At 34.4% G+C, this 122207-nt stretch overlaps 2 protein-coding genes across 2 annotated transcripts; one reads left to right on the top strand and one right to left on the bottom strand.

The window, feature by feature from the left end:
• Positions 1-1686: 1686 nt before the first annotated feature.
• On the bottom strand, positions 1687-57836 carry LOC136031528 (zinc finger protein on ecdysone puffs-like). Its single transcript, XM_065711198.1, has 8 exons — positions 57818-57836; positions 18855-19431; positions 16567-16665; positions 14402-14478; positions 9272-9323; positions 5496-5600; positions 3160-3261; positions 1687-1995 (listed from the first exon to the last, which is right to left on the bottom strand). The coding sequence occupies exons 2-8, from the start codon at positions 19422-19424 to the stop codon at positions 1702-1704; spliced, it is 1299 nt and encodes a 432-aa protein (XP_065567270.1). The 5' UTR covers positions 19425-19431; positions 57818-57836; the 3' UTR covers positions 1687-1701.
• Positions 57837-60238: 2402 nt separating this feature from the next.
• On the top strand, positions 60239-98018 carry LOC136031526 (E3 ubiquitin-protein ligase NRDP1-like). Its single transcript, XM_065711197.1, has 5 exons — positions 60239-60330; positions 82877-83019; positions 88822-89203; positions 94399-94533; positions 97483-98018. The coding sequence occupies exons 3-5, from the start codon at positions 88952-88954 to the stop codon at positions 97801-97803; spliced, it is 708 nt and encodes a 235-aa protein (XP_065567269.1). The 5' UTR covers positions 60239-60330; positions 82877-83019; positions 88822-88951; the 3' UTR covers positions 97804-98018.
• The last annotated feature ends 24189 nt before the right edge of the window (positions 98019-122207 follow it).

The raw sequence follows: 122207 nt of genomic DNA, 5'->3' as shown, positions 1-122207 counted from the left end.
CCATTTTTCTTTTTTCGAATTACTTTAATCTATTGTCAAAATATTTCGAAATATTTATGCAATTTCCAGTTTTTACATTTTAGTTTTTCTTTTATATATATAGAAGATATAAAATGGCGTAACAGACATAACAGACAGACAACTTATTTATATATATATATATATATATATATATATATATATATATATATATATATATATATATATATATATATATATATATATATATATATATATATATATATATATATATATATATATATATATATATATATGTATATATAAATTAAGAATACCAAAACAATGGTCCCAAAGCAACCCACGAAAAAGGCCTATCAGTCTCTCGAATTATATCATAAGGAAGGGACTCCCATATAGAAGGAAGAACATGGCGAATCGAAAATGCAGATCTTGTAGACCTTTTAATCGGTTTTGTGATCACATACGAATTCTTTGTCTCATATTCAGGCTCATCTCTCTCAAACACACCAACCAAACATTCAGGTGCATTTTTATGCAATATATCAAACACAAATAAAGCCTTATAAAAATTAAAAAGACCTGAAACTAGTAAAATATTTTTTTTTTTATAACTATCTCTAACTGAAATACGATTATCACAATTAGCAAGAACCCGAATCGCCGAATTTTGGAGAGCACGTAATGACTTCAAATGTATTTGAAAAGTAGATGACCAAACAACAATAAATCAAATAAGGGTGTACAATAGAAAATATATCTCTCTAAGTATATTAACTGGGAAAAAAAAGTATTTCAACTTCCTCAGAATCCCTACATTCCGAGCAACTTTAGGTGATATACATTGTATGGACTTTCAGAAACTAAGAGTCTCATCTACTATTGATCCAAGATATTTCACAGACGGTACACGCGCCATACGGTAGGATCCGACATTTAACTAACTTCAACCAAGGATAATAATCGGGTGATCTAGAAAAAATTACCCAATGAGATTTCTTATAATTTATCTTCAGGTGATTAACCCTAGTGTTAGTTTCGCATTTGAATACTTTACTTATAACCATGGGGACCAGTAAGTGGGGAGAATTCTTCTCCACCCATTTATAAGTATTAACATACCCAAACAAGAGGGGTGGGGGTATCTTAGTCCAAAGAACCCTCATCCTCCTGAAAGAAGCTGTGATAATTATATTAGTGATATAACTAATGACCTGACTTACCTCAGTTTGATAAGATAAGTTGGAGGTAAGTCTGGCATAATGTACATTGCCTCTCCACGCATTTACAAGTATTAACACACCGAATACAGAGAGGGGGGAACTTATTCCAAAGAGTACTCTTGCTCAAAAAAAGGGAAAACTAGTGGTCTTGAAAATCACATTTATTTGTTCTTAGGATCTTTGGGATTAAACGAAGTATTATGTTTTTCACTATTCTATTTTATTTGAAGAAGGTGACTTACCTACATGCTACAATGTACAAGTTTACAGTTAGAAAGCTCAGCGAGAATTTGAAAATTTATCCACACAGACTACCCCACTATCAGATTCGAAAGGTACCGTCAACTACTTTTGTTTTGTTCTACAGATTCATATAAATATAAAAAAAAGAATTTGCATGAGCCTCCGAACATGAATGCACGCAGGGGGGAGGGGGGCATCCCAAGTCCTCCCAAATTTCTATGTACTTCTTTTTAAGCTATTCTATTAAACTCGTTCTTTAATTACTCCCCCCCCCCAAAAAAAATACCCCCTGAGTACATTCTGGCCTCCGGATACATACCTTCAAATGTTTAGCTGTCAAGAAATGTTCATCTCGATCAATACGACTATGGAAGTCTTCATTGCACATATAGCATTTTGGATGAATAAAGGCTTTTAATGCCAGATGGGTCTTAGATTTTCTGTGACGAAACAGGCTACCACTGAAATCAGCGTCACACATGTTGCAGTGTTGCATAGCACCTGGTACGTAGCGACGGTCGTTATTTTTTTCACGCTTTTCTTCTTGGAGCTGTAAATTAGGATATTAAAATAATTTTTATTTGCACACTAGTATATCAAAATAATTTGTAAATGGGCAAATAAGCCAAAATTTTCGACGAATATTTTGGAGAGAGAGAGAGAGAGAGAGAGAGAGAGAGAGAGAGAGAGAGAGAGAGCAGAGAGAAAAGGGGGAGGAAGAGAGACACAAGGAGGGGAGAGAGAAAGAGGGAGGGAAGGAAGGCAGGGGGAGGGAAGAAAGGAAGAGGGAAGAGAGAAAGAGTGAGGGAAGAGAGAAAGTGAGGGGAGAGAGAAAGAGTGAGGGAAGAGAGAAAGAGTGAGGGAAAAGAGAAAGAGGGATAAGAAAGAAAGACAGAGGGAGAGAAGTAAGACGGAGAGAGAGAGAGAAGAGAGAAAGACGGAGACAGAGAAAGAGAGACGGGGAGACCAGAGAAGAGAAGGAGATGAGGAGGAAGAGAAAAAAAATCCTTTACAGCACCTTACAATTAGACAGAAAAAAAGAATATTACCAAACAAGTCCCACCTTTCAATTAAAACCTTTTTGTGAACAGTCGGTAGTTTACATAACAATTCACTCGTATCTTTGCTTTCCTCTACTTCTTCTGCAGATGGTCTAAATCCACTTTACATGACTTCCTTGGATGATTAGTCAGACTTCCACCATCACAGTCAGTGGGGGCTGATTTAATTCAAAGTTGGGTAGAAACCAGGGTTTGAGTTAAACGGGGTTTGGGTTACATAAGAAACCAAATGCTGCATTACACTAATTAGAAAGTATACTTTAACTTCATGAGAATTTCACTTTTGCAATAGCAAGATAGTCAGTTGAGTTAAACCAGGTTTGGGTAGAAACGAGGGTTAATTTAATCAGGTTTTGAGTTATATGGGAACCAAATACCAAACTACACGAATTAGAAAGTAGACTTTTATTTCAAGGAAATTTTGATTTTTCAAAAGAAAAATATTCGTTTTATCCGTAATTCGTTTCCAAATACGAGTAAGGAATTTATAGAGAGATAAACGAATTCACAATTCATTTTGTTGCTTGATATTTTCCTTTTATCTTATTGTGTTGACCTTGAAATAGTACTCACTACTTAGAACTTTTGTTGTTGCTCTTTATATTATTAGATTCGTTTTTATAAAAGTTAGGCAGAAAAAAGGACTAACAAACCTGTGAAAGTAATCTTAATGATTCAATACGAGCATTGTGTACTTCTTCAGTTCTCTTCAAAACATCATTATGCATCGCTCCTTTCAAGTGACGTTCAAACGACTGAAAAAAGGTATCAATTTATTAATTAAAAGGTATCAAATTAATCTATTATTATTAATCTAATTAATTATAATCTATTATATATGAACCAAACAAAAATACTTATTTCTTTTTCTCCACCCTTTCCCTTCCCTCTCTATCACTTTTTCTTTTACCCTGTCCCTTCCCTCACTCTTTCTCTCCCCTCCCCCTCTCTTTTTTGCCTTCCGGGAGAAGAGAAAGCGTCATATACTTTTTCAGTTTTCCTAACAACATCATTATGAATCGGTCCTTTCAAGTGACGCTCAAATGACTTCAAATACTAATACTACTATTACTAACAACTCACCGCAGCACCAAGCCTCCTGAGGCGAATACAGCTACGCACGCTCCTCCTCCATCCCATCTCAATAATTGCTATTCAACTCCAAAGAGCAACAGATCATACTCAAGCACATGGCCCTTTCTTTCAACCCTGCTCCTCCCCTCTGGGGGGTGGGGAGGAAAAACGTTTTGTACAACTTCATTTTTCATCGCAACATCACTATATCGATCCTTTTAAGTGGCATTCATATTGACTGCAAGTAGCAATCAAAATTAATCCAGAGGTTTATCTGAATATGAGCTAATTAAGTAGACTGTCGCTGTCACACCTAAAGATCACATATTTACACTACTGAGATAATTTCTCAGAACTGTCCCTCAAAGGTAATTGCCTAAAAAGCCTTCCTCAAAGGGAGGAGCCAATTAGATCAGGAAACCCGAAACGCGATTGGATATACTTTGCTCTGCACACCCTCCCGTGAAGAACTGCTTAGCAAATAGTTCATGTTAATTATATCCAAAGCGTAAAAGTGTCAGATATGACATTTAGTAACGGTAAAAATAAGCATATATATATATATATATATATATATATATATATATATATATATATAAAACCCATTAAAAATCAAAATTTAAAATTTAAATAGCAGAGTATAAACACATAGACAACTTCTTAACACTTTGATTTTACTAAATACGTCATTCATCTTAATTTTGAAAAAAAAAAAAAAAAAAAATCCCATTACGGCACCATAGAGGGAAATAAAGATGAAATTTACAAAACCGGAAATACTGAACACGCAAAGAAGAGGTATCATCGTATTATGAGCTACGACTTATTAAATTCTATAACACCACATGCTGTTAATGAACTCAAGTGTGGGTATTTTCTTAATTATAAGGAAACTATGGATATAGAACAGCAATACGCGTACATTTTAATGGCCGCATTGTGCGAATGGATAGCCTCAAACGTAAACTAGAGTTTACACTAATTTATCTAATAGAAAAATATATAAACATTGGAGAATATAGAAAACGGTCACGAAAAACAATAAGAGGGGAATGAAGGAGAGTTAAAACTTCAAAAATGACTAAATCGAGAAAGAACAGAAGAAAAAGTGATTCTCTTTTCTTTGATAGAAAAAAAGAGGGGATTGAGAGAAAGGGTAAGCTTGAGAGGGAGAAATAAAGAAAGGGAGCGAATGAAACAGACGAATGGAAAGAGAAATGGTGGGTGATGAGCTCGTCTATTGCAAGGTACTCACGATTTTGTAGAGCCTATGACATGAATTGCGTGGCCTAAACAACAGGGTGTCATCTAAACAAAAAACCCAACACTTTAAATGCTAAAATTAACTAATATTATTCGGTTATAAATAGTTTTATTTTGTTACAAAAATAACATAGTACTTCACAGCAGAAAATTTCCCCTTGAACTATTACAAGTGATAATGAGAGACTAGTTGCTCTTTTAAAACGCATGTGTTTTGCCTTACTTTGATTCTACACTACTGAAGTACTTAGCAGCAACGTTAGCAGCAACAACTATGTCAAAGTAGAAAAAGAGAAAGGGGGAGGGAGAGAGAGAGACAGGAAGAAGAAGAGAAAGGGGAAAGAGAGAGTGGGAACAGAGTAAAAAAAAGGAACGAGTGAAAGAAAGTCGAGAAGCGGAGGGAGGAAAAAAATTAAGTTTGGGAGATAGGGAAACAGAGGAATGGAGAGAGAGAGAGAGAGAGAGAGAGAGAGAGAGAGAGAGAGAGAGAGAGAGAGGAGAAAAGATCGAGATACAGAGAGAGAACAATTTTCAATTATTTCACTGGTTGTTTATTGTCCTCGTTCTTCTTTGCTTAGCGATTTTTTGTTTTGAAAAGTAAATATTGTAATAAGGTTATTGAAAATAGCTGTAAGAAAATGAAAAAGCTTACCGGTCCATTCCATACTTCTTTGTAGCAAAGATGACAAAAGAAGTATCTCTTGGGAAGACCTTTGTAGGGGGTGTTGTCTTCTTCGTCTTTACCCTGACGTGCACCCTAAAAATAGTTGGAAATAATCAAACACAGTAATTAATCAACAAGAATTTCAGTTTCCCATTTAATTAAATCAAGAAAACAAAAACGAAGGGCGCACCCAGACCTTATTCGGAGAGGGGCTACAAATTTACCTTTAAGGAACCCATTAAAAATTTGTTTATATGCATTTTTGTTACCATTTAACGAGTCGGGCAATCATTTTTTTTTTGGGGGGGGGGGCTCAAACCCTGTACCCTCCTCCCCTGGATACAGACTTGACAAGGACAAGGAAAATACACCTATGGGTTTGATAATAATATACAAACCATCTAGTGGAAATTATTTGATTTTTTTTACTATTATTATAGAGAACCCAAAACAATTGCTAAAGAATAGATGGAATGCTTTCATAATTCAAAGAACTAAAAAAAAATGCAATCAGATTTTTTTAACCGGTGAAGTTGAAACTTACTAAACCATTATATCTTAAGTATTATATTAAGTATCTAAGTATTAAGCATTACATCTTAAGTATATCAATATATCTTAAGTAAACAAAAAAGAAACGTGGCTGAAAAATCAGCAAAAACGGAAACCGAGCTAAAAAAAAAAAAAAAAAAAAAAAATTGAAACAGCTTAAGAAGCTATAGTTGTCTTTAGGGATTAACAGTTACTGTTGATCCCTAACTGATAACAGTTATTGTAATTATTAGGGATCAAGAGTTACTGTTTGAATTTTTATAGACAAAAAGCGGTGTCAAATATATTCGAGACAAACAAGTTTTTATTTTGATATCCTTGGTACTTTAAGAACAGAAAATCCTTGAAACCTTAAAAGGAGGGACGAAACCCTTAAATTAGGGACAAAAATGTTTTTATTAAACAGGGGCAAGAAGGTTTTTTGATGTCCTTTGTACTTTAAGGATAGAAAAACTTTGAAATCCTTCCACAAGGGACAAAAACCCTAAATAAAAAACAAAAAATGATTTATTTGATATCCTTGGTAATTTAAGGAGAGAGAATGCTTGAAACCCTTAAACGAGGGACAAAACCATTAAATTATGGATAAAAATGTTTTTAATTTGATGTCCTTGGTATTTCAAAAATCCTTGAAACCCTTAAACGAGGGACAAACCCCTTAAATTAGGGACAAAAAAATCTTTATTTTGAAGTCCTTTGTACTTTAAGGATATATAATCCTTGAAACTCTTAAACGAGAGACAAAACCCTTAATTTCGGGACAAAATGTCGTTATTTTGATGTCCTTGGTACTTTAAGGATAGAGAATCCTTGAAACGCTTACACGAGGGACAAACCCTTAAATTAAGGACAAAAAGGTTTGTATTTCGATCTCCTTGGCACTTGGAGGACAGAGAATCTTTGAAACCTTTAAACAATTTTCGTCAACAGGTGTAACGTGCCTCCATTTGAACTGAAACGTATCTTCAAAGCCTCTTCCTACTGGTTCAGTGGAAACTTACCATAGTAATTAGTATCTGAAAAACTTTATTATATTTGAAACAAGAGCTAAGAGCTCATATGGTATGAGCTCTAACAAAATTCTAAGAATCAATAGATTGATTTGAAAGGAAAATCAGAGGCTTAATACCGGTCAGGATTTAAAACAAGAGCTCTGAGTCACGATGTCCTTCTAAATATCAAAATTCATTAAGATCCGATCACCCACTCGTAAGTTATAAATACCCCATTTTTCTAATTTTCCGAATCTGGGATAGTCGAATCTGGGAAAACGACTTTATCAAGTCAATTTGTGCAGCTCCCTGACACGCCTACCAATTTTCATCGTCCTAGCACGTCCAGAAGCACCAAACTCGCCAAATCACTGAACCCCTCCCCCAAAGAGAGCAAATCCAGTACGGTTACGTCAATCACGTATCAAGGACATTTGCTTATTCTATCCACCAAGCTTCATCCCGATTCCTCCACTCCAAGCGTTTTCCGAGATTTCCCCGTCCAATTCCCCTCAATGTCAACAGATCTGGTCGGGATTTGAAATAAGAGCTCTGAGACATGAATTCCTTCTAAATATCAAATTTCATTAAGATTCGGTCACCAGTTCTTAAGTTAAAATACCTCAATTTTTCTAATTTTTCTAAATTAACACCCCCCAGCTCCTCTAAAGAGAACGGATCCGTTCCAATTATGTCAATCACGTATCTAGAGCTTGTGCTTATTCTTCCCATCAAGTTTCATCCCAATCTCTTCACTCTAAGCGTTGTCCAAGATTTCTGTTTCCCTCCTCCAACCCCCTATGTCCCCAGATCCAATTCGAGTCGAAAATGGAGCATCTGAGACATATGATCCTTCTATATATATCAAGTTTCACTAAGATCCGATCGCCTATTCGTAAGATAAAAATACACCAATTTTCACGTTTCCCAAGATTTCCAGTTTCCCCTTCAACTCCCCCCAATGTCACAGGATCTGGTCGGAATATAAAATTAGAACTTTAAAGCACAAGATCCTTCTAAATACCAAATTTCAGATCAGGTCACCCGTTCGTAAGTTACAAATGCCTCATTTTTCCGAATTAACCCCCCCCCCCCCCAACTCCACCAAAGAAAGCCGATCCGGTTATGTCAGTCACGTATCTTACACAGGTTTCTATTCTTCCCATCCAGTTTCATTCTGATCTCTCCGCTTTGAGTATTTTCTAAGATTTCCGGTGCCCCCCCCCCCCAATGACGCTGGATCCGGTTGAGATTTAAAATACGAGATCTGAGTAACGAGGTCCTTTTAAATATGAAGTTTCATGAAGATCCGATCACTCCTTCGTAAGTTAAAAATACGTCATTTTTTCTAATTTTTCAGAATTAAAGCCCCCCCCCCCCAATAGAGCGGATCCGTTCCAATTATGTCAATCACGTATCTAAGACTTCTGCTTATTTTTCCCACCAAGTTTCATCCCGATCCCTCCAATCTAAGCGTTTTCCATGATTTTAGACCCCTCCCCAAACTCCCCCCAATGTCACCAGATCCGGTCGGGATTTAAAATAAGAGCTTGAGACACGATATCCTTATAAACGTCGAATTTCATTGAGATCCAATCACCCGTTTGTAAGTTAAAAATACCTCATTTTTTCTTATTTTTCAGAATTAACCCCCCTCCCAAATACCCCAAAGGGAGGGGATCCGTTCCGATTATGTCAATCATGTATCTAGGACTTGTGCTTATTTTTCCCACCAAGTTTCATCCCGATCCCTCCACTCTAAGTGTTTTCCAAGATTTTAGGTTTGCCCCTCCCAACTCCCCCCCGATGTCACCAGGTCAGGTCGGGATTTAAAATAACAGTTCTGAGACACGATATCCTTCCAAACATCTAATTTCATTAAGATCTGGTCAACCGTTCGTAAGTTAAAAATACTTCATTTTTGCTAATTTTTCCGAATTAACCGGCAACCCCCCCCCCCCTTGATTTTCAAATCGGGAAAACGACTATTTCTATTTTAATCTGGTCTGGTCCCTGATACGCCTGCCAAATTTCATCGTCCTAGCTTACCTGGAAGTGCCTAAAGAAGCAAAACCGGGACCGACAGACCGACAAAATTTGCGATTGCTATGTCACTTGGTTAATACCAAGTGCCATAAAAGTCAATCCTTTAATACAGGCATTTAACTGAGAAACACTAAATGTAAGATAGAGAATTTCATAGAAAGAAATGAGTCTTACTTTTGATGGTGTCTTGTCCTTCTTTCCATTTTCTTTATCACCAGCTTTACCCCTGAAAAGAAAGAGAAATATGCAATCAATGAATCAAGACTATAGAAGAAATAAATTAAAAAAAGCTTCCAGAAAAAGTTGGACAGAAATCACAAAAATAACCATCGTCATAGCACATTGCCACTTTCCGTTTAGCCCTAGACCGTTGACCGAAAAGGATAATCTTCGGCAATATCATCCTTCATCCACAGAGCGTGCCCTACCCATCTCAACCTTTCTTTCATTATAGCCCTAGAAAGCGGGATTGGACCTCATTTTTCGTACAGCCTACTGTTTGAAATACAGTAAACCGGAACTCCAAGTTTTCAAAGGCGACTTTAGTTATAACCTAATAGCCGTAGAAAAGCTGCCCCCTTAATACAAGTGTCAAAACTAACTTACTGAATCGCAATATTTTGACTGTATCCTTCATTCAATAAAATTTTTCACCTATGTAATAATTTTTCGAATACATTTTATTTTATGTAACACCTACCCTTACATTATTGATTACTTATTTGACTTTCATTCATGTTTTAGTTTAAACTGTTTAATTTATTATTTTTTTATATATCATTTTTTTTAATCTGGCCTACCAATTGAATAACTGAAAATACAAATTTCTAAGATTATTCAATGAAACTAGCAACAGACGAAAAGTGTAAAAAAAAAACACTGCTTCTTTACAAGAGAATATTCGTCGCCTGATAACTAGGTACGAACGTGTCGTCTGAGAGTCGATGCATGCACTTAAGGCGGAGTTCTTGGTTCCTCGGCAAGCAACCACCAAAACAGTGATCTTACATTTGTAACGGTCGAACGAGCGAAGATTATCCTTGAAAAGCTTCATGAAGTGACTGGAATAACGTAGAATTATAATACCAGGGGTACTTATTTACTAATAATTGAGAAAACTAGCAACATAATTCGCTCAAATTACGGCAAGCTTGTCTACGGCAAAGCTTTAAGTAGTGGTTGCTCTCCCTCATCTGCTTCATATATCACCGCCAACTTAAGAAAAAAAAAAAAAAAAAAAAACTAAGAAAAAGAAAAAACTAAAAAAAAAATAAAAACTAAAACTAAAACTAAAAAAAAACTGCTGCTGGGGCGCACACAGTTGGGAGGGGGGTTAGGACAGGGGTTCTTGGTTCCTCAGCAAGCAACCAGCAAAACAGTGATTTTCCCAGAAAAGCTTCATGAAGTACCTGGGAATAACGCAAGGTTACGAAATCAGGGGTACTCATTTACTAATAATTGAGAAAACTAGCAATAGCATTTGCTCAAGTTACGGCAAGTTTGTCCCTCTGAAATTTAGCTTGAACATACAGATTCTTGCAAAGCTTCAAGTAGTGGTTGCTCACCCTCCTCTGCTTCATATAAGACCACCAACCAAAAAAAAACTAAAAAAAAAAAAAAACTAAAAATAAATAAAAACTAAAACTAAAAAAAACTGTGCTGCTGGGGCGCACACGGTTGGGAGGGGGAGGGGGGGTTAGGAGGGGATTCTTGCAAAGCTTCAAGTAGTGGTTGCTCTCCCTCATCTGCTTATATATCACCGCTATGGGACTGGTTCATGCAAACTGATATAGACTAAAATTCTGGTCTGTATATTGCAAATACCTAGCTTTTACTTCGTTACCTGCTAGAAACACATTCGTTTAAAGATCTCAAAAAATATGGTAGATCCAATTATCATTGTGCAATCTACTGCAATATACGGAAAAAAGACGTCGTTCGAGTTCTTGCCTCTACATCTGATCTCTGAGTGCGAATTAATAAATTTTTTATTTAATTTGATCCTTGGTGATGAACATTTTTTGCATTGCATTGCTCCGCTCTTATTTTCTTGTATGAAAGACACAATTAAATGATTATTATTATTATACGAAAAGCCCTGCTTGTGAGTGCCATTCTGTTGGTGAAGCATCCGAGAAGCCGAAGACCCATCTCAATCACACCAAACCTTGCCTAAGTCACCGAGTCCTTTGCGTAAAATGAACTCATGTCAAAGTCGCACTTTCACACGACCCGTACCAGTATGGTTGTTGGTGCAGTACCAAAAATGGTGGAGTACCACAGCTTATTTAGATCAACTTAATCATCGTTCAATGGCTAGAGTCGGGAGGTGCCTTAGGTGGTGTCCTGCCTGCTAAGCATCTTATAGCTGCTATTAATCTTATAAGTAAAGTAGGATAACTTATAAGTAATCCTACGTTCTCGGTATTAGCGATTCTGCGCCCTTTTTACTGCTGATTTCGACTCTTGGAAGCTGATATAACTTGTGGAACCCTTAAAGACACTCATTGCGTTCCAAGGAGGCAGATATAGGAACACCCTACAAATATCAAGGGTACCACCGCGTGGAAAGAGGCGCAGACCCAGGGGGACAGGGCCCCTGAAGTTCATAATTAAAACACCTTCTACACAGCTTCTCCCAGCAACAGGTGAAGTTACTCGGCATCTCAAACCACTCAACGAAACGATCCTGTCCTTAGAAGAGCAACTGTAAAAGGCACAATAGCCCCTTTAAAGGGTGGACAGGAATGGCTCACCACTATTCCGACAGAATAGCCACGAAACTCCCTCTTTTTCATATAACGATGGTAATGATGGAAGTTAACGCGTCCGAGGCAACCGACTTTTAAAGAGCTAGCGTAGCAAATTGTGGAAATTATTTTATTTCTAATGATGACGATGTTAGGGATTTAACTACCACGTCCAGGGCAAGTGGCGATCATTTATCCAAATTGACGACTCTCCCGTAGGAGAATACATCTATATTTACTTACAAGACATGTTGGATCGTAAACAAATGCACAAAAGCTAGACTAGAAAAAAGGAATTAATTCTAAATGAAATCAATACTTACCGTTGGGATGTTACTGGACTATCAGAGATTTACCTTCCTTTGAATAGTTTACTTAATAAAGATGTTTACAATATTGCCACAAATCTACAAAACCATGTTGATACGATCAACAGCTTTTATTAAAGTATTTAAAGATGTCTACGATATCAACACACCCTGCTAGTTCTGATAATCAGCAGACGGTTTATGAAACGTATTAAGGGGCCTGGGAGTGAAAGTATACAAGAGGGGAACAGCGAACCTAACGTTTAAGGTTGTTTTATCATGGAGAATATGATGGTGCCCATTTTTACTGTCCAACTTTTTCAATCTAGAAATGGCCCTCAAAGTACGATTTTCTTTGGTGTTGCCGTATGTTTATGATAACGTAATGGGAATCATGGAAATATCAATAAAATGCTTATCATATATCTAACACCAGTTTTGAGGGGTTCCAAACTTTTTTCAAAGTTCCTATAAATATTTTTCCATAAAAACATTTTATTATTAACCACTAATGGAAATAATAGTTACCAATACTAAATCAGCTTCAAATGGTAGTTATTTTTCACGAGACAGTTTTATTTTTTCAAAAAGCATTTTAAACTTTTAGGTACTATGGGTCGTGATTCACTCTTTACTAAGTTACAGCTATTCCTGCAAGACAAATTTGTTTTGTTTGTCATAGAGTGTGAAAATCTATAATAAAAATTTGCACTTATGCATAATTTTGAGGAAACATAGAGACTTATCAAAAATGACCCATCTATCGCTACACTGCCGTCTATTTAGCACTGATGCCATCAATGGCAACAGACATATTCTTCTCGAAAAGGAAGACCAGCTAAAGCTACCAAAGTTATGTACGAACTAATCAGAAAATTTATAGTTTTTAGTTTAATTCTGTAAAACTCACCTCTGACCTTGTATCACCTTTGAGATTCTTGATAAGGTTATTGTAGGGGAGACCGGCTCACATTCGCTACTTTTTTCGTTCTTTATTTATTGTAAACACACTTTTCAACTTAAAATAATTTTGAAAATCCTGGAATATAGGCTTATCTATGGGGTATCTAGGAAAAAAATCCCCAACAGTCAATCTTTTTCGATGCAGTAAAAAAAAGAGCCACAGTGAGATTCTCAAAAGATGGCTAACCTGGACCAACCTGGTTCACGTTCGCCACACACGTTCTTTCTTTCTGTAGAGAGGAAATTACAGAACACCTGAACAGGAGGAGGACTTCATTTAGAAACGTTGTTATTACTTTAAATAGAATTTAAAGGCGTTAAGAAGTATTCCAGAATTTGAATTTTCCGTCGTTGACGTAAAAGTGACATCCGTGAAAACACAATGTTCCTTAAGACTACTTGCAAAGTACGAATCAAAAACAGCATTGTCGTACCCGTGTTACAAATATCCAGGATCTGATAGAAAATGGGGGAGAGGGTGGGGTGCTTTAGATCAAGTCTGAATACAGGTCCAACCCCTGGGGGAGGATATAGATTTTAGGAAGGGGGTATATGCCCTGCATATGCTTTGCAAGGCTACTTGAAAAGCACATGTCAAAACAGCGTTGCCATATAATGTTCTGTTGATGACACGCCAGAGGGCCGAACAATGAAGAGAACATTTGTTACTCAAAGAAAAATCTTTGTGTGAAGTTCATAATTTAAACAATTCTCAAAAATATCTTAAAAACTGGTTTACCAAAAGCGGAGGCGAAATTTTTTTCGAGTAAAGTTGTCATTGAAAACATGAACAGTGCTACCATATGGTCAGCATATGTCAAAATAGGGTTGAAATATCTTGTCTTCTTGATGAGACACCAGAGGGCAGAACAATGAAGACAACACTTTAGAGTATAATATATATTCTTTAAGTGAGATTAATATTTAGGACAATTTGAAAACATACCTTAAACAGTGTTGCCAAATTGTTTATGAAGTATGCAAACGGAGGCAGAAATTCTTTTTAAGCCAAGTTGTCTTTGAAAATATGCCAATGATATTGAATAAGGATAGGGCTGATTTTAGTTTAATATATGCTGTGGGAGTATGCCTCCGGCATTAAACTGCCTTAAATAAGTCTTCTTGATTGACTTTTAAATACTGAAAAAAGCTCAGATAAAATCTGAATCAAGAAATGAGGCTGTATTTGAAGTTCCAATAAAATTTGGAAACAGCAAGAACATCAAGAGAGCATCGAGCAATGAAACTGGAACATCGGTCAAGGGTAGTTACCAGGATCTTACCTAGATGGTGTTTGCTTCGCTTGAATATTTTTCTTTCTGTCATATGGTTTCTCATCTCGACGACGATCTCCAAATTCCTGTTTTAGAAGAAAAGAATGAAAGATTGAAAGAAAATTTTTTTTCTATTTGAGTTCATAGAAATAGTATTATATTTGGCATACTAACGCGGACTGAGAGACGATAGCATATGGACTCTGGAAAAATTTGTACATTTCACCTAAAGTAATAGGATACAATAATGAAAACAACAGGTCGCAATGGTGAAAACCAGAATAATAAAAGCAAATAAGTGTAAAAGAGTAAACAAAAAATGGATATGTGGATATTTAAAAAATGGAATCTCCAATTTCCTATTTTAGAGGAAAAGAATTAAAGTTTGAAAGAAAAAAAATTCTCATGAGAATCACATAAATAATTTTATATTTGGCATACTAACGCGGTCTGAGACACTATAGCAAATGAACTTTGGGGGAAATTTGCGAATTTCACCTAAAGTAATAGGACAGATAAAGGAAACGTCGCAACGCTGAATATCAGAATGATGAAAGAAAACAAGTGTAAAAGACAAAATGAAAATAGATACTTTGAAATTAGAAAATGGTAAAGGCGTATAAATATCTTAAGAACAAAGTGGAACAGCGAAAAGGAACAAAAATAATGTTAGTTCTAATTTAGCTTTGAAGTACACTGCTAATTCCGGAAAAGTGTAACGACAGAGAAAATGAGAACGATAGAATCAAGTGAAAAAAAAAACAACAACAGACAAGTGGAAATAAAAATTATCAAGGGTGTAAATATATTACGAAAAATGTGAAATACCGAAAGGGTACATGGAAAATATTGCCAGTCGTAGTTTAGCTTTTGAGTATATAGCTAATTGGGCAAAAGAAGAACAACAATGAAAATCAGAACGACGGAAGATGAACAAGCATAAAGAAAGAAGCAAAACGGCAAACTAGAAATCAAAAATTGGCAAAGGCGTGTAAATATGTTAAGAATGATATAAAATATCGAAAGGGTTCATTGAAAATATCGTCAGTCGTACTTTAGTTTTTGAGTTTATAATTGGACGACGGTGAAAATCAGAATGATAAAAGCTAAACAAGTGTGTAAGTGAAAAAAGGATAAATGAACAAAAAAAACCAAACAGGTGCATAAATATATGACGAGAAAACCGAAAGACCGCATGAATAGTAGCCCTATTTTAGCTTGGGAATATATGGCTGGGCTTGCAGAAAAAGAGCCCCAGTATTTTGAGGATTGTTCTTTGAGGATTGAATCATTCCAAGTAGCATCCCAGCACAACAAATCTCTCTAAAATAATTTCCAGAAGGATATTTATAAGACAGAAAATCAGACGCAAGTACTTCGAAAGTAACCGACACTATAAAGGAGCAATTAACGTAGCAGCAAAACAAACTGAAGTGGGGGAGGGGGGGATGTGTGAAAAAAATTTACAAATTAACAGTAAAGTTAAGCAACTGTTTATTCTCTTTTCATCTTTTTGCAAATTTCCACGTTTTTTTCGGTTTTACAAGTTTGCACAGAAAGACTGACTTAATAAACAAGAAAGTTCTGTGTTAACAAGAAAGACTGACTTAATAAATAATTTAGCCACTAAAAGAAGCAATGGTCAAAACGAGATGCTTCTGACACTTTTCAAGCCCCGCACCCCTTTGAATCATATCCCTCCTACAACACCCGCTTCGATTAGACAATAGAACTTGGTAGAATTACAACTTTATATGCACAGAGTATCAGGCAATTGTTCAGAAAACTTTCAAAAATTACTAAAACAAATACTTTCCATACACTCTCCAAATGGAACTCCTGTTTTAGACCAAAGCCCGTAAATACGCTAAAGAAAATGATAGAATATATAGAAGATTGAAGAAACGGAATAATATATATATATATATATATATATATATATATATATATATATATATATATATATATATATATACATATATATATATATATATATATATATATATATATATATATATATATATTATACATCAACTTTCTTGAAAAATTATGTTCATAAAGCCTTTTTTTAAAAAGACAATGAATTCAAGGAATTGCTGAGGGTAAAGTATTGAAAAGAAAAACAAATAAAAGGAAAAATATAGATAAACCACTGGGAAAATAGTAAAAACTACCTTTCTTGTCATCTTTTGCCCATAACCACGAGCTTCATCCCTCCGATAGCGCGGTTCATCGCGTCTTCCTCGAACTCCCCCTCCAAAAAGTGATGCATTCTGGAATTAATAACTGAATAAGACAAAGTGTTTTTTGAGTACATACTTTGGGTATTAATTGGGAGAGGGAACATACCCCTTGGATATTGAAGAGCACATTTTTGAATATAACTACGATCTCGTGAGTTGGAATTACTGGTACATACTAATTTTAAGCGAGTGAATTTTTACAAACCTGAGTGCGTACCATGGAAATTTATTGGGTAGGGGGAACATTCTTGAAAAAAGTGCAGTCATAAAGCCTGTTGCAAGTTGAGGGAACTTCTCCAAAGTAGCTATAACTGGATTCAAGACATTAAGTGAAGACGAAAATGAAGATAAGCCTCAAAGCGGATACAGTCCCACACTACGAATAGATGGTGTTTACTCTACAATAAACTCAAGCCTCTAGAACTCAGGCTAAGAACGTTAAGGACTTGAATGCCCGGCAGACTGAAAAATAATTCTTAACAAATTTGATGAAAAAAGGATAGATGGAATTTTAGAATGAGATTTTTTTGTTAAGTCAAATTGCAAAAAAAGGAAAAGATTTAACACTTAATAGCAAATAAATACACATGCCATTAATTTTTTTTAAAATTAAGAATATTAGAAAATGTAAAGGATACAGTAGTTCAGATTGTCTTTAGAAAGGCCTACCGATTATTCAAATTCGAATAAAAAATTCGAAGGAACAGATCTAGCATAACACTGACCAAGACGACTGATGCATAGGCAAGGGGGGGGGATGGGGGTAGGCTAATTTATCCCTTATGAAACCTTAATATTTTAAATATTTTTTCTTTAATTCCATATATTTATCACATGATTCACTTGTTTGTAGCGTTTCTTCAAATGTTTGTAGCCCTTTTTTTTTAAATAAAAATGTTTGTAACATTTTTTTCTGATGCCTTTACATTATAAGCTTAAATTTGGGATTATTTTGAAAATTCAATATATATATATATATATATATATATATATATATATATATATATATATATATATATATATATATATATATATATATATATATATACCAGTAATAATTGAAAAGATGCTGAATAAAAGATAAATGAATTTGTCCCTTCCATCTATTTTTTTTAGAAAGAATAGGGTGAAACAAGTCGAAAAGGGAAAAAGAACATAATAGAAAGAGAGAGAAGAGAAGAAGAACCAAAAGTTTCTTCTAGTTCCAAATACGTGAGGGCACAGTCACGGATGAAAAATAGGGAAGGGGCGTTTCACAATAGGACTTGTCCGAACTTTCGCGCATAAAAATTGTGACTTTAAAATGTTGCTTTTGGCGTTTTAGCACCCTCCCACGGTGAGATAAATGTGCATACACAATTTATGACATCCTAGCAATATTATGATACCTAGGAAACCCTACCACAACCAAAAATTTTAATAAGCATGGGTAATCTAAAGTTATATCTGTAAATCAGTGTTGGGCAGTTTATTCGAGATTTTTTTTTTTTTAATATTTACCAATTACTTTGAAGGCATTTACCTGGATAATTATATTATTTAAAGCAAATACAAATAAACATAAGCTTCGAATAGATAGTGGAGGAGGAAAATTCCATTTAATATTTGAATTAAAATGGAATAGTTGTGTTGAGGTTCTTTCAAGTTATTCAGTGTTAATCATGCTTGGATTTGCAAATATATTGGAAATAAATTGCTAGTGGTAAACATATTGGAAAGTTGTACAATATATTTGATAAAAAAGGTAAAGGATACGGCATTAGACTTTACAGTCCCAACCGGCGGTGCTGATCTCCGTTTCTTGGCCCTTCAGCCAGGAAGTTCAATGGGGGGTTGGGGGCCAGCCATCCTGTGCTTTCGCACACCCTTCCTGTTTACCTTCCTCAGATTTCTCCAGGTACCTATTTAGAGCAGGGCCAACTCTGGCTAAGCTTACAGGGTCACGCCACTGACCCCCATCCCAAACTGAAGAATTGGGTACACCGGGATTCGAACCAGCGCCCTCTCAGACAAAGAATCCCGAATCCAGCGCACCAATCCACTCGGCCAGGACGGTTCCTGGCCGATAGTTGGGAAAAATATTGGATAGTACGTCGGGAGAGGTCTCAGGAGGGTCAGTGCTGCAGTTTTTGAAAAATATATTTTGGATAAATGGATCCAAACTCTAATATTTTAGTAACAATTTGCAAAAGCAACAATAAAAAAACTATTATACTTACCATAAGGGGTTGGGCCATCAAAGGTGCTGGGGTTGGAAGTACAGGTTGTTGCTGACTCTGAACAAGGGCATTAATCAGAGTATTAGCCAAAGCCAGCTTGGCTTCAGATTCCATTTGATGGACCATGTTGGGTTGAGGTCGAAGAAATTGCTGTTCAGGCTCCCCAAGCAACCCTCTTCCTCTTAGTGGCTCTTCTCTTCTAGGAGGATATCTCTCAGTTTCCTGTCTATGATAAGGACCTTCATCATAAACGGACTTTCTAGGGCGGTCACCTCTCTCTCTGAAGCCTCCATATTGACCTCCACTTCCATAGGAATCAGATCGACGCTCCAAAGTTTCTTGCCTCCTCATCTCATTTTCTTGAAGAAGAGCTACTCTTCCTGAATTTGCATTAAAAGAACGAATGTCATCATAATTTGTGGACATTAGACTTTGACGGCTTTGATAGTCATTTCCTCTGAGGCCACTGGAAATTCCTGTATCTTGATATCTACTCGGCTGTGTGTAGCGATCATCTGCATTCCATCTTCTCCTTTCGTCACCATAAGCATTATCATTTCGATTATACATATTCAAACTGAAACAAAATAAGACATATTTACATCTGTTCAAATATAAGTATTTATTATCTTTTTTCATATATAAATTAAAAAACAAAACAGAGGAAGCCATAGTCTTGCCTCATTTTAAAATGACGAGAAAAGATGGCGGCTATATGTCCAATAACAACACAAAAGCTTAGCAATATATAAAAAAGATAATATGCCACATTAAAACCATAGATGTTGTGGTCCTGTAAACTTATCAAATAACAATCAATCAATCAATTTATTTATAACCCATCTACAAAAAAGAGGGCGGAACGCCCTTAAGATGGAGTAATAAGAGAAAAAAAAGCTACAAATAAATACAAATCAACACAAACAAACAATGAAACAAGTAATGCTGACCATGGGTGAGACAGTATCGACATAGAAGAACGAAAATCATGAAGCCTTTATTTCTAGTCCAAGGAGGGTAACTGAGAAGGAATTTAGCATAACGAAAATATACTCTACGAACAGATAGTTTCTGAGGTTCACTAAAAAACTGCCAAACCAGACAAAGAGAAAGGAGATGAGGTAAAACTAGGCTATTATATATTTTCGCAAGATTTAATTTATCAATATGTTTAATATTAGATACAATTGAAGCATAAGCAATTCTCAGTTTTTTCTTCAAATTTTCAAGGGGTAATTTCACAGTTTCTTTCATATTTTTTCCAATAGACGTTCAAAGGTAAACTAATTTTTGAGAAAGGGGGACTTGAACATTAGCTAAAGATACAAAAAATAGGGCCATTTGTCTCTTTAAAATTGAAAGCTACAATGGCAGTTGTTGAAAGAAAGCCATTTTTTCTATGTTGAAAGAATTTTTATATTCATTGTAAAGCTGATTAAACGCGTTTTCACATCCACTAAAAGTACGGCTTAGATTCAAAACGTCATCTGCAAAAGTTATTAAAGACAAGTTAAATCCACGGTGAATACAACTAAAATTAACAGAATTTTGGGCATTTAAAACAGAGTTATTAAATAAAGAAGGTGAGGTAAGGCCACATTGACGGACCCCTTTCAAAATATCAAAAAGGGAAGATCCCCCCTTTAACTTCGCCTTAAGGTGATGGTACATATACAAAAGGCACTTTACTATACAACAATTTACCCCTCTTTTATACGCTTCAAATAAAACTTGGGAAAAAATGCAAGAGTCGAAAGCATGAGCAACATCTAAAGCACAAAGGATAATATGGGATCTACTTCTTTCTGCATCAGCAAGAACATTCATTAAAGCAAAAAGGACATGCTCCCAGCAAATACCTTTTTGGTAACCAAACTGGTGGGGTGGGACATAACATTTAGAAACAATTTCATCCAAAATAACTGACTCAAACAATTTAAAAATAGTACAAGAAACTGTTAACAATAAAAACTTTTTTTAAACTGAAAGTAAGGAGCAACACCAAAACTTAAAATGAAAGAAATTATTCTGTATATGAAGGGGGGGGGTGCCCCCTCTTAAATACTTTGCTTTTTTAGCACTAGAATAACCATCTTGTACAAATTAAATGGCCCTTGTGTTTGAGGAGTCGTTCTTAAAGAATTGGGCCACAAATCAAACTTTAGCATAAAGACCAAGGTATTTATGAGGAGGCAATTTCCATTAAACATAGAATAGTTTCTGTTATTTTTAAGCTTTAACATTACTACTTAATTCCAGTTGAAAAAACTTGTTGAAAACTTAATTGTAGTGTCTTCTAAGAGTCGAAAGTGATTAGAGAGCATTAGCCCCCCCCCACGCCCAATTTTACGAAAACAGATCTGATTAAAATTTTTAGATAGCCAAGTTATTTTAAATAGTTTGAGAATCAGATAAAAAGAACCCCAGGGCTGACAAAACCCCCCAAAGCCTGAGAGCAAGTTTTGCAAGCCATGCCCCAGGAGCATATAAAGCTTTTATGGAAGGGGTGGCCTAATGATCTTTGCAGGAAGCTCAATTGATTGGTAATTGAAAGTTCTAGTTCTTTTTTAAGGGTAAAAAATGATCCGAGGGCAACTAGTTCCTCTTACACCCATTTCTCCCAAATGGATCCAATCGAAATTTTTAATCCCTTTGTTCAAAATAGGCCATAGGCAAAATAACTATACCTCTGGAGTTGACACCCACTGGTCCCCGGGGCAAGGGCTAAAAGCTATGCTAAGTGCCTGTTATTAACATCTAAGGTTTTTATGAAACGGGTGGTGGCATTTACTGCTTTACATGACAAGGGATCTAAGTAATGAAAATTGCTTATTGTTACTTTGATACTAATTTTTATAGGCTACTTTAATGAAAAAAAAAAAATATTTTGAAATAGGGAATGGTGAAAAACTTGAAACTGACAATTTAAAGAAAAAGACCATATTAAACTTAAGATCAGCACAACTAAAAACCTATGATAATTCTGACTCAAAACTGTCAGAAATTACTATTGAAGAACAAATGAAACAAAAAACAAACAAAAATTGAATAAACAAATAAATCAACTTAAACAAATTTTTTTTTTACTTTGAACTTTATTGAATATAAACCACACACACACAACTCCAGGGACTGATTAATAATCCCTAGGGCCTAAATGTAGTCCCTGGAGAAGATCGAGAATTCATATTAATGTATCATTGATTATTGACAAAACAATAGGGTTAAACTTCGAAACAGAAAGAATACTGAGAAAAAGCACTGTGTAATACATAAAAAAAGGAGAGAATCCTAAACATCATTCATATGCACTAGTAGAAAGAAGATTTTGTTGAAATGATTTAATTTTGTTGAAATGATGGAACTGAAAAAGAATATTCTATTTCCAGTAGAATACTATTCCATAATTTCACTCCAACATATTTTATAGAAAAGCTGCTCTTTGCGTGTGACAAATATCAGACATTAGAGAAAAATGTGTAGATGACGACATTAGATAAGCATGATAATATGATGATAAATGAAAAACGACAAGTTGTTTTAGTCCTGGGGGTGTTATGCTGTTACATAAATACAGCAGTTTGGAATTGGCAAATTTGTCTTATTGTTATTAATTGAGATTTAAGAAAAAATTCTTTAGCATTAAGCTTATTAAAATAAATTGACTTTAAAGCTCTATTTTGTAAGGTTTGAATTGTCTTTAAATTATATAAATAAAAAAAACTAGTTTTTTTAACTAAAAGTAAGGAGCGATATTAAAACTTAAAACGAACAGAAATTACTCCGTATATGAAATGGGTTGTCCCCTCCGCAATCCCTCGCTCTTTACGCTAAAAGTAGAACTGTGGCAAAGAGTCAAACTTTAGCGTAAAGAGCGAGGGATTGCAGAGGGGACAACTTATTTAATATTCGGAATAATTTCTGTTCGTTTTAAGTTTCAATGTCGCTCCTTACTTTCAGTAAAAAAAAACTAGTTTTTTTTATTTAATTTCTGAACGTTTTTGAATTAATGTATGTTTGATTTTGGCTCTCTGCACATAAAATATTAAAATGAAATTTGCATATTAATTCTTTTTTTGGCTAAATGGCTTTCTTAAGAATTGACTTACGTAACAAACTTTTATATTCTTATATTTTTATTATGTATGTGAGAGGGTTTGTCCCCTCGTTAATACCCCGCTCTTTACGCTAAATCTTAAGTTTTGTCCCCATTCTTTAAGAATGACCCCTGAATCAGAAAGGCCGTAGAATAAATAGTTGAAATTACTAAAAAACTTTAGCATAAAGAGTGAGGTATTTACCTCCTCTTAAATACCTCGCTCTTTATGCTGAAGTATTTTTAGAACCCCTCATGTGCGTAATAATTTCTGTTCGTTTTAAGTTTTAATGCTACTCCTTACTATCAATTGAAAAACTTCTTCATGTTTATTTCTTCATTGTTTTTTTATAGTAATGCTAGAAAATCCCGCGCCCTTTTCATTGAATTTCTCTTCCCCCACGACATATTCCTCCAAGGAAACATCCCCCACATAGCCCACTCCCCTCAACCCCACCCCAAACCAAAAAATCCCCCTGAAAAGGTCTGTACACTTCCCAATAACCATTACTGTATGTAAACACTGGTCAAAGTTGAACTTGAGTAAGGCACCCCCAAAGACATAGTTATTATGGGTTTCAACTATGCTGAACAAAATGGCTATCTCAAAATTTTGATCCGTTGACTTTGGGGAAAAAGAGTGAGGGAGGGAGCCTAGGTGCCCTCCAATTTTTTTGGTCACTTAAAAAGGGCACTAGAACTTTTCATTCCCGTTAGAATGAGCCCTCTTGCAACATTCTAGGACCACTTGGTCGATGTGATGACCCCTGGAAAAAAAAACGCAAAAACAAATAAACACCCGTGATACGTCTTCTCACAAAAAATACGAAATTCCACATTTTTGTAGATAGGAGCTTGAAATTTTTGCTTCTAGGTTCTCTGATACGCTGAATGCGATGGTATGATTTTCGTTAAGATTCTACGAAGTTTAGGGGGTGTTTTTCCCTATTTTCCAAAATAAGGCAAATTTTCTCAGGCTCGCAACTTTTGACGACAAAGACTAAATTTTATAAAACTTATATATTTAAAATCAGCATGAAAATTCGATTTTTTTGATGTATCTTTTAGCATCAAAATTCCGTTTTTTAGAGTTTCGTTTACTAGTGAGCTGGGTTGCTCCATACTACAGTTGTATGGATAAACAAGAGTAAGTTAAAAGGGTTCGCAAAACATTTTGCGGAAGGACATTTTTGCTCAAAAAATGCTGAGGTGTGAATTTTTTACTATAAAAATTACTTCTTCTGCATTTTGAATGCAGAGAAAAACCAATTGAAATTGATTATTGAGTCTCCACAAATGCCTGAGAGGGTTTTTACTTTATCTGGGACAATGAGGGTAAAGTGATTTTTTTTTTCTACTATAAAAAAGGTACACTTTGAACTATCTTTAACAGCTGATGGATATTTGATAGATGGTTTCAAAATTTAAATATTTAGTATTAAGTTTATTAAAATAAATTGACTTTACAGCTCTATTTTGTAAGGTTTGAATTGTCTTTAAATTATAACAAAAAAAATTAGCCTAAACGTAACAGCTATACTGAATATAAGGATAAACAAGAGTAAAAAAAAGGGTTGTAAAACTTTTTCGGAAGGACATTTTTCAGTCCATACAAAATCCCAGCTCTTCTTTCAATTTTAATAGATAATGAATTTATATGTTTTTTCCATGACAATGATTCATCAATGATTACACCTAAATTTTCGAATTTAAAACCCTATCTTTTAAATATCCATCAGCTGTTTAAGATAGTCCATAGTTTACCTTTTAAATAGTAGAAAAAATTACTTTACCCTCATTATCCCAGATAAAGCAAAAACCCTCTCAGGCATTTGCAGGGACTCAATAATCAATTTAAGTTGGTTTTCCTTTGCATCAAAATGCAGAAGAAGTAATTTTCATAGCAAAAAGTTGACATCTCAGCACTTTTTGACTTAAAATGACTTAAAAAAAAATGTGACACAGTGCTAGTTTTTCGAATTTTATAAATAATAGGAAATATCTCTAGTTTGTTTGAGCAGGTTTTATAGATATACATTGTATAAGCTACAAGTCTATAATCCTTGTTAACTTTAAAATTCAACATTGATCTTTATTAAATAAAAAAACAACAACATTTTTTTCTCAATCAAAAGCAAGGAGCAACATTAAAACGAACAGAAATTATTACATATATGAGTGAGTTCATCTAGTCAATACCTTGCTCTTTATGCTAAAGTTCAAATTTTGTTCCAATTCTTTAGGAATGACTCCTGAATCACAAGGCTGTTTAATTAAAATAAATAGTTCTCTTGAAAGAACAAAAAATTTCTTAGCATAAAGAGTTAGGTATTGACTAGGGGGGGGGGGGGGCAAACACCCTCATATACATAATAATTTCTGTTTGCCTTCAGTTTTAATGTTGCTACTTACTTACAGTTGAAAAAACTTGTTCTTTTATTTCATGAGAAATGCAGGGGCATGTTGCCAGCAACTGTATTTATGGGTGGAATATTTGACATTTTTACAGAAAGAGAAGCTAAGAAGCTAAGAAAACCCTGCTTTATGATTTTGATCCTTTGGATGTGCTGAAATATTGACAACCCTAATACTATCATAACTTCAAGATTGAACAACTGTGTTAATAGGCTAAGCCATTTAGCTGAAAAAAAACGAGTATATGCTAACTTCAAGCAATACAAGGTCAATTGTCTGGCCTACACCTATGCAGCTAAAGCTGGTAAGCTACCCAGTTGTATTATCTAGCATACCAGCTAGCCTACAATCTAACAATGTGTTCCTTGAAAGGCCAGGCCAAATAGACAAGGTGCACAATGGCTTGCTTATCTACACGAAGGAGGAAATTTGGGCTTCTAGTGTCATAGCCCTGATTCCCAAGGATCCCAATATTTGTCAAGACTAGTCAAGAAAGAGTTTCTGGGGATTATAAACAATGAAAGAGATTTTGATTTATCAAACATTGTGAATGCAGACAAAAATGTTATTAGTGCAAGGTGTTTAGGCCAGGTTGTGTAGCTAAGCTTTTGTTCACAAGAAGCTGGAAGCAGCACTTAGTACAGTAGTAAGATTGAATATTGCCTGTATGGACTTTCCAAGTCCTTAGAAAGACCAAAACTATACTTCAAATGTAACAAAGCACAAGAAGAGTTAGATATTCTGCAGTTAATTTTTGGTGTATTTGATATAGTTTGCATTATTGAGCATCTTTTAAATTCTGATAACTCAAGTTTGCAAGAGTTTTGTTCACCAGCTAGATCTACCAGTCATCTGGCGGAATTTCGGTAGCAGTGCATAAAAATTACAGATGCAAGTTTCTTGATAGTAGTGATTTTTTTGTTGCAGTTGATTTTAGTAAAATGGTACTTTTGTGTCTATATGCTGACGAATTATCATGACGAGCATTTATCCCAGAAATATGCCATCGCTTGTGCGTTGCTGTCAAAGATTACCTTACCAAATATGGTCTGGTAAAAGGCTGACGATTTGTACTGATTTTAATACTGATCTTTAAAAAGGTATGTCCCCACTTCTTGCAGATGTTTACTAGTTCTTTGCCACGAGATATATGTCTCTTGTTCCTAAAGATTGTACTTATATCCATAGTTCTGGCTCTAGTTCTAATTTAGACGTTGTAGTCACCAACTCACTTCATGTAGCAACTTAACCAGTACACGCTTTGGATGATTTTTTTTTCTGCTCAGTAACCAATCTCACCTTAAATTACCATTACCAATTTCAACAACAATAAGTAAACCTTTATATTGAGCTATACTATTATGTTCTTTATTTACACATTTTGAAGATTAAGTTTATGTATCATATGATATCTTAGAGAGAAAGAGACGCAAGAAAGTCAAAGACTTGTTAGTAGTGGCTGATAAACATTCAATGAAAATCTCATGTGTCTAAAGGAAATTCTAGTGATCTAGATTGCTATCTTGCTGATATAGTGCATTGTTTAAAAATTGCCAAGGCTTGTGCAGCAGGTTCTGTCACAATTAGACATCCCAAAAAAGGTTGGTTGGATTATCCTCAACTTAAAGAGGCAAAGCTCCAACAATGTTTCTGGTATCATATATAGTTTGTGTGGTAGGCCTTTTTCTAGAGTAGTATTTGAACTTATGAAATCTACAAACGTGGCTTCTGTAAGTTTATCAGAAAATGGAAAAACAACAAGTATATGATACATCTTATACTGTCCAAAATAATCCTCAACTTCTATGGAAAAAGTTTCCAAGCTTAATTGCTTGTACTCCCTTGAATCTGAAAAGATTAATATTTGAGATTGCCATACTCATATTTGTTTTGTTTTTTTATAGCTGACTTGCAACCTCACAAGTCTTCTTTTTAAGATATTCTTTCTTGATCATCCCTTTGTTCTATGACTATCTACCTTAGTTCTGCCCTAGGAGGGATGGACAATAGAGTATCCATCAACAAGTGAAAATGGCATCACTTTTATACAATACTGAAAAAACCTTATGCCAGCTATATGTCTCACTTTGACTATCTGTCTTGGCTTTTCCTCCAATTACCCATGACTTAATGGCAACTAGATTTTAGTTCAAAAATCAATGGACTTAGTAGTTATGTAGATCTTTAAGAAGATACCTAGGTAGGTATCATGGTAGTTAACAATTAATATTGACAGTAGTAAGAACCTTGTAAATATTTTGACTTCATCTGTAGCTACACAAATTCAGCTGATGTAAACAGCAAAAGCCCTTGGTCTGGATGACCTAAAGACCATGCATCTAAAGCATGGAATGGCTTATCTCTTTGGTCACCTTTCCCTGCTGTTCCAGGTCATTGTGTTTCAGCAATTTGTGCCCATGACTCTCTGTGAAGGCATTGTAGCTTACATTAGGAAGAAGAATAAAGATCCTTTGCTTATGGCATTGCCATAAAAATTTTCATGTTAAGTTGTGTTCTGGTACCCATCATACCAATTGTATTCTAGTAACAAGAGGGGTCAAACAAGGTTTTGTTATTAGTCCAGCTTAATTTAATCACCCTATCAGACAACTACTAAAAAAATTCCTCCCTTCCTGATACACTGGTTCATTGATATTAGCTATCTATCTTACGCTGATGATATAAGTCTGTTAGCTAAAGATCTTTAAACTTCAATGCTGTCCAATCTAGTCTTCCAGATATAGGTTTTTCCTTAGAGGCTTCTATAACCAAATCTAGGGTATTGAATCAAAAATCTTAAGCAAGTAAATCTCATTGAGCATGGTCACTCCAAATTGCATGTATCAATATGTTAAATTATCTAGAACAACCTTTTGATGTGTCTATGAAGAATAACAGAACTCTTTTTATTCAAGCAATCAAGGAAAAACTTTGTAAGAGTTATGGCATACTTGCCAAAATAAAAGGGCAGTTTGATAAGAATTGCCTAGGAAGACTCTACAATTCAACATTTGGACCCCATAGATCATCTATTATGCTGGTTTGGCAGTTGTTCAACAAGACTAGGTACCATATAACCCATAGACAGTTCTTCAGATGTTGTAAGTTTTGTCTTGGCTTTCCTCTCTGGTTCAGGAATACTTATATCACTAAGAAATACAGTTTTGATATTACTGTGAAAATGGAGGAACTTTCATTAAGATTCCAAAGGGTAGAAAATGTATTGGTGATTTTCCTCTGAATTGCATCTATGTTTAAATTGTGTTGGTATTCATTATAGGTGTCTCATTTTTTTTTTAAATTTCCTATGGTGTAGTTTTGTTTGATTGACATGTAAGCTCATTCTTCATTGTTTTTTACTTCCTATGTTGTACTTTTGTAGTTTGTTTTGTTTTTTTTGGCTTTATTTACTCCTCTATCAGCATTTTTAATGTTTTGTACAGATGGTAAAAATAAATTATCACCACATTGTCCCCGCTTTACTCTTTATCAAGGCAAAAAATTGCCTTGCTGAATTTGGTATACCTTAAGCTGCAACATGGAACAACCTAAGGACTACATTATTACAGATGCTAAAGTACTGTTGCTAAATTGACAATTGGTTGGTCTCTTAATAATACCTCCACTTGACATTACTCTACTTTGTGTCAACTCTGACCTTGAAGGTATTTGACAAATATTGTAATGGAGTTTTAGAGGTTGGAAACTCTATTCCAGAGGCTGAAAAGAAGTGGCTTTGCTACTAGAATTAGAAAAACCTTTTGATGATTTGTATTGTGGCCATTGGCAGAGTGTGTGGTAGATAATGGAAGATCAGAAAATCAAAACATACGCTCTTAAATAAATTTGGAGGATTTGGCATTTGGATACTCTGAAGCTCAATGTACCAAGCACAGCAAAACAAGAGCTTTTTTTGCCCCTGGCTCCACCCTCTATCAACCTCTATTGGTTTTTATAATTACCAAATAGATTTGGCAGGGTTGATGCTAAGTGGCCTCCATGATAAATAAAATTGAGGATAAATAAAATCTGGGACAATAAAAACTTAAATCTTTTTTATAATAGTGCATCAGGTGCCATTCATAGATGAAAGCTAGAATTTTCTAAAATTTTTCTTCTATTCATAATTATGTAGATTAAAGCATTGTAAAAAGTTTAATGATTGTCACCACACTGAATCATGGAAAAAGATGACATGAGCTATTTTTGTAATTTGACAGTGCTTTTTCTTTTAACACAAAGTATGCCGGCCTAACAACCAATGGTTCACCCATGAAGCAGTCAGGTTATCTATCAATAGACTAAAACATTTGAATGCACCACACCTGATTTGATTTTTTTCTCTTTTGATTTCAGGAAAAAAAAATTGATATTTGCAATTTATATGGTAAAACTTAAGCAATAAAAGCAACATTTACATAAAAAGAAGAAAATAAGTATTCTATGTTTATGTGAATTAAATCAAAATACAAAAATGATAAATATGACAAAATAGGATTTTTGGTCCTTCTAAAAGGATTTTCTTATAGGTAAGTCAATAAACTAATAGTTTAAAGCACTAGACACTGCTTCTTTGGTAGATAATATTTTTTCATCCTGTTTTTCCCAGGCATGAAATTTCTGATTCCTTGCCTAAAAGGGTTGGTTTTTCTTCTTTAAAATTGAATGATCATTAAAGGGCCCTTCTAGGGTTTTGTTACTTGTGTGATATATGCCCTACCAAATGTTCTTCTAATATGTTTCTCTAACACTCAATCCTAATTAAATATCCAAAAGTAAGGTAAAAATATAACACTTTAGAAACAAATTTGGGCTATCTATTTACACATTAGGGAGGGGGGGGGGATTTGTGTAGCAGGTCTGCCTGACTTATGTGGTAGGTACAATTATTCAGCATATAATGAAGTAAGAATGGTTTTCAAAAGAAACCAGCTCTATAATGCATCAATGAATGAACAACATTAGGTAGGGTGTTTACCATACAAGTACCAGGGTCTTTATTCAAACTTTATTTAAATTGTTTTATGAGTTGTTCAAAGAAGCTGTGATTCTTTCTGGTCAATCCAGCCTTCATTCCAGTCAAATCAAAAGTGGAAGAAGAAAAATAATCTTTAAAGGGCTAACAGATCCTCTAAACCATACTGACAAGAATCTTGATGTCAATTTTTCAAAGCTTATAGAAGATTTTACTATTTACCTTATCAAAAGGCTAATTGTTTTTTTATTATAAGAAATTTTATAACATGGCAAATAATTAATCCTGCTATGATTTCATTTTCTCTTCTCCTGTCTGTCCCTTCAGATGTTTTGATTGACAGTAAAAGGGTGAGAGAAGGGTGATCTAAAAGCTCAAGATATTATTACTTTATATTTTTCTAATAATGAAGGAGTCAGGGCAGAGGCACCATTTGGGGGGGGTTGTCAGGGGTGGGCAAATGCCCACCCCAGATTTTCCAGGGGGCCCAAGCTTCCACCACAAAGGGCCCTTTGCCAGCCATAATAATCCATTATGTCCAACATAATCCATTCTGTCCAATTGATTTGAAATTACTGCACGCCTATTAACCAAAGAGCATAATTACTTGACGACCCTTGGGATAATTATGCTATTTGCTATTAATTATTGTAAACTTTGAAAGTAGGTAAGATACATAATAAAATTCTCAAGTTCTGTCAAATTCCCATTTCCTGGATGATTATGCAACATGAAGTGAGTTGGGGGGGGGCAAGATGGAGTTTATGCCCACCCCAAGATTTGGTCCAAATGGCACCTCTGAGTCAGGGTGGTTCTTCTGCTGGATTGTCAGTGTTTTTAGGAGTTCTTCATCTTCTGTCACAGCCTACATTTTTAATAAGATAGTCAAGTTTATCTCCCTTTTCAAGATGGTGTATTCACAAAGGGTTTAATGGGTGCTCTTGTTATTATTCTTTTTATAGGTGGGTCACAAAATGACCCTGTAAATTATTGTCCTGTATCTTTTTTAGAGTTTAGTACTCAGCTAGCACTCACCCCCCTTTACCTTTTTTCCCAAATAAACCCAAACAAAATTTTGAAAGTGATTTTGTTCAAAATAGTCCAAAGATTATATGGTAAAATTCTGGTTTAGCTACTTTTTGTTATCTTGGAATGGGGTTAGGTTAGGGAAATGAAACTTTTAGGAATGGGTCTATAGACTAAAGTATGTCCTGGGAAGGTAGTTAGAAGTAACTACATCTGCTCTTTCTCTCTCTGGAGGGCCCTGACCTTTAAACATCTATGTTATAAAAATGAAACCTAGCAAAATACATCTTCTAAATACATGAAGTACAATAAAACTGTTTTCAGCTTTACAACTTTGCTCAGTCACAATTTATGAGGTTTCAAAGATTTGCAAATACATTTCTTAAATTTTGAAAAAAAAATTAATGTGGTTTAAAATTCTGCTCAAATAACAGGAATTGTATTTTCAGAACTAAAATCAGAGAAGAAGACTCTGATAACTGAAAATTAACACAGAATGTTGTTTTGTTTAAGTTTCATTAGTGTTCAATATACCCCTTTCCAAGAGAGTAAAAAGTTGCTAAAATAGAATTTTACTGCCTGAGCATGCATATGCAACTCTTGTTAAAAAATGAGTCAACTCTTGAGTCTCATCTGATATGCTCTGTTTCTCATTGTATAAAAAAATATGTACCTCATTGATACATAAGATTGGTCTTCAGAAATTGCCCTATACAGACATAAGAGGTAGTGCTTATTCTTGGGTTCATATATACATGGTCAATCCACCTGCTCTTCTTTAAACCTTCCAGAACAGACCTTGGCAATTCACAAGGATCTGGCATTGGGCCAATATTATTTTTAATTTATATTAATGAAAGTTACTGTAGTAAAAATTGAAAACCTCTGATTTGCTAACATCTTTCTCAACCAGTATAACCTCTAAATACAACAAGAGCTTGTCTTGGTAAAATTCTAGTTTAGCTACTTTCCACAATCTTGGAAAGGGGTTGCATTAGAAAAATGAAACTTTCAGTAATGAATCCAGGGCCAAATAAATACCCTGGGAATGTTTTCCCAAGCTTCTATGTTAACACTTTTCTGGTTTTTTTAGTCTTAGGCTAGAAGTTTGCCTACTTGACAGGTCTATACCTATCAAAACTTTGACAAAATATCATTTTACCTTAATTTTCAGTTCCCTTTTCTCTGGTTTTAGTTCTAAAAAAGCAATTCATGTTGTTTGAGCAGAATTTTAACCCATATAAATTGTTTTTCTCAGCTAATTTTAGGGAATGTATTTGTACATCTCTGAAACCTCATACAGTGGGATTGAGTTGTGAAGTCCTCAGAGGCATCTAGGGGTGGTAGCAGGTAGCCTACTTCAAAATACTTCCCAGGACATAGGCTGCTCTAGTCTACAGACCCATCCCTGAAATTTTTATTTTCTTAACCTAGCCCCTTTCTAATATAGCAAAAATAACTAAACTTGAATTTTAGGCTATCCTTGTTTTTTCTGGATATACTTATTGATTTTGCTGATTCTGACTTTATCAAAAATACCAGTTTTTACTTTTTAATCCATTATCAATGGTTCAATGAAAATTACCTTGCTTTGAGCTTTGGGAAATCAGGTTCCAAAAATCACTATTCTCATTTAATAAAAACTCCATCAATAAAGCCTTTTAGGCTAGCAATCCTCAGGAACTTCAATGACTCAAAGTATTTTGACAATCAATAATTTAATCACTCAATATATACATTTAAGCATTTTTTTCTGTATTTAGTCATTAAACAAATCAGTAAAAATCTATTTAATTGACTTCTTGCTATCTCAGAAACAATTTAGGTTAGGAAAATGAAACTTTCAGGGATGAATCTACAGACTACAGTATGTCCAGGGAAGGTATTTTGGAGTAGCTAACTCTACTCCTTCTCTCTCTAGAGGGCCCTGACCTTTGATGAACTTTAAAAATACATGTGTTATAAAAGTGAAACCTTGCAAAATAGATCTTCTGCTTAAATAAAATACAACAAAATTGTTTTCAGCTTCATAACTTTGTTGAATTCTATTTTATAAGGTTTTAAAGATATGTAAATACATTTCCTAACTTTTTGAAAAAAAAAACATTGATATAGGCTAGCTAAAAATTCTACTCAAATAACAGGAATAGCATTTTCAGAACTAAAGGATGAGAAAAAGCAACTAGTAACTGAAAATTAAGGTAAAATGTTGTTTTGTCAAAAATTTCAATAGGTATAGACCTGTCATGTAGACAAATTTCAGGGCTCTCTAGAGGGAGGAGTGAAGGTGGGTACTTTAAAATACCTTCCTGGGACATACTTTGGTAAATTTCAATGTTATATGGCATGGATTTCCAGTAGGCCTAGAAGCAATTATTATAATTGTAAAGAGCATAAAAAGTGCAATGAGTGGTATATTCACTTTATAAAGTTATACTGTTTGCTATAAATTCATTTTCCTAACCTAAACCCTTTCCAAGATAGCCAAATGTCAATAAACTAGAATTTTACCAACAAATCTGGTCTCTTTGATGATTAAAAATCCAAGCCTCACCATGTTACATCCTGTTGAAATTCAAAATAAAACAGTGAATAAAATTTAAACAGAACAACCTCGCAATGACCTGGGACCAACATTTTTAACCACCGAGTGGGGTGCATTGTTAGAAAAATGACCATAGCCTAATATTTGGAAAGAGCATCATATACCTAAGGAGTCTAATGGTAGGCCTACTCTTCTGTTGTAATTTTTCTTTGTGGAGCCATTTAACTGAAATTAATTATCTGAAATAACTTACATTTTAAGGGCTAATAAAAGTCAATCCAAGTTAAAATAAATCAACAAGAATGGCTGCCACCACAATTTCCTATGTCAAGTCTATTCTTCAAAATGGTGATTGCCGTTCGCAAACCTCAAATTAGATGGCATTAAAGGTAAGTATGTATGAAACAATTGGCAAGCCCGGTCTGCACTTGATTATAGAAGTGCATCTTGTATCATGCCAAATGCACATTGCTATTCTGTAACGTAAGCTACTCAATATAAGAATGTGAAATGGTCTATTATAGGTCATCTAAAATAATCCACCAACCAGAATTGATTTTATATTCTTATAAACCGTAAGTAGCCCACAGCGAACGGGACAAAAAGCCTACATTTATTTGGCATTACAGTTGAAATAAAAATATTATACAATTGCAACTGTGATGTGATTTGACCTTGCATCGTTCATTTGTGTAATGGTTTTGAGATTATACTTTATTAGCCCAAGCACCAATAAATAAAACGCATAAGCAAAAGCAAGACAAGCAAATAAACAAAAACAAGCAAGCAAACAGATTAACATCATCAATTACTGTATTCTCTTTCTCCCAGAGTTTAGATGGCAATCTTCATTTTCATTTTTTTGCACAACAGCTTTCAATGGGTGGCGCTTGGCTCACATCTCTTTTCACCAATATGCATACAACATGAAAACATAAAAATCAGAAAAAAGTAATAAATAGAAATAAAAAAATTGACTTCAATGAGGAAAATAAAACTTCAGGGACAAACCGGGCTGGGCTCCATAAAAACTGGGCTTCATGAAAACACTGTTGGTGTATATACATTTAGTTCACTCTTGGTATAGCACTATCATAGATTCAGGCGAGAAGGTGTCTTTACTATCATGCCTACTCGCATTACGGTTGGAAGGGAATAGGCGGCGTCTGTAGGATCAAAAGAAATTAGGATGTTCACCAGTTTTCAACTATGGAGAGGCTTAGTCAGTGTGGGGCTTGAGTGTTGTTTATGAGGTGGTCTGACATATATCCTATTTTTTTTGGAAATGTGCCCACTTTGAATGAGACCCAGTATGATCTCGTGGCAGCTGATGAGCTAACCACTTGGGCACTCTCCCAGATACCATCTGGTTCTCTTTTATAGCGTACTGTATCACACGAACAGAACGGTCTCAGTAGTTTTGCGTGCTGGTCATCGTGTGTCTTCTGCAACGTGTGTGCTTATTGGTGGTACTAGACCAACTTAGAGATAGATACAACCTTCTTGACCGGTTGCTTGGTTACCTGGGATGATGAATTGCAGCCGTTGGCTCATCAACAACTGTGAGGAAGTAATCCATCTACCGGAAAATTTCTGTATTCGAGAAGTCCTGGATAATTTCTGTCCCCCATTTCCTCAGTCATTTTCATAATTTGCTTGCACGTCTGGACTGTTTTCTTTGTGATACCGCTTGATTGTGGGAAGTGACGACATGAGATCTGATGTGAGATTGCACAAGAGTCTGTGAATTTTTCAAATTCTTTCGATGTGTACTGAATAGTGTTGTCTGACATGAAGGAGAATGGTATACCGTGTTTGGCAAAGTGTTATTCCAATTATGAGATGACCTCGCTTTTAGTCATATCTTTCAGCTTCTCCACATCAACAAACCTGCTGTGGAAGTCAACAAAGATCAGGTAGTTTAAACCTTTCTAGGCGAAGATGTATGTAGCAACGTATCTCCAGGTTAGCTAGAGTATCTTTGTGGATATGAGGGACTCCTTTGGTTTCTGTCTCCAAATCTGAGATACGGAACATCTTTAGTCATCCTATCAATTTCTTCATTGAGGCCCGGCTAGTAGACAACCATTCTTGCTCACTGACGATCATTCGAAGCATGGAATTTAGCTTGGGCTCCGGAATTCCTTCGAAATTCGTCTTGGGCTCATATTATCCCGAATGGCATCCCTTTGAAGTAATATCTGTCATGGATAGTGTTAAAGATTGTCATAAAGGAAGTTTCTGTGTCTGGAGTGAGTGACCAATAGCCCAATCTGGTGTGCATCTCACTAAGGTACTTGGCTCTATTTAGTTTCATAGTCGCGTCTTCAAATGCAGATATAGAATAAAATGGGCACACGATTGCTTTGTTCGGGTCAATGGAGTCAATACAGATCCTCAGACTACCATCCTTCTTTTCAACAGCTACCATTAAATCTACCCATTCTGTGGGTGTAGTAACCTTTATTATGATGTCTTCTATTTCCATTCGAATGGGCTCTTGTTTTAGATTATCTCTAAGGGAGGCTGGAACTATTCTATATGGCTGAACTTTCGATCTGGCGCCTTACTTCAGGTTGAAGTGGCATTCAGCTTTGAGTTTTCCGATGCCTTCAAATACATTTTTGAATGATTTAATAGTGCTGTTGATATTGGTCTCCTTTGGTTTTTTCATATTCAGGACCAGTTTGACAAGATTCAGCTCAATACTTGATTTGAACACTAGAATAGGAACAGAATCTGTCTCGACTGTATAGAACTGTAGTTTTGATGGTACTTGGGAATGGTAGCTCTCCATGACCTGACATGTCTTTTTGACTGGAATTGTTGTTCCAAAGAAGCTTGTTAGTTTTTGGTTAGTTGGTTTGGTTTCTGGTCGTGGCTTTATAGTGTCAAAGTACTTAGCAGAAAGTATGTTTGCTTGAGCTCCAGTGTCCAGTTTAAACACATCCAGAGTTTGGTTGTCGACGTCCAGCGTGATGAATTCCTCATCTCTGCTGTTTGACTGGTCCACCATATGTAAAACACCTCGTTTTCTTGTTTTGAATCTGCTCCACTGTTGATAGCACCCTGTCATAATGTCAACGTCTTTTGCACTTTTGCACGCTTGAGCAGAGTGGTTGAGTTTGTTGCTTTTGGTTCTCGCCCGAAAAAGGCACACGTGGGCTAGAGAGTATGTTCATCCACAGAAGTAACACTTCCTGAGTTTTCTTTCAGTCTTGGGTCTGTCATCTTGCTTATGCGGTTGGTAGCGTTTGCCTTTCTGGACATCGCCAATTTCTTTATTCACCATAATTTCCTTTCCTAACAAATGTTTGCAACTGCACTTGGGTTATTTCGTAAAGATAAGACTTCTGTTCGGCAATTTTCAGACTAAGAGAGTCTCCTTCCGTGGGAAGCCACTCTCTGACTCGTGTATCTCAAATGTCAGTCCCTTTATGATCTCTCACCATTTCAACGTTCGAACAAGCTGTTTGTCTATGGTGCAGCATATTCTCTAAATTTCATAAGAAATGACTTTTTTTCTCTTTTCTTGATCCCTGAATGTAAATGTTTCAAAGATAGTCACATCCTTTTGTCACATGCTACAGTAAATGTTTACTTTTAATCCAAGTGCTCTAAAGTGCGTATTACTGCATATAGGAAGATTCTGATGATCGCATATTGTTTCCATGACATTATTAGAGAAGGGCATCAATTTCAATGGGGTAAACTAAAAATGCATAAAGTGGTCTTGCTTAAAGGTATCATTACCTATAGAGCAAAGCATATTAGTCCATGAGCCCCGTGGGCAGTGGGGCATTACCAGTACTTGCTACTGGAATTACTCGCCACTGCAACTGCTTACGACTTCGACTACACACAACTATGACTACTTACAACTGTGATTACTTGTGAGTGCACCCACGACTATCTGATACTCTAACTACTTCCAACTATGCACCAACTGTGCCTGAAAGTTTGAACTTCATCCCTTAATCAGTTCCACAGATATTGATGGCTTGCTATTTCTGATGGTCCTTCGATTTATCTCTGCCTCTCCTCCAAGTCCAAATTTGAGATCCACTTAACTTTTCCTAACATTCCCTAATGATAAACTTGGTCCCAAACGATTACCGAGATATTACAATAATTTGAAAAATTGTGTGCATATAGCACCTCTTGAGATAATCAGGTACGCGCATTATTGAGCACGATCTCACGATCAAGACATAGAGACTAAAAGGAGCTGCCTTTTCTACTGAAGTATGCTTATGTAACATGGATGATTTGCATAGTTAAGAGCGATTGCCCCTGGTGCTGTGGGGATGATGTTGACCTATTACTGGTAGATAATGATGATGTTTTGATATTTATGCCTAGCTAAGCATCCAGGTAAATTATAATTTAGGAAATTTTTCGATGAAAAAGTGGAAATAAAGATACAGTCACCAAGAAGATGGCTTAGAGAGCATTCAACTAAAATAATAGTGTCAAGTGTTGCTTTTTAATGGTTGCCTTCCCGTTTTGTTTTAAATCTTGACCATTCCCTTCAAATCTCCCTTTTTGGTTCTATATTAAAAGTAGGACAAAATTTCGATAAGAAGAGGTTCAAACCAAGTACCCCACCCCCACCCCTAGATACAGTCTTGCCTTTCTTTCATTGAGAAGTGTTTCGTCGTGTTTTGGGAAGTAGTATCACAAAATTCTGGCATTTTTGGCTCTATATTATGTTTAATAATTAATGTGTTTTTTACACTTCTAAATACGTTTTTAGAACAATGTTGTGATAATCGGATCCTATTATCAGCTTATGGTGTGCTGCAGTTTCAGTTGACACAACTAGTTTGAAACAAATTATTGTACTATTACTTCTACTGCTACCTTATACCAGCCAAAATTAACTAGAAAAAGGCTTACAGAGCAATATTATACTAAAATATGATATTTATCTTTATGTCCCATAAACGTAAAATACATAGTAATCATTTGACTGCATGGACACAAAGAGATCATCCTCGGATTAATCATTACCATTTCCATAGCCATTTCAGGGATTAGCCCAGAAAAACCTCTCTTGAGGAAATGTTTGTGCCGAATGCCAAATTTTGTTTTTTAAGTCTAGAGAGGAAATTGCAAGAACCAAATCATGTAAAAATTCATGCAAACAAGGAGGGAAAGTTCATCCTTCTCCTGAAGAAAAACATGATTTTTACGACCCATCCTACGACTTGCACATATGTACCCTATTTAGCTGTTATTCCGAAAAGCCTCCCAATAAATGTTTATGGAATTTGATGTCTGCTAGAAGCAAATATTTTCTTTTTCCCCATCTTCGTCAGTCATAACTTGATCAAAAGATCATTTTACATAGACATAGATGTTCTGAATTTAAACAGTGGCTCAAAATATATGTGGTATTGACCAACTGATGGCAATGGCCTGACATGGCCGATCAAACAGAACAATATTCCGAATACAAAATACTTGACAATTTTCGGTTTGATATATCACTCATTCACACATTCTGAGGTCACTGCTACCAACATTATGGCTATGCCAAAATGGTTTAGAGCCCTCCTCAGCAAATGAGAGTTTGGGGTGGCTATTATTTATAAATCCTTTAAAAGAAATTACAATTTTTTTTTCCACAGAATGAGTTTTTCAAAAAAAAAGTAAAGAACTCCTCAAACCAAAAATGAATATAAAAGAATCAAATAATCTACCAACCATACAAATATCACAAATCGGCATCAATAAATAAATCAAACCCAAAACGAACAGAAATTACAATAAATAACCGATTCAAACTCAAAACAAGTAGAAACTAACATTAGTAGGGCTCAAAACCCCTACGGTTTCTCAAAGCCAGAATATAATTTATAATCTAATGAAAAAATTCAAATGCATGTGCATTGTCATTTTAATATACATATGCTGATATTTATTCAATTAATTCTTTATTATTTATTGATTTTTAAAGATTGTAAAATTGAAAACATTATATTCTGGCTTTTGGAAAGCGTAGGGGTTTTGAACCCTACTCATGTTAATTTCTGCTCGTTTTGAGTTTGAATCGGCTATTTATTGAAGTTATGTTCGTTTAGGGTATTTCTGCTGTGCCGACGACAACCGACCATCCGAATGCAGGTTGTCAAAAGAACATATAATCAATATTTTTGAAACAGTTTTGTGTATGAAATTAAAACTTACAGCGTTTGTTGTGGGGGATGTAAAACAAACCAAAAGACAATATTTGAATCATAACATTACTGCTTCTACTAATACACCTACTACTGCTACAATTATTCTGCCGCTACTACTACTGCTACTAAAGCTAAGACTACTACTATTAATTGTTTTCTACTACAGCTCCTATAACTACTGGTGCTACTGCTACTACTAATAAACCTAAGGGCATTGAGGCGAAAAGTTAGGGCGATATTGTAACTGTATTGACATAAATCGAAACCCATTATGGACTAAAAATACAAAGTACCAAACATAATATATATACACACGCTAAATAATAGAGTGTGAAATTCATTTCACCCATTTTTTTACTTTAAAACACATTTCTAATGTATTTAACAATACCAGCAATGAGCCTTCCAAACCCAGTCATTGATTCCAGCATCTACTTTGCAAAAATATTTAACTTTTTTTTATGAATCTACAACCAATAAAATCCCTGCTAGGCCTGAGAACAAAAATGAAGCAATTTTATGGTGAGTTCAGACAAATAGACAACTTACTTATATGAGGACAACTTGGTCGAGTTATGATTGAAGACTTGAGAGCCAGGACTAACTAGAATAAAGCCATGACAGGCAGTTTCATTGCGAGGTAAATCTGGCCCTTCTTTTTCAGAGATGTTAAAAAATTAATATTTTCTCCCTGTTGATGATAGTTTTTCATCCTAGGGCACAACTAGAGTTGATAGAAATACAGTAAGGGTATTTCAAATAGGCTCCGTCTTCTCTGACAGAAAGCCCTTGGACTCATCCTTTTGTGTTCTTGTGGCTTTGAAGTTGGCTGATGCTCCTCATGACATTGATTTTTATGCTTCTTTAAGGGAAAGAAAACTACTTTGGCTATTTTCAAAAGACTAAACTAATCGCTATCAGTTCTCTGGGCCATTTAAAGGCGAATAGAAATATTTCCAGCTTATTCTTTATATCTCTCTCCAAGCTCAAAACCTTAGTTTAGCCCCTGTTTGCACGTTCCAAGTCTCTAAGCCTAGTTTATTTTTTGCAATGTATGTTCCTATTTTATATAATTTGTAAACAAAGAACTTATTGAATTGGATATAAACTAATGGTTCTGGATAAGAACCATAAAATCTAGAACTTTCGTGTGCTTACTGGATTACTTTTTCGCACCCGAATTCCCCGAAAATTCTTGAATTTTAAAAGTTCCGTAGAAAAATTCGGGAAAGAAATGATTAATGGGAACCATTAGGGTGCGTTTGTATACTTGTCCGATTACTAATCTGATTAATCCAAGCGTTTTTTGAGACACATATGACGTCAGAGGTTAGTCGGATTATCCCCATAAACGCTCAGGATTACTTGTCCGTGGGCTGGCACTTTATAACCCCCAAATAAAAAGATTATAGGCCTTTTTTCGCGTCAACCAAAGGGTGCGTTTGTTTACTTGTCCAATGGGATTTTTACTAATCGAGGTTTAACCCCTAAAAGATAGCAACAAATACTTGTCTGGCCACGTGTTACTGAAAACGGCAAGATTAATTACGAATAATAACAACATTGGTCACGTGTAATTATTATTTTAATGCTATGTGAAGTTTTGACAAGGAAGAGGCTAGGACTTTGGGCCTGTTTCAAATTTTACAGGCAAATACAGCTTCAGCAATTATTTCAGAGCTGGGTAGCCTAATACAATTTGTGTGGCCAGAAGTTTAATTGTAAGATTTCAAATTGTGGTTGTCATTTGCCTTTTTAAGTCATTCCATTCAAGATGCTTTGGATATTTTTTATTGTGATAAATTGTCTTAATGCTCTGAAAAGGGAAAATTATTTCAATTGCATAGGATAGGAAAATTTTGGTAGGCTAATTAATTCAAAGTCCTAAATTAGCCAGGGAAGTGCTTTTTTTTTCACTAAAAAATCACCACGTTCTTTGAACTCCAATTATATAGCCCTGTTTTTGGCCCCCTTGATCCAGTTCCTGATTGTCATTTACATTAAATTTCACTTTTTCTGTTACCTATTTATGTTTGCACCAGTTTTACCATTGGGTAAAACTAGTACAAACAGTATTACTGGCTTTCATATAATTTGAATATACCACTTGATGCCTTTTGTAATGCTGTTTACAAATATAATAATTGCTTCTACCACAAGTTCATATTTAAGCACTTTTTGACCTCTTAAAAATGACCTATATATGGGGTCATTACAAATCTGTAATAGTTTAGAAACAAATTTGGGCTATATACTTGCACATCAGGGGGTGGGGGTAAAGTGTAGCATATATTGAATATGTAAACCAACCATTGCTTGAATTTTTTTGTGTGTGCTGTTGCACTGGTGATTTCTCTTTTCATTAAAATTTGATATGCACAAACACATTAAAAAAAAAACAGCAATGGTTAGTCTACATATATAATATATGCTATGCTTTACCCCCACCCCCCTGATGTGCAAATATATAGCCCAAATTTGTTTCTAAACTATTACAGATTTGTAATGACTCCATTAATAGGTCATTTTTAAGAGGTCAAGAGGTGAAAAAGTGCTTAAATCTGAATTTGCAGTAGAAGAAATTATTATGTTTGTAAAGAGCATATAAGAAGGCATCAAGTGGTATATTCACTTTATATGAAAGCCAGTAATACTGTTTGCACCAGTTTTACCCTTGTTTCTTGTTAATATTACTAAGGGGTCATAGTTAAGCACTAGAGAAGTCATTGTTAAATAACATGTGCTTATGTATATATAGCTTTTTGCTACTTATTCTTTTTTGGTTATATGATGCTTGATGTGGTATAAGCCAAGAGAAGGACCTGTAGACCTATAGAAGAAAACTTGTTAAAAAAAGATGATTCTTTGTAATTTACATAATAATTATAGCTTTCTACATGCAGCCCTGCTCTACTTTAGCCCCAACCCTGCTAATATGGAAATGTATAGCTGAAATTACATATTTTCTATTGATTCTGCCAATCTATCCCTCGACCCTTGTACCTGTTAATTGAGGCAACTGTGGCAAAACAAGAACTGGAAAAACAAGTAACAGGTGGCAGAAAACATTGGAAATATATAATTTGGGCTATATGTTTGCAAATTAGGCATGTTAGAGGTGAATTTCTTGTTGTTCATATTTTGATCTAAAAATAAAATGAATATACCACTTGATGCCTTTTTGTATGTTCTTTACAAATATAATAATTGCTTATTTTGCTAGTTCAAGTTTAAGCACTTTTTGACCTTACTTAACCTAACAAATTTTGGCAGTGAAAAACATACATTATTTTGTCAAAAATGACCAAAAACACATACCTTAATTGAAAATTTGGCATCAAAGAAGAAGAAATACAGCATAATATTGTAAAATTTATTAATCCAACTTAATTGTGGAAAATCAGTGCTCATAGATTATACAACATGTAAAAAATGGATTAATAATGAAACAGTAAGTTTGAGACCAATGTTTTAAGCTTTCTTATACTCAAAAACTATTTGAGTGTACTTTGGTCATTTTCAAGAGCTCAAAAACTTGTACTTGAAGCACTTATTATGTTTGTAAAAAATAAAAAAGGGCATCAAGGAGTATGTTCACTTTATTTGTAAATCAAACATATGAACAACAAAAAATTTACCAATGATTAGTATAGCTGCACAATTTTCCCCTGGGTATGTAGGCTTAGTGGAAGGTCACTTATACCTGATCATGTCCCTAATGTTTTTACTTGGTTGAAAAAAAAATCCAAAGAAAGTTCCTATTGAAAAGGAAAGAGATCAAAAGTGAGATTGAATTTGTCATAGCTTGGAGGTTTGTCCCTTCAGTCTGTTTAAAGAAAACAGATTCATAATTGAAGCTTTGTTCATTTCAATCTTAGGGATAATCTACATTTGTTACACTTAATTAAATGGTTGTAAAGGGATACTTTTATTTATTTGTCTTGTTTGTTTTCTATACAATTTTTTAATCTTTAAATTGATATACATTTCTTACAAATTAATTAGTCATATCATAGTTCCACTTGCAAGTTTTGACCTACTTTGTAACCCTGGTCTCAAAATTGCATATAAATTTATTGAAGCTAGGAAACATAGAACTCCTCTCTGTTTAAAAGAAAATGGATGGGCATAGGTAGGTTTTAATACACTAAAGTCCTAGGGCCATGGAAATTAAAAAAAAAAACAATGAAGATTAACTTTAAAATTCTGGACATGACATAAATATGACATTCACAAAGAAAAACCATTCACAAAATTTTACTTTTGTGCTCAGTTGCCAACCTGAGCAATTGCCCTAAATTTTTAAACCTTGCAAAACATTCACCAGCCAATTCTTATGACCTACACTGTTGTCTGTACATCAAAAATTCATGGAAAAGGAAGGACCACCTTACTGACATTTCTTCCTTTGTACTTATATTTAATGGGTTTAAAAGAAAGCTCCTATGGCTAAGTCAGAAGCCTAGTAAAGGACCAGGTAATCCTTTAGACAGGAAGTGCAATAGGAAGCTAGGGGCCAGTCATCCTATGCTTTTGCATGTCCTTCCTGCTTACTGACCCCAGATTTCTCTAGGTAACCTGTTAAGTTTGGGCCAATTCTGGCTGAACTTACAGAGTTACATCACTGACCTTCGTCCCAAACCAAATAAACTGCTAATGCCAGAAATTAAACCTGTGCCCTTTGGATAAAGGATTCTCAACCTAGAGTGCCAGCCACTTAGGAAGGAATACAAATGTCACCAGAGAACAAAAATTATTTGGAAAAAAGAAAATATTGAAAAAAAAAAATAACTCAAGTCATAGTTGCTCATTGCTGTCCCACAAACAATATGTATTTCATTAAGACAAATAAATTTTTAAACAGGTATCAACAAAACTCCATCAGGGATTGTATTTACTTAAGGTACAATCAGCAATATTAATGCTTAGTTTTGTGATATTCTGGTTTTGAAATAACAAAAAAAGAGAAATTATATGTTCTACTTGTTTTCCACAACCCCATTTGAGAAAAATCATTTGTAACAACAATATACCCATGGTTGGCTCAGAATCTCTCTAAAATTCTTTAAACAGAAGGAATTTAAAAAAAATTATACTCATCAGCAAGAAAAATATTAACATAACTCTCTAAACTTGGCACTTTTTAAGACAATTTTTAGCAAAGGAAATGCAAAACTTTAATGGTGTCCTATGTCATCTAAAAAAAAAAAACATTAAAATGTGTCAAATGAATTTTGATGTAAGATGCCTCTAATACTTTCAGTTGAATCTGTGAAATGAAGGGCCAGGTATTCCTTTACATTTTATACAATATATAAAAAGAAAAACAGTTCAAATTTTTTCACAAAAGAAGAAGCTTGATGTAAAAAAATAAATATATTTTTAACAGAAAGCAACTGACATCAATGAAATCAAATAAAACAAAAATTCATAGAGAATAAATAATATAAGCCATATATTTAACCTATAATGAGGTGGCAGAAAAGATTATTTTTAGAATTAGAAAAAAACAGTGTTATGGCTTAAAGTTCTGCTCAATCAACAGGAGTTGTCTAAGGCCAGAGAAAAAGAAACTGATAACCAAAAAAATGAGGCACCCAAAAATTTCAGGACCCTTTAGAGGGAAAAGAAGTAGAAGTAGGTACTTCAAAATACCTTCCTGGGAAATACTTTAGCCTGTAGACACATCCCTGAAAGTTTCATTTTCCTAGCCTAACCTCTTTCAAAGATAGCCAAAAGTAGCTAAAGTAAAATTTTACCCCTACTGTATCTTAAAAATCCAGTTTAAATAGCAGTCTCAACAAATATAGACTATATAAAAGGCTATAGGTATTGGCCTAATCATTCTAAATTTTTTCCAACTAATAATTATAGGATGGTTTAGAAACTAGGCCTGTTTGATATAATAACATTTGACTAACTCACCAATGTGATAGCTGCCTCCCTAAGAATCAACCTTTTTAATAACAAAAAAACTTTTCTTCTGACTCCTTATGAAGCTTAGCCTATGCAAGACAGGCCTAGAACACCAAAAACCCTTTAGATACTAAGGAATATGCATAATATTACTTACAGGTCACTGAAAAGCTAAGATTATTTCTATTATGTACAGTTTCCTTGTCTTTTCTCTAGACTTAACGTTTTCACATGTTTATCCATTTAAAAAAATATATAGCATTGACGTCACAATCCTCAAATAATCTTTTTATTTGGGGGTTATAAAGTGCCAGCCCACGGACAAGTAATCTTGAGCGTTTGTGGGGATAATCCGACTAACCTCTGACGTCATATGTGTCTAAAGAAACGCTTGGATTAATCAGATTAATAATCGGACAAGTAAAGAAACGCACCCAAAGAGACTGTTTGAGCTCAACCACTCGGTGTGGTTGAGCTCAACCGCTGTTTTTGCGTGAAACAGTGACAAACCAGGTTGTCATGAAAAGTGATTTTGCGTGAAACAATTGACTGGTTGAACTCTAATTTAACCAGAACTGTCATTGTTTTTAACCGTAGGGTTCTATCATTCATAATTGTTGGTTGACCTTTTCAGGCGTAGATTTCGAAAAGAAGAATTCGTTGGCTATAAATAAGTCTATATAAAATAAGAATTATAAGCTGACAAATAGAATTCTAGCCACGCAAAAGTAAGGTTTAATTTTGTTTTTTTTCGTATTAGGGCTATTTGGATAAATGTTGGGTTATATCCTGCAATTTGATTCACATAGGCCTTAATACAGGAAGTCAAGAGTTTGAATATGCTTTTGAAAACTTATGTAGATACTTGGAAATCTTTGTTTCATCCTTTTGATGCCCTGGACTTGACCTTAGCTTGGTAATTTGGCTTCAGAGATAAAACCTTGATGAAGCAAGACCCTAGTGGTTATAAAGCATTGTTAATCCAATTACTATTCTTACTAGATGCTTCAAGATATGTTGCATCTTTGTCAGAACTCTTTACATTTCAGCCTTACCCTATAAGGCCATGGATAAATTTTCAGGTCAAACTCTAGTTTGGCTACTGTTTGCTATCTTAGAAATGGGTTAAGTCAGGAAAATAGAACTTCCAGTAATGAATCCAAAGCAAAAAATACGTAAAATTCTAGTTTAGCTAATTTTCATTATCTTGGAAAGGGAATAGGTTACAAGAATGAAACTCAGTAATTAATCCAGGGTCAAAAACACTCTGGGAAGGTACTGCCAGGCTTCTATGTCAACCCTTTTCTGATTTCTAAGTCTTAGATAATTGCTTACTCAAAAGGTCTATACCTATACTATTGAAATTTTGACAAAACAAGATTTACCTTAATTTTTAATTATCAGTTTCTTTTACTCTGGCTTTAGCTCTTAAAATGCAATTCCTTTTATTTGAGTAGCATTTTAAGCCATATCAATATTTTTTTTTCAAAATTTAGGAAATGTCTGCATATCTTTAAAACCTTATAAAGTGGATTGAGGAAAGCTGTGAAACAGTTTCTTTGTACTCCATGTAAGCAGACCTTCCCAGAACATACTTTAGCCTTTAGACCCATCTGTAGTGTTTGCGTTGGATTGCCTTAAGTCTATTTATTCAAAACCCAAGCACCTATAAAAAATAACAACAATAAGCTGGGGGTAAATAAACAATGAGCACACTAAGCAATTGTAAGCAAGCACAATAAGCTGGGGGTAAATAAACAATGCGCACACTAAGCAATTGTAAGCAAGCATTACTGCATCTTCCTTCTTCTTTTGAAGATAGTGCTTGCGAGGTCACATGTCGGGTCGCGTTGGGGGCTTTATGACACGCCCACTTCTGGTGCGTCGTGGTGTGCAGTTGGTGGTCGCCGGCCGCGAGTATATGGTGTCCCTGACAGGTGATGTGTCTACCGCGGTTGGCCCTACTGAGGTAGGCTCAGCTGAGGTAGGCTTTGCTGATGTAAGTTCCGCCGGGGACGATCCGGTGACTTTCGAAGGGGTTGGTAGAGCTGGGGTTTTCTCACTTTCGCTGGTGAAGTTTTTTGTTATCTGCTCACTTTCAATGTGGGGTGTTTGGGGATCATCGGCACTGTGGCTGGCCATGCCAGTAGAGTATGGGTGGCGGTGCGGGGTTGGTTGTCTGGATAAGTGAATCCTGTTCCTTCTTAGTCTTGAGCCATCAGTTGTTTCGACAATGTAGGACCGCGGGTTGCAATGGCGTGCGGTTATGTTTCCCTTGGTCCATGTGTCATTCGGTTTTCGTTGGACGAAAACAGAGTCTCCAACCTCAAGTTCGGGAAGGGGCTTCGCAGATTTGTCATGATGGGATTTCTGGCGTCTCTGCATGACGTTTCGACTATGGAGGAAATCCGACTTGGAGACGACCTTTGGTTTCAGGTGTTGGTACGTAGAGGGTAGGGAGGATCTAAGCTGTCGACTCTGTAGAAGCTGTGCGGGTGAGGCGAGGTTGTCTACCGGACTGTTGCGGTACTCTAGGAGAGCTATGTATGGGTCGTTACCGCTATCCTTTGATTTTGACAGGATTCTTTTACATGTTTGCACGGATTTCTCGACGAGTCCATTTGCCTTGGGATATATTGGGCTTGAGGTCTTGAGTTCAATTCCCCAAGTTTGAGCAAATTCGTTGAATTTGTGCGAGAAGAGTTGAGCGCCGTTGTCGGATGTCATCTGCTGTGGGATCCCGAAGCGTGCGAAGTGAGTCTTGAGTTTGCCAATGATCGTTTCTGATGTTTGGTTCTGAAGTCGATCGAATTCGAAATAACGGCTGTAGTAGTCAACCGTGATAAGGAATTGGGCTTTTCCCATTCGAATAAGTCTATTGCTACATGTTGCCATGGTAGTGATGGTATTTCTGTGTTGATGAGTGGTTCTCTCTGGTTGTTCAGGGCATGGCAGGCACATATTTCGCATTGTCTGACGAAGGATTCGATGTCGGAATTCATGCCTGGCCAGTATACCAGCATCCTCGGGCGTTGCTTTGTTTTTTCAACGCCGAGATGTGCTGCGTGTAGCTGGGTAAGAGTTTCTCGTCTGAGGACCTGGGGTATGATTATTCTCTGGCCTTTGAAAACTATCCCGTCGACTTCTGCCAGCTCACTCCTTATGTTCCAGAATGCTGATGCTTCAACGGGACATGTTTTTCGAGTCGATGGCCAACCATGCTGTATGACAGACTGAAGAGTACTGAGTTGTTTATCATGTTCGGTCAGTTGACGGATTTTCCTGAGTTTGCTGTCGCTTACGGGCAGTGTCTTCATTACTGAGTGAACATAAGCTTCGATGTCTCTTTGCATCTGGAGGTCGGTGTTTGGGAGGTGTAGTCGCGAAAGCGCGTCAGCTACGGGTATGTCGGAACCTGGGCTGTAGATGACTTCCAAGTCATATGGCAGAGTTTGGATCATCATTCTCTGCAGCCGTGTGGGCGCTTGGTGTAGAGGTTTTGACAGGATGGTTTCCAGTGGTCTATGGTCGCTGGTGACCGTTACCTTTCGCCCGTAGATGTAATGATGGAAATGTTTCAATCCATACACTATTGCGTACATTTCTTTTTCGAGTTGCGAGTAGTTTTGTTCAGTCTTGCTGAGAGCTCTGGATGCGTAGCCACAAATGTTTCCATTGGTTGAGATCTCTGCCCCTAGTCCGTGCTTCGATGCGTCGACTTTCAAGTCAACTGTGCGGCTGCTGTGGTCAAAGAAGGCTAGATTGTCAGTGATTGATCGCTTGATGGCACTGAAGCATTCTTCGTGATGTGGTTTCCACTCGAACTGTACTTCTTGTATGAGGTCTCTTAGGGTCTTGTTTCTGGATGAGAGACTGGGGATGTATCGGGATAGGAAGTTGAGCATGCCCAAAAGGGTTTGGAGTTCTTCCTTGGTTGTTGGACTTGGCATTTTTTCGATGGCGTTGAGTTTTTCGGGGTCTGGTTTGATTCCTTCTTTGCTGATGATGTGACCGAAGTATTTTACTTGTTCCATTCCGAATGTGCATTTTTCCTTATTGAATCTCACTCCTTTCTCCCTGGCGCGCTTAAGGACTGCACGGAGCCTATTGTCGTGCTCTTCTTGGCTTTTCCCGTATACAAGGATGTCGTCGATGAGGATGCGGATGCCTTCCAACCCTTCAAATATCTCATCCATTTGACGCTGAAATTCATCCTGTGCTGACACAAGACCAAATGGGTATCTTTTCCATCTGTATCTTCCGAAAACGGTGCTAAACGTTGTGTAGAATGATGACCGTTCGGTTAGCGGCAGTATCCAGTAGCCCGACCGGACGTCGAGCTTGCTTACAGTTGATATGCCGTGTAAGTCCTCTGTTGCATCTTCAAACGTGGGGATTGGGTAATGCGGTCGTCGGATTGCTTTGTTTAGATCCACGGGGTCTATACATAGGCGGACGCTCCCGTCCTTCTTTTCGACCATGACCATGGCGTTTACCCAGTCAGTTGGCTCGCTGACTTTTCCAATTATGTTTAGGGCTTCTAGTCTGTCAAGCTCGTCCTTAAGTTTCTGTTTCATTGCTAAAGGTACTTTTCTCGCAGGGTAAACCGTAGGGACAGCATTTTCTTTTAGGTGGATCTCGCATTTGTTTTCCAGGTTTCCAATTCCTTCAAAAATGTCCTTGTACTCCTTTACCAATTTGGAGTAAGCACTAGTCGTCCCGCCTTCTTTTTGGATGTTTAATATCAGCTTGATCAGCTCAAGATCTTTGCAGGTTTTTAGACCCACGATTGGAGTTGTGTTGGACCTGACTATATAGAATGCATGTGATTGTGTCTTTCCATCTTTGTATCGGCAGGTCAGGTGACTGATTCCCGCATAGGGGATAGCTGATCCACAGTAGCTTGTCAGTTTGTGGCTGCCTTTTATCAGGCTGGGTTTTATTGGCAATTTATTGTAATACTGGACTGGTAGCACGTTCACCTGTGCTCCTGTGTCGATTTTGAATTTTATACACATTTGCCCCTCAATGGATAATTCGGCAAATGCTTCATCTTCTCTAGTGCTGTTCTGTATTGTGTACAGGAACACTTCGTCTGTGTCGTCTGCTGTTTCAGATAATGCTTCACCGTCCTCCACAGTATGTACAGCTTTCTTTTCTGCACTTCTGCAAACCTTTGCAAAGTGGTTTGGCTTCCTGCATTTTGAGCAAGTCTTCCCCTTCGCTGGGCAAATATGGTTCTGTGAGTATGTTCCCCCGCAGAAGTAGCATTCTGGTTTCTTGGACTTGGGGTGTGGCCGACTTTTGGCAATGGAATCGATTTCCTGCTTGATTTCTCTGCCTTCAAAGGTTTTCAGCTGTGCTTGGGTTGTTTCGAATGCTCTACAAATGGTTACTGTTTGGTTCAGGGATAGGGTGTCTCCTACCGAGAGGAGTTTCTCACGTATTTTGGGATTGGCCACTCCTCCCACTATTCTGTCTCTTAGCATTTCGTCTTTGTCTGTGTAACCGCATGGTTTTACTAGGATTTTCAAATCGGTAATGTATTTGTCTATGCTCTCCTGCTTTTGGTCATGCTTTTGGAAGATGTATCGTGAGAAAACTTGATTTCTCTTTGGGGCTGCATATTCTCTGAATTTTGTGAGGTATGTATCAACGTCTTCTTTTTCAGCCTCGATTAGGTCAAATGTGCTGAAGATTTCTCTCCCTTGTTCACCTGCCCAGATGAGAAGATATGCACATTGCTGTTTTGCTGTCTTTCCGGCAAGTGGTCCAATGAACATTAACTTAGCATGGTTTTCAAATTTAGTCCATTCGGATTCTAGATTATCTGAGCTCCAGTTGATTCTAGGCGTTTCTGCATCCATCCCACTTCTGACACCATGTAGTGTTTGCGTTGGATTGCCTTAAGTCTATTTATTCAAAACCCAAGCACCTATAAAAAATAACAACAATAAGCTGGGGGTAAATAAACAATGAGCACACTAAGCAATTGTAAGCAAGCACAATAAGCTGGGGGTAAATAAACAATGCGCACACTAAGCAATTGTAAGCAAGCATTACTGCACCATCCCTGAAAGTTTTTTTTTTCAATCTCACCCCCTGGTGCTCTTTTACACATTGTATAAATTGTGAAGAAATGCCTGCCCCCTTGCTAAAAGTCTTAGAAGTATCTTATATCAAAATACACCTGATACAGTTTAATTTTTTAGAGATGACACAGAATAGCATTAAAGCTGAGTATTTGCTTTGCAAGAAATGTGTCCCTTCTGTTGTAAAGCATTTTGGATAGACACTAATCTAACCATGGACATATTGCTGTTGCAAATGGTTTTGCTTAAAATGGTTTGGAAAAGAAATAACAAATGTAAATTTGCTTTTTTATCATTATTTAAGACTAGAATATCACAAAGCTATGCAATCACATTGCTTGTTGTATCTTAAGTAAATACAATCCCTGATGGAGTTTTGTTGATACCTGTCTTAGAATTAATTTGTCTAAATAAAAAATATTGTTTATGGGACAGTAGAGAAAAGCAACAACCATGAATTGAGTTTTTTTCAATATTTCTTTTTTCAAATAATAGTTCTCTGGTCACATTTGTGTTCCTTGCTAATTTGTTGGCACTCTGGTTTGGGAATCCTTTGTCCAAGGGGTACAGGTTTAATTCCTGGCATTGCTAGTGTATTTGGTTTTTACCAGCTAAGTATTCACCATGCTAGTTTGCATCTTAAGTAAAGCAATCCCTGCTGGAGCTTTGTTGACACCTGCCTTACAATAACTTGTCTAAGTAAAATACAATGTGTATTAAAGATTAGTGAAAATGGCTGTAAATCCATCTTGTTTTTTTTCAATATTTTTTTTTAATAGTTGTTCTACTCTGGTTGTAATAATGTTCTTGGCTAAGTGGAAAGCACTCTTAGTAAGAAATCCTTTGTCCATGGGGTACAGGTTTGATTCCTAGTATTGCCTGTTTATTTGTTTTAAATGGGGGTCAGTGATGTTAGACAGATCTAAACCAGCTCTAAATAGGCAAATGGAGAAATATGCAAAAGGTAAGCAGGGAGGGTGTACAAAAGCACAAGATTTCTGGCCCCCAGCCCTTAATTGCAATTCTTGGCCAAAGGGTCACAAAGTGGAAATTAGCACTGCCAGTTTAGACCTTGATGTGTCAGTGCTGCCATACTTACTTACTTGCATATTGGTGTTGAGTTTGACCACATTTTATCTTCATTACTATCTAAAATCATTTAGACATTCAGCAAACTGTCTCAAACCACAATTAGTATTGAATAGTTTTTGGGCCTTACTGACTTTCCCTTTATAGCAAAGGTTTATTGTTGTGTATAATGTAGATATTTTAAAGTAATCAATCATTAAAAAGTCCCTTTTAGTTTTATCAAGTTTTTGAGTAATAAACCTTTTTAATTACCTTAAAATATTTATTCAGGTCCTTTACTATTGGCTGCCCTTTATATTACAATAATGATTGAAATATATTGTGGCAACTAAAAATTTGGATAATCCAACCTATTTTACCATCTTAAGGTTGTTTACAAAGGTGTATGAAATATTTAAGTACTGACTTAGCTACAGAAAACCTCTAGATATAATAAAATGTAAGCAAGATGGCTCTTACTTTGACCATATCTATGGAAGCACTAATGAGAGTGGGTTATTTGATGCATTTGTAGGATTGATTGAGATGAGAAATGAAGTGTAGGCTTGATGAGAGATGGCTGGTGAATGTGATGAGGGATGAATGTTTTGCAAGATTTTAAAATTTTGGACAATGTCTCATGTTGACAGTAGAGTGCAGAAGTAAAATTTGGTAATTTTTTTTCTTTGTTTCTGTTATGTTAGACAATATTGAATATTCTAAAGTGAAGTTTCTTTTTTGTTTGGAATTGTGATGGCCCTAGGGCTTTAGTGCAATACAAATTACTAATGTTTATTCACTTTCTTTAAACAAACACAAGGTCTATGTCTCCTAGCTTTAACAAAGTCAAATGTAATTTTAAGACCAGGGATTTCAAAGTAGGTCAAATGAACTTCTGGTAAAAATGAGCAATTTATGAAACATCTAGATTAAAAAAAAAGTCTTTTAGACAACAAAGAAGACAATTGAATAAAGAAAAGTACCTTATATCATAATTGTTGTGCACCCTTAAGATAGAAATGAACAAAGCTTCAATTAAGATTCTGTTTTGTTTAAACAGACAGAAGGGACAAACCTCCAAGCTTTGACAAATACAATCTCACTTTGTGGCTCCTATCTTTTCAAAGGGGACTTTCTTTGGATTTTTTCTATCCAACTAAAACTGAAAAGGACAGCATGATATACAAGTGACTTTCCAATTACCCTACATAGCAAGAGAAAATCATTAAGTTAGGCTATGCTTTATCTGAATCCCCCTCCCAATGTGCAGAAATATGGCTCAAATTTCATATTTTCAATGCATTTAACATCCTGTCACCTGTTTTTCTAGTTATTGTTTGTCACATTTGTTTAATTTACAGCTACATGGGGTGAAGTTAGAGAGACAGATTGACAAAACAAATGGAAAATAGGAAATTTCAGCAATACATTTTTATATTGGGAGGACTGAGGGGTAAAGTAGAGCAAAGTTGAATATAAAATGTGTTACCAGCTATTATTCTAAAAATTATGAAGCATGAATGTTTTTTTTATTATGTTTCTTTCTCTTCAGGTCCTTCTCTAGGGCTTTACCAAATCAAACATTCTATGCCCAGAAAAATTAGCAACAAGGTATAGTCTATATACAAAGGCTTATGTTATTTAACTATGAATATGGAATTTATATGGCAATCAGGAACTGGATACAGGCTAAAGCAAGTAAAAAAGAAAGAAAAGACTTTTAATAGATTACTCTTCAGATAATTGCCTATGATACATAATTTAAATATTTACCCCTGTACAGTAGGGCGTTAAAACAATCTATCACAATGTAAGATACAGTATATTTAGATATGATGCTGATTTACAAATTCCAGGATTCTTTGTTGTAGTTTTCATAATTTTGTTGATAAAGTTTTATATATTCATCATATTTTATTTTATGTCATTAACATTAGCCAAACTAAACTTCTCAATAGAACTTGAATGTGGTGGCTATAATGCACAAGTACTGCAAAAATCTTACAACACATTATGTGTTATGGTAACTGTTCAGTGAGAAAAAAACTATTTGCCTAGTTTAGCTTAATTTGTTATATTTTTGTGCTTATCAGAAATATTTTGTTAATTTTAGGCAGCTGTCCCCCCTCAAAAAATTCTTAAACATTTGCTGGTTTATACTTAACTAGTATTCTACTGAAAACAAAAATTAATATATATATTTTGTATTGAAGAAATATAAAGTCCTTTGGATTTTTTTTTATTAAGATTAAGCAGTTTGCTACTTTCTTTTGTTAGGCTAAGCCTGTAATAGTGCTTTATTGTGAAGAGCCAAAATTTGTAGGGATTGCAAAGGCTAGCCTGAACAATATGTTATTACAAATTATTAGGTTAAACTTCTGTTTGGTAAAATTCTATTTTAGATAAATTTGTGTTATCTTGAAAAAGGTTTAGGTTAGGAAAATGAGGAAACTTTCAGGATATACAATTCCCTATATTTAAATACGAAACACTGATATGGCTTAAAATTCTACTCAAATAACAAGAATTGCATTTTCAGAGCTAAAACCAGAGAAACAGAAACTGCTAGCTGAAAATTAAGGTAAGATGTTGTTTTACCAAAATTTTAATAGTTACAGACCAGTCCAATACGCAAAATTCCAAGATTTAAAAACAGAAGAGGGTTATCACATAAGCTTAGCAATAGCTTCTCAGAGTATGTTTTTAGCTATGGATTAATCACTGAAAGTTGCATTCACCTAACATAACCCCAATCAAAGATAGCAAAAAGTAGCTAAACTGGAATTTGACTGGAAATTTAATCTATAGCCTGGTAGGCTAGTAGAATTCCAAATCAAAACAAAAAGAAGTCAAACTAGAATTTTATCCTCTGTTTAGGGTAGCTCAACAAAGCTAAAGTCTTATCATTTAGGACTTTTTTATAGATAATTTTGCTTTTACAGTATGAATACAACATTTTCCAATATATTACCTGAACAATTTAACCCAAGATTCCACTAATTCTGACCCTCCCTATCTCTTCAAATATACCAGAGAGTATGCTAGATCATTTTTCAATTCTCTCTGACCTCAAACTAATGTGAAATATGTCAAATCCGGAGGAAATTAAGCCAGTGCTAAATCATTTAATTATAATAGAATGACACTCTTAACACTATACGGATGTTTTATGTTTGAAATTTTTTGCCCAAACCGACAAGTAAAAAGTGTTTTCGCGAACCAGTTTTGTTTGAGCTCAACCATATGTAATTTTTTCCGTTTTTGCGTTAAACATACAAGCTGGTTAAACCAAAGCTGTCATTGGTTAAACCAGCTGGTTGACGCGAAAAAAGGCCTTATTTAAGGAATGTGACGTCAATGCTATATATTTTTTTAAATGGATAAACATGTGAAATCGTTAAATCTAGAGAAAAGACAAGGAAACTGTAAATAATAGAAATAATCTTAGCTTTTCAGTGACCTGTAAGTAATATTATGCATATTCCTTAGTATCTAAAGGGTTTTTGGTGTTCTAGGCCTGTCTTGCATAGGCTAAGCTTCATAAGGAGTCAGAAGAAAAGTTTTTTTGTTATTAAAAAGGTTGATTCTTAGGGAGGCAGCTATCACACTGGTGAGCTAGTCAAATGTTATTATATCAAACAGGCCTAGTTTCTAAACCATCCTATAATTTTTAGTTGAAAAAAATTTAGAATGATTAGGCCAATACCTATAGCCTTTTATATAGTCTATATTTGTTGAGATCGCTATTTAAACTGGATTTTTAAGATAAAGTAGGGGTAAAATTTTACTTTAGCAACTTTTGGCTATCTTTGAAAGAGGTTAGGTTAGGAAAATGAAACTTTCAGGGATGTGTCTGCAGGCTAAAGTATGTCCCAGGAAGGTATTTTGAAGTACCTACTTCTACTTCTTTTCCCTCTAAAGGGTCCTGAAATTTTTGGGTGCCTTATTTTTTGGTTATCAGTTTCTTTTTCTCTGGCCTTAGTTCTTAATTATTCTGGCCTTAGACAACTCCTGTTGATTGAGCAGAACTTTAAGCCATAACACTGGTTTTTTTCTAATTCTAGAAATAATCTTTTATGCCACCTCATTATAGGTTAAATATATGGCTTATATTATTTATTCCCCATGAATTTTTGTTTTATTTGATTTCATTGATGTCAGTTGCTTTCTGTTAAAAATACATTTATTTTTTTACATCAAGCTTCTTCTTTTGTGAAAAAATTTGAACTGTTTTTCTTTTTATATATTGTATAAAATGTAAAGGAATACATTTTATGCAACAAAATGCAAGGTACTGCACTTAGGGCACAATAACCCCCACCATCCCTACCATATAGGGTGTGATCAGTTGGAAGCAGTTGCTGAGGAAAGAGACTTAGGCATCATTGTGGACAAAGATTTAAAATTCCACAGCCACACTCAGGCTCAGGTTGCAAAAGCTAATCGAGCTCTTGGACTCATTAAGCGCTCTTTTGTAACCAGAAAGTCATGTGTGGTTATAAAACTTTATAAATCCCTTGTCTGTCCCCACCTTGAGTTTGGCTTGACTTTGGCCTTTCCCCAAAATAAAATGGACACAAGAGCCCTTGAAAGTGTCCAAAGGAGAGCAACCAAACTGGTCTGTGGCTTAAATAATGTCCCTTACCAGGATTGCCTAGGATCTCTGAGACTTCTAACCCTCACCTATTGAAGATATAGAGGAGATGTGATCATGGCACGCAAAATTTTCAAATCCGGTTGACTGAACCAGATCTTCACCCCCTCTTTGGCTAACAATTCAAGAGGTCACAGTCTTAAGCTTCACCTGCATGGATGTCAAAGAAGGGAACGACATGGTTTCTTTTCCATTCGGGTGGTCCCCCTCTGGAATAGCCTATCCAAGTCTACCATCCAAGCTGAGACTCCCCACTCCTTCAAGGCTGGAGTCGACAGGGACTGGGAGAGGGCCGAGTGGAGGCTGGACTGTGAAGCTAAGCCAACATAATTACATCACTCACCACCAGCAAGAACTACAGGAGGATCTACCACCTTATCTTGCTGGCAAATGCGATTTAAGGTAATTTAAGGTAATACCTGGCCCTTTCTTTCACAGATTCAACTGAAAGTATTTGAGGCATCTTCCATCAAAATTCATTTGACACATTTTAATGGTTTTTTTTTAGATGACATAGTACACCATTAAAGTTTTGCATTTGCTTTGCTAAAAATTGTCTTAAAAAGTGCCAAGTTTAGAGAGTTATGTTAATATTTTTCTTGCTGATGAGTTAAATTGTTTTTAAAATTCCTTCTGTTTAAAGCATTTTAGAGAGATTCTGAGCCAACCATGGGTATATTGTTGTTACAAATGATTTTTCTCAAATGGGCTTGTGGAAAACAAGTAGAACATATAATTTCTCTTTTTTTATTATTTCAAGACCAGAATATCACAAAACTAAGCATTAATATTGCTGATTGTACCTTAAGTAAATACAATCCCTGATGGAGTTTTGTTGATACCTGTTTAAAAATTTATTTGTCTTAATGAAATACATATTGTTTGTGGGACAGCAATGAGCAACTATGACTTGAGTTGTTTTTTTTTCAATATTTTCTTTTTTCCAAATAATTTTTATTCTCTGGTGACATTTGTGTTCCTTCCTAAGTGGCTGGCACTCTAGGTTGAGAATCCTTTATCCAAAGGGCACAGGTTTAATTTCTGGCATTAGCAGTTTATTTGGTTTGGGAAGAAGGTCAGTGATGTAACTCTGTAAGTTTAGCATGAATTGGCCCAAACTTAACAGGTTACCTAGAGAAATCTGGGGTCAGTAAGCAGGAAGGGCATGCAAAAGCATAGGATGACTGGCCACTAGCTTCCTATTGCACTTCCTGTCTAAAGGATTACCTGGTTCTTGACTAGGCTTCTGACTTAGCCATAGGAGCTTTCTTTTAAACCCATTAAATATAAGTACAAAGGAAGAAATGCCAGTAACATGGTCCTTCCTTTTCAATGAATTTTTGATGTACAGACAACTACAACAGTGTAGGTCATAAGAATTGGCTGGTGAATGTTTTGCAAGGTTTAAAAATTTAGGGCAATTGCTCAGGTTGGCAACTGAGCACAAAAATAAAATTTTGTGAATGGTTTTTCTTTGTGAATGTTATATTTATGTCATGTGCAAAATTTTAAAGTTAATCTTCATTGTTTTGTTTTAATTTCCATGGCCCTAGGACTTTAGTGTATTAAAACCTACCTATGTCCATCCATTTTCTTTTAAACAGAGAGGAATTCTATGTTTCCTAGCTTCAATAAATTTATATGCAATTTTGAGACCAGGGTTACAAAGTAGGTCAAAACTTGCAAGTGGAACTATGATATGACTAATCAATTTGTAAGAAATGTATATCAATTTAAAGATTTAAAAAATTATGTAGAAAACAAACAAGACAAATAAATAAAAGTATCCCTTTACAACCATTTAATTAAGTGTAACAAATGTAGATCATCCCTAAGATTGAAATGAACAAAGCTTCAATTATGAATCTGTTTGCTTTAAACAGGTTGAAGGGACAAACCTCCAAGCTATGACAAATTCAATCTCACTTTTGATCTCTTTCCTTTTCAATAGGAACTTTCTTTGGATTTTTTTCAACCAAGTAAAAACAGTAGGGACATGATCAGGTATAAGTGACCTTCCACTAAGCCTACATACCCAGGGGAAAATTGTGCATCTATACTAATAATTGGTAAATTTTTTGTTGTTCATATGTTTGATTTACAAATAAAGTGAACATACTCCTTGATGCCTTTTTATATTTTTTAAAACATAATAAGTGCTTCAAGTATATCCCACATATCTTTGAATGAATAAATCTGATGCTTTGTTCTCTTTATTGTATTGTAATTTTGTGATCATCCACGTGTTGTGCGTAGCAAAAAAAAAATTTCGTCTTGCCCGTATCACAAGACGCAAAAAATAGATATGGTACAATTTTTTTTATCTGTGGTACAATTTTTGGACGTTTTGTGGTACTTTTTCTCGCGAGCCGTCGGCAACATCAAACTTGTTATAAGTTAGCATTTGAAATGGGAATAGATAGGCTACAGCAAGATTTTCTGGAGATATTGATGGAGATCTTCTTTGTTCTATTTGCGCATTTGTTTTGGAAAACCCTGTCCAGGTTTGTAGGGTATTCAACCAACTAACAGGCTATTTATTTACTAAAGCCTGTCTTAACTTTTTTTGAATATGGCAAACAAACTTATAGAACTTGAAGTTTGGTCTGCTTTTTCCTCACTTTGACTTGAATTTTGGTGGGTTGTTGGCCAGTTATAAAGGAAACATGATAAACAATTTGAAATAGCCTAGGTGTATGACCAGTCCACCACACAAGGAGACATGTTAAGAAAACAATTCCTACTTCATAATATAGACAATAATCCTAGTTAGCCTAATATATTTTGCATCAAGAGAACCTTTATCTTCACTTCTTTCCTTGTTTATCCATTTTTTTGAAGAAATTTATGAATTTCTTAGAACCTACATTTTAAGAGTATATACCCCACCCCACCCCCTTATGTGTAAATATAAGCCCAGAATTGAATTTTGAATCTAAATAGGCCTATGACCTTAATTTGCATAACAAATGATCTTTGAACCCACCCCTAAGCATATCCAAATCAGGGAATACATTTGCAGATTGTGGGGGTAAAGCTGATTTATGGTGCAAATGAAGGTCATATTTAGATTCAGAATTCAATCCTGGGCTTATATTGGCACATGAGGGGGTGGGGTATGTAATTTCTTAAAATATAGGCTCTAAGAAATCCATGAGTTTCTTAGAAAAACTGGTTAAACAAGGGAAAAAGTGAAGAGAAAGGTTCTTCTGCTGCAAAATATATCAACTAAAATTATTCTGTATATTATGAAGTAGGAATTGTTTTCTTAACATGTGCTTATATGGTGTGATACTGGTGATACAATACTGTTTACCCTTTAATGGTATTGTAACATATGGACCATCAAACCCCCTCCCCCTTTCAGAACTCAAAACCAAATCTCATTCATTTACTTTAGAAAGTTTTAAAATAAGAATCTCTTATACATATAAAGATTTTAAAGTGCAAGTTAATTATCTCATAGGATTTGTGCTTTTTTAGTACAAGTTTTATAACAGGCAAAAAATGATTCTTTTTACCTTTGGTACAAATCTTCCTTCAAGCAAAAAACGATACTTTTTTGACTACCAAAATTAGATTCAAACTTTTGAATAAGCCAATTAGAAACCAGATTTCTACATCTGGTCTGGTCAACAAACTGAAGGTGAAAACCCTCGTTATAATAAATCTTTGCAAGGAGGTTAAGCCATATGTTGTATAATCAAAAAAAGAGTTGTGTTGCAACATTTCTGAGGTCAGTCTACCCAGTGCTTAATTTAGAAATCTGGGTTGATTCGGGATATATAAGGTGAACTAAAAGTTAGGAGTGTAATTCAGTTTTTTGGTAGTCACTCTTTGATGCACTTTATACTACTATCATTTATTGGAGCCGTTTTACCTGAAGTTGTATATGAAGTAAGAAAATAAAATTATTGTCAATAATTGTGTTTGTCTTTGAGTCAAGGTACAGGTACAGTTCCTATTGTCTACTGGTACGTTCCCAAGGGAATCTGCCCATCTCGGCAAACCTAAACGTCATGATAATGAATTCGTCTCCAAGGTTATAGAGACTGGTCAATAGAACCCTCCCAATCTATATCCATTAACTATAAAGCTCCCATACCACAAACAACTTAAACTATATAAGAAATCAAGTAAACTTTATAAGCAATCAGAAAACTAGATAAGAAATCGAACAAACTTTATAAGAAACCCCCCCGTAACATTTGGCGCGGTCGTCAAAAAAGACACTGAAGGAACTGTATATGTCTAACAACATGACTACCTGCTACCCTAGACAAATTTGATTATTCACAAATTATTTTTTTATTTTTAGTGCATTTAATTTTACATTATTTAAGTATAGTATAATTTTACTTCTACTTATGTATTTTTTGTGTGTACCCCATCTTAAAATAATTAAAATCTTCAGTAGTTAAATATAAATAAATGTTAAATGAAAAATAAAATTTTATATGCCGCATAACTTCAAGAAAAAAAAAATGAATTAAAATAACAAATATGGCTCAGGAACAAGATGAATTATTAAAAGCGCAACAAATTATTGCAACTTCGGTAGAAATTGCAAAATCATTACCTGATTATGAAGGGGATACAGATGTAGATCAATTCAACATCCATTTAGGACAATTTGTTGAAATGACAAAAATTGACTTAAATGCATTAAAAAACATGCTACTCTTAAGACTAAAAGGACAGGCTCTGACATTTTTGAAACAAATTGAAAATATCGTAGGAACTGAAACCACCTCAACAATTAACTCAATAAAGTTATTGCAACAGGCTTTTCAAAAAAGATTTATCGATACTAGTTCATTGAACAAACTAAAACATGGGTTAGTAAAATTCGAACAGACCCAGAACGTAAGAGAATATTTAAATAAAATTAGAATCGCAACAGAAGCGCGATACGGTCCTGGTGAAGGGGAATTGTATGAAAAAATAATACTAAACGCATTTAAACAGGGACTCAACCCAAAACTGTATCGTCTCTTAATTTCCAAAAAAATCGACGACTTAGAACTGGCAGTTCAGGAGATAGAGACAGCCGTGGAAATTGATTCCATAGTCCTGCAGCATCAAAAACTATCAATAAATGCGGTAGAAAGTAAAACAGCTATAAAATCAAGAGATCCCTCTCCGCGATTTTTCTCTAGAGAATCATCGCCTAAACCGCTTCGAAATCAAGTTCGAACCACCACACCTCCGAGACAAGTACGCTTTGCCCCCAATAATCTTAGTGGTTCGAACCTTGGTGGTTCGTTATTGGCACAAGCCAATGGCGAACCACTAAGGTGCTACACCTGTAACCGGTTAGGTCACATCGCAAGAAATTGTTTTACAAACAATAATTATCGCCCGAATTTTAGGGGATCGAGCAACCATTTGTCCAGGGGGACAAACTATAATGGGTACGCCCCTAGAGGCAATCGAGGGAACACCTTTTTAACAAGAGGTAATTATCCAACCCGAAATTTCCAACGCAGTACGAATCAGTATCGCGGAAGGACAAACCAACCTAACAATGGTTGGAATAGAAATACAAGAGGTAACTTTATCAGCCGACGGAACCCATATAACAACTCAACTTCAATTAATGATCAAGAAAACCAAAATAGAACTAATGAAAACTCTACACCCGAAATCTGGGAACCCCAGGGAAACGACTCAAGCCCCCAAAATTCATAGGACCAAAATTTGGTGGCAAAATAATATATAGGTCCCTGCCAGTGATTATACCATTTTTAAGTGCAAATAATAATAATATGTTACCAGTATTTGAAAATTTTAATGCAGGAAATATTTATTTCTCAGCCCTTATAGATTCAGGGGCAACAGTAAATGTGATAAATACATCCGTATTTAACAAATTACCCAATTATATTAAACGACGAATGAGCAATATATGTCCCAATTTATCAAGTGTGACGGGACACGACCTGGATGTAAAAGGCACTGTGTACCTAACCTTGCGCAAAGATGACAGAAATTTCTATACTCGATTTATAGTTTGTAAAAATTTTCCATACGAAGCGATAATAGGCGCTAACTTTTTAAAAGCCAATAAAATATTATTAGATGTAGCAAATTCAAAGTTTATATATCCGACAAAAACCAAATCAGAAATAAATAACATACAAGCAAACAAGGTAAAGGAAAACATAGGCCACATGGAAGAGTATAGAGAAAAACAAATTCAAGAAATTTCATATTTATGGAAAATACTAGCGAATATAGAAACTCCCAGAAAAAAACCAGAAGATAATATCCTAAACTCAATAAAAGAAAGTCATAACGAAAAATATTATGGATTCGTAGTGAGAAAAACTAAAATTCCCCCTAAATCAATGCAGAGGGTCCAAATGTCACAAATGTTAGAACCAGTTAATGATAAAAATGAAATTTGGGTAGCATCGCCGTCGGAAGATCTCCCGAAAAATGCAGTTTGCGAAGAACAAATTATAAATTACGAAAAGGATGAAGGTTATATTTGGGTAACGAACACCCACGAAAACAACCTAATTACCCTAAGAAAAGGTACATGTTTAGTAGAGATACAAATAGTATCGGAATCCGATATTAATAATTGGAAAAAATTGGAAAAAAACTTAGTGAATAATATCAATGTTCACGTTGACAAAGAATATCCACTGACGCGATCCCAATTTCTTGAAAAATTCGAACTAAGTCACATAACCGATGTATCATTAAAACAAAAATTATGTGACTTATTATGGGAATATAAAGATGTCTTTTCGACATCTGAAGACGACATAGGACTTATCCCATTTTATGAACACGCAATACAAACCACGGGGCCGCCAGTTGCAAAACAACCATACAGAATTCCTTATAAACATAAAGAATGGCTAATAAACAAAATACATGAACTTGAAAAAATCAAATCATAAGGCCAAGCATAAGCCCATACTCTGCCCCCGTTATTTTAGTCCCGAAAAAGAATAATGACCTTAGATTAGTGGTAGATTATAGAGCTTTAAATAAACAGGTAGTAAGTGACAAATTTCCCCTACCTAGAATAGACGAAATTCTAGACTCAATATCAAATAAAAATAAAATATTTACTTCCCTAGATTTGACACAAGGTTATCATCAAGTAAAAATAAAAGGGGCCGATATTTTTAAAACAGCTTTTTCAACATCAGAATGTGGTTCTTATGAATACTTAAGAGTACCATTTGGACTAAAAACCAGTTCAAGTGCATTGTGTAGACCCCTCCTTCATTTATTAAGAGGTCTAAATAACATAATTCATTTTGTTGATGACGTCATAGCCATGGACAAAGATACGGAAGGCCATCTGATGACCCTAGCAAATGTGTTTGAGAAATTTAGAGAAGGCAATTTAAAATGTAGACCTGAAAAAGTAAATCTTTTTCAAACCAAACTAAAATTTTTAGGAGTAGTTGTAACACAAGGACAAATTTCCCCAGACCCTGAAAAGATAGAATCATTTAAAAATATAAAACCCCCTCAAACAATTAAACAATTACGAGGAATCTTAGGATTAATGAGCTACTTTCGAAAATTTATAAGAAATTACGCACAAGTAGCAAAACCTCTCACGGACCTCACTAGAGGGAACCCCCAAAAAATCACGTGGTCTAAATTAGCTCAAAATTCATTAGATCATTTAAAAAAGGCTTTGACTTCAGAACCTATCTTATGTTTACCCGACTTCTAAACAGGACAATTCGTTGTTACTACGGATGCCTCAACCAAGGGGATTGGGGCGATTCTCTCCCAAATAATAAACGGGGAAGAAAAAGTTATAGCATATGCTTCGTGTACTCTTACACCTGGAGAAAGTAATTATTCTGCGACACAACTTGAATTATTATCGATTATCCACCATTTAGAAAAATTTAAACATTACTTGGTTGGACGAAAATTTAAACTATGTTCCGATCATAAAAGTCTTCAATACCTACAGACTTTCAAAAAACCGTCCGGAATCCTCGCGATATGGTTATTAAAAATTCAAGATTTAGATTATGAATTTGAACATCTTAAAGGAAAACAAAACGCCCCATGCGACTATCTTAGTAGGTTTCCAGATAATGCTCCCTTAGAAAATGAAAATGAAGAAATTAACACGATAAAAGAAAAACATGCTCCGAAAAATAAAAATTTAAAAATGCAGACCAATAATTTGGTAGAAGAAGAACACAAAGACAGCCCACTATCTTTAAATAATATAAAAATACATCAAAAGAAAGATAATATTTGTGCTGCTCTAATAGAATATTTCTTATATGATAGAGACCTACCAAATGAAATGAAATCCTTTAAAAAAGAAATTGATAATTATTATTACGATTTAGATGAACACATACTATGTAAAATAATGACCGATAACGATAAAAGAAATCAAACGACCATTATACCAGTGTTACCCCAAATTTTGGAAAAACCCGCTTTTGAATTTTTTCATTCTGAAGTAGGAGGTCACTTGGGAATAGAGAAGACCTCCCATAGATTAAAACAATACTATTTCGTTGCTTCAGCCTTAACAAAGTTAAAAAATTACGTTAATAGTTGTGAGACATGTAATTTAAGAAAAAATCCTCAAGTCTACCCTAATCCAGGGACAGGAAGAACGCCTACGGCCCGGTTCCCCTTTGATATAGTTTCTTTTGATTTATATGGTACTAGCGGAGGACTACCCATGTCTAATGAAGGACACACCTGTGTACTATCAGTGATAGATCACTTTTCTGGTTTCACTTTTGCTAAACCATTAAAAAATCAAAGCGCCTATACAACGTCGAAAGCTCTCGCTAAAATATTCCTTAATTTTGGTATTCCTAATACAGTATTAAGCGATAACGGCCCTAATTTCGTATCGAAAGTAACTAAGGATTTAATGTCTTTTCTTCAAATAAGTAAATTGGTATCGACCCCCTATCACCCCCAGGCCAACGGGAAGATCGAGAACAGACACAAACTATTCTCTAATATTTTAAGCATTTATACGAAAGAATTTCGCAGAGATTGGCACGAAACCTTACCTTATTTAACAAATCTAATTAATACCGCTTACTCCCAGGTCATTCGTGATAACCCATTCTACATATTATTCGGACGAGACTTTAGAATCCCTTATAAGGAAATTATAGAATCGAGGCAATATTATAATGATTCTCGAGATTATAGGCAAGAAAACTTACAAACTTGTAAAACAAGAAATAGAAAATTCAAAAAGACAACAAGAGGCCAAAAATATCCCAAATGTTAAAGGAGAACTCAATTTTCAAGTAGGAGATTGCGTTTATTTAAAAAATGAAACCAAATTGGAAGGCAAGAAGCTTTCTAATAGGTACGCTGGCCCTTATAGAATAATTAAGAAATATGATAATGACGTTACATTCAAACTATTAAAACCACAAACGGGAAAAACCTATAAAACCCATGTTAGTCGTATAAAAAGGGCAAAATTCACAGAAACATGGACCCCTCAACCTTCAACATCAAATACCTCGGAGGACGAAAATGAACCACCTCGCTCTAGACTAAGTGAGCTTAAACCTTTTAATTTTAAACAAGGGTATTTTGAAAACAGTAGTGACGAAGAAAAATTTAATGAATTTCTAACCATGACGAATATGGTTACTCCCCCCAAAAAGTACCCCCGTCACGCAGAGACGGAAAAAGGGCGACTCATCTTCCAGTGAGGAGTCAGAACCATTGGACTATACGATTTCTGCAAAGTCACAATTTTTTCCAGATAAAATTTCAACCCCTTACCCCCCAAAACGTTTCCCCGACAATTTGGTGAAACCTATTTCACCAATAGACAGACCCTTATCGTTACACGATGAATTAAATAAGGCTATACAGACTCCTGGGGACATAGAGTCACAAAGGGACAATCAACCCCAAAAACAAACATTGAGAGAAGCAATGGATATCATTAATTACCCCATTAAGACTAGACAGAGTACATTTTATACTAATCCACCTACTGATGAACAACAGTATCACAATATAACCGTCTCAAAGGCAAAACCAAAGGACTGGGTATCTTGGAAGGAAACCTTAATGCAAACAATTCCTCACCCCCCGGAAGACATGGCTTTCAAGCAATGGAGGTACCCCAAGAAGACATTTGAATCTTCCCAAAGCTCTCAAGAATCCTTCAATTCTCCCGAGCCCAGAAATCAACAGGACGAATCTATTAGTAGACCCTCTACTTCGCGAGGAGAAGAAATTTATGAAGCACAAGCAGGATCAACGCCAAAGTCTCAAACTTCTTCTTCTTCAAAAGAACCAGGCGATAAATCAACAAGTACTAGTTCCTCAGATACGGATAGTGAATCTGACGCAGATAAGTTCAAGGAATCAAAAGAAATGAAACCCCCCAGTGCAGCGGCCCAGGCAAAAAAAGCACAATTAAAAGGTCAAAAATTTCTGAAAAAACAGTATAAAAAATTTGACTTAATATCATTAGCAAAACCAAAGAAAAAAACTGAGCCTAAAGAAGAACAGGTAACAACAAGATCCGGCCGGGTTGTCAAAAAACCAGATAAATTAGATTTTTAATAAAAGAATCTATCAGCCTTGTGTAAAATGAAAAAAAATATAAAATAGTCATTTTTTTTTACTAATCGTTAATTGGTTTCGCTAAGAAACCATTCCGTAATTATTTGAGAGGACTCCTTGAAGCTACTTCTTCAGTGTTACAACCAGTGAAAAAGTGAACAAACTAAATTAAGTTATAATCCAAAATTCCCTGTGAGCCAATAGTTGGTAGTCGCACAAAAAAAAAATGTGTGAGTATTGTATATTCGTAATCGAGAAACAAACGTGTCCCAGTTTGTCATCCATAATTTCCTTATTGCCATTTTCTTATTACGAATTGATCCGATAAACTAACGTTAGCGGCTAGAGCCACATAACGCTAGATGGGTTGGAAAAACAGCTCCTAATGCTTAACTATTATTTCGAAAAATAAATATTCTCCGTACCCTTGATAATCTCCAACTCCCCAGAAGTTTAAAGAAATATTTAATATACACGTAAAACAATACCAGAATAACGACCAGGAATCAACGCTTCAGGACTACTACAAAATCAAGAATACAAAGAAAACCAGAAGTTTTTTAGTTGACTGTTAATAGGCAAACATCATCCTAGGGTATAAGAAAAATAATTATTTGTTGATAAAATTGAGTTATGATTAATAGAGAGTTGATTCAATTTTTTTTGGGGCTTAGCTCGATGTATTTATTGATAGCGTCGGGTTATGACTCAAAGAAAGTTGACTTAATTTTTTTTGCTCCTCGCCAAGTGACCACTCCGTAATAAGAATCCATAAATAAAAAAGGATACCTTTCAGAAAAGTTTGATAAACTCCGATTGAAAAATTGGCCTTCTCCATCAAAAAGGGCTCAGTATTGTGATAGATCCCAAAACTAATTTATTACTATAATAATAATTCTTTAAAGCAAAAGCTTATTAACACAACTATAACTAACACCTGCCCTATAGGAATCGCTGTCCCCTTATCTACCGTAAAAACTAAAATATTACAAAACATAAAGCTTATACAGACAACCATCAAATAATAGTAAATTAAAACTCATTAGTAACCTTAATAAAAAAAAAAATTATTACAAATAGTCAGGTGACAACAAGCGTCTTCGTAAATTGTAGTCATAGCCAAACTTGTTCAAATTTACTTTATAATTGTCATACTCCTTTCAGGCATATTCTTGGTTCGTCTCCCTACTATCATATAAATTTAGTAACTTCAAATAAATTTAACTCATAGCTAAAAAACGACATTAATATAGCCATAACTTGCAATATCTGACAGACATTCATACTTGGCATCAAATCTACTTTATCCTCCCTGCGGTATCAAGATCGCACTTAAATATTTTTTTAAAAATATTATTTGACTATGATAAAGGGAATTATAGATACAGAATTTATTTCAATTATCCATGCCAAGGAAAACATTATATACGTGGCCGCCATCTTAGTTCAAGATAATGATGGTAAAGAGGTGTATGCTGAAACATGGTACCTCAATTACGATTTAACAAAATTTGAACCTCATACATATAGATTTGGCTTAAAATTAGCGAATACCCCTAAATATCAACCAGCAAGAGGAGAAGTAAAAATAAAATATTCAAATAAAAGCAAGAAAGGAAAAAACTTGACAAGCCTTCAACTATTAATAAGAAAATTACAACAAAAATTTAATATAAGCTATTGGTTTTGCAAGGGCCCAAATCAAACTAATCTACTTTTAATTGATAAATGTAGGCCACCTAAAATTCGTTATAAGATCGAAAAAAAATTAAAATTGTATTAAGTACGAATGAATTCACCACCCTCTAGATGAAATCCGACATTACGCCAAATTTATGTATGATCCAACGTCCCAAGAATACGCGGTAAGGGGAAATAACATTTTCTTAAAGAGAAAAAAATCGGTAGAAGCAAAAAAAGACGCATTTAAAGGTAAATTAAAAACAAAAAAATTCAAACAATAAACAAAATCTACAATTTTTTAGACGAAACACCAAAAGGACTCAAGGCTGAAAAGGTAATTACTCATTAGATAGTTAGCCTGCTTATACGTGTGACTGGTACTAACCGGGATAATGTCGCGACGAAGAACCTTAAGTAATACCGATACCTTAGAACCCAACCAAGACCTGAGATTTGCGAGACCAGTATTTTGGATTTCAAATAAAACTCAAAGTTTACCAAACCTCTCAGTAATAGATTATGAATAACGTGAAACAATCCTTGAATCCGCAATAACTAATGCAGTAAGAAACTTAGAATATAATACCTTAAGCTCTTTATTACAAGTTCCCCTCATTCTTAAACAGGATTTCGTTATACACGGAATGATAATCCTATTATACGGTTCTTTTTCGCTAGATATATTGAGCAAAGATTACGATTATAGGCATAAAAATGCTTCATACACCTTCGCAGCCCTACTCAAAGCAATGCCCCCCGCTATGTATCCTTTAATAGCATCTTTAATACGCGAAAATTTTTGGCACACGCAGTATTTTGAATCAGGTTTCAAAATACTATGTTCCTTAAAGTTTCTGGAATTACTACTAGATTTGAATTACAAAATAGTGGAAAATGAAAATATATTGTTGGGAATATATGAAAACTATTTATGGTACAATGCCAATTTTGACCCAATAACCGTAAGAAATTCAACCCATAATATTTATGATGAACAATATATGGAGTTAAGAAACGTGACAATAAAATTCTACTTGAATGATGAAAATTTTGGATCAAAAATTTTGCCAGATAAAGACATCATTGTGTATGAAAGATTCCTAGACATAGCTAGCCCGCTATGCTTCCGTAAGGAATTGATTTATAAAATAATTCACACGACCTCAAATAAATTCAGTCTAAAAGATCTATGCAGGAAACAAATACGGCAAATATTAAGGAAAAGGGACATTAATTATTCCATACGAAGCCTCCAAATTCCCACTTTCCTGAAGAAATATATAATGTACATGGAAAACGGCCCCGAGATCACCGACAAGGACTTCCAATTAACATTCAAAACCCCCTACCTTTTAAAGTCAGAGTACAATTTACTGGCCAATAGTGGCTCAATTTTGAGAATTACGGAAAATTATGAAATTGACGGTCCTCTTTTACCCTTTACCCTTTTTTCTCCTCCCCCTTTATGTAATTTTTCTAATTTGTAGACAAGGAAGAACTGTTTAAAATAAAAGAAAAATTTGGTTGGCAACAAATAGAAATCAATACCTTAATACACACGTCATACGTGATTCTAGAAGAAACCAGTGTCAAGATAACCGCCAATTAGCTAACTAACCTGCTTATAACTAACAAAAATTGAAAAAGAAATATCATGCCATTAAAATGAACCCTAAGTTATCCCAACCTTACCAAGTTGAGGAATGGGGAAAGTTTTGATATAAAAACTAGAACCATAAAAACTCCCACTAGATACCTGAAAAACCGAACAGCTTGGTTACCTTGTAAAACCCAAAGTTTGCCAAATTTGTCAAAAATTGAACACAAATTATTAGACCAAGATTTAGAAAATTCCGTTAAGAAGGCAACAAGAGAATTACAATACCAAACTCTCTACCTCCTTCTCGAAATTCCCGTAAGCATCACTAATAAGTTAATAACAAGGATTTTGTTCATCTTGTTATTTTGTTCATTTACACGCAAGATAAGAAAAGAAAACTAAAAATTGGCTGTAGTACTCTAACTTTCTCAAAAAAATAATAATAATAAGAATTCTATAATATGAAAAGAAAAAAAAAGTAAAAATTCATTAATATAAAAAAAAATATATATATATAAAATGCAGTAACTATACATACATCTGCTTATTTCCTCTGTTTTATAGCATATCATTGGCCCAATACCTAAGCAAGCTTGGCAAAAGCATAAAGCAATGCAGGTGGAAATAATCGAGGTTAATTATTTTTAACTGTGATTATATTTCACGTGCATAATCTTAAGCAAATAAATTAACCATAGTTCCTGCATACCCTTTAAAAAAAAAAATATATATATATATATATAAATAAATAAATTTAACGACTCTTGCGATAAACAGTAAAATAGAATATTCCTAATTATTTCAGAATCCAAAAAAGACCTATAAATATGAGCAAAATAGCCACTTCTATAACAAGGTGGAATGTCATGACGTAAATAAATAAAACCTTCCACAACCCCCCCCCCCCACGAGATAATTCAGTGTACCTTAAAAAACTAAATTCTACTTTATGGCGAGATAATAAAGGGTAAAATTAAAAAACAAAAATTTAAATCAGAATAAGAATAAAAAACTGACGCTGTCATATCTAAGATTTCTTTAGATTCATCTAAAGAATCTAATATTCATATCTAAGAATTGTATCTGATAATTAAACGTGACCATACAAAATATTTATATATACAGTCAAGGATCAAAATCTAAGCAAATAAATTAACCATAGTTCCTGCATACCCTTTTAAAAAAAAAATATATATATATATATATAAATAAATAAATTTAACGACTCTTGCGATAAACAGTAAAATAGAATATTCCTAATTATTTCAGAATCCAAAAAAGACCTATAAATATGAGCAAAATAGCCACTTCTATAACAAGGTGGAATGTCATGACGTAAATAAATAAAACCTTCCACAAACCCCCCCCCCCCACGAGATAATTCAGTGTACCTTAAAAAACTAAATTCTACTTTATGGCGAGATAATAAAGGGTAAAATTAAAAAACAAAAATTTAAATCAGAATAAGAATAAAAAACTTACGCTATGTCATATCTAAGATTTCTTTAGATTCATCTAAAGAATCTAATATTCATATCTAAGAATTGTATCTGATAATTAAACGTGACCATACAAAATATTTATATATACAGTCAAGGATCAAAATCTAGTTTTCTTATATAAGTCATTGCCAACGAGAGAAAAAAAAACCCGGAAGACTAGTCACATCCATACTCGTCTGTAACATGACATCCACGTAATTAACAAAAAAAAACTGGAATAATGTTCAACAGACAAGATGATTGCGTTATGAATGTGTTTCTACCTAATGGAAAAACGTATTTTCTTTCTTTGTTCAATCGAATTGAAAATGAAACGCTTACCTATTTGTTGACTAACCTAAAATTTTGTATAGGGGAAAACTTAATAAGAACAAGTATTTTATGCGCCGTTGACAAAAGCGCCGCAATCCGATGCACTGTGTTCCGTAAAAGACAAGCTCAAGGGGAAAATACTTAATGCGCCACTACGCGCTGCGCTATGTGCCGCATAAGACTAAAATCAAATGCGCTGCAAAAATTAGATTTTTTAATAAATTTGTGTTTACACTACACAAAACTACACTATGCACCAAAAACCTGTGCATATAGTAATAAAGTAATTTAATTTAATTTCCTTTTAACCTAAACAAATTAATGCCATATGTTTCCCAATAATCTTCGACGGAATAGATACAACCTAAATGAAACAAAAATGCTATTATTTTAAACCATAGGCCATAATAAACAAAAATTTTTTTTTTTTTGAAATTTTTTCTAATAATTTAGCTCTTCTTAAATGATTTAGATACAATCACTTCTCAATTATAAGACAATAAGACCATATATATAAAGAAACTAATAACCTACGACTTTATCATTGAAACTAGGCTAAAACTCGACCGAATTTAAATTAATGGTTAAATTTTTTTTATTTTTACCAATTAGGCTACTCAATTTTGAGCTGGAAGGAGTTAAAAATACAAAAGAACGCTAACTTATCGGAGGTAACATTATACCTCAATATGACACCCTCAGCCAATAGTGCTATTTATTTCTCAAAGTGCATACCAAGAAAGCTGTGATCTTTGAGATAAAGTTACTAGGCCTTATAATCTTGTTATGTAATAACAAACCCTCGTTTTAAGCTTCAGACTATATTAAGCCATCTGTAGTTGGATTTAAACTAAATTCAAATTTAAACCATAAATCAAAAATTTTGGTAACAAAATAGGGCAATAAATTTCTACTCCATAAGAAATTAGTAACTTAAGCATTAGGCCAGGTGCAACTATGCATCTGAAAATTTTGCCTACCGCCCTGTAACCAACAAGGCTATATATATGAGAATAATAAAGGTTTGGCACAAACTACGGATCTTATTTATACTAATCACTGAAATTACTTTCCTAGGAATAGGTTGATAACAATATTGATTCATGAGCAATACGCCTGAAGCAGAATATATGCTAATTGATTAAGACAGAAGAAAATATGCACTAGCCAATTCACAGGATTGAAAAGAATGCGTCTCTTTTAAAAATTTAATCTGCCAACTAGCGCTACCTATATATAATGTAAAAATCGGATCTTGCATATTAGATCTTTTCCTAAAGGAATCGCAACAGCAAGATATTCCCAACTCATGTGATGTTTTAGTAGGAAGCACAGAAAGAGAAATATTCACCTACAAATACCGTTGTTCACGACTGAAGACCAAAGACTAAAATACGTAGAAAGTCAATATGGATTATTCTCACCAAATTCCTGGTACAATATAATAATAACCATATTTTTGGTATTTTTTATATCTCTAACAATAAGAGCGCTACTCACAGTAAATTATGGAAAGCTCTTGAGACGAAAAACGATAAAAAACGATGCGATTGATGCTCAAGAAATGCATCAACTAAACCCTACAGCCCCGGATGATATTTAAGCCATAATAAAGGGAGGATATAACAGTATAGGAAAATCGAGGTCTTTTTCCCATATATATTCATATATCCAGTCCCTACTTTAATAAATATTGTTGGTGTATTACAGCTAAGAGGCTAAGATACGATTTAATTGTATTTCTTTTTGGCGGAATTACATCAGTAATATGAATATTTGGCAAAAAATTTTTTTGTAAAATCTAGACCTCTGACAAGTTTAATCACTTGTCCCTTCTTAATATAAACAAGAGAATGGAGGTTGTCTCTTGTAATTTTCGATATTGTGTTCCTAAACTAAATATTCCTAACGCATGGCAATAGAAAGGCTATGACGCTATAAATAGACGTTACTTTTCTACAAAGTCTTGCGTTGGGAGTATAAAGAATTAGAAATATACAAAAAAAAACCTCCAAATTAATCATGTGCTTAATCAACGCCTTTAAACAGTGTTACTTGTTTAATCATATAATCATATGCTTATCATATAAATGTCACAATAATTAATGTTAATCACAACCATCGCTTTTATAATTATATACTATTGTTACTATTCTATTTAATAACCATATGATTCTGCCTGGAAATTTTTTCATTACAGAAATTGGCAATTGGCCGACATTACGTAATGGTCGAAAACTGGAAAACACTTATCATGATTCGTCAACCGCCAAGGAATGCCCGAAAACACCTGATTCAACCAGAAAGCTATCACCCACATAACACCTCAGATAACGCCATCTACCATACTATCATTTTCATCTTCTGACGGGACACCGTAAGATAGAGAAGGCGTAACATCCAGCCAAAATACAACCACAGCATACCCGCGAAGGCACCATAGATGGTAACGAAATACAACATTAAGACCCGATATCAACAACATCAGACCCACATGAAGATTTAAAACAGAACATTCTAATCTTATAAACTTTGGAATCAACCACAAAGTAAGGTTTTAAATACTACCACAGTCAAATAAATTAAAGACAATACGAATAACGCTTAAAATGCAGAAGGGAGCGGGAAAGGAACGGAAGAACCGTAGTACCAGGTGTACTTTTGTACTTAAACTCCTAGGGGATAGGTATTCCTAGTCCTGCACTTCCCATTTTGTAAAAGCGTAATAAAAAGACAGACTGTACGGTTGCTAAATTTTCAAGAAACAAAAAAAAAACTTAAGGGTGATAAATTAAAGAATGACATTATATTAGTTCAATCAGTGGATAGGGCAAGGACACGAGAATTGTGATCGGTGTATAATATTCCAAAAATACTAAATGGTGAACAATTAAAAAGTGCCAAGTAGTGAGTAGTTGAAACTTAATATAAGTGCAAGTGGAAATTCTTTTTATGTAACGTTGTATATTTTACATTTTATTGTAAGAATACCTGGGATCAATTGAAAAATAAATAAATACAATTTTTTTTTTGTGAAACCAGGTATTCACGTATAAACCTTATTCATGTCAAGTGATGTATTAATGTAATTCAAGCGTAAGGTGTAGGTTAATTGAAGGTGTAGGAATATATACGTTTTCTTTAAATAATCATTTCTGTGGTGAAAGAATTAAAATAAAAATATTTTGACAATAAAAAACTGTAAGAAAGATAAAACTTAAGGACAGGGAATGTTCTGATTGACGAGGGCGTCAATCTACAGCGGGATAGGGGATATGTAACATATGGACCAGCAAACCCCCTCCCCCTTTCAGAACTCAAAACCAAATCTCATTCATTTACTTTAGAAAGTTTTAAAATAAGAATCTCTTATACATATAAAGATTTTAAAGTGCAAGTTAATTATCTCATAGGATTTGTGCTTTTTTAGTACAAGTTTTATAACAGGGCGAAAATGATGCTTTTTACCTTTGGTACAAATCTTCCTTCAAGCAAAAAACGATACTTTTTTGACTACCAAAATTAGATTCAAACTTTTGAATAAGCCAATTAGAAACCAGATTTCTACATCTGGTCTGGTCAACAAACTGAAGGTGAAAACCCTCGTTATAATAAATCTTTGCAAGGAGGTTAAGCCATATGTTGTATAATCAAAAAAAGAGTTGTGTTGCAACATTTCTGAGGTCAGTCTACCCAGTGCTTAATTTAGAAATCCGGGTTGATTCGGGATATATAAGGTGAACTAAAAGTTAGGAGTGTAATTCAGTTTTTTGGTAGTCACTCTTTGATGCACTTTATACTACTATCATTTATTGGAGCCGTTTTACCTGAAGTTGTATATGAAGTAAGAAAATAAAATTATTGTCAATAATTGTGTTTGTCTTTGAGTCAAGGTACAGGTACAGTTCCTATTGTCTACTGGTACGTTCCCAAGGGAATCTGCCCATCTCGGCAAACCTAAACGTCATGATAATGAATTCGTCTCCAAGGTTATAGAGATTGGTCAATAGAACCCTCCCAATCTATATCCATTAACTATAAAGCTCCCATACCACAAACAACTTAAACTATATAAGAAATCAAGTAAACTTTATAAGCAATCAGAAAACTAGATAAGAAATCGAACAAACTTTATAAGAGACCCCCCCCCCGTAACAGTATTCAACATAGCACTAGTATAGGAATTTCTTAGGTTTGCTCTCTGCTATCTGAAACCTCTCTTTCAAAGGGTTCTGTCAGTATACCTAGAGGTTGGTATATTCAGTTCTGGTATATTATGAGTTTCGCTCCTTTGTACATTTTATTAACCTAATTAAGATAAACATATTGAAGAATTTCAGAATTTTTGCACTTTTTCCTGGTTTGATTGTAAAACTTCGGATTCATTTGTTTATTTCAGTAATTCATCTTTTATTGTACTTTTTGTGGGTGTTAAACATTTCTTTGTCTCTGGTACTGCTCTCTAAGATACATGACAAAGCAAGGAACCTTATCCTTGAAACAAATATTTCTGTAAATAAGCAGCTTCTTGATTATAAGTCCTTTTGTATTCTCTCATATGTGTATTTTGTTTTCTTCAACCCCATTGTGGCACTCCTTTGGCCCTCAGAACTAGTCCATCTTTTGCCTGATCATTTTAATTATCATATTTGTAGATCTGACAACATTCAACTTGCATTAGTAACTTAAATCTTACTAAATCCACTTAGCTAATTTAAGCTACTAGATCTTCTACTTAAATGAGGTACTTAAATCCTTAGATTAAATTTTATGACAAAGTTTTTTCAGCTTCACAACTTTGCTCAATCTCAGTATATTATGATTCAAATATCTTCACAATATATTTCCTAACTTTAGAAAATCCATGGACATGATATGACCCATTAATATTCAGAAAATATGATGTGCATTTGAAAAATTAAAACTAGCAAAAAAGATAGTAGAAAGTGAGGTATTAATTACAAGAGGTATAGACATAGGCAGAACCTTTTGAGAATGTACTGAACCAAGTTAAAGCTGGAGGAAAAGATGTAGAGGAAAATGAAAAAGTTCATAATTCCTTTGATATGAAGGAAGATAAGTTTGGCAAGGAAGAATCAGAAACAGTACTAAAAGGATTAAAGTATTATAAGGCCCTAGATACTGATTGTATGGTAAATGAGTTTCTTAAGTATAGTTGCTGTAAGGTTAGGAATAGTTGCTAAAGATTATGATTTTTGAAAATGATGAAGCACCTAATAATTTAAAAAAAACACTAATTAATCAACTCTAAGAAAGGTGATACAATTGAATATGGTGTAATTATTGAGGCATTAGCCTGGTCTCAGTGGGTAGCAAATTTCTTAGTAGTATGATACTTTTCAGACTGAGACATAGTGTAGGCAAATTCTAAAGAAAAGAACAGTGCAGTTTAAGAAATGGTAGAGGATAGTTTGATCAAAATTTCATTTTAAGGCTAATAATTAAGAAGTGCCTGATTTATCAAACACCTTTAGTCCCCATTTTTATAAATTATGAGCAAACATTAGAAGAGCCTTAGTGATTGTCTTATTATTGTTTGATATACCAGATATATATATATATATATATATATATATATATATATATATATATATATATATATATATATATATATATACTAGCTGTTGGGGTGGCGCTTCGCGCGCCCCCCCCCCCAAGCCCCCCTGCGCGCGTAAGTCGTTACATGCCATATTAGTTACGCGCCATATTAGTTACGCGCCATTGTAGTTGTGTCCCTGTGTCCCACCTGTGAATATAGATAGATTTATATATGTGTTTCAAACTACGTAAAAATTGCGAATATACAACATTCTTGGCTTTCCCATTGTCTGTCCATATACAAAGCCGTATGTACTAATAATGACGTCATATGCAAACGCTCTTTTTACAAACAAACAAACATGCATACACACAACTCGTTTTTATATAGATAGATAGATAGATAGATACAATACAAATTAACTACGTAAAACTTGTGAATATACAACAGTCTTCGCTGTCCCATTGTCTGTGCGTATAAATAGATTGTCAGGTTTACCGACCCTCAAAGATGCAACATACAATTGTACATTGGTAAAGCAATCTGTATTAAGATCTATACCGCATTTTTCTAGTGATTGCCCTTGAGCTTTGTTGATGGTGGTTGCAAATGCTAATCGAATTGGGAATTGCAATCTTTTAAATTGAAAAAGCAGATCCGTTGGAATCATGGGAATGCGAGGAATAAGATTGCCATTCCACTGAGTACATCCAGCATCGCACTGACCCAAACACTTCATGTTTTACAAGGTAGTTTATCAGTGATTTCAACTTTTGCCGGAAGACACGTGCCGTAATGTCATGCCTATGAACCGCCGATTGTCCTTGAAGTAAAAGCTGCAGTATCTCGTCCCAAGATTGATTACATGTAAATGTACTAAATAAATCTGGACGACCATAGAGACGAACATACGCAATAGCATCTTGAGCATATTCATGCATATGACGGGGACTGCCAACATATGACGAAGGTAAAATTGTTAATCTTCCAACGTTTGTGGTATTACCGTCATTTATAACTGCATCTCGCAAATGAATGTATTGTTCAGAGCGGAGCTTGGTCTGATTCAGGCGGATATATAGCAAACGTTCTGATTCAATTTTAGCATACATATCAACCATAAATTGGTGAAACAATTCACGGCATTTTAAAATATAATTTTCTTCATCCTGCCGAATCATTAGTCTATAGGAATAATAATGCATTGCACTGCATTTCTTATTAATTTCTTTGTTAGTGGCTGGATTCATCAATTTAATATTAAAGTGATAGCCGTCGGCTCCATCCCAAAAAATGATAGGATATTGTAGGGCATCGTAGCATCGATGAGTTTCAGCAATTCTTAACAACTGAGCGTTTCGCTTATGCAGAATAATATCTCGAGGTAAAAACTGATCACCGACCATAAAGATTGCCACTTCGTCGATAGTCGGAGCATTGTATCTACGCACATGTTGGCCAGGAGGCGTTTTGTCAGCGGAAATAACAATTTTATGAGTATCAGTAGGCATCAAATCGATGGCTGTTTTGAACAGACGCACTAACTTATTATTTTCGTGGAAAAGATGTTGCAATTGGGAAACGATTGTCCTTTCAACGTTGGGAGAAATTTCGCAACGTGCATTCAATTCAGAATTTCTATCACTGATGAAGTACAATTGTAAAAATTTATGATTCTCGCCTGAGAATGGTAGAAGGGACCCTGCTTTATGATAAATTTGCCCTTTTACTTTGAAAGTAGACATAAATTGATCTGGATTTTCGATTTGGGCTCCAAACGACGTCATTTGGAAACATGAGTTGTATTGTCTGATTTTTGACAAAAAACGCTTAGATTCTGACGTAGTTCCAGTAAGGAAAGTCTTCAATGGCTCTGGTGGTGCAGCCAATAGAGGAAGTTTAACTTTTCCTGAGGCGCAACACATTCCCATTGTTTCACCATTGAATTTCAAGGCCTTGCAATAGGGACAAATTTTAGACATTGGTCCGATTTGAACACATCTACCAAGCTATAATCATCGACTGGGTTGTACCTGAATGCCAGGCGATAACTTTCAGATTGCTCTGATTCCTCGGCACGCTTTCTTTTCTTACTTTCTCTATCAGCAGCAAGCCTGTTTCCCTACTGGTCTTTTGATTCCTCGGCACGCCTTCTTTTTTCACTTTCTCTTTTAGCAGCAAGTCTGCTTCTGCGTTGCTCTAGTAGTTCCTCGGCACGCCTTCTTTTTTCACTTTCTCTTTTAGCAGCAAGTCTGCTTCTGCGTTGCTCTGGTAGTTCCTCGGCATGCTTTCTGTTCTTTCTTTCTCTATCAGCCTCAAGCCTGTTTCCCTGCTGGTCTTTTGATTCCTCGGCACGCCTTCTTTTTTCACTTTCTCTTTTAGCAGCAAGTCTGCTTCTGCGTTGCTCTAGTAGTTCCTCGGCACGCCTTCTTTTTTCACTTTCTCTTTTAGCAGCAAGTCTGCTTTCGCGTTGCTCTGGTAGTTCCTCGGCACGCTTTCTTTTCTGACTTTCTCTATCAGCAGCAAGTTTTTTGGCATAGACTCTTTGAGCATCTTCATCAGTCATTATAAACTTAAGCATTAATAGAATTCTACGCGAACATACGTCTTATATGACTTGAATGACGTCACGCCTTCAAAGCAAAAATGATGGCAACTAATTTCATGACGTCAGCCGAAACATGACGGCGAACATATGTCTTATATAACTTGAATGACGTCATCTTCAAAGCAAAAATGATGGCAACTAATTTCATGACGTCAGCCGAAACATGACGTCACCTGATCCATCCACAGATCCACACACAGACAACTTATTTTTATATATATAGATATATATATATACATTAAAGTGATTAGTGATGTGTATGAAAATAGTCCTGTTATAGTAAAGGTAGGAAATGAGGTTAGTTGCTGATTTTGTATTAAATCAGGAGTTAAGCCAGGTTGTGTTCTATCCCCCTTTATATAGGTCACTTTGATGGATTTTGTCTTAAGGAGCACAGGATAAGCATTGGGAGAACAGAATTGAACTGGGAGGAAAACTTTGTGGACTTAGATTATGCTTATGATTTAAGAATTTTAGATGATGGTGTGAACAAAATTCAATGAAATTTTAGAGGTTCTCTTCTATTCTCCTCTTATCTTCTAATGTGCTTATATTTCAGTCTTCCCTAAATAATTTTTTTTACTGGTTCAAATGCCTGTTAATAACAAAAAAAAAAAAAAAAATCAAAAGGGATTTGAACTGGGAGAGGGCAAATTGACCTTTTGCTCCTCTGTTCAGAGAAAATATCCAGAATCAAGAAAATTTTTATCATTGTCCGATCGCTAAGTTAAATATTCTTCATAAAAATTTGCAGTTTACATGACAAAAATTAAGTACACAAGAATCAACTCTTAGAGGTTGAAGCTTGTCAACAACAGCAGATAAAAAAAAGACAAGTTTTTTTATCCCAACTTTTTGCTTGAATGTGGGAAGGATTCTTTGGATAATTACTGCTTTCTTGGCAAGTATTGAAACTTAAAATAAGAAATGGGCAATTGGTCGAAGTTAAACTCATATCCACCTACATATGAAATGGGTCACACTGATCCCATTGCTGCAACATCCTATCAAAAATTTGATAGTCAATTTATCATGTTTTTTTATTTACTGTGTTGGTCACAAAAACAAATTGGAGTTTCACCAGACTAATATACCTCAATGCATTTCGGGGTGTACTTATCTATATTTTTTGTTTTGTTACTGGGAGATTTCATTAACTTTGCATGAATTCTTAATGTTTTTCATAAGCCTCTTTATAATTAATATATTTATATTCAAGGCTCCAATATGTGAACATGTGTTTTGTAATACTTGCATTACTGAGTGGTTAACCTCAAACCAGACTTGTCCTATAGACAGAACCAATTTAACTATTGATGCTCTGAAGCCTGCTCCAAGGATCTTGAGAAATTTTCTGTCTAGGTATTTATTTAATTCTATATATTGCAGATATATACAAAGGCTAGATGAGTTTTGTGAAGTTTATTTTTACCTTTATTTAGTGTATTAAGGTTTATTTATTTTTATCAATGTTTAAATAAAGTTTATTCTTTTGTCCTTGCAACCATACTTCAAAAAATGTAAATGAATAGTACTTCTCAATCAGTTTTTCATGCTGATTTCTGTATATCAGCTTGTTTTGCAAAAGATTGAATGTATTCCTGTGAAAATAGGCTTTTTCTGTTTATAAATTGTTTCGAAAATGTGCTTTAGAAAGTTTTGTGCAAATACATTGTTCATACACAGTAAGAAATATAATAGGAAACTTAGACCACCCTATTTTCTTGTGATACTGATTATATTCAGTAAATCAATAGAATGGACATCAGCCACTTTAACAAGGTCTGAAACAACCCATACTCAGGCATTTTGAGTTGAAACGGATTTCTATTTGGGGGTATTACAGAAATACCCTGGTGTACCCAATTATTTCGTTTGGGATGGGTTCAGTGGCGTGACTCTGTAAGCTCAGCCAGAGTCAACCCAGCTCTAAATGGGCTCCTGGAGAAATCTGGGGAAGGATATGCGAAAGCACAGGATGGTTGGCCCCCAACCCCCCATAGCGCTTTATGGCTGAAGGGCCAAGAAACAGAGATAAGTACCGCCAGTAGGGACTGTAAAGTCTAATGCCGTATTATTTACCTTTTTTTATTATTATTACAGAAATCAATCTTTTGACAATTTTGGATTTCTTATCAGAACTTATGCCTATAGTACTGATTTTTCTATATATTACTGATTATCTATAGTACTGATGTTCTGAGTTCCTTTTCAATTTTCAAATTGCTTAAATCTTTGTGTGTCATTTCTTGGCAAGTTATGATTGATTTAGAGGGCTTAAATTCCTCTGAGTCATAAATGCCTTCTTGGCATGCATTATATTCTCAATAATTCCTTGGACTCAGTCAGCAATCATGTGTATATGTCCTTTAATCAAATAGCAAAGTGTCACTAACTGAAGATTTTTAATGCCATTGTTCAGAACAAGTCTAAGAGCATTGATCATTATAAAGTTGTCATTTGACCTATTAATGATGATACTTCTACATATAACGCTTATTTCAGGAGAACTTTAATTAAATGGATTTAACTTTCAATTTACTTCATTAGCTTTAATCAAAAATGAAGTCATGTCATTGGTCCTTCAAATACACTTGTTTGGAGCCTTTGATTGGTCGTCAGATACACTGTTTTAGGCCAGTGATTGTTTTGGAACCCTTTTATTGATCCATCAGATACATTGTTTTGGCTTTGTAAGTCAGGTGAAACAGCAGACAAAGTATAAGATTGAACTGCCAATCTGCAAAATCACTGGATATACAGCAATATACCAATTGATTCAGCCCAAAAAGTTACATAATAACCCACCCTTAACTCAAAATCGAGAGAGGGTGTAGATACACACTGTTTTTGGATTGGAGAGCCGAGTTGATACAGAAGCAAATTGTTTAGGTCTGTCTATATATACAGACCAATTCAACCATTCCTTTTAGATACGTAGTGAATATCTACCTGCTTATAGATTGTTGTGCTTCTGTATATATATATATATATATATATATATATATATATATATATATATATATATATATATATATATATATATATATATATATATATATATATATATATATATATGTATATATATATATATATATATATATATATATATATATATATATATATATATGTATATATATATATAAATATATATATATATATATAAATAATAATATTTATTATCCATATATATACACAAAAGTATAAACAGTGGAGTACAGAGAAAAAATTAATAAACAAAGCAAAAACAAAAGTACATGTAACTCAACAATGGCAAACACAATAAATCTAATATAACAAAGAAAAACAGTATAATAAAGTAGACTAACAGATCAGTAGAACAGACGAAGTAAAGCTGCATTGATAACTAGAAATATTTACAAACACAGTATAGACCGCCACTCATCTTTCGCATTCATCAAATTCATCATTTATTAATAACCCACAAAGATAACCCTATGGAGAAAAGGAAAAGCAAACGAAATGTTTTCTCTAAAATTGAAACTGCATATAAACTTAGACAATTCCTCATAAAAATTATTTATTGATAAGATGCTTTCAAGGACGTATCCATGATGGTGTTTGGAAGGGGGCGGGATACAAAAATAAACATTGAAAACCGCATCAAAAAGTTTTGATATATATTTTTGTTACGTTTTTACGACTTGGAAACAAGTTTTTTTCTGGGGGGGGGTCAAACATTGAATTATATTAGCACAACAAAGCTAATATAACAAAGAAAACAGTATAATAAAATAGACTAACAGATCAGTAGAACAGACGAAGTAAAGCTACATTGATAACTAGAAATATTTACAAACACAGTATAGACCGCTGCTCATCTTTCGCATTCATCAAATTTATCATTTATTAATAACCCACAAAGACAACCCTATGGAGAAAAGAAAAAGCAAACGAAATTAACAAAACGACCAAAAAAAAGAAACTAAATACTTATCATACATAATACATAAATAACAAGAGAAAATATAACTAAACTAGAAAGATAACTTATAAGAAGAAGAAGATTATGGCAGCATCGCCCCACACAGGGAATTATTCTTGCAGAGAGATCGGACATAGCAAGACAGCCGATTTTGGACGGCCAGGTATGGATCAAGAATGCCATATCGTTCACTAATCCAAGAGTTTCTAGTCCAGGGTGGTAGGCCTAACAAGAACTTACAAAAACAGTAAAAGCATGACCGGATATATATATATATATATATATATATATATATATATATATATATATATATATATATATATATATATATATATATATATATATATATATATATATATATGCATATGTGTTTGTGTATATAGATAAACAATGAATATATGATTTTAAATCCAGATGATAATTGTGTGTCCAAGCTTTAATTGTGAAATTGGGGCTTTCTTTAAATGGGAAAAAAGCATAATTTTTTCTTAGCAGCAGAAAAGCCTCAACGTAGCTTTCAAAAAGATAAGACAAATTTGCAGTCTCTTGCCATCCCTGAACATTTATTGATGTTGATTAATATTAGTATACACGTTAAATCATCAACAAGAGACTGTAGTTTGTCCTTTACATGCTGTAATTTACAGGCTGCTGTAGAAAAAAAAGCAAAAAAATTCAATATTGCAAGTCTTCTGGATTGAATTTTGGTATTTCATTTGGCAGTTTTCTTGAAATTTTTTTGTAGTTTTTGGCCTAATAAGGGGGTTTATAGGAGTTGTTTATAAGAGGGGTATTGTAGAATTACGGACAATGTGTTTTGAGTCTTAGTTTTTATTATGGTACCCTTGTTGCTCTTCCTAGCCTTTCAACTCCAGAAATGGAACCAAAACGTTGGTTTTTAGTAACCTGTATGGTGCTTTGCAATGGTATTATCAAGAAGAACTTACAAAAAACACGCAGATATGATGAATGGCTTTAAGTGAGCCATTAAATAAAAAAACAAGTTTTTTTAACTGAAAGTAAGGAGCGATATTAAAACTTAAAACGAACAGAAATTACTTCGTATATGAAAGAGGCTGCTTCCTCATCAACGCCCCGCTCTTTACGCTAAAGTTTGACTCTTTCTCTCAATTCTTCTTTTTAAAACAGTAAAAAACTTTAGCGTAAAGAGTGGGGCGTTGATGAGGAAGCAGCCTCTTTCATATACGAAGTAATTTCTGTTCGTTTTAAGTTTTTATGGCGCTCCTTACTTTCAGTTAAAAAAACTTGTTTTTTTTATTTAATTTCTGAACGTTTTTGAATCAATGCATGTTTTGATTTTAGCTCTCCGCAGAGGAATAATTAAAACGAAATTTGTATTTTTTTTGGCTAAATGGCTTTCTCATAATTTTGATCGAATGATTTTGAGAAAAAAGAGTGGGGGAGAAAGCCTAGTTGCCCTCCAATTTTTTGCTTAATTAAAAAGGCAACTAGAACTTTTAATTTTTTACGAATATTTTTATTAGTAAAAGATTTACGTAACTTATAAATTAGCTTACGTAAAGAACTTTTGTATTCTCATATTTTCATTACATATATGAGGGGGTTCGCCCCCTTGTCAGATCCTCGCTCTTTACACTAAAGCTTAAATTTTGTCCCAATTCATTAAGAATGACCCCAGAATCACAAAAGCCGTAGAATAAATAGTTGAAATTACTAAAAATGCTTTAGCGTAAAGAGTGAGGTATTAGGAGGAGGTGAGCCCCTCATATGGGTAATAATTTCTGTTCGTTTTAAGTTTTAATGCTGTTCCTTACTTCCAGCTGAAAGAGCCTTTTCATATTTATTTTTTCATTGTTTTTTTTTAAATAGTGCTAGTAAATCCTGCGCTCCCTACATGGAGATTTTCTTCCCCCATGACAAATTATCAATGGAAAGTTCCCCCAGCATATCCCCCTCTTCTCAACCCCTCACTCAAACCAAAAAAAAATCCTCCTGAAAACACCTGTACACTTCCCAATAACCATTACTATATGTAAGCACAGGTCAAAGTTTGTAACTTGTTGCCCCTCCCACGGGGACTGTGGGGGAGTAAGTCGTCCCCAAAGACATAGTTACAAGGTTTTCCGACTACGTTGAATAAAATGGCAATCTCAGAATTTTGATCCGTTGACTTTGGTAAAATAATTAGCGTGGGAGGGGGCCTAGGTGCCCTCCAATTTTTTTGGTCACTTAAAAAGGGCACTAGAACTTTTCATTTCCGTTAGAATGAGCCCTCTTGCAACATTCTAGGACAACTGGGTCGATAAGATCACCCCTGGGAAAAAAAACAAAAAAAAACAAAAAAACAAATAAACACGCATCCGTGATCTGCCTTCTGTCAAAAAATACAAAATTCCACATTTATGTAGATAGGAGCTTGAAACTTCTACAGTAGGGTTCTCTGATACGCTGAATCTGATGGTGTGATTTTCGTCAAGATTCTGTGACTTCTAGGGGGCGTTTCCCCCTATTTTCTAAAATAACGCAAATTTTCTCAGGCTCGTAACTTCTGATGGGTAAGACTAAACTTGATGAAACTTATATATTTAAAATCAGTATTAAAATTCAATTCTTTTGATGTAGGTATTGGTATCAAAATTCCATTTTTTAGAGTTTTGGTTACTATTGAGCTGGGTCGCTCCTTACTACAGTTCGTTACCATGAACTGTTTGATTCAACATCTCCTTATGAGATTGTGGTAGCGTGCTTGCCCTGGTGGAAAGAAAAGTCGAAAAAACGAATACCTCACTGCAAAAAAAAGAAGATTTTTCTGTTTTTACTCCATTCAGGCCCAAAAACTCAGAGTTAGGGTTTTTGACATTGGAGATTCCAATAGTGTTCTTTTGATTTTGATCTGCCATTAGTTTGAAGGGATTTGAGCTCTTTCAAGAATTTGTGAAAATTTGTTTCTGCAATGAACTTTTACTGTTTGAGTGAACATGCATTCCTTTATAACTTACTTTTCAGTCCTTTATAACTGAAAAAAAAAAATCTCATTTGACAGTTATTTTCAAAATACAATTTCGGATTTTTGGTTACTTTGGAATGTAGTTTACGCTTCACTGATTGGAGCTACTGCTGAACAGTCATAGATGGCTCTCAAAGTTAGAAAATGTTATTATTGCTCTAAGCTAGTTAAACTTGGCTATCCTGCGTAATAACATTCATATTTTTACCATATATTTCTTTTTACGTAGATTAACCTTGAGCTGTAGCAACCAGCCACATGGATGTCCTGCCTCATTGACATTGGAAAGATTTGATGCACATCTTCTTGAATGCAATTTTAACCCTAAAAGACCTGTTACTTGCCAATCTGGATGTGGAATGACAATACTCTTTGAAGAACATGGCAATCATAACTGTATACAAAGTCTGAAGATTGAATTGGCAATAGTTCAAAAAGAAAATAAAGAAAAAAATGAAGAACAGGAAGAAAAAATGTCCAGGATGCAATCTGAATTGGACTTACTTAAAGCAGAAATTGATGCATTAAAAAAAGTTATCAAAGAGAAGCAGCCAGCCAGTTCAGATTTGCAACTGTTATCAACAGTTGGACAAAGTCAAGCAGTAAATCAGGTGATTCTTTATTTTTCAATTCAATTTAGTTTATTTACAACTCACCTTTTACAAAAAGAGGGTGAAACGCCCTTAAGATGGAGTAATAAAAAAAAATATAAATGAATACAAAACAAATCAACACCAAGAGACAATCAGATAAATAGCGCAGACCAAGGATGAGAGACTATCAACATAGAAGAACGAATACAAGGCAGTCTTTTATCAATAACAAATATAGGCGAAACTAGACGGATTTTATTCATTAAGTAACTATTTCTAGTCCAAGGAGGGTAACTGAAAAAGAACTTAACATAGCGAAAAAATATTCTACAAACAGATAGTTTCTGAGGTTCACTTACACACTGCCAAACTGGACAAAGAGAAAGGAGAAAGGTACAATTTGGCTATTATAAATCTTTGCGAGATTTAATTTAACTATGTTCTAATATAATATACAATTGAAGCATAAGCAATTCTCTGTTTTTTCTTCAAATTTTCAAGGGATAGTTTCACTGTTTCTTTCGTATTTTTTCCAAGGTAAACTAATTTTTGAGAAAAGGGACTTGAGCATTAGCTTAAGATAAAAAAGTGGGGGCCATTTGTCTCTTTAAAATTGAAAGCTACAATGGCAGTTTTTTCTATGTTGAAAGAAAATCCAATATCCTTATATTCATTATAAAGCTGATGAAATGTGTTTTCACGTCCACTAAAAGTACGACTTAAGTTCAAAACGTCATCTGCAAATGTCATTAATGACAAATTAAATCCACGGTAAATATAACTAAAATTAACAGAATTCTAGGCATGTAAAACAGAGTTATTAAATAAAGAAGATGAGGTAAGGCCACCTTGACGGACTCTTTCAAAATATCAGAAAGAGAAGATCCCCCCTTTAACTTAAGGTGATGGTACTTGTACAGAAGGCATTTTAATATACAAATATTTACCCCTCTTTTATACGCTTCAAGTAAAACTTGGGAAAAAATGCCAGAGTCAAAAGCTCAAGCAATATCTAAAGCACAAAGGATAATTTAGGATCTACTTCTTTCTTCATCAGCAAGAACATTCATTAAAGCAAAAAGGGCATGGTCCCGGCTAATACCTTGTTGGTAACCAAACTGATGGGGTTGGACATAACATTTAGAAACAATTTCATCCAAAATTACCGGCTCAAATAATTTAAAAATAGTACGAGAAACTGTTATTTTCAGAACGAATTACATGCTGTAAGGTCCTTTTTGCTGTTTTTTGGGAGAGGGGTTATTTGACCAACTAAAAATTGATAAGGAACAGCTTCATTTTCAATATACATTTGAAAAAGTAGAGATAAATGGTAAAAAGAAAAGGACTTGCATAATCAAAATGTCTGGCAGTAATTCTATCAACTCCTGCGGAGTTTCTTTTCTTCAGCTTTTTACAATAAAACAATACATCACTTGGCTTAATTATAAATGTCGCGTTTTAATTATAAAGTTTTGTCGCGTTTTTTCAAGTACTTGATTCTTTTTCAAATTTTGATTCAAGGGCAGGATCGGGAGAAAAAAAAACTCATGCTTATAATAGTTTATCCACTCAGGCTCAGGAATATTATTGGCACAAATGTATTCACAAGGGCGTTCAAATTTTTTCCAGAGCTTTGAAGGGTTTTTTGCAATTTTATATGCGTATTTCTCATTAAGATCCGCCTTATGTTTTCTTAACACTTTAGCAAAAAATATTTAGAACGTAGCCGCAAACCATTAGCAGTCCCAGACTTCGGCCTGCCACAATCCATCCAAATATTCAGCCAAATTTTAGAATTTTCGCACGTGGACATAAGGGAAGGGTTTTTGACCAACCCTGAAATTGAGAGCCTTTCCTAACACGCTTGCACGGGAAAGCTGAAGCTTCAGCACACTTTAATGCATGGTTAATTTCTGCAAGATAGGTGGTAAGTCCAAGGGCTATTTCTTTTTCACTAAGGCCCCACCGTGTGCACAACAAATGAAAAGACACTTTTTTTTATTTAATATTCTGTCGCATTCAAATGAAACCTCTCGCGGTTAACTTTTTTCCAGTCTTTTATATAAAGCCACTTTTTATCTGGCTGTTTAGAGGCATTAAACGAAGCATTTATTTTCAACTTTATCCGAAGGTGAACCGAATAAAAGCCGTCTCTAATTACCTCGACAGTTTCACAGGGGAAAGATGCAATAAAATGATCAAGGTTAGAAGTTGCTGACAGGACACCTATAAACGTTAAAGTTTCTGTTTTGGCAATAACTGAGTAGGAAGGGAGGAGGGAATTCAGAAGGAGTTGTGTTTTTATTTGCGATGAACTATCTTAAGTCACAATTGAAGTCTCCTGCGATCAAAACTCGAGCGTTTGGGTGCTTTGAAACTCTCTTGACAAAACTCGCTAGCCTTTTGCAAGCATTTATGAACTTATTCTCTGATTCCAAAGAGCAGTAATTAATTTGCTGGTAAACTTTTATACAGATTTGGTCCGAAAATTCAGCAGCAATGAAATGGTCATTCGATTCAAGGAGTTTTAGTGGAATTGAGTGGAGTAAATTCATAGAAATTTGGTGGGAGGCAAAATGTGCTTTTCAAATTCTAGGGTTGGGGTTTTTTGTTCTTTTTTCTGAAAATATAAAAAATATCTTTATGAATAGTAATAAGGAAAAAGTTACTTATCGAAATCTTTGAAAGGTTTAAATACCCTTGTTCCCCTGAATTGAGTTCAATGTTACTGTTTACCATTGGACACTAAGTTACTTTTTATAATTGCCATGAAACTGAAACCCTTTTGAAGAGTAATCTTTTCTATACTTATTATGAGAAATTGCAAGAATAAAAAATGCATAGGTGAAACAAATTCGTTTATTGTTACTGGTTAAAAGCAACAAATTCTAAAGTTGGAAGTGGTTAAAATGGGAGAGTAGCTAACATTTGTCCTAATAAGAAAGTAAAGCTACCCTTAAGCAATCAATTTTACTATTTTATTTATTAACAAGCACTGTTATTTGAAATGAAAAGATGACTTTGTTGTGCCTTTCTTTCTACATCCAATGATGTAAGACAAGTTTAATTTTGAGTTCAATTAGAGTTATTTTGCTGACAGCAAAATTTTTGTTAATAAATTTTTTTTTAGAAACGTAAGAAGTCAGGTTTTTTTTTATTCGTGATAGCAAGTTATAGCGTGGTAATGTAATAACTACAATAGCTATTGCCAATGTGTAATAAACAGTTTGGTAAAAACAAAAATCTGATGAAGCTATTTGGCCACCCCCTGTGATGACTCTATTTTTGGGATCTTGAAGTCCCACTATGCAGGGACGTTGAGTGGTGGCAACAGTAAAGTCCCCCCTTGACGAAGTTGGTAAAATTATTTTAGAAAGTTTGCAATTTCTAAAGTAAAATTTATCTTCGAATTGTTTTCTTCTTGCTGATCACACACGCCCTCTGCATTTGTTTTTCCTTCTCTACCATTTGATTTTATTTTACAGTTAATTCTTATTTAGACCATACAAAAGCGACTTTTTTCTGTTCACTTTTGGATTTCTTTTTTTTTTTTTAGAATATTTGGAATCAGTATGTCTTGTCTGGAATTTTATATCTTTTTTTGTCTTAAAAGTTTTTGTCTTATAGACAAAAATTGCTCGAATGTAATAAAGCAAGAATCTCGCAGTTTCTGGTTTATTAGGGGGAATAACCGCACCATTATCAAACAAAACCACTGTTGGAATTGCACTAAAATTAGTATACATTCATTACAAGAAGAAAATCATAAAATTATATATGAATAACTGCATTTCGTAAATATACTTTATTAATGCATGTAAGGACTGATTTTAAAGTTCGTAGGAGTGGACACTGGTCTATGAGGGACATAAGGGTTTTTGAAAAAAAAGTGAAAATATAAGAAATGTTTTGTTAAAAGTTTTAGATTCCTGGCATCCTTGATGCAGTACTTGTGAATAGATGAGAAATCATCACGATCGAAAAATCTATTTTAGAATGTGATTTGGTCTTATTTGACAGAAAAGGGAGGATATTGATAACTAGAAAAAACTGCAAATAGTTTTATAGCTTGTTCTTCTGTATAAATATGTCTTATTAAATCAATTATTAAATCAGTTAATATATTACGTCTTATTAATAATTAAATCAATAAATTATTAAATTAATTATTAAATCTTCTCAGTTTTTTGATGTGCTGCTGTTCAATATTGCAGCAAATATATATACATGCTTCAAACAAATATCAATATAAAAACGTCATGAATATTGAATTCAACATGGAACATGTACGACATATTAAGAAAAATTACAGAGCCAAGAGGCTTTGATGGTGTACATACAAGAACTTCACCTAGCTGACTTGCTTGATTGGAATAAAATCTAATGAAACGAAAATGTATTTTGAAAATAAAATCCTCTTTGGTTTTGAATTGCTTTTATTGTTTATGGTTTTTAATTTCTTTATTATTGTTTTATTGTTTTTAATTACTTTTATTGTTTTATTGTTAAACTATAAAAACATTTTTAGATTTTTATGCTCTTCAGCTTTTGGAAAAAATTAATATTCTGTCATAATGTTTGATCGCCTTTAATTGTGTCCAATAAATTACAAGGTAATTATTAATATTTAGAATATTAAGGCATAATAATTTTGCGACAAGCATTGATGCTTACCGCTATTCGTAATAATAAATAAATAAATAAATTTTGCTGACATGGATATTTAACAGGATTGAAACACGCCGTCCAAATTTTGGAGGATTTTTAATCACAAAATTCTATTGGCTGAAGTAATTCTGACGTTGTCTTTTAAACACCCTTGAACATGCGGGAATTTTGATCCACCTTTTATAATTCTTGCTAAAAAGATTGTTGTAATTTCTCTTTTCTAACAGTTAATTTGTTTAAGTAATTGCATGCCCAGTTAATTTTAAAAACGAATTTGTTTTCTTCAACAAAGAGATGAATATGAATACTGAGTACTGAATGATGAATATGAATACAATTGCCACCACTGAGACTTGTGAGTGTGTACAGGTTTGAAATCTGTGCGTGGCGAGGGCCTCAGTCTGTCCATATATATATATATATATATATATATATATATATATATATATATATATATATATATATATATATATATATACTTCTAAACACTTGTGAACGAATATTACCGAATAAGCAGCTAATGAATATTTTTATGTTTCCAGGGCACAGTACTTGCAGATAGCATCTGGTTAACAAAATTTAAGACTGTTCAGAATGTTCAGGAATTGTTTAATCCTCTCGTTTTCGAACGTTCCGATAGGTTCGAATTGGAATACGATTTGTTAAAATTACGAAAGGTAATTTTATTTCTTGAATATGACAGCCTTGTTTCAAAATTCTCAAACATATTTTCCTCAGAAATCTCACATACAAAACTCACATATCAATTGCAATAACTGGCGACAAATGCAATTTTGATGATTATTATCCCAAAGATGGCTTTAATCTCTAAAGAGCTGTCTGATTATTCCTGAGAACTCTCAGAATGAATAGCTTCAGCCAAATGCAACAGTCATATATATTTTGCAAATTTGAATTTTTTAATTGCACTGAAGTCTAGATATTAGCTTGAATTAAAGTGCTTAAATGAGAGCATATTTATTTTGCTCAATAACATATTGTCATAACAAAAAGTTTAGAGAATTAAGATATATCCTTTCGGTATGTTAATCTGAGTTGTTTTGAATTAGTGCAATGTACTAGCAATAATGATGACTTTGAACTACCAGCCGAATTAAATATGAGAATTTGACATTGAACAAAAAGTTACAGGGATTGAAAAATCAACCACACATTATATTAGTCTCTGGCCAAAGTCTGGCAAATTTGTGCTCTATCCACAAATTATGTTTGTGTTCCTTATGTTTATATTCCTTGTTATGTTCCTCCATTTATGTTTGTGTATGTTGTTACTATGTTTGTGTTCCTTGCAGTTTATAAGGTAAGCCCATGGTTAATATTGTATATATTCCGCTATTCTTTAATTATTTTCTTGTTACTGTTAACATATGTTTTGAATTTTAATTGTTTCTTTCCTAGTACCAAGGACTGTGAAAACAAAAAATGATTGGACCAAGTAGCTCAAGAAGGCTAATTTTGCCTTGAAGTATAGATGTCTTTAAATACTAACCCCCAACAGAGAGCAGAGCTTGTAAAGTTGGATATATTAAATAAGAGTCAATAGAAAACACAAAATAAATGCAAAGTCCCACCTCTTGATTGTAAGGGAATCGGGAGACTGTTAATATTTGAGTTTTTAATTTATATAAACTGTTGTAGAGTTTAAATGATTAATTTTGCTTATTTTCCTGGCCTAATCTGGTAACACCGACAACCGTATAGGCATCTCCTAAGATTTTAATAATTTTCAATAACTTGAGAAAAAAATTGTTGCAAATAGCAGTTTTCATGTGTGAATATACCTAAGGAACAGAGTAAATAATACTTTATATTTAATATATTTAAACAAAATTATACAAAATAAACTATATTGTATTTTGATAGGCTCGGTAGTTCAGTGCTCGCCTTTAAGTATTCATATTTTATTACAGCTTTGAGTTCTATGGTGTAGACATTGATGCTTGATAAATGACTCCATAGGAGCAACAAACAAGTAAATTTAGGGCCTACGTAAAAATGCCTGCATAAATGTTTCTGCTAACATCAGGGGAATCTATGATTGAAATTTCTGCCGCTGTGTTTATTAGAGGTGAGAAAGAACTGTAATGCAGTGGGCCAAAAAGCTTAGAGAAAAAAAATACCTTTTAATATTATTATTTTTCATCTTTCATTTGTTAACTCACGATTCATGAAATATACAACTTTTTGAGTATGGGTTAGAATTTTCCGCTATTAAATTGATTTTTTCGTTCAGTGATGTTAATTTAAAACATATAAAATTCATTAGGTTATAGGTTACCTATCAAATGTTGCCTATCGCCCCAAAAAACTCGAGGGACCTTCATGAAAATATAACTAACAGTTTCAGCATAATATAGAACTTTACAAATATTATAGGCCAACGAGCCCCCTATCCGAACCCCTTTTGTATATAAACCCCTTTAATGTATATAAACTGTTTGTAGAGTTGTAGAGTAATTAATGCTGCATATTTTCATGGCATAATCTGGTAACAATGACAAAAGTATAGCACTCTCCTAAAATTTAGTATTTTTCAATAACTTGAAAGAAAAATTGTTGCAAATAGCAGTTTTCATGTGTGAATATACCTAAGGAATAGAGTATATAATACTTTATATTTAACATATTTAAACAAAATTATACAAAATAAAATGTATTATATTTTGATAGCCTCGGTAGTTACGTGCTCACCTTTAAGTATTCAAATTTTATTACAGCTTTAAGTTCTATGGTGTAGACATTGATGCTTAATAATCACTCCTTAAGAGCAACAAACAAGTAAATATAGGGCCTACGTAAAAATGCCTACATAAATGTTTCTACTAACATCAGGGGAATCTATGATTGAAATTTATGCCACAGTGTTTATTAGAGGTGAGAAAGACCTGTAATACAGTGTGCCACAAAGCTCAAAGAAAAAAAATACCTTTTAATATTATTGTTTTTTTCTTTCCTTTGTGAACTCACGATTCATGAAATATAGACCTTTTTGAGTATAGGTTAGAATTTTCCGCTATTAAATTGATTTTTTCCTCCAGTGACCTTCAGTGATGCTAATTTAAAACATATAAAATTCCTTAGGTTATAGGTTACCTATCAAATGTTACTTATCCCCCCCCCCCAAAAAAAAAACTCGAGGGATCTCAATGAAAATATAACTAACAGTTTCAGCATAATATAGAACTTTACAAATATTATAGGCCAACTACATTCCCCCCCCCATCCAAACCCCTTTTTTCCAAAAGAAGTACTTCAGGACTGAGAAAATCCCCCCTCCCTCACCCAGAAAAATCCCTTAAAACTGCTTGATACTATTTTATAACATACTCTGCAACAATACAAGGGACAGAGCGACGTTCGGTTTCTTTGTACTATATTTATTCTTTATCAATTTTTAATGCTGTCTTTTTTGTCTTTGAGTGGACTCATCCCAATTAGTCAGGGGCGTGATTTACGAGGACTTAGAGACAACTGCCCCTCCCTGACTTTGGTTTAAGTATAAGTTGGTTAGACTGAGCTTTTTGCAAATAGTGGGATTTGCTTCAGCCGAGTTTTATTTTGTTAAATATTGTTCTAAGAATCTCAACAGATTTTTCTTTTTTAAGATAGCAGAAATGCAGCTATCCGGTTTAGGATGTCCTTTGGAGATGGCTAAGATTCTGATTGAGAATTCAAACGAAACTCGATGGCCTCCTGGCCTACGCTCCGAAGAAGCTAGAAGAGAAAACTGGGATCGATTAAAGGACTATCGTTGTCGTGTTGATGGCAGTTTTTCTGTGCTCGGTGTTCATGGTAAACTGAAAGCAGCAATTAATCTTATAATGGCATCAGATAATGCTCACATGGACCAAGACTTATTTGTAATTAATCCTGGATTTTTAGTCTTAAGCTTGGACTTCCGTGCATTTTATTGTCCTAACCAATAAAACTAAGCGCAAAGGATTTTCAGTTTCTCTAACTAGTTTCAGCAAATATTCATAGTTATTCTGTTTTTTACAGTCTATGAATAATTTATTCACAAATACGATTGTTTACACATAAATATCTGTAATTTATCATTTATTTACTATTGTTATTTAACCATAATTTTATGGTTTACTATGCCCAAATAAGAATTTTTTAGTTTATTATTACAAAGCCTCAGGTAATTATTAAACAATATTCTGTGTTCATTACAAACTTGTCAGTTGCATTAAAATTTTTACTGCTAGGAATGACCTTTAATGACCAGAAGTAGGTTTACCGTGTACTTTATACCTCTAACATGTTTGCTAGAGAGGTATTTATTTCTATTTGTTAGAGGTATTTATCTCTAACATATCGAACATCTGCAACATTCGTCTTGTTGCATATGTTTTTATTACATAAAGAGGGTTTTCATTCTGCAAACCTCTTTACAAGGTCGTATCCATTTTCTTGAACTTGCATAAACAATTTTGATGAAAAAAGTATGGTAATTATTTTTGATAAAAATCAATTTATAGAACGCTGTGCAGAACGTCATGTAATTAAATGATAGCATTTAGACTCTTTAATGAGTTGAACGACAATTTTAGTCCTTTTTTAAGCCTTTTGATATAAACATTAATATTAAATATCAGTTTAATATATTTAATATTAAAGAGATATCCTGGGGTCTCTGACAACTTTTCTTCTGTTAAGTTATGGCAGATCTTGATCTAACAAGAAAGCATTATATATATACTAGCTGTTGGGGTGGCGCTTCGCGCCACCCCAACACCTAGTTGGTGGGGCGCTTCGCGCCCCCCCAAGCCCCCCCGCGCGCGTAAGTCGTTACGCGCCATATTAGTTACGCGCCATTGTAGTTGTATCCCTGTGTCCCACCTGTGAATATAGATAGATTTATATATGTGTTTCAAACTACGTAAAAATTGCGAATATACAACATTCTTGGCTTTCCCACTACTGGGAGCTTTCCGTTTCCAATTGCCAGCAATTGATATGAAAATGTTTGACCAGAGTCATCGTTAAACAGACAGACAACTTATTTATATATATATAGAAGATATATATATATATATATATATATATATATATATATATATATATATATATATATATATATATATATATATATATATATATATATATATATATATATAAATATATATATATTTCTTTTTTAGTTTTTGTAGTTTTTACCTTTTTTAGTTTTTTTCTTCTTTTGTATTAATGCTAAAGCCAAGGTTCAAACCTGGAGCCTCTCGGACCTAAAACCTGAAACATAACGCTTTACCAACTCAGCTACTTCGGCTTGAATACATTCGTTTTGAGCAGCTTCCTCGGGTGTTGCCATTGTAGGTTCTTCAGTCATTTTACAATTAGAAATTTCTCTTTCAACGGTCTTCTTACAATTAAAAATTTGTCTTTGAACGATATTCTTAAATACCTGTGTCCTGGTCGTCATTTATATTCCCTGTGTCCCGGTCGTCATTTGTGTCCCGGTATCCCAGTCTGTAATTTCTCTTTGAGTGTCCCGGTCGTTATTTATATTCCCTCTGTCCCGGTCGTCATTTGTGTCCCGGTTTGTAATTTCTCTTTGAGTGTTTTTTCTTTTTAGTATTTTTTAGTTTTTTACATTTTTTCTTTTTTCAGTTTTCTTTTTCTTCTTTATTTTTCAGCGTGTCCTGGTCGTCATTTATATTCCCTGTGTCCCGGTCGTCATGTTTTTTACATTTTTTCTTTTTTCAGTTTTCTTTTTCTTCTTTATTTTTCAGCTTCACTATGAAATACATATCGCCGAACCTTCGTTTTTTTAACTAAAATCTGGTAGGCATTGATGACCTTATCCAAGTCAAAATCCCAAACCCAATCATCATCGCTATCATTTTCAGTTTTGATATGTTTTGACTCTCGCTGTCCAGGTGGATCTTCATCTAACTGCGCGGTTTTGCGTTCTTTAGCCTCAAGCCTGTTTCCTTGCTGTTCTTTTGATTCCTCGGCACGCTTTCTTTTCTGACTTTCTCTATCAGCAGCAAGTTTTTTGGCATAGACTCTTTGAGCATCTTCATCGGCTTTTGCCATTGTAAGTTCATCAGTCATTTTAAACTTAAACATTAAAAGATTTCCACGTGAACATATATGTCTTAAATATCTTTAATGACCTCACCGTCATAGCAAAAATGACGACAACTAACTTCATGACGTCAGTCGACACAGAAACATGACGTCACCTGATCCACAGACAGACAGACAACTTATTTTTATATATATAGATATATATATATATATATATATATATATATATATATATATATATATATATATATATATATATATATATATATATATATATATATATATATATACATATATGTATATATATATATAGCCTGCTAAGGAGCTTTAGTAAGAATTCTAAATAGCATAAGTAAGAATTGCAATTCAAGAAATTCATAAGATAAAAACGAACAAAAAATATGAGCGATGTCTTTTTTTCTGGAAATGGATAAAAAAGGTAAGTTAATTTTCTGAATAGATCTTCAAGAACTGGGTTTGAAGATGATATCTATTCCCTTACTTATGGAAATTTCTAATACAATTCCAAGAAAAGAGAGATAGAAATGAACTTGAAGTGAATATTCATTAGCGAATAGATGCATGAAATATCTTGCTGATAACGAAATATTCTAAGAACTTAGAACTGAATATTATGCTTAATGGGAGCTGACTGACGCCTTTGATTTCAAATTCTGGTGGTAGACTATGGATGTCGAGGATTTTCCACGTTCCAGTCGGAAATCCCAATTGAATGGAATTATTCATGTTTATTGTGAAATTGTTTAAGCCCAGAAGGTCGAAACTATCCTCAGTTCCGTAATCTTAGGGTTGTAAACTAGAAAAATTAGAATTTTACTGGGAGGAACTTCCAAAGGAAAAATATCAGGAGAATCAGAATCCTAACAAACATTACTGCAAGACTTTGAAATCGAACATTGTACCTAAAAAGTGTGGAGGCAGGGCCCGTTTCTTCGTGAAGCTAGAAGATTTTTTTTTTTTCGATGTCCCATATTTTTCACTACTTTTCATATAACTGGTCATTTTCCATTGCGTTTCTAGGAACTTGAAGCTGTGCACCAAATAAGTTTCTAGGTGAAGGGGGCTTTCAGACAGTGAATCTAAATAAGACTAGAAGACTCTCGTGGAGGTCTTACGCCATTCCTTTTGTCAATAATACAACTAACCATAGACTAAAAAGTCGTTCCCGTAAAATCAAGTATATTTCACAATTGTGAGGTTTCTGATAAGCCCTCAACTATAATCTGTCTTCATACATCCCAAAAACCACAAAAACATTAAAAGTGCTTGCACAAAAAATAAAGTGTATGTAGTTTTCATAAATAATTTTAAAATCATAAATTTATTAAACTCCGATAAAGATCAAATCCCAGTTACTCCTCAAAGAGGGGTTTGTCAAATACCATGCGACTGTGGCAATTTTTTGTTGGCGGAACTCAGTAGAATCTAGAAAAACGGCTACACCAGCATAAGCAAGACACAGACAAAGCATTAATTTCTAATAATTATAATAACTCCTTTGTTTCTGCTTTAGCTTGCAATATGTTTATTAATCCCAGTCATACAATACTTTTTGAAGAATCTTCTCTCATTAGCAATGATTTAGGGATAAAACAGGTGGTTCAGAAATCAATCGAAATTAGTCTCAAAATAAACAGTATTATTTCTTTAAATAGGGCCTGAGGGGAATATTCACTAATTTTTTTATACTCAGATTTAAATAAAAATGATCTAAGAAAATATTTTACTAAACCACTTTACAAAGATACATTTAAGGCTAGCTGCCAAAAAAGCAAGATTAGTTTTGAAAGCTTGTATTTAATTATTTTATTTTATTTCGTTTGAATGAATTTATCATCTCACATCATTTTATTTATCAGTCCTGGTTGAACTTCGTTGAAGTAAGGATGCTAGGGCTGTTTTAAAAAGTTTTTAAAAACATTTTTAGTTTTAAATTTCACATTTTGATTTAAGTTTAAATATATATATATATATATATATATATATATATATATATATATATATATATATATATATATATATATATATATATATATATATATATACTAGCTGTTGGAGTGGCGCTTCGCGCCACCCCAACACCTAGTTGGTGGGGGCGCTTCGCGCCCCCCCCAAGCCCCCCCGCGCGCGTAAGTCGTTACGCGCCATTGTAGTTGTGTCCCTATGTCCCACCTGTGAATATAGATAGATATATTATATATATATGTTTTTAACTACGTAAAACTTGCGAATATACAACATTCTTTGCTGTCCCATTGTCTGTGCATATAAATAGATTGTCAGGTTTACCGACTCTTGAACATGCAACATATAATGGTCCATGGGAAAACAATCCGTATTCAGATCTATACCTCATGATTCTAATGATTACCCTTGAGCTTTGTTGATGGTGATTGCTAATCGAACATTCCCTGTCCCGGTGTCCCGGTCGTCATTTATATCCCCCTGTGCCCCCCCGGCGTCCCCGTTGTAGTTGTGTCCCTGTGTCCCGGTCGTCATTTATATTTTTTACTTATATCCTGGTCATTATGGCTTATGTATGGTCATTTATATTCCCTGTGTCCCGGTCGTCATTTGTATCCCGGTGTCCCGGTCTGTATATACATTCGTTTTTTAGTTTTGTTTTTCTCCTTTATTTTTTTCCTTTTTTATTTTTTTTCTTTTTTAGTTTATTTAGATTTTTAGATTTTTTAGTTTTTTATTAGTTTTTAGGTTTTTTTTTTTTTTTAGTTTTTTTGTAGTTTTTACCTTCTTTTTAGTTTTTTTAGTTTTTTTTTTACTTATGTCCTGGTCGTCATTTATACTCCGTGTCCCGGTGCTTTGTTGATTGCTAATCGAACATTCCTTTTGTCCCGGTCGCTTTCTCTTTGAGTGTCGTCATTTATTTTTTTATTTTTTAGTTCTTACCTTTTTTAGTTTTTTTTAGTTTTTTAGATGAAATTTTTTTTTAGTTTTTTTCTTTTTTTCTTTTTAGTTTTTTATTGGTTTTTACCTTTTTTTTTAGCTTTTTTAGTTTTTTTTCGTTTCTTCTTTTTACTTTTTTTTTTAGTTTTTATCTTTTTAATTTTTTTTTTATTTTTATTCTTAATTTTATTAGTTTTCTTTTTCTCTTCTATTTTTCAGTTTTTTCCTTTTTTTAGTTTTTTTTAGTTTTTAGTTTTTTTTAGTTTTTTACCTTTTTTTAGTTTTTTTTAGTTTTTTTAGTTTTTTAGCCTTTTTATTTTTTTTTATTAGTTTTTAGTTTTTTTGTAGTTTTTGCCTTTTTTTAGTTTTTTCAGTTTTTTTTTTAGTTTTTAGTTTTTTACCTTTTTTAGCCTAAAATTTTATTAGTTTTCTTTTTCTCTTCTATTTTTCAGTTTTTTCCTTTTTTTTAGTTTTTTTTTTAGTTTTTAGTTTTTTACCTTTTTTTAGTTTTTTTTAGTTTTTTTAGTTTTTTAGCCTTTTTATTTTTTTTTATTAGTTTTTAGTTTTTTTGTAGTTTTTGCCTTTTTTTAGTTTTTTCCATGACGTCACCTGATCCATCCACAGACAGACAGACAACTTATTTTTATATATATAGATATAACTAGCTGTTGGGGTGGTGCTTCGCGCCACCCCAACACCTAGTTGTGTTGGGGTGTGCGTAAGCCCCCCGCGCGCGTAAGTCCTTACGCGCCATTGTAGTTGTGTCCCTGTGTCCCATCTGTGAATATAGATAGATATATATATATGTTTTCAACTGCGTAAAACTTGCGAATATACAACATTCTTCGCTGTCCCATTGTCTGTGCATATAAATAGATTGTCAGGTTTACCGGCTCTTGAACATGCAACATATAATTTTCCATGGGAAAAACAATCCGTATTCAGATCTATACCTCATTATTCTAATGATTGCCCTTGAGCTTTGTTGATGATGATTGCTAATCGAACATTCCCTGTTTCCCCGTCGTCATTTTTGTCCCGGTGTCCTTGTCTGTAGTGTCATCTTATAATGACGTCATATGCAAACCCACAAACAAACAAACATGTATACATACAACATATTTTTTTATATATAGATATAGTTTCTTTTTTAGTTTTTTTTTTAGTTTATTTTTTAGTTTTGCAGCCTTTTTAGTTTATTTAGCTTTTTTTCTTTTTAGTTTTTTATTTTTTTTCGTTTTAGGTTTTTTTTTGCTTTTTTGCTTTTTTAGCTTTTTTCTTTTTATTTTTTTACCTTTTTTTATTTTTTTCTTTTTTTTAGTTTTTTAGTTTTTCATTTTTAGTTTTTTTGTTTTTTATTTGTTTTCTTTTTTTTTAGTTTTTTTGCTTTATTAGTTTTTTTAATTTTTTTTTCTTTTTAGTGAGGATGCGTCAACCCCTTTAATATACGGGACAATTTCTGTTCGTTTTACGTTTTAATGTCGCTCCTTACTTGCAGTTAAAAAACTAGTTTTTTTCATTTAACTTCTGAACTTTTTTTAATTAATGCATGTTTTGATTTTGGCTCACCGCACATGAATGATTAAATGAAATTTACATATTATTAATTTTTTTTGGCTAAATGGCTTTCTCATAGTTTTGATCGGACGATTTTGATAAAAAAGGGGGTGGGCAAGGAGGCCTAGTTGCCCTCCAATTTTTGGCAGCTTAAAAATGCAACTAGATTGTTTTATTTTTTTTTACGAACGTTTTTCTTAGTAATAAACATACGTACCCTACGAATTAACTTACGTAACGAAATTCTATATTTGTATATTTTTTATTACGTATATGAGAAGATTCGCCCCCTCATCAATACCTCGTTCTTTACAATAAAGCTTGAATTTTTTCCCAAATCTATAAGAACGACCCCCAATTCACAAAGGTCTTAGAATAAATAGTTGAAATTAATAAAACACTTTAGAACAAAGAGCAAAGTATTGTGGAAGAGACGAACCCCAATATATCCGTAATATTTTATGTTTGTTTTAAGTTTTAATACTGCTCATTACTTCCAGTTGAAAAAATTATTTACGTTCTCATTGTTTTTTCAGATAATGATAGAAAATCCTGTTCCCTCTTCATGGAAATTGTCTTCCCTCATGAAAAATTCCTTCATGGAAAGATCCTCCCATGTAACCTCCTCCCTGCAACCCACTCCAGCGCGATAAAATCCCCCTGAAAACGTCTGGACACTTCATAATTAACAATTACTATATGAAACCAATAGTCAAAGTTTATAACTTGCAACCACTCCCATGGGGACTGGGGAGATTAAGTCGTCCTCAAATACATACTTTTTAGGTTTTTGACTAAGTTGAACAGAATGGCTATCTAAAAATTTTGATCCGGTGACTCGGGGAAAAAATTGTGCATGGGAGGGGCCTACGTGACCTCCAATTTTTTGGTCACTTAAAAAGGGCACTAGACCTTTCAATATCCGTCAGAATGAGCCCTCTTGCGACATTCTAGGACAACTGGGTCGATCACCCCTGGAAAAAAACGAAAAACAAATGAATACGCATCCGTGATATGTCTTCTAGCAAAAAAGTCCACATTTTCGTTGATACAAGCTTGACACTTCTTCACTAGGGTTTTCTGACACGCTGAATCTGATGATGTGATTTTTGTTAATATTTTATGACTTTTAGGGGGTGTTACCTCCTATTTTCTAAAATAAGACAAATTTTCTCAGGCTTGTAACTTTTGATGGGTAAGACTAAACTTGTTGAAACTTATATATATAAAAACAGCACTAAAATGCAATTCTTTGATGTAACTATTGGTATCAAAGCTCTGTTTTTTAGAGTATTGGTTACTATTGAGCCGGGTCGCTTCTTACTGCAGTTTGTTACCACGAACTGTTTGAAAACGTATCCCTGATCCGGCTTCTGGCAAAAAAATACAAAATTTGCAAAAGCGCTAGGGGAGCATCGTTTATGAAAATATTGAACATGGTAGGGCCAAGAACACTACCCTGTGGAACCCCACTGATAACATTCTGAGAGGAGGAGAGAATAGGATTGCCATCTGCATCAAATACTCTTACATGCTGAACACAATTCCTCAAGAAATCCAGAATCCATTCAAGAATTTATTCCTCCAAACCAATAGATTGTAGCTTAAGCTCAAGTCTCCTATGACAAACTTTGTTGAATGCTTTTGAAAAATCAAGAAGGATCATGGCAACAGGGATTCCCAACTCCAGTAGTTTTGTAATATAGTCATATGACTCAAGCAGATTAGTGTCAACTGATCTGTTGCATCAGAAACCATGTTGAGAGCTGTTAAGAAGATGATTCTGATCAAGATGCTCAATAACTGCTTTGTTGACAAAAAATCAGGGACAGAGTGCCTATTTCCACATTTAACAGAAGCATACTGCCAAAACAGCTTGGGATTATTTTTTATATTTTCAGCTAACCTTTCTTCATGACTCTTCTTCAGTTGTTTGATAGAATTGGTGGCCTCATTCCGTGCCTTTCGATACTTTTGATAGTTTGCAGCTGTTTTATTTTTTTTTTAAAGTTTTTCCAGGTTCGATTCTTCCTATTCAGTAGTTTGCTAGTTAGACAAGTCATGAAGGGTAGTGTTTTTGCCTGTCTCCTCCAAAATGTTCTAGTGTGAGCTTTTTCAAAAACTAGCAATACAGCTTTGAATTTCTGCCAAGTGAATATGGTATCCCAATCAAAGTCAGCAAGTCTTTCAGAGATACGCTTGTAATCAATAACTTTGTGTTGTTTAGGAAGAGGTTGAGTAGTAAACAAGCGCAATTCTGTGAGGATAGCAGCATGATCACTGTTACCAATAGGAGCAAGAAATTCATTTTTAGTCCACAAATCTGGATTATTAAGAATAACTAGGTCCAGTATGTTGGATGCTTGACCATCTCTGTACCGTGTAGGTTGGTCAACAGTTTGGAACAGCAAATGTTCAGACAGGCAAGTAAGAAATGGAGATTCCTGTTTTTGGCTATAAAACCAGAACCATCAACCCAATTATAATTGGGAAGATAGAAGTCTCGAAGAATCACCACATGTTGGTTGCAAGAGTCTTTGATAATATCAGAAATGATATTAGCAAGATACTGTTCAGATTCAAGGCAAAAGGGAGTATTAGGACTACGATAAACCACTCCGACCGCCATTGTAGAATTACCACACTGTAGTCTAACCCAGACATTCTCAACCCCAACACAGCAATGGGAAGAAGGAATCAAAGTGCTTACCTTGAAACTGCTTTTTACATATATTCAAACACCTCTCCTGCAGGCATTGGACTCAATGTTACATATGAGTTGGTATCCACTGATTTCAAGTGCTTGGGCTGTAAGAGGCTGTTTCACATTTTTGGGGCATATCTCAGATATGGCTGCAATATCAACTATTTCTTTTGGTAGGCGGAGATGGAGCCCTGGAACCTTGTTGAAGAGGCCGTCAGCGTTCACACTAAGAATCCTTCATTTTCTAATATCATTTGCATGACGAGTTGCACTTTTGGTTGCACTGTGCAGAGATGATTTATTAGCAAAACATACAACAGCAGAAAGAGGCTCAGCTGATGAAGCACCAGAAGAAACCGTTGAATTAGCGCTGAAAAAATAGGAACTACTTGAAGACAACTCATTAATACATGAAACACCATCATCAACTGAAACAAACAAACTATTTACACTCTCATCTGGTGACAATAGTCTGTCCAGATGAGAAACATTACAGCTTAGTCCAAAATCATCCCCTGCTGTGGAACTGCAGTCTACAGCAGGTCTTCATCGTCTTTTATGACGATTTCTAAGTTCCTGATTGCAAGATTTTTTTTTCACCTGACGCTGTTCTCTCTTTCAGTTGCTGAACAAGCTCTCTTATGTTTAAGGCGATCCTCCCTGGATTGGTCGGATCGAAACTGGATTTCCGCTATGAGTTCAAATTATTTCTGAAGGATTTTTTTTCTTAACCTCGAAACCAGACACAGTGAAAAGTGCCGGTGGAGGATTTTGGCTTGGGGTTGAATTTGGACAAGACGTCAAACGTCTAACATTAATTAGCTCGCCATGATTGATGCAATACTGCTGCACTAGATAATCTTGAATAAAAATAGATAGGTCACCAGACACTGGTATTCCAAGTGCAACAATATTTAATTTTTGACTATCATGATTCTTTTCAGCTCGCATTATTCATATAATATTGGATGCACTGAGGGCTGAGATGTTAGCAGATTTGATTTCTTCTTGGGCAATCGACCAAGTAGTCTTTGCATCACACTTTGTGGAGAGGTTTTGCTCAATAGTAACCATTTTAGTGTTTAAAAGTTTGAAGTCTGCTTTCAACGTATCCATGGTACTTTGACCAGTTCAGTTAGCATCTGGGTGATAGTTGTCTGGAAGGGGAACATGGCGGCTGAAACGGCAGACGTTATGTCTGCTACACTGGAAGCATGAGTTGGTGGGCTTTTAAGGCATTTAGAACAGTTCCAAGCGCTCTCAAGCTGACTTGTAGCCGAGCTCAATGCAGCAAATTCTTCATCATTCAAATTTAAACAAATAGCACATGTCCATTTGCTGCAAGAGTCGCACTGCAAACATTTAGAACTCTCGTCAAGGCCTGTTAGGCATTTCATACAGCAGTCTGATTTGGAGGGGCTTTCTCGAACGCGCTTTTCGGGTCTTTCCCGATTCATCAGACGCGCTGACACTTTTTACTGTCGATTTCGGCATAATATTGGCAAAGAGATTGAGTCAAAAGAGATTGAAGAGCAAGCAGCCTTCCTCTGAATCCCATTCATTATCCATGCAGATCCAGTCAAAAGTTTTAGGCATACATTTTGTTCAGTATAGTAGAACGGTCCAGTAAATATGTCTCTAGAGATGTTGAATGTGTCAACCCCCACAATTAAGCAATTAGTCCATAATATTTTAAAATTAATGTTGCTTAAAAATTAATCAAAAGGAACTGTATGTATGGCTGCCAATAAGACACCACAGCAATATATCGAAAATTACTTTTACGTTGAAACTTTCGGGGCTACTGCTATTACCAATCTTGCTCTTACAATTCAAATATTTAAAAATATGTAATTGTATGCAGTTTGTCAAAGAGCATAGATAGAATTTTTTGGGAATGGTATTAAGCTTTGTTTTTCAGGTCAACTTGAGGAGACATAAAATTAGATGACACAATACTATCTTTGTCAGGATTAAAAATAGTTGAAAAGCATTCTCCAACACACAAACAGCAAGGCAAACTATGAGTTCTTATAGAAAAAAAAAAACAAAGATATAAAATATTTATCTTTCCATAAAAAGGAACAGAAATTAATTCTAAATCTTTTTTCGAAAAACAAGTATTTCAAAGAAAAGTAAAGAGATCCATTAAAACAAAAACTAAAGTCAAAATTTTTCCCAGGGTAAAACTGCTTCAAATTGCCATCAATAAATAATTGAAACCCAGAACTAACAGAAATTAAATAGCCGAATCAACCTCAAAACCGGCAAAAATGAACTTGAATAGGGCTGAAAACCTCCATTACTTCTCTAAACAATGAGATAATTTGCACTTTACTAAAAAAGGAATACATTTTACATGTTTTTACTGTGTTAACTTAATAAAATAAAAATTATAAGGAAAAATATCGGTAAATGTATATTGAATTGATAACTCACTTTTTTTTCTTTTTTGATCGGTTGAAAGTTCTGATCGGTTGAAAGTAAGGTATTGACGAGGGGGCGAGCCCCCTCATATATGTAAAAGCAGTATCATAAGGCAGTGTCCCTCTTTAATAGCTAGAGATATCATTGACTTTTGAAGGAATTAGTTCGATTGGAAATTAAAAAATTTTAGTACTCTTTGAGAGTCAAAAGAGATCGAAGGGTAAGCAGCCTTCCTCAGAAACCCATTCATTTTTCATACAGATCCAGTCAAAATCTTTGAAAGCCATTTTGTTCAGTATATTAGAACGGTCATAAGTCATACAGTCATACAGTTATAAGTATATTTTTTGATTTGTATAATCGCGGGCATGGTTATAAATGTTCAGCTTGGCGAGTCCGGCTCAAACCCACAACAAACAAGTGATATTCATAGTTTAAATTTGTCTAAAATTTTTAATTGTTTTCTTTTTCAACTTCTGCAGTGTAAATTATCAGTTTGTATATGATTGGTGGTTTTGGCATTAAGCTATTTTAATGCTGCAAAATGTTTTGTTATTCAGACCAAGGTCTTCAAACACATTTTTTTTTTTATAAATGGCTAAACAGTTTGAAATTTCAGAGTATCGAACATATTATTTAGCTTAAGATAATCTGTTGTTTTAAGAACCATTTGAAGCTTGCTTAAACCTCGTAAGAAGATTCTTAAATAATAAAAATTCTTATTTCAATTCCAACTACTACTGTCATCTCATTCTGCTAAGAGCTTTAATCTTTACATTGTCCTGTGAAGATCCCCTTACTTTACGCAACTTCACCATAAAATGGAAATTTGGCAGACAAACTGCTTTTTTTCAACCCCCTTGCTAGCAATTAGAATCGCCAAAGAAATTCCTTTAGATGGGGAAAAGGGGTGATGAAGTGCTACAAGGTTTTTCACTGAGACTAAAATAATAATATCTCTCTTTTTCTATTTATACATAATTAGCTGTTGGGGTGGCGCTTCGCGCCACCCCAAACACCTAGTTGGTGGGGCGCTTCGCGCCCCCCCAAGCCCCCCAGCGCGCGTAAGTCGTTACGCGCCATTGTAGTTGTGTCCCTGTGTCCCACCTGTGAATATAGATAGATTTATATATGTGTTTCAAACTACGTAAAAATTGCGAATATACAACATTTTTGGCTTTCCCACTACTGGGAACTTTCCGTTTCCAATTGCCAGCAATTGATCTGAAAATGTTTGACCAGAGTCATCGTTTTGCAATCGGACACGCATATTTGTAGTTAATTTTAATATTTTTACGTGTGCCCATAAATTAGAATTTTTCAGTCAAGCATTCATTTCGTCTGCAGGAGTTAAACTACGTAAAAATTGCGAATATACAACATTCTTGGCTTTCCCATTGTCTGTGCATATACAAAGCCGTATGTACTAATAATGACGTCATATGCAAACGCTCTTTTTACAAACAAACAAACATGCATACTTAACCGCTTCATTTGGTTCCAAAACTGTGTCGATTGACTTGTAAAGGACTGCCTGGTCTCGAATCTTGGTCAAAACAATATTGTTGATTTCGTGGACGTCTATATTTTTGGGTGCGAGAATCGCTCTTTCACTTAGCCATTTATTATTTTTATAATTTTTTAGAATATTCGGAAATACTTTTTCAATCAATTCATTTTTGGACGTCACTAAATTACAGAAATCAGCAGGTAGTTGTATACGTCCTGAAATTGAGTATCGTATCATAAATGTCTTTTTGTTCCGACGTTAACTTGGAAATGTTATTTTGTACATACGACAATAGATCACTCGTACTGTAACTTTGTTCACGATCCAATTCTACACATGTCGAAACACCAGCGATACGGTTAGATGAAGGCATTCCCAAATCCTGAAGAGGTTTGTTAGCCATACGTACGCACAAATCTTCTATAATAACTAAAGTGTAGTTATAAATTTCTGATGTAAAATCAAAAGTCATATCTGACGTCTCTAACTGTTTTCGATGGAGTATATCTACGGACATTTTTGACTTATATTTTCCCCATAACTCTGTAGGAGCTGATGGAGAGCAAGTTGTTAAAATGATGCCAAACAATGCACGAATTTCACTTGGGGTTGACGTTTCGCACGCGTCATTGATGCAGTTATCCCAGTGTTGGTCATTTTCCAATAAATTCAGAGCTTGGCATGCACTACGGTAAGTGTCATGTATAGTACCGTTTACAGTTCTCAAATACTCAAAGGATGTCGGACCGGGTACATTCACCAAAAGCAGGCGTAGAAAGAAGCATTCATGTTGATTGGGGTGACCGGTGTAGAGTCTTCCTATCGTGGTATCTTTGAAGATGGTAGGTTGGCCGTCGACTGACTTACCCTGTTTTCGACGTTCAAATACTTTATTTTTAGTATTCCACGTGTAATACGAAGGCACTTCAGTATACAGCAGTTTTTTTGCAAAAGAATCATTTTTGCAAAGCGAAAAAAAAAGCTGTTAATTTTGTATCCGGTGGATTCAGGGCTCTTTGTTGCACGTTGGTTTCCGAGAAATAAACACGTTGACCATTCTGTAAATGTACCGCTAAGTGAACAACAGCTGGACTACGTTCATGTATCGGAAATGAAAAAATTCGCCAAACAGCTTCATTACTGCTTATGTATCTTCCAGCCTGATATTGTACGATTTTGTCGAAATCTTTGATTTTGGGCTGCAAGCCAAAACCTGCCATGTCACTGCCTTTGTTGACGTATTTACATATGTATTTGATTGCCTTTACGGAGTTACAGTATTCAACGTTTATGTGTGCATTAAATGTTTTTGATAATAATGGGGAATATGGAACAACCCACTGGTTATCTACTTCGATGGTGGTACCGTTGCCATTGTAGGTTCTTCAGTCATTTTACAATTAGAAATTTCTCTTTCAACGGTCTTCTTACAATTAAAAATTTGTCTTTGAACGATATTCTTAAATACCTGTGTCCTGGTCGTCATTTATATTCCCTGTGTCCCGGTCGTCATTTGTGTCCCGGTATCCCAGTCTGTAATTTCTCTTTGAGTGTCCCGATCGCTATTTATATTCCCTCTGTCCTGGTCGTCACTTGTGTCCCGGTCTGTAATTTCTCTTTGAGTGTTTTTCTTTTTAGTATTTTTTAGTTTTTTACATTTTTTCTTTTTTCAGTTTTCTTTTTCTTCTTTATTTTTCAGCTTCACTATGAAATACATATCGCCGAACCTTTGTTTTTTTAACTAAAATCTGGTAGGCATTGATGACCTTATCCAAGTCAAAATCCCAAACCCAATCATCATCGCTATCATTTTCAGTTTTGATATGTTTTGACTCTCGCTGTCCAGGTGGATCTTCATCTAACTGCGTGGTTTTGCGTTCTTTAGCCTCAAGCCTGTTTCCTTGCTGTTCTTTTGATTCCTCGGCACGCTTTCTTTTCTGACTTTCTCTATCAGCAGCAAGTTTTTTGGCATAGACTCTTTGAGCATCTTCATCGGCTTTTGCCATGGTAAGTTCATCAGTCATTGTAAACATTAATAGATTTCTACGTGAACATATGTCTTAAATATCTTGAATGACGTCACCGTCAAAGCAAAAATGACGACAACTAATTTCATGACGTCAGTGGACACAGAAACATGACGTCACCTGATCCACAGACAGACACACAGACAGACAACTTATTTTTATATATATAGATAAAAAAAATACGCCTCCAATTATCAATTGGGATAATCCATTTGCTTAGACAATCTAGATATTTATCTAGATACAAAAGTCTGGATATTTTGATCACAAGTCTTGAGAACAGGTCTTGTACCCGCTTTAACTGTCTAAATAAATGGAAATATTTATATTGGAACGTTTATTTGTTCGTCATATAAAGACAGTGTGGTCTGAAAAAAGGATACCTAATTTAAAGTGTTACGTCGAAACTCGGGAAAAAGTCAACATACGAAATGGACTCAAATGGCACTACGTGCATATTAGATGTCAATAAGACGTCTCAACAGTATCTGAAGAGCGTCTGAGGGGATTAAAATGAAACTTATGGGGTTACAGCTATAACTACTTGTGCTATTATTATGGAACTAAATCAAAAGGCTGTAAGTGTATCCAGGTTGTAAAAAAAAAAAAAAAAAACAGATGAAATTTCTTAGGAACAGATATGAGGATTAAGTTTTATTTTTCAGGATAAGCTGAGCTGTGAAAATATACCATATGTATCCAGATTTTCAGAAGGGCGTCTATAATTAAAAATTGTTGAATATTTTGTTCAGCATATAAATACTAAAGCAAAATCTTGATTCATATAGACAAAAACTGAAAAGATTAAAATATTTTTTTTTTACCGAAAAGACCTTGGCGATTAAAAGCGAACGGAATTTAATTTATTTTGCTTTAAAACAGAATCAAAAGGCGCTATGTGTATGCTAGTTGTCAGTAAGACATCTCAGCAGTATCTCAAGATTGCTTGAAAAGTTTAAGTTGAAACTTTCAGGCCTACAGCTATTTTTACTTCTGCCCTTACTATAGAACTAAATCAAGAGGGTGTAAGTGCATCCAGGTTACCAATATAAATAGACACAATGTCTTAGGAACAGAAAAGAGAATTTATTTTTCAGGATAAATTGACCTGTGAAAATAAATCAAAATATACTGCATGTGTCCATATTTTCGAAATGGCATATACAACTAAAAATTGTTGAAAAATTCTGTCCAGAAAATAGTAAGCCAAAATCTTGGTTCTTATAGAGGAAAACTGAAAAGATTTGCTATGTTCTTTTTTTAACTAATGAAAAAGGTTAAACTACCATCTCCAGACCTCAGTTTCTCTACTCCTTCAACTGAAATTTAGTTTCTGCAAAAAAAAAAATCCTGTCAAAACTAAGATAAATTTGTATAATTCACCTATCCAGAGAAGCAGGTATGTCTTTGGCTTTATGATAATAAATGGATAATTTATTAGTTTTCACTGTCATTTTCACTTGATGTTGAAAAATTGCCTCTAAGTTTCCCCCCTCCCCAGGATTTTGTCAAAAATACGACACTGCATAATTTGAATTTTATTGAATTTTTTTTTTTTTTTACTTACATAAATCTAAATTATTATCTGTCTTCTACATATAAGTTTCTAAAATATGGGGTTTTATATCCAACTATTTTTGGAAAGCTCCGCTTGAATTCCCAATCTATAGTTAATCAGTGTCAAAACTAACCGAAAGGTAGCTACCCTCCTCCAAATTTTAGCTTTAACTTAGTCATAGGTAGCGCAATAGCGCTGTCTAAGGAAAAAACGATATTGGCACTATGTATTTTTTTTTTTTTGTTTAGACATGCAGGAGTTGTTGCAGAAACTTCAAAAAGACTTATTCGTTTGGAAATTAAAACGGCTAGTACCCTTTTATATTATCAAAGTGTTTAGAAGGCAACTAACCCCTCTCCCACACCCACCATTTCTCTAAACACGTTCAATCAAAATTTTGAGATAGCCATTTTATTCAACATTGTTGAAATATCTGGAATTATGTCATTGAGGATGACACCCCCCCCTAGAGCCTTCAGTTTGAAATTGACAGGGCTAGTGCCCTTTTTAATAGTCATAAGTAATTAATGGGAAACGAACCCCCATCCCCCACCCACCATTTCCCCAAACACATCCAATCAAAATTTTGAGATATTCTTTTGTTAAGCGTTGTTGAAAGGTTTGGAAATTATGTCTTTGAGGTTCACAACCCCCCTCCCACAGTCCTCAAGGACAAAGGCTGTAATATATGGAAATTGAAAGGTTTGGAAATTAGGTCTTTGAGGTTCACAACCCCCCTCCCACAGTCCTCAACGACAAAGGCTGTAATATATGCCCTAGGGGCATACAATGTTTTTTTATAAAAAGTGTTGTAGAAACCTCAAAAGGGCTCATTTTATTGGAAATTGAGAAGGCTAGTGCCCTTATTAGTAGTTGAAGGTGATTGGAGGGCGAATTCCCTCCCCCCACGTTAATTTTTTGCAGAAAACCCTTAGACGGGATAATGTGGGGCAGAGGGGTGTCGTTTGTCAGCCATAGATTACCACGGTGGCAGCCGCATACAAAATCTTGGAATTTGGAGTGGAATTGACAGGATCAGAATTGTGGAATCGGAGGGCAGAAGTGGGAAATCTGGAACTGATGCAACCGGAGCCAGATTTGGAGTTGGTATCGGAAGGGGCATTGTGGGAACTGGAATTGGTTGAACCGGGGATGGAAGCCAGTGGAATTGAAGGTGGAACCGTTGTAACCAGTGTCAGAAGTGGTTGAAGTGGAATTGGATATCATTATATTCAAAAAAATATATATAAAAAGATCTTAGGAGTGAAGAGGGGTGCAAAAGGGGCAATAATGCTTTACAGTGACACATTCGTTTCTAAGGGTGCAGGTAATCCTACAAAATAAACGGTTATTATAGATATTTATTTTGGCCAAAAAGACTGTCCCGTAGCAGTGGCATTTTTCAGGCATTTTGTGGAGAAAACAACGATTCAAGCCAAAAAGCTATTGTGTGAAAATTCTGAGATAGTCAATTGATTTAGAATTACCGAAAAAAATATACGCGTATTGAGCCTCGTATTTCAGAGGCAGTAATGACGTACTTATTGGTTTCTAAAAGTACTGTTAGTCCTACAAAAAATGGTTAAAATAGACATTTATATTTTTCAGGGTAAGGTGTTATTTGGTGCTGTATTCATGAATTTGCAAATATATTCTATGTTTTTCCTTTATTTAGGATAAATATATTCCTATATTTATCTGAAGGCGCATTGAGAATCGGGCAATTAAATTTGCTCTTTTAGAAAAGTATTTTGTACTTTCTTTTAAGCTTTGCTGGCTCTTTACGAATATAATAGTCGCTTTTATCGCAAATTCAAATTTAAGTGCTTTTTTCTACCTGACCCAACCTATCCTAACCTAACTATAAATAATTTTGGCACTGAGAAAACGTAGTATTATTTTGTCGGAAACGACCGATACTATTACTAGAACTACTAATGACTCACTGCAGCACCAAGCCACCTGAGGCCAACACAGCTACGCACGCTTTTCTTCCAACATAATCTATTAAGGCCTCCCTCTTTACACCCTCACAGGAAGTTCCCATTTCCTTTTAATCTTTATTTATGACATCCTCCCAACCCAGACGAGGACGACCTGCTTTCCGTGTAGCCCCAGACGGTTGGCCAAAAACGACAATCTTCGGCAATCTGTCATCCTTCATCCGCAAAATAAACCGATAACTCATACTTTAATTGAAAATTGTTTATTTTGAATAGATCAAAAAGGGCTTAAATTTGAATTTGCGATAGAAGCGATTATTATATTCGTAAAGAACATAAAAAAAAGACATCAAGTGGTACGTTCACTTTATTGGCATGTCAATTATATGAGCTCTGAAATATTTACCCAGTGAAAATGACACTTGATTGTCTGAATCGGTAAGGTGGTGCCAGTGGTAGCTCTGACCTTTTGCATCCGGGGTAAAAAAATATTGATTAGCTCCCACCTCGTCTACCAAAAACTTATAGGCCAAATTTCAACGAATTTTTCGATTTATTTAAATCTGACTTTTTTTACTTTAGCCTCGGCAAAGTCATTGATTATTTCCTCGCAATTGATTGCTTATAATTATTCAAATCGGTCCACTTATGTTTTACTTGAAGTTCAATTTAAAATTGCATATATTCGATCTACTTTCAGTTATTTCCAAGGAATGGTGATGAAGATATGGGAATAATGATTACGTCGAAATCAATTTGCTGACATAACCAACTGCACCCTCTACTTTACTTTAATAAAAATCCAAAAACTAAAAAATTATTGTCTTTTCAGAAGAGAATCAAATGCCTAAGTTATATCGGAACGGAACTATCGGAACTGGCATAAACTGTCGGAACGGGCATAAAAGGAAACGTATGCTCTCCTCCGAGAGGGAAAGCTACTGACTAGATACAAAGAAATACTCGCTTTGCTTTAGGCACCTGCTATATAACGCCGGGTGATTATTTTCAGATTAGTGAAAAGTTTTACTTGTTATATGATGAATATGCGAAACATGTGTCAATAAAAGAAAAAAACACTTAATCTCCTATAACAAGGGAAAGGTACTGATTAAATGATAAGAAATACTCGCTTGGCTTCAGGCGCTCAATGAGTTTTCATCGTTGATAAGTTTATTTCTTCTTGTCTTAGGTTCAATTGTTTAACCCTTCCTTAATAAAACAATCAAATCCAAGAAATTTTGCCGACTATAATAGACAGCATTTATTCCTATTTTCGGAAAAACTTACATGTATTCCAAACCCTTCGTTTTTGTATAACTTTTGTATTTTATTTGCTGTAAATCCATCGTTTTTTATGATTTTCTTTTTTGCAAATGGCGTACTTTCACTGGATAGTTGACACAAGTCAAAATAAATAATAATCACAATGGTTGTCTGTGATAAAACTATTTCCCAAGAAAAGAAATATAATTGTCGAATGTATGTGAAGAGAAGGAATAGAACAGAACTTCGTTTCTGAGTACCCTTCCCCCAAAAAAATTGAAACACAATGATTTAAAGTATAATTTAGGCAGGTTTTATTCACACATAGGAAAAGTATTAAGCTTGTCGCCCGACCTTGCTGCAGCGGGGATCAAACCCTGGTGCTCCGCATTGCCAGGCCGAGCATCGATCACTGCGCTACAATAGGTTAGGAAAACTTTACAAACCTTAATTAAAACATTTATACCTATTGCGGGAAAAACAAAAATATTCCAAATTCTTTATACAGAAACCCTTTACTAAGTGACATTAGTGAATAATAAAATGAATCCTTGACAAGAAGAAGACGAGGAAAGAAGGAGCCTATTATTGGCCACCAGAAGCCTAAAAATAAGTTATTATTAAAAATGTGGAAATATCTTAAAACCCAAACCCTAATTGTTAAATATATACCCAACGTAAAAGCCAATTCAAAAAGAAAAGTAAATAAAAATAAACACGAAAATAATATTAAGTAAAACTACAAAATAAAAAATGTTTGATAAATTTAAAAATTCTGTCAATAGAAAGGATTGTCAATGAGGAAAATGAACTAAAAATAAGTGGGGTTATGAATTAAAAATTCAGTAAAAGCAAGTCAAAGCAGAATTAGAAATTGTACAATTAAAAATTTTATAGCATAAAATAAGATAAATTTGAAATACCTTTCTATATCCATATTTTGGAAGGGGTTGGAATTTATTTCTCATCTTCCTTCATTTAGACAAAGCCTGAATAATCTTTCTTCTTATTGCAAGAAAAAATTTTCTGATATGTATTTCAATCTGTATCTATTTTAGTGAAAAATAAAATATTAAATGCATTTACGCGAGGGAAGCTTAACAGGCCTCTAAACTGACATTTTTTCAGTTTGTCCTTTAGGCATATTTTATTCTAATTAAAAGTAGTGTCTGTATCTAACACCTTTTATGCAATACACGACATTATTGCAATACTATCATGGATTTTTTTTTTCTTGACATACATTAAAAGATTTTAGGTAACTAATATGAAAGTTTTTTTTTCAAAATTAAGGCTCTAAAGTACAGTGTGTTAAAGAGTGGACGTCTTCCTATGACCAACCAAAATATTGCCATCCTCCACCGATGGAACCCGCATCCCACGCTGGGAATCACGGGACCAAAGTGAGAAAAACAGAATTGAATAAAACACATTTTTTGATAAATAACATTTCGTCAAGATTTTTTTTTTTTTAATTGGTCCAAAAAAATTTTGAGAGGTAAAATGACAGAGGTACTAATTAAGGTTGCGCCCCAGGTGTAAGAGAGTCGAGCACCCCACGCTGAGAATTACGCAGAGAAACTAATTGCTTATTTTACACAAATAAATCTTGAATTTGACTTGAGTTTAATTTTAATTTAGTCTCCACATCAAAGGTGTATAGCATCAAATCCCAAAAGATCGAAACAAGAAACAGTTCCAAAGATCCGGATTTTTGACATCTTTTAGCTTCAATATGTCATCAATGTTTGACACAATAACAGTTGAAATCATACACCTTAGAGCAGGGGCGTCATTCCATTGGAGGGGGAAGAAGGGGGTACCCCTCGCCCAATAATTTGGAGTAAAAATTATTGTATAGCCCAGTAATTCTGGAATTATGATTAAGAAATATGATTCTATGAACTATGATTCAGAATTTAATCAAATAAATTTTTCAATAAATAAAATTTTGTTAAGATTTTTTTAATTGGGCCAGAAAATTTCATGATAGGTATGGGGACGGAGGTACTAATTAAGATTATGCCCCAGGCCTAAGAGAGTCCAGAACCGTCAATGATAGCAATCAAGTCAAATAAATCGATTAATTGAATTATTATATATAAATATATTCTCTTTTCTTAAACGGTCAGGATATTTCTTCGTTTAACGCTCATTCAATATATGTCCACTTTACCAAGTCTAGTTTAAGATCAGAAGAAATCTAATAAAAATGGTGCGTCGGTAAATCTACCTTTCTACATTTTTCCTACTGCAAGTGGTACTATTGAGTTAACATGAGTATCAACAATCAGTAGGGGAATTACACATTGATTAAAATTTTTACAATAAAAAAATACCAAATTTTGAGGGAGATTTTTAATTCCTAAGTCAGTACAGAAAAGTTTACCTACAAAAGCTGCAAATTTAAAGCTGCAAATACCTACAAAGCTGCAAAAGCTACATATATATAGATACATATGATATAGACATATGACATATATGACATATGATATAGACATATGATACACATGATATAGACATATCATATAGATATCATATGATATATATAGATCTACATATGATATATATAGATCTATATATAGATCTACATATGATATATGTGATCTATATATAGATCTACATATAATATAGACATATGATATAGACATAAGTCTATATGAGACTTTAAAAAGAAACCAAGAAGCCAATACATTTTGTATAAGAAACTTTATCGAGAAAAAATTATCAAAGTGAAAGTTACGACAATAGAAAGTGTAAATGATTTTAAGGTAAGCGTGACAGAGAAATGATGGAAAAATATTGTTTTGATTCCACCACACTTTTAAAAATAATTTCTACGGTTCTACCATCTTTTTCTCATTAATTTTGTGTTTTCTTTATTTTTATTTTTTATAAGTAGTAACTATTTGACTAATTGATCTATGTCAAGAGTTTTGTTTCAGTTTATAAGTAGACGATGTTTGTAATAGGCTTAGAATCTTGGACGGTGAAACGGTAGCGCAACGATGATGATGGTCAAGGAAATGAGACCCCCTAATAAGAAAAACAACACATGCTCGTATGGGCATTTTTTTTTTTACTTACCAAAAGGATGTATAACAATTCCGTTTCAAATGGGCCCTTCAACAGATAATTAGGTTTTTCCAGTGACCTGCTAGTAGTGACAATAAAAAACGGAAAAAAGAAAACACGTTAATGCCACCCATGTAAAAAGTGATATTCCTTACTGTTGAAGGGGGAGGGGGAAGACAATCCCAATGATTTAGTTTTTATTTATATCTGATGCCTTATTTTAAAGGTTTTTAGATTGCTGTCAAAATTCCCATTAATTTGTTATCGCTATAAACTTTAACGTCAAAATCAATCGCAAAAATAAGTTACTATTCCTGAATCTACTCTGAATTGCAATTTGCTGCCGCAAGTAAGTGCCTTAGTAAAATAAGCAAATAATATATTTTTACCACTTAATTCTCCACAAGACTTCATTTCAGTATTAATTTGGGTTTTTTAGTATGACTTCATTAAGGGTACAGCTACATTTGTACGTTGACGTCATTGTATGAGCATCGAAGTATGACATCATCGTATGAGCATCAAAGTAGTGTGATAAATATGACGTCCTCTTTACCATATATTTTGTAATTCACGTGGTTTGGTAGTTAGTTATTACTTGGTATTTGACAAAATATATTTATTTATTTAAGAATAAACGACGCTTCTTCACTACAAAGGTCCCTGCGTCGGCCCTGCAGTGCATTCCTGCAGCGTGATTCGATCTCTGGGTCCCGTATTACCAAGCTAAGGTCAAATCCACTGCGCCACCACAGGACTTGACATAGTATATTGCAATGTTTAGGACGATTTTTAAAGTTCTTGTTGTTGGAGTTCCAATCTCCGTTGCTACAGTATCAGCCTGCTGGTGGGCTTTTAAAAAATTAAATTAAAAAAAACAAGTTTTTTAAAATGAAAGTAAGGAGCGACATTAAAACTTAAAACGAACAGAAATTACTCCGTATATGAAAGAGGCTTTCCCTTCTCAACGCCCCACTCTTTACGCTAAAGTTTGACTCTTTCTCTTAACTCTACATTTTAAACAGTAAAAAACTTTAGCGTAAAGAGCGGGGCGTTGAGAAGGGAAAGCCTCTTTCATATACGGAGTAATTTCTGTTCGTTTTAAGTTTTAATGTCGCTCCTTAGTTTCATTTAAAAAAAAAACTTGTTTTTTTTATTTAATTTCTGAACGTTTTTGAATCAATGCATGTTTTGATTTTGGCTCTCCGCAGAGGAATAATTAAAACGAAATTTGTATATTTATTTTTTTTTTTTGGCTAAATGGCTTTCTCATAATTTTGATCGAATGATTTTAAGAAA

This window comes from Artemia franciscana, chromosome 9 (genome assembly GCF_032884065.1).
Source record: "Artemia franciscana chromosome 9, ASM3288406v1, whole genome shotgun sequence".
Lineage (NCBI taxonomy): Eukaryota > Metazoa > Arthropoda > Branchiopoda > Anostraca > Artemiidae > Artemia > Artemia franciscana.
This window is presented reverse-complemented; position numbering and strand designations above follow the sequence as displayed.

What these genes read in the sequence shown, in the direction of transcription:
- LOC136031526 (XM_065711197.1), top strand. Translation starts at nt 88,952, where the DNA reads ATGACAATACTCTTTGAAGAACATGGCAATCATAACTGTATACAAAGT. An exon ending in AAAGTCAAGCAGTAAATCAG is followed by an intron (nt 89,204 to 94,398) that starts GTGATTCTTTAT and finishes TTATGTTTCCAG; the next exon opens with GGCACAGTACTTGCAGATAG. An exon ending in ATTTGTTAAAATTACGAAAG is followed by an intron (nt 94,534 to 97,482) that starts GTAATTTTATTT and finishes TTCTTTTTTAAG; the next exon opens with ATAGCAGAAATGCAGCTATC.
- LOC136031528 (XM_065711198.1), bottom strand. Translation starts at nt 19,424, where the DNA reads ATGTATAATCGAAATGATAATGCTTATGGTGACGAAAGGAGAAGATGG. An exon ending in TGATGGCCCAACCCCTTATG is followed by an intron (nt 16,666 to 18,854) that starts GTAAGTATAATA and finishes TATTAATTCCAG; the next exon opens with AATGCATCACTTTTTGGAGG. An exon ending in AGGACAAGACACCATCAAAA is followed by an intron (nt 5,601 to 9,271) that starts GTAAGACTCATT and finishes AACTATTTTTAG; the next exon opens with GGTGCACGTCAGGGTAAAGA.